Here is a 144179-nt window from a genome sequence, read left to right as displayed (position 1 = left end):
TTAAATATCGTCATTTACTATACGCTTCGCTTAAAATATAAATCGACAAATCGGCCATTAAACGATAAACCCCCTTTTATATATTATTATATATAATTATATATATTTTGTACAAATATAGTTGTTTAAAAATATAGTGTGCAATAAGCCCGCTCCCTGTGGAACGAACCGGACTTACTAAAAACTATACTACTCTACGATTAAGTACACTGCCTATAGTGTTGTAGCAAGGTTTAGGTATATCCATTTTGTAAATAAATAATTAAAACTTGTGTAATATTTCGTCGTATTTCGTATTTAAATTAATACTATTTCGTACACCCCGCTGCACACATCAAGTTTTTGGCGCCGCTGCCGGGGACTCGGCGAAACTCTATATTTTTAATTTATTTTTGTATAAATATATTTATATATATTTTTAGAAAAACAATATAAAAAAAACACGTTTTTTTCAAACTCCACGACTCGCGGAGTTTGAAGGCTTAAAACTCCACGACTCGCGGAGCCGCCCTGACGCGCTGACAGAAACCCTATTTTCGCTTTAATTACGGAGTAATATTATTTATTATTATTTTTAAACCCTAATTACTTTATTAGTTTAATATAATTAGTTTTAATTTTTAATTAAATTGTATTTTAATTATAATTAGTTTTATTATATATAAAAATTAATACTTTTATAAAATAAATATAAAAATAATATTTTTTATAAAATTAGTAATTTTATCATTTTTGTATCTTTTTAGTCGGTTAATCGTAATATTTGTATTTTTATCGTTCATATCTAGTTTTAAGCTTAGTATTTTGCCGTAGCTTATTTTTATTTCTAGATTTTTAGGCTTTGCCGTAAAATCCCTTAAGTGCTTATTCCTTAGACTAAGATTTAGGTGCTTTAGAATTTTGCGACGCCATTTTTTTTCGCGCTATCTTTCTTATTTTTATTTTTCGACGTTTTTCGACGCACACTCTTTTTCTTTCTTATTTCTCGACATGCTAGTTTTTAGGACTTAGAAATTTTCTCTATTTCTTCTCTAAAATTTTAAAATGAAAAATTATTTTAAGCGGTTAAATTGATAGACATCCAAATTTTCTGCTTCGTAGTAATAGTTGGATTTGTTAGTGGCTGAGTTGTGAGCTTCCGATTTAAAGGGTTCTGGCTCCCTGCTGCATCTATTGGCTATTCGAAACGTGGGCAAAAGCAGAAAAGTCTATTAATTGGACAACTTATATAAGTTTTTCTATTTTTATAACTAAGAGGATAATTAAAATTTGGTAATAAGCGCATTATGAAAAGTCTCGAAGATATTTTGGAAACTCTTTATGAAATACAAAATCAATACTCTCAACCGAGTGTTGATAACAATTCGATCAGTCAATCTTGGATCACGAACGACGAAATAATAACTGGTTGTGAAATCTGTGGAGATTATCACTCAACATGGGAATGTTACTATTACGTTCCTATGGAAAATTACGCACCCACGGAACCTGAATGGAATGATTATGAAGAATACAATTTAAATTGGGATTATTCCCAAGAATATTTCCAAATTCAACAACCAGTAGACGAGGAAAATTATGTGTCCGAAAATTCTTTAGACAATATAAAAATCAAACTCGAAGAACTCGATGCTCAAAATGAACAAATGAGAGAGTTTGTAAATCAGCAAGCTGAAACTCTATCAGATTACACACCTGTTGATCTGAGGAGTATTGTGCAAGAAAATCTCATATCATCGAATTTTGATGAATTCGAGAGCTCCGAAATCACCAACTATCCCGATGATACTTTTTATTCAGTCTTACCAATTTCACAACATATCGACACATTAGCCTCTACTGACAAAATCATCGATCCATCAATGAATGAAGAAGAAGTAAGGGTGACAAATTGGTACTCATGGGAAAACGATAACGTTGAAAATTTTACCCCCGAGACCAAAATGGTGGGACCAATAAGTACCATTAATGAAGAAGAATTTGCTTCGATCCCAAAATTCACCATTCCACAACCTTCCAACTCAATATTCTCAATAGACAAGTCATCTACCAAAGATGAACTACAAGCTGTAACAGATAATGACACATTGAATTTCACCCAATCGGGTAATAGAGGTGAAAACTTTGATCACGAGAATAAAAGGAAGGAAATATTAGGAATTGTCCACCCTATAGAAATAAGTATGTCGGTGTATATCGATCCATTTGACCAAGAACTAGAAAAGAGACATATCCATTTACTAAAAGCTACACTTAAAAAAGAATTAGGTAGTGACGATCGGGTGGGTCTAAACTTTAAACCCATTGATATAATATATACCACCCGAGATGTAAATAACTGGCTCACTATTTTAATTCGTGAAACTTATTCTACTGACTTCACATGTCGTCAGCTAAGTGTGGGGAAGTCTAACCCCACTTAACGTTAAATTAGGAGTTCGGGTTAGTGCATAACTCGTTAATAAAAATGCATTATTAGGGTAAAAGACGCTTTTTCAAATATTAGTAAACAGTTCAGAAAAGCAGCCGTTTTTAAAAAAAAAAGCATGTGTGATAAAACAAGAAGGAATGAACGATGAGGCGCGCCATCTATCATTCGACGAGCTTTGTAATTACAAACAGGGTATTTTTAATCACTTTTCTACACTTATCACCCTCGTGAATTTATAATTATAGTCTGATTTCATGCAAATGAGGGCATTGCATGATCTCAAGTGTGGGGAAGGGTTATAAATTCTCTCGGGTTTACACTTGGTTTATTTGCCAAATTTTGTGAAAATTTGAAAAAATTTCAACTAAATGAAGTCAAAATCATGTTTATACATATTTATGAACGATGAAAACTAGGTGTTAATACCGAAATTATCGTTACTTCGGAAAGGACATAAATTGAGAAACACCCTAAAATGATTGAATTCATTTAAAATGGAATAAAGGAGAATAAAAAGGCAAAGAAAGAAACTAAGTGTGGGGAGAATGTACCAAGTTATTCAATTAAAAACTATCTATCACATGTTTCTGTAAAGTTATTTCAGGTACTTTTGTTTTGGACGATTTTAATCAGTTTTACCCGATTTACTGTAATATATTTGAAAGAAAAGATGGATCTACACGATGAATCAATTCCATCATTAAAAGGAAGTAAAGTCTTCCGAAAAAGACACGCGCTTCTTGATTTAGGTCAGGAAGTTGTCGTCCAGACCAGCTGTAGGTTGACGAAAAATCTAGAAAAGTCATCACTAAAATCAGCAGGAAATCCACGGACCTCAGCATCAAACAGGGTCACCAAGTGGTCAGACTTATCCTAACCATGAGAGGATCTGTCTCGTAAAATAGGGAGGACGCCGTGCAAATTAGCTTGATAATGTAGTGACCCGAGCTTTTCCATGTTTATATATATTAATTGAGATTGATATTTACATGATTAAATGTTTCCAACATGTTAAGCAATCAAACTTGTTAAGACTTGATTAATTGAAATATGTTTCATATAGACAATTGACCACCCAAGTTGACCGGTGATTCACGAACGTTAAAACTTGTAAAAACTATATGATGACATATATATGGATATATATATAGTTAACATAATACTATGATAAGTAAACATATCATTAAGTATATTAACAATGCACTACATATGTAAAAACAAGACTACTAACTTAATGATTTTTAAACGAGACATATATGTAACGATTATCGTTGTAAAGACATTTAATGTATATATATCATATTAAGAGATATTCATACATGATAATATCATGATAATATAGTAATTTAAAATCTCATTTGATATTATAAACATTGGGTTAACAACATTTAACAAGATCGTTAACCTAAAGGTTTCAAAACAACACTTACATGTAACGACTAACGATGACTTAACGATTCAGTTAAAATGTATATACATGTAGTGTTTTAATATGTATTTATACACTTTTGAAAGACTTCAATACACTTATCAAAATACTTCTACTTAACAAAAATGCTTACAATTACATCCTCGTTCAGTTTCATCAACAATTCTACTCGTATGCACCCGTATTCGTACTCGTACAATACACAGCTTTTAGATGTATGTACTATTGGTATATACACTCCAATGATCAGCTCTTAGCAGCCCATGTGAGTCATCTAACACATGTGGGAACCATCATTTGGCAACTAGCATGAAATATCTCATAAAATTACAAAAATATGAGTAATCATTCATGACTTATTTACATGAAAAAAAAATTACATATCCTTTATATCTAATCCATACACCAACGACCAAAAACACCTACAAACACTTTCATTCTTCAATTTTCTTCATCTAATTGATCTCTCTCAAGTTCTATCTTCAAGTTCTAAGTGTTCTTCATAAATTCCAAAAGTTCTAGTTTCATAAAATCAAGAATACTTTCAAGTTTGCTAGCTCACTTCCAATCTTGTAAGGTGATCATCCAACCTCAAGAAATCTTTGTTTCTTACAGTAGGTTATCATTCTAATACAAGGTAATAATCATATTCAAACTTTGGTTCAATTTCTATAACTATAACAATCTTATTTCAAGTGATGATCTTACTTGAACTTGTTTTCGTGTCATGATTCTGCTTCAAGAACTTCGAGCCATCCAAGGATCCATTGAAGCTAGATCCATTTTTCTCTTTTCCAGTAGGTTTATCCAAGGAACTTAAGGTAGTAATGATGTTCATAACATCATTCGATTCATACATATAAAGCTATCTTATTCGAAGGTTTAAACTTGTAATCACTAGAACATAGTTTAGTTAATTCAAAACTTGTTCGCAAACAAAAGTTAATCCTTCTAACTTGACTTTTAAAATCAACTAAACACATGTTCTATATCAATATGATATGCTAACTTAATGATTTAAAACCTGGAAACACGAAAAACACCGTAAAACCGGATTTACGCCGTCGTAGTAACACCGCGGGCTGTTTTGGGTTAGTTAATTAAAAACTATGATAAACTTTGATTTAAAAGTTGTTATTCTGAGAAAATGATTTTTATTATGAACATGAAACTATATCTAAAAATTATGGTTAAACTCAAAGTGGAAGTATGTTTTCTAAAATGGTCATCTAGACGTCGTTTTTTCGACTGAAATGACTACCTTTACAAAAACGACTTGTAACTTATTTTTCCGACTATAAACCTATACTTTTTCTGTTTAGATTCATAAAATAGAGTTCAATATGAAACCATAGCAATTTGATTCACTCAAAACGGATTTAAAATGAAGAAGTTATGGGTAAAACAAGATTGGATAATTTTTCTCATTTTAGCTACGTGAAAATTGGTAACAAATCTATTCCAACCATAACTTAATCAACTTGTATTGTATATTATGTAATCTTGAGATACCATAGACACGTATACAATGTTTCGACCTATCATGTCGACACATCTATATATATTTCGGAACAACCATAGACACTCTATATGTGAATGTTGGAGTTAGCTATACAGGGTTGAGGTTGATTCCAAAATATAAATAGTTTGAGTTGTGATCAATACTGAGATACGTATACACTGGGTCGTGGATTGATTCAAGATAATATTTATCGATTTATTTCTGTACATCTAACTGTGGACAACTAGTTGTAGGTTACTAACGAGGACAGCTGACTTAATAAACTTAAAACATCAAAATATATTAAAAGTGTTGTAAATATATTTTGAACATACTTTGATATATATGTATATATTGTTATAGGTTCGTGAATCAACCAGTGGCCAAGTCTTACTTCCCGACGAAGTAAAAATCTGTGAAAGTGAGTTATAGTCCCACTTTTAAAATCTAATATTTTTGGGATGAGAATACATGCAGGTTTTATAAATGATTTACAAAATAGACACAAATACGTGAAACTACATTCTATGGTTGAATTATCGAAATCGAATATGCCCCTTTTTATTAAGTCTGGTAATCTAAGAATTAGGGAACAGACACCCTAATTGACGCGAATCCTAAAGATAGATCTATTGGGCCTAACAAACCCCATCCAAAGTACCGGATGCTTTAGTACTTCGAAATTTATATCATATCCGAAGGGTGTCCCGGAATGATGGGGATATTCTTATATATGCATCTTGTTAATGTCGGTTACCAGGTGTTCAACATATGAATAATTTTTATCTCTATGTATGGGATGTGAATTGAAATATGAAATCTTGTGGTCTATTGATACGATTTGATATATATATCGGTTAAACCTATAACTCACCAACATTTTTGTTGACGTTTAAAGCATGTTTATTCTCAGGTGAATATTAAGAGCTTCCGCTGTTGCATACTAAAATAAGGACAAGATTTGGAGTCCATGTTTGTATGATATTGTGTAAAAACTGCATTCAAGAAACTGATTTCGATGTAACATATTTGTATTGTAAACCATTATGTAATGGTCGTGTGTAAACAGGATATTTTAGATTATCATTATTTGATAATCTACGTAAAGCTTTTTAAACCTTTATTTATGAAATAAAGGTTATGATTTGTTTTAAAAATGAATGCAGTCTTTGAAAAACGTCTCATATAGAGGTCAAAACCTCGCAACGAAATCAATTAATATGGAACGTTTTTAATCAATAAGAACGGGACATTTCAGATAAGACTAATGAATCAGATCCCCAGAAAGGATAATCTCCTTAAAGATTAAAAATCAGCATTTAAGCTTGATATTACTCAATCCTTGAGATTGACTTTAAAGATTGAGAATTACAAACTCATGGAATTCAATGATATCTAAACTCGAGCTTGAACGAGAAAATATTTTGATCAAAATTACAAACCGATTTGTTTTCTGAAAACCTATTTTCAGTGCGTTCATTACCATTGAACATAAAATCCTAGGAATTCACCTGGAATTCATTAGGTCACCTGAACCAAATTGGGTGTCAACCGTAAGAACGGTGGTTGCATAGCATGGTCGGAGACAGGACCTTGTGCCAGACTGAAAAATCATAGGATGATCTTTACTATTGCTCCTACAAAGGATAGTACTAGCATCCGACACTTTTATAGACCATAATCAAAAGCATGTCATTAGACATTGCCTTAACAGTTGCTTGTTCATCGCTTTCCTTTACAACCGGACGGTAGTTTGCCGAAAGGTAATATACGGGACAAGTAAACTGGACGTGTTGCTTTCCTAATACAAGGTTAGCAAATGGGTGACACAAAACCACAAGTGTTGAGCTAAAATTTTCAAATCTGAAACCCACACAACCCATAAAAATATTTTGCAAACACCGGTGAAGGGTTATTCCGGAAAACTTATCTAGGGTAAAAGCTAGATTAAATTTTCAAAAAGATCAAATGTTTTCATAAAGATCCAATTTTCTTAAGGATCTACATTTTCATAGTCATGTGGGACTGTAAACCGCCTTTCAAATGTGCACTTTGCTTTGGAAACCGAAAGTAAATCGGCTATTTGATTGCAAGTGTCGTTGACCTAAACCCGAGGCAACTGTGGATGACACACCCACCTTTAACCATGGTTCTATCGTTACTATCATTGTTTATACCACCATATCAAAATCACTGATGTACAAAGTGTGATGAATAAAAAAGTGATTCATGTATGTTTTTATTTCAAGTTCTGTATTGCTTGAGGACAAGCAACGCTCAAGTGTGGGGATGTTTGATAAGGCTAAAAAGGAACATATATTTCATAGCAATATCCCTCCTAAATAATAGGTTTTCATATGTAATTGTATTATATTTTCATTGTAATTGTTTAAATAAATAAGTGCGAAGACAAAAGGCGAAAACGAAGATTTGAAGACACAAACGTCCAAAAAGCTCAAATGTTCAAGATACAATTCAAAAGGTTCAATTTATTGATGAAAAACGTCTAAAAATGATAAGAGTACAAGTTACAAAACGCAAAGTACAAGATATTAAATTGTACGCAAGGACGTTCGAAAATCCGGAACCGGGACATGAGTCAACTATCAACGCCCGACGCAATGGACCAAAAATAATGAGTCAACTATGCACAAGAATAAAATATAATATATAAATAATTATATAAATTATTTATATATTATAAATATATATATAATCATGTCGACAAGCTATGAGACAAAGGATCCTGAGCTGGATTTTCAAACTCCACGACTCGCGGAGTTTGAAGGCCAAAAACTCCACGACTCGCGGAGCTGTCAGAAATCAAAACGCCTATAAAAGGCCATGCATTCGTTCGATAAAAAATAATAAATAATAATAATAATACTCTGTAATAAATAAATAAATAAATATATATATATATAATATATATAGTATAGGGTAGTTTTATATTAGATTAGTTCGGGTTATGTAAAAGTTATTTTTACGGGTTTTTGAAGTCGAAATTTTGTCCGTGTACCACTACGCGATAAATAATCAATGTAAGCTATGTTCTCCTTTTTTAAATTAATGTCTCGTGCTTAAGTTATTATTATACTTATTTGAGCCGAAGTAATCATGATGTTGGGCTAAATATTAAAGACGGGGTAATTGGGCTTTGTACCATAATTGGGGTTTGGACAAAAGAACGACACTTGTGGAAATTAGACTATGGGCTATTAATGGGCTTTATATTTGTTTAACTAAATGATAGTTTGTTAATTTTAATATAAACATTTACAATTGGACGTCCCTATAAATAACCATATACACTCGATCGGACACGATGGGCGAGATATTTATATGTACGAATAATAGTTCATTTAACCGGACACGGGAATGGATTAATAGTCACTAGAATTATTAAAACAGGGGTGAAATTATGTACAAGGACACTTGGCATAATTGATAACAAAGTATTAAAACCTTGCGTTACACGCAGTTGATATCCTGGTGTAATTATTAAACAAAGTATTAAAACCTTGTTACAGTTTAAGTCCCCAATTAGTTGGAATATTTTACTTCGGATATAAGGATAATTTGACGAGGACACTCGCACTTTATATTTATGACTGATAGACTGTTATGGACAAAAACCAGACGGGCATATTAAATAATCCAGGACAAAGAACAATTAACCCATGGGAATAAATAAATAATCAACACGTCAAATATCATGATTACGGAAGTTTAAATAAGCATAATATATTTTATTTCATTCTTCCTCGTACTTTTATTTATTGTTATTTTAATTATTGTTATTTATTTTTTATTGTTATTTAAATATCGTCATTTACTATACGCTTCGCTTAAAATATAAATCGACAAACCGGCCATTAAACGATAAACCCCCTTTTATATATTATTATATATAATTATATATATTTTGTACAAATATAGTTGTTTAAAAATATAGTGTGCAATAAGCCCGCTCCCTGTGGAACGAACCGGACTTACTAAAAACTATACTACTCTACGATTAGGTACACTGCCTATAGTGTTGTAGCAAGGTTTAGGTATATCCATTTTGTAAATAAATAATTAAAACTTGTGTAATATTTCGTCGTATTTCGTATTTAAATTAATACTATTTCGTACACCCCGCTGCACACATTACTACAACTACTGCTATATTTCTGGTATTTATCGACGTACTGACTAGCTATATCTACTCCTATATTCTGTTGTTTTCTTGATTAAACACACACTTGACTGTTGCATAACTTTTCTGTTTCGGGTCATGCGAAGTTATAAAGGCGAAAGAGAGCATGAGTTGTTGGTGATTTGCACATTTCCTTTTCTTATTCCTTAGTGGCAGACAACCATTATCAAATAAACCTACTTGGGTATTAAAAAAAAGATGGGAAATCGAGCTGTATAAATTCTCATTTGGCCATCACATTTCATTCTTTTACTTATTTATTTTAATTTTTTTTTTTTGCTGAATACAATCTTCAAACACAGCTGGACGTTGATCCGTTTTATACCTGGGCCGATATATCTATTCTGTTGGACTGTCATAGTTCTTTGGGCCGTGTCCCATATTGTTGTTGTTGGGCCAACTTATAAGAGAAAATGGGTTATATAGATTTTAGGTTTCAAATATTTCAGAAAAACAAAGACAGAGGAGTGGTGTTAAGTGTTGTTGGGTTTCAAGAGGTTGCGGGTTCGAGTCCCGCGTGTGGCAATTTTTTTTAGAAAAAGAAGAATAAGGGAAACAGAAAAGGAACTTTAATAAATTTCGAGTTTGGGATATGATAGATTAAATGGGATAGAGGAATGGTTAAGGTGTGGTTTCTGAACGAGAGGTCAAGGGTTCGAGTCCTGGCAATGACATTCTATTCTTTTTTTGAAGCCTATTTTGTGAGAGGTAGTAATTTTGTTATCTTATTATCATTATTATTATTATTATTATTATTATTATTATTATTATTATTATTATTATTATTATTATTATTATTATTATTATTATTATTATTATTATTATTATTATTATTATTATTATTATTATTATTATTATTATTATTATTATTATTATTGTCATTGATTATTATTATCCTTGTTAATAATTATCATTATGATGTAAATTATTATTATTATTAATATTAATTATACCACTATTATCATCGCTAATATAATTAATGTTATTAATACTATTGTTATTGCTAAGTATTATTATTATTAGTATTAGCATTAGAATTATCGTCTAAACACCCTTATTAATATTATTATTAACATGATATTCAAAGTTAATATTAAAAATATAATTATTATTGTTATTACTATAAAAATTATTATCATTAGTAATAAAATGACCGATAAAAGTATTGCTATTATTATTACTAACATTAGTATTGGAATTAATCACAATATTTTCATTAAATACTGGTATTAACATCATTATTATAATTATTAAGATCATTATGATTATTAACATAAGTATTATTAATAACAATATCACTATTATTATTAATATTATCATTATTAATAGAAGTTATTATTATTATCACTATTAAAACATTAAAAACCAAAACTACCTTTTTAAGCAGATAAATATTTTGTACATAAAATATACTTATTACATATACTATGATTACATTAAAATTTCACATAACTATAACTATATATATATATATATATATATATATATATATATATATATATATATATATATATATATATATGTATATATTTATAACTTACTAATATTATTTATAAAATTACTTACAAATAACAAATTTTTGATTTTTAAATATAACATTAAACAAGTAAGTACGTACGTATAGATATATTAATATAACTACATATATATTAACTATTATGAATATATACACAAATTAAACATACATGATATATAAATTAAAGGTATAATAAGTAAAATTGTTCAGTTATGATTATATGTTTTAATATAGATATACAAATTATATAGGTTCGTGAATCCTAGGCCAACCTTACACTTGTTCAATGTCGTTCTATGTATTTTTACTACAAAATACATTAGGTGAGTTTTATTTGATTCCCTTTTTACTCTTTACATTTTTGGGCTGAGAATACATGCGCAACTTTTATAGCTGCTTTACGAAATAGACACAAGTACCTTAACTGCATTCTATGATAGAATTATCTTGGATTGGGGTTGATTATTATGACACGCATTAGCCCCCCAGTTTCCGTTAAAGCGTATGAGCTCCCGAGCCGGGTGGATGGTTTATTATTTATGACATTTTGGCACCGGTTGTCCTATATTTTATAAACATGTGTTCAGCCGTGGGGTGTAAAGACCGGCACAGAGGTTCTATATTTTGAAGGCACATGTATTCAGTCGTGGGGTGAAAGACCGGCACAGATGGTTACTATTATATTTTGAATCCTCACCAGGTGTTCTTCATATGAAAGATATTTTTTTGTGCAGTTGGAATGGGACTTCTGCACGTTTTATAATATTTAAAACCTTGTGGTCTATTAAAATGATGAAAATGAAATGATTACTATAAACTAATGAACTCACCAACCTTTTGGTTGACACTTGAAAGCATGTTTATTCTCAGGTTTGAAAGAAATCTCCCGCTGTGCATTAGCTCATTTTAAGGATATTACTTGGAGTCATTCATGACATATTTCAAAAGGCGTTGCATTCGAGTCATTGCAGTTCATTAGAGATTATTATTAAGTAAATGACAGATTAGGTCATTTACAATTTGGATATTATGAAATGGTATGCATACCTGTCAACTTTCGATGAAAGGAAAGGTTGTCTTTTAAAAACGAATGCAATGATTGTAAAATATATCATATAGAGGTCAAATACCTCGCGATGTAATCATATGTAATGTTCTCATCCATATGGATTTGGTCGGGGCACTACAGGTGGTATCAGAGCGGTGGTCTTAGCGAACCAGGTCTGCACTAGTGTGTCTAACAAGTAGTTGTTAGGATGCATTAGTGAGTCTGCATTAGTGTGTCTAACAGGTAGTTGTTAGGATGCATTAGTGAATCTGCATTAGTGTGACTAACAGCTAGTTGTTAGGATGCATTAGTGAAGTCTGGACTTCGACCTAGTAGTTGTTAGGTTATATTATTAAGTCTGGACTTGAACCTGGTCCGCATGTCAAAAGTTTTGCTTATCATTTCGTGTCAAAAGTTACCTGCTTATCATTCTTAGTCTAGACACATCTTACAGCATTGATTGCATGAATAGTGTATAGACAAAAATCATATCTTAGCGTATCTGCTAAATCATATCTTAGCGTATCTGTTACTGTAGACTTTATCTGACACGTTTCCTTAATTCCCTCCGTAATCTACAGGATCTTCTGTACTATGTATAGGTATTCTATGTAATAAGAATATCATCCGATATCCGAAAATCATTTCATATCGAAAAATCATTTATCCAAACGTACGCAATGGAACTCACAACTAGTTCAAGTCCCTCGGATTCCGATATGGAGTCCCACTCCAGCTCCGAAAGCAGCGTCACCAGAATGAATCAATCAATCAGCCATCCCCAATTCATCTGATGGGTTCGTAGTCTACTCAGTCATTGGAGACAAGAAGAAGGCGATCCCTTCCATACACCACATTGCCCTCTTGACGATGAACCTGAAGCACTTACCGGCGAACCTATTTGTAACGACCCGCATTTTTTCGATCATACTATACTTATAAGATTAATATTTACATAAATTAAACCTTGCCAACATGATAAGCAATCCAAATTGTCGAGATTTATATTTCCGAAAAGAGTTTTACACAACGTTTGACCGTCTAGTTTGACCGATGATATCACGAACTATACAATATATGATAATTGTACGTTTGTGTATATAAATGTATATATACATATTTAACATGATTAATAAATGTTTTAATATCTCATTTTGTATTAATAACAACAAGTTATAAGTATATTTTGAAACTACTAACTTAAGTTTTCAAAATGATAACAATACGTAACGTTAATTGACATAAATACTTAAGACTTATAATGTTTATACATATATTGTATAAGTAATGTATTTAATCACTTTTAAGAACTTAAATACATAAAATCATATAAGTGTATTCACAAAAGATAGCTATATTTGAATCCTCATTCCATTTTTCACAAAATTTCTATACGTATACCTAGAGTATTTGTACTCGTATCATACCAAGCTTCTATACGTATTTACTAATAGTAAATACACATCAAAATCACCACCTAACCAGCCATTATTCATGCCATGAGGGCTAGGTAATTGAACTTGGAAGCAATTAGGACTAGATACATAAAATTATCACTTGAAATTTTGTCTCCATACTCCCCCATTCACGTTTTTTAAAGGGTTAGGAGTAACCCATTTTTGATTCATTTTACTCCAAGTATCTAGCCAAAACACACACATACTTATGAACCCTAAAACACCTTAACCACCTCAGCTCATAACCTTGAAGATCTAGCTTCAAAAACCATACTAAAACACCATAAGAAAACCATACAAAAACACTTCAAGAAAACCCTCCAAGAACACCAACTTACTACCAATCTTTCATCCACTTCTATCACCCTTTTGATTCTAGCTTCTTACTTCTCTTTTACAGCAACTTCATCCAAGGAACTTGAGGTAGAATATATGTTTATAACCTTATTCGATTCATATATATATAGCTATCATATTTTGTGGTATACAAGTTTAACAACAAGAACATAGTTTGAATGTTTTCAAACTTGTTTGCAAACTAAATAGATCCTTCTAACTTAACTTTTAAAATACTTCAAGACCTGTAATATAACTTATGTATATGCTAATTTAACAAGGTAAAACTTGGTTTTTCAAAGTATAAGTATTTTTAGAAAAATGGTCATTAAATGATTTTGTTGTAACGAAAATGATTAGCTTCATAAGTTTCACTAAAGTTTGACCTATGCCGTGTGATTTTGAATACAAACTAAGGTATTTACAGTTCATAGTCTTAAAGAGGGACTCGATCCAAGGAGATGGCAAGTTGAATCAACGAAAACGGACTTGTAACGAAGAAACTATGACCGAAACAAAATTGGTTATCCAAGGCTTAAATGACTTCGGGATTCATTGGAAAAATTTACATAAAATCACATACTTCTAAGATAACATGATATTTTATATATATGTACTTATAATACAATTTTATATGGTTCAGGATCACCCGTAAACAACACGAGAAGATTAATCATAAGATCCCATGATTGTACGCAACACGTCATTTGACAACACCGGTACCATGGGTCAAGATTAATCTCGACCAATACATTTATGATGGGGTTTTACGGGAGTTTTATTTATTTCGTTGGGGGTTGTATTTATTCATTGCGGGTATATTAAACATCTAAAAATGAACCATTAAAAATTGAATTGCTAACCTCGGACTGCTAACTTTCGGACTAAGGAAATATTCAAAGTATTAAAAGTATAACAAGTATATATATATAACGTTTGTTTAAAATGAAAACATATTGATATATTATATATGGATAGGTCCGTGATATCAACCGGAAGACCGAGTCAAATTATATATATCATCAAGACAAGTGTGAGTATATAGTCCCACTTTTAAACTCTAAATATTTCGGGATGAGAATACATGTATTTTATGTTTTACGATATGGACACAAGTAACTGAAAAATATATTCTACGTTGAGTTGTACCACTGGCATACTTCCCTGTAGCTTGGTAACTAATATTTACAGCGGTATTGTAAACGCGAATCCTGTTGATAGATCTATCGGGCCTGACAACCCCAACCGGACTGGACGACCAGTATTCAACGGTTGCACAGTACTTCGTTTTTGTGACTACACTTGGTACGGTGTAGTAAGATTTCATATTAAAGGGAATATGCGACGTGAAAATGTTAAGTATGGTTACCGAGTGCTCAACCACTTAGAATACTTTTATTAAACTGATTATATACGAAATCTTGTGGTCTATATATATATTGCAGCCGGCATTAAACCTATATCTCACCAACTTTATGTTGACCTTTTTAAACATGTCTATTCTCAGGTGATTTCTAAAGCTTCCGCTGCATCATGTTGGATCTAACCAGGATCTTGCGTAGGCATGTTTGTGTCAAAAATAAAACTGCATATCCAAGATGTTGTACTGTAAAATATGCTAGAAACCGTGTTGTTGTCATCATTTGTAAAGTTTGTAAGTCGAAGATTATCGCTAAACGTTAATCTTCTTTTTATTGTCTTAAGCTTGTAACAAAAATAATGGTTATGGTTTGTAATGTATAATATATGCAGTTTTCTTTCAAAAATGTCTCATATAGAGGTCAATACCTCGCAATGAAATCATACGTTATCTAACGCGTTCTTATGGTTAAGGACGGGTTATGACATGTGGTATCAGAGCGGTGGTCTTAGCGAACCAGGTTTGCATTAGTGTGTCTAAACCGATAAGTCGTTAGGATACATTAGTAAGTCTGGACTTTGACCGGGTTTGATTTAAAAAAAAAAAAAAAAAAAAAAAAACCATTGCTTATCACTGTTGGTTAAAAATTCATATGTAAATATTATGTAAGTACTAATGGGTTAGTTGTTGTGTGATAGATGTCGGGCTCGAAACTTATTATCACATTCAGCGACTCCGAATCAGAATCTTCAGATTGTGTTTCAGTCATTAACATATCCGATGACGAAAATGGTATTTTTGGGGAAGACTCACAATTTCCAGATGAACCAACTATAGAAATATCGGAAAGTGAACCCGAGGAGGAAAGTGAATCCGAAGAGGAAAGTGAACCCGAAGAAGAAAGTGAACCCGAGGAAGAAATACTAGAAATTACGAAAGAAAAATTCGATCAAGGAAAGAAACGAAAAGCGAATGAATTAGAAAATTCAAATCCCGAACTTAGTGAGAATGACGTAGCACCAATTCCACTCAACACTACCACCCCTATTCCCGCTATTCCTATTAGTGCTATCCCCGCATCTAGTTCTTCGGCTCCTCAGCCAAAACGTAGGCAGACAGCTAGGATAAGCGTTAGGCCATTCATTGGAACTAAACGCCCTAGAAAATAGACCGAACGATGCACTGCCGTATTAAGCCATGGAATCATATAATGTTTTGTATAATATTATTAGTGTGGTTTGCTTAAAGTTTGATGTAAGATAAGCATATGTAAAATAGCGAAGTATGAAATGCAATAATTTTCCATGGTTAAGTATTATTTAGATTGTAGTAATTGATTCTGTACTAAGCTATTAAGTATGAACATTAACGGGTAGGTACTACCCAAGATATAATTATAAAACGCTAATAAGAAGAAAAGGCTTTTATAATAATACCTGGTTCATATTATTAACAAGCTATAAATGTACTATAAATACATACTACATCTATAATAATCCATGTGAATAATTATTTTCTTTCATTAGGTAATGGCGCGATTGAACCGAATGACGGAACAAGAAGTCGAGAACTTCATCAACCAGCGAGTCAACGATAGAATGCTATGGGTCGAAGCTGCAAGAGCTACTGCAGTTAATCCAAATCCTCGTGTAGGATGCTCCTACAAGACGTTTCAAGCTTGCAAACCTTCATCATTCAGTGGAACGGAAGGACCTATCGGTTTAACCCGATGGATAGAAAAGATGGAGACGGTGTTCAAAATCAGCGGTTGTGATGAAAAAGACATGACCAAGTATGCATCGTGCACTTTACAAGATAGTGCACTTACATGGTGGAAGAATTATGTGAAGGCGGTAGGAGGAGATGTAGCTTATGATACTCCATGGGAAGAATTCAAAGCAATGATAATCACCGAGTATTGTCCAAGGAATGAGGTTATTAAGTTAGAAGATGAGTTACGAAGTTTGAAGGTGGTTGGTACTGAAATTACCAACTACAACCAGCGATTCATGGAATTAGTTTTACTATGTCCTGAATTGGTTCCAACCGAAGCACGGAAGATTGAAATGTACAAAGGTGGTTTGCCCAAAAAGGTCAAGGCAAACGTTACAGCATCGAAACCTAAGACAATTCATGAAGCTATAACCATGGCAAACGAGCTAATGGATCAGGTCATTTTGGACAAGAAAGCATTCAATACTGAGGTGAAGGTATTGGGGAACAAGAAAAAGTGGAATGGAGGTTATGATCGAGGTAACCAACAACAACCTTATAAGAAACAAGAAACCACGAAAGGTGCGGGTAGCGGTTCAGGCTTTGGTTACAAAGGACAAAGTCCTTTATGCAACCGTTGTCACAAACATCATTTTGGTTACTGTAGTGTGTTGTGCACTAAATGCAATAGACAGGGACATCTTGCTGAAGATTGTAAGGCTCTCGTTACAAATGCAAATGGTAACAAGACTCCTGCCACCAACGCAAATAGAACTGCTTTGGCTAACATTACTTGTTTTGGGTGTGGAAAACAAGGTCACTATAAGAGCCAGTGCCCGAATCAGAATGGCGGACCTGCACGTGGAAGAGCGTTTGTTATTAATGCTAGAGAGGCACGAGAAGACCCGGAACTTGTTACGGGTACGTTTACCATTAATAACTTATCAGCATCTATTTTATTTGATACTGGCGCCGATAGAAGTTACGTGTGTATAAATTTTTACACTAAATTGAATTGTTCATCATTACCTCTAGATGCTAAGTACTTGATTGAGTTAGCTAATGGTAAGCTAATTAAAGCCGATAAAATTTGTCGTGATTGTGAAATAAATCTAGCCGGAGAAACGTTTAAAATCGACTTAATACCCGTGGAATTAGGAGGTTTTGATGTAATAGTCGGCATGGACTGGATGTCCAAAATAGGAGCGGAAATTGTTTGTGCCAAGAAGGCAATTCGTATTCCTGGTAAGGATAAAATACCGGTGATGATTTATGGAGAGAAGGGTAAGTCAAAGCTAAAACTCATTAGCTGTTTGAAAGCCAAGAAGTGTTTAGAAAAGGGATGTTACGCTATTTTAGCACATGTTAATAAAGTCGAAAAGAAAGAAAAGTGCATCAACGACGTGCCTGTGGCAAGAGATTTTCCTGAAGTTTTTCCGGAAGAGTTGCCGGGATTACCTCCATTTAGATCGGTAGAATTTCAAATAGATTTAGTACCAGGAGCTGCACCAGTGGCTCGTGCTCCATATAGACTTGCACCGTCCGAGTTAAAAGAACTTCAAAGTCAGTTAAAAGAATTACTGGACCGTGGATTCATACGACCGAGTACTTCACCGTGGGGAGCTCCAATTTTATTTGTTAAGAAGAAAGATGGATCTTTTAGGATGTGTATAGACTATCGTGAATTAAATAAGTTAACTATCAAGAATCGGTATCCACTACCGAGAATTGATGACTTATTTGATCAATTGCAAGGATCATGTGTTTATTCAAAAATCGACTTAAGATCGGGCTATCATCAACTACGCGTCAAAGAAGAGGATATTCCGAAAACTGCTTTTCGGACACGTTATGGTCATTACGAATTTTTGGTTATGCCGTTTGGATTGACGAATGCGCCAGCTGTATTCATGGACCTCATGAATCGAGTTTGTAGTCCGTATTTAGATAAGTTTGTTATCGTTTTCATTGATGATATTCTTATCTATTCCAAGAATGAGCAAGAGCATGAAGAGCATTTAAGGTTGATACTGGAGTTGTTGAGAAAAGAACAACTTTATGCTAAATTTTCTAAGTGTGCTTTCTGGTTGAAAGAAGTGCAATTTCTTGGTCACGTTGTTAATAGCAAAGGAATTCAGGTTGATCCAGCAAAAACTGAAGCTATTGAAAAATGGGAGACTCCTAAGACACCAACGCAGATACGTCAATTTTTGGGTTTAGCCGGTTATTATAGAAGGTTTATTCAAGATTTTTCCCGAATAGCTAAGCCGCTGACAACATTAACGCAAAAAGGGAAGAAATACGAATGGACCTCGGAGCAGGAGAACGCATTTCAATTACTGAAGAAGAAGTTAACTACGGCGCCTATTTTATCGTTACCTGAAGGGAACGATGATTTTGAAATATATTGTGACGCTTCGCGACAAGGTTTTGGTTGTGTTCTTATGCAACGAAAGAAAGTAATTGCATTTGCATCTCGACAATTGAAGATTCACGAGCGGAATTATACGACGCATGATCTAGAATTGGGAGCAGTCGTGTTTGCATTGAAGATGTGGAGACACTACTTGTATGGGGTTAAATTCACTGTGTTTACTGATCATAAAAGCCTTCAACATATTTTTGATCAGAAACAGCTGAACATGAGGCAACGTAGGTGGGTCGAGCTGATAAACGACTATGATTGTGAAATTCGTTATCATCCCGGGAAGGCGAACGTGGTGGCCGATGCTCTAAGCAGAAAGGAACGAGAACCAATCCGAGTACGAGCGATGAACATAAAAATTTGCATGAATCTCAACTCACAAATCAAAGAAGTTCAACGAGAAGCACTTACTAAAGAAAATATAGGAAATGAAATAATGAAGAAGTATGAGAAGCAACTCGTTATGCGGGAAGATGGAATTCGATATTTTGCAAATCGTATTTGGGTACCGAAGTTGGGTGGATTAAGGAAGTTGATATTGAACGAGGCACATAAGACAAGATATTCGATACATCCTGGAGTTGGAAAGATGTACCAAGATCTTAAGACGCATTATTGGTGGCCTAATTTGAAGATAGACGTTGCAACATATGTTGGGGAGTGTTTAACTTGTTCTAAGGTCAAAGCAGAACACCAGAAGCTGTCAGGGTTACTTCAACAACCAGAAATCCCAGAATGGAAATGGGATGGTATTACCATGGATTTCATCACGAAGTTACCAAAGACTGCCTGGGGATACGACACCATTTGGGTGATTGTTGATCGTCTCACCAAGTCTGCACATTTCTTGCCTATAAAGGAAACGGATAGAATGGAGAAACTATTACGATTGTATATAAAGGAAGTTGTTTCAAGGCATGGGATACCTATTTCCATTATATCCGATCGTGATAGTAGATTTACCTCAAAGTTTTGGCAATCACTACAGGAGGCATTAGGAACTCGTTTGGATATGAGTACCGCATATCATCCGCAGACCGACGGGCAGAGTGAGAGAACAATTCAGACTCTTGAAGACATGCTCAGGGCATGTGTGATCGATTTTGGAAACGGATGGGATAAATATCTACCGTTAGCAGAATTCTCGTATAATAATAGTTATCATGCGAGCATTGGAGCTGCGCCATTTGAAGCATTGTACGGAAGGAAGTGTAGATCTCCTATCTGTTGGAATGAAGTAGGAGATCGACATTTAACTGGTCCCGAGATCATACACGAAACGACCGAGAAGATAGTACAAATCAAGGAGAGATTGAAAACAGCCCGTAGTCGCCAAAAGAGCTACGCCGATGTCCGAAGGAAACCATTAGAGTTTCAGGTCGGGGACATGGTTATGCTAAAGGTGTCACCTTGGAAAGGTGTAATACGTTTCGGCAAAAGGGGTAAACTGAACCCAAGGTACGTAGGCCCGTTTAAGATCATCGAACGCATTGGACCGGTAGCTTATCGACTCGAGTTACCGCAACAACTCGCCGGAGTACATAATACCTTTCACGTCTCAAACCTGAAGAAGTGTCTTGCAAAGGAAGACCTCACCATTCCTCTTGAAGAAATTCATGTTGACGAGAAACTACAATTCGTCGAAGAACCAATCGAAATCATGGACCGTGAAGTTAAACAGCTCAAACAGAGTAATATACCGATTGTTAAGGTTCGTTGGAATGCTAGAAGAGGTCCCGAGTTTACTTGGGAACGAGAGGATCAGATGAAACGAAAGTATCCGCATTTGTTTCTCGATGACGCAAAATAGGTACAATTTTAAAATTTCGGGACGAAATTTATTTAACGGGGAGGTAATGTAACGACCCGCATTTTTTCGATCATACTATACTTATAAGATTAATATTTACATAAATTAAACCTTGCCAACATGATAAGCAATCCAAATTGTCGAGATTTATATTTCCGAAAAGAGTTTTACACAACGTTTGACCGTCTAGTTTGACCGATGATATCACGAACTATACAATATATGATAATTGTACGTTTGTGTATATAAATGTATATATACATATTTAACATGATTAATAAATGTTTTAATATCTCATTTTGTATTAATAACAACAAGTTATAAGTATATTTTGAAACTACTAACTTAAGTTTTCAAAATGATAACAATACGTAACGTTAATTGACATAAATACTTAAGACTTATAATGTTTATACATATAATGTATAAGTAATGTATTTAATCACTTTTAAGAACTTAAATACATAAAATCATATAAGTGTATTCACAAAAGATAGCTATATTTGAATCCTCATTCCATTTTTCACAAAATTTCTATACGTATACCTAGAGTATTTGTACTCGTATCATACCAAGCTTCTATACGTATTTACTAATAGTAAATACACATCAAAATCACCACCTAACCAGCCATTATTCATGCCATGAGGGCTAGGTAATTGAACTTGGAAGCAATTAGGACTAGATACATAAAATTATCACTTGAAATTTTGTCTCCATACTCCCCCATTCACGTTTTTTAAAGGGTTAGGAGTAACCCATTTTTGATTCATTTTACTCCAAGTATCTAGCCAAAACACACACATACTTATGAACCCTAAAACACCTTAACCACCTCAGCTCATAACCTTGAAGATCTAGCTTCAAAAACCATACTAAAACACCATAAGAAAACCATACAAAAACACTTCAAGAAAACCCTCCAAGAACACCAACTTACTACCAATCTTTCATCCACTTCTATCACCCTTTTGATTCTAGCTTCTTACTTCTCTTTTACAGCAACTTCATCCAAGGAACTTGAGGTAGAATATATGTTTATAACCTTATTCGATTCATATATATATAGCTATCATATTTTGTGGTATACAAGTTTAACAACAAGAACATAGTTTGAATGTTTTCAAACTTGTTTGCAAACTAAATAGATCCTTCTAACTTAACTTTTAAAATACTTCAAGACCTGTAATATAACTTATGTATATGCTAATTTAACAAGGTAAAACTTGGTTTTTCAAAGTATAAGTATTTTTAGAAAAATGGTCATTAAATGATTTTGTTGTAACGAAAATGATTAGCTTCATAAGTTTCACTAAAGTTTGACCTATGCCGTGTGATTTTGAATACAAACTAAGGTATTTACAGTTCATAGTCTTAAAGAGGGACTCGATCCAAGGAGATGGCAAGTTGAATCAACGAAAACGGACTTGTAACGAAGAAACTATGACCGAAACAAAATTGGTTATCCAAGGCTTAAATGACTTCGGGATTCATTGGAAAAATTTACATAAAATCACATACTTCTAAGATAACATGATATTTTATATATATGTACTTATAATTCAATTTTATATGGTTCAGGATCACCCGTAAACAACACGAGAAGATTAATCATAAGATCCCATGATTGTACGCAACACGTCATTTGACAACACCGGTACCATGGGTCAAGATTAATCTCGACCAATACATTTATGATGGGGTTTTACGGGAGTTTTATTTATTTCGTTGGGGGTTGTATTTATTCATTGCGGGTATATTAAACATCTAAAAATGAACCATTAAAAATTGAATTGCTAACCTCGGACTGCTAACTTTCGGACTAAGGAAATATTCAAAGTATTAAAAGTATAACAAGTATATATATATAACGTTTGTTTAAAATGAAAACATATTGATATATTATATATGGATAGGTCCGTGATATCAACCGGAAGACCGAGTCAAATTATATATATCATCAAGACAAGTGTGAGTATATAGTCCCACTTTTAAACTCTAAATATTTCGGGATGAGAATACATGTATTTTATGTTTTACGATATGGACACAAGTAACTGAAAAATATATTCTACGTTGAGTTGTACCACTGGCATACTTCCCTGTAGCTTGGTAACTAATATTTACAGCGGTATTGTAAACGCGAATCCTGTTGATAGATCTATCGGGCCTGACAACCCCAACCGGACTGGACGACCAGTATTCAACGGTTGCACAGTACTTCGTTTTTGTGACTACACTTGGTACGGTGTAGTAAGATTTCATATTAAAGGGAATATGCGACGTGAAAATGTTAAGTATGGTTACCGAGTGCTCAACCACTTAGAATACTTTTATTAAACTGATTATATACGAAATCTTGTGGTCTATATATATATTGCAGCCGGCATTAAACCTATATCTCACCAACTTTATGTTGACCTTTTTAAACATGTCTATTCTCAGGTGATTTCTAAAGCTTCCGCTGCATCATGTTGGATCTAACCAGGATCTTGCGTACGCATGTTTGTGTCAAAAATAAAACTGCATATCCAAGATGTTGTACTGTAAAATATGCTAGAAACCGTGTTGTTGTCATCATTTGTAAAGTTTGTAAGTCGAAGATTATCGCTAAACGTTAATCTTCTTTTTATTGTCTTAAGCTTGTAACAAAAATAATGGTTATGGTTTGTAATGTATAATATATGCAGTTTTCTTTCAAAAATGTCTCATATAGAGGTCAATACCTCGCAATGAAATCATACGTTATCTAACGCGTTCTTATGGTTAAGGACGGGTTATGACACTATTCGAGGCATCATTTTTTCTCTCATTTCCCGAATAACTCGTCACGATTATATACTATCTCAAATTCTAAACCTTATTCATCCACTCGTACCGACAATCATCCTAGAGTAATAAGTCAAAGAGCTTCACACCCGAGTTGTATCCTTGAAAAATATGGTGCAAACTGTACCAGCTTCAGCAACATTACCGGCACCAACAGTACCACCAACAACAACATCAACATCTCAAGCCTCAATTTCATAATCTGTTCCACGAACATCAACATCATACGCATCATAGATACCAAGGAGTACCAACAACAATGAACAATGAAGTATTGATCCATAACTTCATTAATATTCTGCGAAGAATATGTAGATCCTAATAATTAACGATGAAGTATTGATCCATAACTTCATTAATATTCTGCGAAGAATATGTGGATCCTAATAGTTTTAGGGATTACTTATTCTAGCTCAAACCGAAAATCAAATGAGTCTAATGTTATATTGACCCATTAAATCCATAATTACATCTGAAGAAAATATATATGTATATATATTTTCATAAAGATTGTGATTAAAAATTCTTTTGTATAAACTGTTAATGGTGAAAATATTTTAACGGGTAGGTAATACCCGAGGAATATTTAGATTTCACATTAATTAGTTACACTGTACATTCTTTCAAATCTGATTCAATAGTCATTTACTATCCTACTTACATCCACAGATATATGAATCCGATCACCACAGAATAACCATTTCCATTCAACTTTCATAATTGGATTTTGACCTATCAGAATCCAACAAGTGGCATAATGAAGAAAACATTTGACGGAATAAAATTTTGTTAGAAATAAACAAATTAGCTATGAGAAATTTTGTTAAGAACCCACGCTAGCAAAATCCTTGGTAACTGTTCTTAGCTAACTGTGGACTAATCAAATGAGGACTACCAACAGTGGATAATTAAAATAAATTAAAATATTGATTATAACATATGAAACTAAACAATTCTTCAGGTTTGCCACTTGATTTCATCTTAAACCTCATTTGTATCTTGACGATTACAATCTGCGTTCAAACTTTTCATGATTCTTGAAAACACTTCAATCGGGAGGATGAACCAACCGCACTTCATCTACGGAAGAAAAGATTGATGCATATAGTCATGCACCTGAAAACACTCGAAACCTAAGTAAACGTTTAACCCGTATTTATGCTAGCTCTTTTGGCGTTGTTATTACCGATAATAACTTTGCAATTCCTTTTCAAATTAGCCAATTTTTTCACAGCTCCAGCAAATCAATTTCAATTTTTCATTCGAGTAAACCTTATTATAAAGATTACCCTTCATCATCGATAATGGAGAACCGTTTATATTTCACCACATTAGCATTAAACTTACCAGCAACTTCACTACTCATTGACTTAAGTCTCTCTGAAGAATTATTATATTTGTTTATTAAAACCCTATCATATACTTATTCGTATCTTATAACAAGGGTTGTCATATCAATTACCGAGAATCCGCAATCAGTATTTCGAATCTCGTAACGTTTCTACATCAACAGTTATATGCATACATATAACCTTTAGAATTATGATCTTCCATTCTGAAATTCTGAAAAGCACTCTAGCTTACGAATCAGATCTCTGAGTTCTGAAAAATGAATCGAGCAAACATGAAGGATGCCAAGGACAAATACCAGGACCAAACCCTATATTTAAAGAATCCTGATGATTCTGTTTCTGATGAAATCTTAGCAAATACCTTGCTCCTGACTCTAAACTCTTGCGGACAAATCTTCATCATCATTCATCGATATTAGAAATTCTACGATATCATCGTATCTTTCATTATAAATATCTTCGATATTCCTGAAGATATATTACCAACTATTCTTATTTGAAATCAATTATCTCTCCGTAATATCTGTGTTATATCATAAAAGGAAACTGTTTTAGTTTCTATATTCTGCGAACCTTCGAATTTAAAGTATGAATGCTTTTGAAGTAGTGTTGGGAACAGATGCATGAGTTAGTATAATATAATGACACTTGATCAACGTGATTATATTACAGTAATTCATGCTGAGTTTCTGATGGAATGTGATGATTCACAGTACCATCATCATGTGCCACTTACACAACTCTTACATTCTACTCAATCTCTAAACATATTAAGGACATATCTTCTTGATAGTTCTATCTTTCCGGATATTCTGATAATTTATCAAATCAAGATCGTGTCATTACAATTTCTTCTTAGAACATTAACTATGTTCATTCCGAATTTCGTATCTACAAATTCTGGATCATTATTCGCTTGACTTGAAATCGGGTAGAGGAGACAAAAGTATGGAACTCTTGAATATAAAAGAAAATATAAAGCTCGACAACAACACATAAATTACAACCCGTGAATATCAATACTTATTGCCACGTAAAGGCACGAGAGAATTAAAAACACTATAACCCCAAGATAATAGTAGAAGTAAATAAAATCCTCCGGTGGTAGATGAAAGAGGACGATGACAGATATGAAGGTTAGAAGTATATCAAGGATCAAAACGGGATGGAGCATATTGATGAATACTTTAAAGTATGAGTTGAAGGATAAAGAATAGAAGGTGTGAGTTGTAAGATAACGAAGGGGGTGGAATTATAGTGAAATATCCGACAGAGAAATCGTAACAGAGTATTGCATTTAATCAAAGAAGATCCTAATTTCCTTGATTACCGAAGAATCAAATCTTATTACGAAGATCTTCTCCAAATCTCTTGAACTTGGAAATCAATCCTATCTACGTCAAAAGATATGACGAATCTATACCTACTCATTTCACTCTTTAGTGATAACTTCACTCGTACTCTTCACAAAATCAAATCGTTTTATCTATATTCCTCAATGATGATAAAACTCTATTTATCAACTCATATTCGTCATGAAAACATTTTTATTGTTAGCCATGACGACCTCTATCAAATTTCGGGGACGAAATTTCTTTAACGGGTAGGTACTGTGATGACCCGGGAATTTCCGACCAAATTTAAACTTTAATCTTTATATGTTTCTGACACGATAAGCAAAATCTGTAATGTTGAGTCTCGAAAGTTTGAACTGTTTCATATATTCAATTACCCTTTGACTATTCTCGACGATTCACGAACCATTGTGTGTAGTTAAATATGTAAATAAATATTTATAAATATAAAAGTGTATATATGATACTAGTAAAATAAAACTTTAATCAATTAAAATTAGACATATAAAATAATAAGCAATTAAGTATTATACATGAGGCTATTATGAACCTATATGTATATATGCGATTTCTACTAATAATTATTATTCGTATATATACTGTTATATAGATACAAATGTGTATTAAGTAAACAACATTTTATATTTATAAACGGATACATATTATATAGATATAACTACTAAATGATACATACGTAATAATATATGTAATATTAATATATTAAAGTTAATTACAAGTTATAATATAGGTTGTTATTATTGATAATTTCATTAATATTATTAACCTTAATATTAATTTTAACATCAGTATTATTGATATTATTAATCTTAATATATAAATATGAAATGTGATTTATTATTGTTATTGTATCATTATATATATATATATATTTTTAGTTATCATGATTAATATATATATTATAATTATTATTAATATCATTATTTTAACTATTATGATTAAAAGTTATTATTAGTAATATCATTGTTAAATATTATTTACATTATTTTTATTATCTTTATTTCAAATAAATATCAACATTTCTTTTGTCATTAGTATTAATACTAGTATTAATTATATTATTAATATTATTATTAGTATTTTTATTAATATATTTATATTTAATAATACCAAATATAATATTACAGAATAAAACAAATCCCGTTTCAAATCAATATATGCTCTCTTAACTTTGTCTACTGGATTGAAAATCAGCTACAATAAAATGGTACGAGTTTGTTACAAGTCCATATCACTTTAACATTATCAAACAAAAATATTAGATATCAAAATCAATTCATACGAAATGTGTTATCCTTCGTTTGCTGCTTTTTGATTCTTGTTTTCTTATAATTAGAATTGTCGACCACCAATCAATCTATATCTCTTTTTCTCTTTCTACGATTGAACAAAAGTGTCCACCCTTCCAATATCTCTCTTTCTCAATCTCTCTCCCTTCTCTCCTCCTTCGTGAAACCATCAAGCAGGAACACCACCATGAAACCTTCACAATTTATTACTTCTATTATTTCATTGAGCCACCACCTTGATCGACATAGTCACCCGTTCTGCTACTAAACTACACCTGTGATTTTATCCAAGTTGATCACCAACAAAACCCATTTAAATACTTTTATTCGTTATTTCATGTGTGTTGTTGTTCGACCACACAAACACAAACAATGTTACTACTCTTTAGTCTTGTTACTCGTATAGGATACTATTACTAACCGAAACACCAAACCACCTTCAACTCGAGAACGTAACCACCACCACCGTGACTTGCAAACCATCGGCCAACCATCACCGAGGTCACCACTCACACTTTGAAACACCATAACCGCCACCATCTCTCTAGCCTCTCTCTCTGTTGAAACAACCACCTTAGTTCACGACCATCTTCAATCAAACATCATTTAATCACCACAAAAACCGCCACCATTCTTTACAATTACAAGTTGCTGTTGCAGCTATTTTTTTATATTTCCGATCGAAGGAAAACAAACCATAGTACATGACTACAACTACTGCTATATTTCTGGTATTTATCGACGTACTGACTAGCTATATCTACTCCTATATTCTGTTGTTTTCTTGATTAAACACACACTTGACTGCTGCATAACTTTTCTGTTTCGGGTCATGCGAAGTTATAAAGGCGAAAGAGAGCATGAGTTGTTGGTGATTTGCACATTTCCTTTTCTTATTCCTTAGTGGCAGACAACCATTATCAAATAAACCCACTTGGGTATTAAAAAAAAGATGGGAAATAGAGCTGTACAAATTCTCATTTGGCCATCACATTTCATTCTTTTACTTATTTATTTATTTATTTATTTTTTTTGCCGAATACAATCTTCAAACACAGCTGGACGTTGATCCGTTTTATACCTGGGCCGATATATGTATTCTGTTGGACTGTCATAGTTCTTTGGCCCGTGTCCCATATTGTTGTTGTTGGGCCAACTTATAAGAGAAAATGGGTTATATAGATTTTAGTTTTCAAATATTTCAGAAAAACAAAGATAGAGGAGTGGTGTTAAGTGTTGTTGGGTTTTAAGAGGTTGCGGGTTCGAGTCCCGAGTGTGGCAATTTTTTTTAGAAAAAGAAGAATAAGGGAAACAAAAAAGGAACTTTAATAAAGGAATGGTTAAGGTGTGGTTTCTGAACGAGAGGTCAAGGGTTCGAGTCCTGGCAATGACATTCTATTCTTTTTTTGAAGCCTATTTTGTGAGAGGTAGTAATTTTGTTATCTTATTATCATTATCATTATCATTATCATTATCATTATCATTATCATTATCATTATCATTATCATTATCATTATCATTATCATTATTATTATTATTATTATTATTATTATTATTATTATTATTATTATTATTATTATTATTATTATTATTATTATTATTATTATTATTATTGTCATTGATGTAAATTATTATTATTATTATTATTATTATTATTATTAATTATACGACTATTATCATTGCTAATATAATTAATGTTATTAATACTATTGTTAATGCTAAGTATTATTATTATTGGTATTAGTATTAGAATTATCGTCTAAACACCCTTTTTAATATTATTATTAACATGATATTCAAAGTTAATATTAAAAATATAATTATTATTGTTATTACTATTAAAAATTATTATCATTAGTAATAAAATGACCGATAAAAGTATTGCTATTATTATTACTAACATTAGTATTGAAATTAACCATAATATTTTCATTAAATATTGGTATTAACATCATTATTATAATTATTAAGATCATTATGATTATTAACGTAAGTATTATTAATAACAATATCACTATTATTATTAATATTATCATTATTAATAGAAGTTATTATTATTATCATTATTAAAACATTAAAAACAAAAACTACCTTTTTAAGCAGATAAATATTTTGTACATAAAATATACTTACTACATATACTATGATTACATTAAAATTTCACATAACTATATATATATATATATATATATATATATATATATATATATATATATATATATATATATATATATATATATATAACTTACTAATATTATTTATAAAATTACTTACAAATAACAAATTTTTTATTTTTAAATATAACATTAAACAAGTAAGTATGTACGTATAGATATATTAATATAACTACATAAATATTAACTATTATGAATATATACACAAATTAAACATACATGATATATAAATTAAAGGTATAATAAGTAAAATTGTTCAGTTATGATTATATGTTTTAATATAGATATACAAATTATATAGGTTCGTGAATCCGAGGGCAACCTTACACTTGTTCAATGTCGTTCTATGTATTTTTACTACAAAATACATTAGGTGAGTTTCATTTGATTCCCTTTTTACTCTTTACATTTTTGGGCTGAGAATACATGCGCAACTTTTATAACTGCTTTACGAAATAGACACAAGTACCTTAACTGCATTCTATGATAGAATTATCTGGGATTGGGGTTGATTATTATGACACGCTTAGCCCCCCGATTTCCGTTAAAGCGTATGAGCTCCCGAGCCGGGTGGATGGTTTATTATTTATGACATTTTGGCACCGGTTGTCATATATTTTATAAACATGTGTTCAGCCATGGGGTGTAAAAACCGGCACAGAGGTTCTATATTTTGAAGGCACATGTATTCAGCCGTGGGGTGAAAGACCGGCACAGATGGTTACTATTATATTTTGAATCCTCACCAGGTGTTCTTCATATGAAAGATATTTTTTTGTGCAGTTGGAATGGGACTTCTGCACGTTCTATAATATTTAAAATCTTGTGGTCTATTAAAATGATGAAAATGAAATGATCACTATAAATTAATGAACTCACCAACCTTTTGGTTGACACTTGAAAGCATGTTTATTCTCAGGTTTGAAAGAAATCTCCCGCTGTGCATTAGCTCATTTTAAGGATATTACTTGGAGTCATTCATGAAATATTTCAAAAGACGTTGCATTCGAGTCATTGCAGTTCATTAGAGATTATTATTAAGTAAATAACAGATTAGGTCATTTAAAATTTGGATATTATGAAATGGTATGCATACCTGTCAACTTTCGATGAAAGGAAAGGTTGTCTTTTAAAAACGAATGCAATGTTTGTAAAATGTATCATATATAGGTCAAATACCTGGCGATTTAATCATATGTAATGTTCTCGTCCACATGGATTTGGTCGGGGCACTACAAGCATGGGCATTTAAATTTTTTTTTTTTTTGGGCTTGCTACATGAACGTAGCCTTTCTACTATTTTATTATTATTATTATTATTATTATTATTATTATTATTATTATTATTATTATTATTATTAATGACATATGTATTAATATCAACATTATCATTATTATTATATGATTATTAGTATTGTTACCATTTTACTTATTATCATTAGTATCAAAATGGTCATTTTTATAGTTATTATTATTATCAGTATTATTATTATTATTATCATTATTACTAAAAGTATCACTATTTTTAAATTTACCTTTTTATTAAAGTTAGTATTATTTTCTATCATTATTGTTAATATAATTAATATTATTAACTATCACTTTTGTTTTAAATGTATTTTTGTATATAAAATATAACTAAATTTTTTTATGATCTTAAACTAAAAAGATAGATATTATAACTTAGATACAAACATTAGATATATGGATGTATATATAATAAGTATACTAATTTTACTAATAAAATATTTCTTGTTCAAATATGTTTTAATATAACTGGAATTTATTAAAAATGTTATCATATTAAAAATTATGGGTATTTAAAAATATTAATACTAAGTACTTATTCAAAAGATTTTAATAAAGTATATAATATATTATCATGATAATTTAAAAGAATATATATAAAATAAATATAGTTAAGTAAATATTAATAATAAATTTAATATCACAAGTATATTACTAATAGCAAAATATATATTTATTTGAATATTATTATATGTGTTAATATACATACTTGATATAGGTTCATGAATCCGAGGCCAATCCTGCATTGTTCAGTATCGTCGTATGAATATTTTTACTACAAAATATTGGATAGTGAGTTTCATTTGCTCCCTTTTTAAATGCTTTGCAATATATATTTTTGGGACTGAGAATACATGCGCTGCTTTATAAATGTTTGATGAAATAGACACAAGTACTTAAAACTACATTCTATGGCTGGATTATTAAACCGAATATGCCCCTTTTTAGTCTGGTAATCTAAGAATTAGGGACAGACACCCTAATTGACGCGAATCCTAAAGATAGATCTATTGGGCCCAACAAGCCCCATCCAAAGTACCTGATGCTTTAGTACTTTGAATTTATCATGTCCGAATGGAGTCCCGGAATGATAGGGGATATTCAATATACATCTTGTTAAGGTCGGTTACCAGGTGTTCACCATATGAATGATTTTTGTCTCTATGCATGGGACGTATATTTATGAGAACTGAAAATAAAAATCTTGTGGTCTATTAAAATGATGGAAATAATTATTTATGTTAAACTAATGAACTCACCAACCTTTTGGTTGACACTTTAAAGCATTTTTATTCTAAGGTATGAAAGAAGTCTTCCGCTGTGCATTCGCTCAATTTAGAGATATTACTTGGAGTCATTCATGACATATTTCAAAAGACGTTGCATTCGAGTCGTTGAGTTCGTCAAGATTATTATTAAGTCAATTATAGTTGGATATATTATGAAATGGTATGCATGCCGTCAACTTTCGACGTAATGAAAGTTTGTCTTTTAAAAACGAATGCAATGTTTGTAAAATGTATCATATAGAGGTCAAGTACCTCGCGATGTAACCAAATGTAATGTATTCGTCCAGATGGATTAGGACGGGTCACTACATTAACTATGAGAAATTTTGTTAAGAATCCACGCTAACTATTCCTAGCTAACTGTTCTTAGCTAACTGTTAATTCCGTATTACATTTAACTATCGCAATTTATTTATCGCAATTTATATTCTCGCAATTTTATTTATCGTCATTTAAATTCTGTTATTTATTTTACGCACTTTATTTATAGTCATTTAAATACTGTTATTTATGCATTTTTAAATATCAGGACACGTATACAATGTTTTGACATATCATATCGACGCATCTATATATATTATTTGGAATAACCATAGACACTCTATATGCAGTAATGATCGAGTTAGCTATACAGGGTTGAGGTTGATTCTATAATAAAATATATACTTTGAGTTGTGATCGAGTCTGAGACATGTACACGGGTCACGATACGTATTAATTAATTCGAATATTATATATTAAACTATATATGAATTATTGTACTGTTAGCTGTGGACTATCGACTGTGGACTAATAACATTGGACAATTAAAATGAATTAAAATAATAATTATAACATATGAAACTAAACATTTCTTCAAGTTTGCCACTTGATTTCATCTTAAACCTCACTTGTATCTTGATGATTACAATATGCGTCCAAATCCTTCATAAATTCTTGAAAACACCTCAATCTAGAGGATGAACCAACCACAATTCATCTATGGAAGAAAAGATTGATGCAAATAGTTATGCACCTGAGAAACTCTCGGAAACTGAGTAAACGGTTAAAACGAAGCTATGTTAATTCCTTAGTGTTATTATTACGCGAAATAACTTGGAAATCCCTTTCAAAGTACCAAATTTTGTCACAGCTCCAGCAAGTCAACATTGAATTTTCTTTCTAAACAACCTTATTATAACCTTGATATATGGGTGCTCTTTTATTGTTACCAGGGAACCTTTTATATTCCACCATATTACCAGCAGACGTACCAGCAACCTCGTTGCTTCTTGGCTTAAATCTCTCTGATAAATCATTATATTTATTCATTGAAACCCTATCATATACCCATCCGCATCTTGTAACGAGAACTGCCATACCAATTACCGGGAATCATCAATCAGTACTTTGAAAACTCACAGCATATCTACATCAACAGTTATATGTATAACATTTATCTCTTAGAATTATGATCTTTCATTCTGAAATTCTAAAAAGCACTCAGTCTACAAATCAATACTCTGAATGTTGAAAAAGCTGAATGAAGTAGCAGAAACCGTAGACAACCGTAAACGACCTTAATTATCAGAAGTTTGATGATAAAGAATAGTATATTGGAAAAGCTCATAAAAGTTAGAACTGGAAAACGGATTGAGCTAACCACGAAGGAGACCAAGGACAAATACAAGGACCATACCCTATATTCAAATAATCCATGTAATTCTGGATCCGTTGAAATCTTTAGAGAATATCTTGCTCCTAAGTCATGTTAAAATCTTGCGGAAAATTTTTCTTCATCAACCTTCAAACTAGGAAATTCCAAAATATCTTCGATATTTCTGAGGATATTTTCATAAATATTCTCGTCCGAAATTATATACCTCTTCGTGCTTCCTGTGTTTCATTATATTGGAAACTTCTGTAAAATCTAAGTGTAATTTATGAATGAATTCTGGAGAAATGTAAAGAAATTGATGCATGAATTAGTATAATATAATGACACTTGATCAACGTGATTATATTATTGTAAGTCATGCTGAGTTTCTAATGGAATGTGATGATTCACAGATCATAACATCATCATGTGCCATGTTACATAACTCTTTCATTCTGCTTAACTTTTGAACATATCAAGAAAGTATATTCTTGATAGTTCTATTCTCAGTGATTATGGTAATTTGACAAATCAAATCGTGCTATTACGTTCTTTCTTGTTTAGAACATTAAGTTCATTCGAAACTCCATACTTACGAATTCTGGACCATTACTCGCTTTACTAGAGGTCGAGTTGAGAATAAAAAGGCAAAGAGCTCCAAAATATAAGAGAAAATATAAAGCCCAATAACAACACAGAGGTTACAAACCGTAGATATTAGTACAAATAGCAATATAAAGACATGGTAGAATTAAAAATAGTATCACCCCAAGGTAATAGTGGAAGTAAACAGATTTTTTTTTCTGATGGAAGATTGAAAAGAAGGATGACAGAAATGATAATTAGGAAAAATATCAACGATCATAACTGGATTAAGCATTTTCACAATCTTTTGAATTTGGGAATTTAGTATAGTAGTGGTAAAAATAATGGAACGGAAAAAGTTTAATTTATAATGCAAATATCAGACAGAGTAATCGAGGCAGATCATCGTATTTAATTACAGAAATCTTAATTTCCTTATTCGCAGAAGAATCAAATCTTATTACGAAGATTTTCTGTAAACCACTTGAACTCTGGAAATCAATCTTATCTACATCAAAAGATATGACGAATCTACATTTATTCATTTCACTCTTTTATGATAGCTTCATTCGTACTCTTCGAATAATTGAATTGTTTTATCCATATTACTCAATGATGATAAAACTTTATTTATCAACACATATGAAAACATTTTTATTGTTAGCCATGACAACCACACTCAAATTTCGGGACGAAATTTCTTTAATGGGTAGGTACTGTGACGACCCGAAAATTTCCGACCAAATTTAAACTTAATCTTTATATGTTTCCGACACGATAAGCAAAGTCTGTAATATTGAGTCTCAAAAAGTTTGAACTGTTTTATATATTCAATTACCCTTCGACTATTCCCGACGATTCACAAACCACTATCTGTAAATAAATACATGTATATTTAAAAATATATATATATATATATATATATATATATATATATATATATATATATATATATATATATATATATATATATATATATATATATATATATATATATATATATATATATATATATATATTAATTTGAAATATAAACTTATATGATTTAATTCATTTGTGTAAATAAAATAATATATGATATTACTATAAATCTATATTTATATATGAAAAGTATATTGAATATATATGATTTAGAATTTATTTAATAAACGACAGTAATACACAATTGTCATTCGATTGATATTAAGCAAGTTAAAATTCAAACTTAAATGATTTTAAAATAAACGGTGATTCGAAAATGAGTTGTATAAACTTTAGGCTTACTAAAAATGTATCTAGGACCTAGTTATTAAATTTTAAAACTTTTTATATTTTACTTGGGTTTGGGAGTGAATAATTAGTGTAATTTTTATTTAATAGTTAATGATCGAATTTCATACCATAATGACCAAAATAAATAAATGTAGCTAATTTAAAATTATGAGATTTTTCTGAAGACTTTTATTTGTCCCCATTTAAGAACGGAGTATGAAATAGTAGTCCGTCAAAACTGTCGGTACAACTAATCATAATAAAGGGCGAACTATTTTTGATTAATATAATCACACGTTAAATCTTAAATCATATTAAAACTACTAATTGATAATATGCTTAATTGAAGAATTTATAGGATTACTGTGTTTGTAGATACATATATGTTTTAGACAAATAATCGAATCTTTCTGGTTATCTTTGTTTCATTTCATTATCATATATGTAATATTTATACTCATATAACTATGCAAGATGTATCACCTTTCCATCCATCTTTCTATATTACTTGTCAAAGCCAACAACCACTATCATATGTAGTATATTATATATAAATAAATGATCTTTGCAAAACTTGAGTCACTTGTGTTTATCTTCTTCCCGTCGACCAAAAGCACCATAAATCGCCTCCATCACCATGAAACATTAATCACCTTCATCAATTCAAACCATCTAACACTAAGTTGTATTTCCTGGGTGTTTTCGAGCACACGACCAAACCACCCACCACCTTTAGTTGGTCATGAACCACCGCCATTTGCTACACGTTCCTGTTTTAAACCAAATGCAAATACCACCCTCGAACCCATATAAACTTTCGCTACTGCTGTGATATTTTTCGGTCCTAGTTCAACCGTGAACACCCACAAAACCGTCTAACCTCTCTCTCACTAATCTCTCTTCTATCTTTCCTATTCGACTAACACCATCACCACTTACAACCGCCAAGAACTACCGTGCTACTATTATATTTTTCTGTTTATAGTCGTTGTTCAACAAACCAACACCTTGCACCATTGTAAAACAAACACCCACACACGATTAAGTTAACAACCTTCACCTTATTCCCTTCACCATGACCGACCACTACAATAATCAACTAGTTTATTGCAACTGCAAACCAAACCCCACCTCCTTGATCACCTGCACGACACCCAACCACAACCATCTTCTCGTTTCTGTTTTGCAGCTCAACACCATCCTGAATTGATTACTATGGCTTAAAAAGAAGGAAGGTAACGAGAAGATGAGGACTAGATTATAATTAGAATGAAAAAAAAAATTATGGCCGACAACTTTAACCCACTAAAACCCTTTAATTCTTTCTTGTCGTGGCTGCCAAATCCCTGAAACAGAAACACAAAATGGGCAGTGGCTACTTATTGGGCTGTTTAATTGAAGGCCAAGCCCAATCAACCGATTAATAGACCATGATTCAATTTTTCCTTGTTGGGTCATTTCATGTTACTTGAACTCTTAATGCTATTTGGGCCACTCCTAGCTGACCCATAATTAGTATCTGATTCTTGATCGAGGTTAAAACAAACACAAACACCTTTAAGGTATATTAGTGTTAGTAACACTATTATTATTATCTTTATTATAATTATGATTATTAGAATTATTATTATAAATTTTAATGATAACTTTATGATAGTAAAGATAAATAAATAATGATGGTGATAAATGATACGTTAACGAATGATGAAAGTGACGATCGAATAATAAATCATGATGTTATGGTTAGGATAATAGATACATGATGCTCGATGATAACAATAGAATTATGATGATGATGATTTTATGGCAAATGATATCGTGATTGTGACGACCCGAAAATTTCCGACCAAATTAAAACTTAATCTTTATATGTTCTAACACAATAAGCAAAGCCTGTAATGTTGAGTCTCGAAATGTTTGAACTTTTTATATAGATTCATTTAACCTGTGACTATTTCCGACGATTCACGAACAATTGTGTGTAAATAAATATGTAAATATATATACATGCATAAATATAAGAGTGCATATTAAGTTGTATTAATAAAATACAAAATAATCATTTGAATTGAAAATGTAAAATAATGTACAAGATAATTAAGATTAAAATTTATTTATGATTTAAACGAATTCTTATTTTTATTTATTATCATTTTTATGATATTATTTAGTTATTTTATTAGAATTATTATTAATATTATTAGGGTATTTACTATTAATATTTATTAAAAATAAAAATAGGGAATCCCATTCTGTTAGAAGTAACTATCAATTTTTTTTATTTTTCTTCACATGAAAATAATTTACGTACTTCATGTCTCCAGTTTGTTACAAGTCTACTTCACAAATCAATTGGAAATCAATTTAACTGTTAAATCATGTACCTAATCACTCTATATAAGTTACAAACTGCAATTTGAGTTGAAAACAAAGAAAACCCAGAAAATAAGCTCGACACTCTGTACATTCATCTTTTTCACCATATTTTGATTTAGAACAAATTTTCAAAATGTAATAATGCAGTCATGTTAGGAATCGTCTATCTAAACTATCTGTAAGTTTTCAATCCTCAATTCTTTCTATTAATTTCTAATTTGAGAGTCAAAGTTTTGGTTTTCAAAGTCAACTAAGTGTTCTTGAATCAAATTCGAGTTTGTTTTGATATCTCCAGTTAATTTGATGATCCATAAAGATTATAGGAATGATTTGCAACACAATTCATGTTGTAATCATAACCTATAACACTCTTAATCTAAAAATCAATTTTTGAGTTCTTGAGTTCTTCACAGTGATATACACTAACGTGAATTCGAAACAAATATCAAAAACTAAAAATGTAGAGTTGTTAGGAATCATTTACTTAAACTTCCTGCAAAATCTCAAGTTCCAATTCTTGATAACGAATTCGAATTTGCGAGTCAAAGTTAAATTGTCAAAAGTCAACTATTTTGTTCTTGGAGAAATTAGAGCTTGTTTTGATGTTTTAAGTTCAATTGATGATTTCAATAGTTTTTAGGAATGATTTGAAACATGTTTCATGTTGTAAAGATTGTCCAAAACGGACTCAAAATTGAAAACAAAATTTTTTTTTCTTGGCTACTAGCAAGCAGTAGGATTTTTTTGTTTTTTTTTCTCATTTTTTTTATATCATGAACACATTTTTATTTTTTGTTTCATGTTTGTTTAGAAGTCCTAAAACCATTTTGATGATTGACTATTAAGAATGAAGTTGTTTGATTGTTTAGATTTTGGTGAAGAAGATGAAGTGGGTTGAAACATGTAATAGATAAGTATTTGGGTTTGTATTATAAATCAGAAAAACTGAAATGGAGGAATGGTTAAGGGTGTTGATGAGTGAGCGAGAGGTCTCGGGTTCGAGCCCGGCTTGGTGCAATTTTTTTAAAATTGACTCCTAAGGTAGTTTTATACTTTTAAAAATTATTATTATTATTAATATTATTATTATTATCCTTAGGTATTTCTACAATTATTAATTTTACAAACCAAAAGATATATATGTAAATATATTATTACATAAAATATACTAATATTACATAAAATTATGTTTCAACTAATATTATTGATATAACATTAATTAAATATCAAATAAGTATCATAATATATTATAAGAATAATTAATACATAACAAATATATAAACTTAATTGATTTATACTATAATGTGTTAATACTTGATATAGGTTCGTGAATCCGAGGCCAACCCTGCATTGTTCAATGTCGTCATATGTATTTTTACTACAAAATACAGTATTGTGAGTTTCATTTACCTTTTTACCCTTTATATTTTTGGGATGAGAATACATGCGCAACTTTTATAACTGTTTTACGAAATAAACACAAGTAATCGAAATTACGTTCTATGGTTGAATGATCGAAACTGAATATGCCCCTTTTTATTAAGTCTGGTAATCTAAGAATTAGGGAACAGACACCCTAATTGACGCGAACTCTAAAGATAGATCTATCGGGCCCAACAAGCCCCATCCAAAGTACCGGATGCTTTAGTACTTCGAAATTTATATCATGTCCGAAGGAGGATCCCGGAATGATGGGGATATTCTTATATGCATATTGTGAATGTCGGTTACCAGGTGTTCAATCCATATGAATGATATTTTTGTCTCTATGCATGGGATGTATGATTATGAGAAATGGAAGTATGAAATCTTGTGGTCTATTAAAATTATGAAATGATTCTTTATGATAAACTAATGAACTCACCAACCTTTTGGTTGACACTTTAAAGCATGTTTATTCTCAGGTACGAAAGAAATCTTCCGCTGTGCATTTGCTCATATTAGAGATATTACTTGGAGTCATTCATGACATATTTCAAAAGATGTTGCATTCGAGTCGTTGAGTTCATCAAGATTATTATTAAGTCAATTATATTTGGATATATTATGAAATGCTTTACATGCCTGTTAACTGTCGATGTAACGAAAGTTTGTCTTTTAAAAATGAATGCAATGTTTGTAAAATTTATCATATAGAGGTCAATTACCTCGCGATGTAATCAACTGTTGTGAATCTGTAATCGATATGGACTTCGTCCGGATAGATTAGGACGGGTCTCTACAGTTGGTATCAGAGCGGTGGTCTTAGCGAACCAGGTCTTGCATTAGCGTGCCTAACTGATAGTCGTTAGGATGCATTAGTGAGTCTGGACTTCGACCGTGTCTGCATGTCAAAAGTTTTGCTTATCATTTTTATCGGAAAACATCTGCTTATCATCCTTAGGAAATTACCTACTCATTATTCTTAGTCTAGACACATTTTACTGCATTGACTGCATGAATAGTGTATAGAAAAAATTCATATCTTAGCATATCTGACAATTCATATCTTAGTGTATCTGTTACTGTAGACCTTGCATGATATCTCTCGTAAATTTCTCCTTAATTTAAGGGATCCTGGTACTATATATATCTATGCAAATTATGCATTGAGAATACCATCTAACTATCAATTGATGCCACTAAACTCTTCATACCAAAAATCTTTCCTGAGATCGTTTAAGATGGCCTCTACGAATCGACCAAGTTCCTCTGACTCCGAAGACAGCGTGACAGGAGCACACCAACCAATCAACTACCGTGATTACTAGATAAAATGGGGATGGGTTCGCGACATACTCACCCTATGGAGAAAGGAAGAAGGTACTCCATATCATGAATCAAATCTACCACCTAACCTTGGAGTACTTGACCCGCTCATCGGCGAACCCGTTTGCAATACCGTTTATACCCTATTTGCAAGAATTTTTCATCTTGAAACTACCATTAATGGAACTAGAGAAGATATCCGACCTCTACCTCACATTGGTAAACAACTCGGGTTAGTAGAAGAAGTTAGAGAACTCCGAGCTCGAGTATTAACTTTAGAGAGCACGGTATACAATTTGCAATCATCAACAGTATCACCAACACCAGTAACATCACCAGCCTTAGCACCAATGGCACCAGTACCACCAACAACCCAAGTTTCAACAATCCATGCCTCAACATCTCATTCTGTACCTCGAGTATAATTATCGTTCCACAAATCATTCTACATCATTTATATTCGTTCGACATGACGATTATGTAAACTCTAATGTTTTAGAGATTATGTATCATAGCTCTAATCGTAAATCTGATGAGTTTAATATCACATTGACTCATTAAATCCATAATTACATCTGAAGAAAATATATATGTAAATATATTTTCATAAAGATTGTGATTAAAATTTTTTCGTACAAACTGTTAATGGTAAAAATATTTTAACGGGTAGGAAATACCCGAGAAATATTTAATATTTCACATTAATTAGTTACATTGTACAGTCTTCGAATCTGATTCAACGGTCGATTACCATCCTACCTACATCTATCGATACACGAATTCGTTCACCACAGAATAACCATTTTCATTCAAATTCAATTTCATATTTGGATTTTTACTTACCAGAATCCAACAAGTGGCATAATGAAGAAATAATGGACACAATAAAAATTGATTAGAAACAGACTAATTAACAATATGGAATTTTGTTAAGAAACCATGCTAACTGTTCCAGCTAACTGTTCCTAGCTAACTGATTACATTCTATTTATCGCATTTTATTTATTGCAATTTAATTATCGCAATTTACATTCCCGCAATTTTATTTATTGTCATCTAATTTCTGTTATTTACTTTACGCACTTTAGTTATCGTTATTTAATTCCTGTTATTTATTTTACGCACTTTAAATATCGGGACACGTATACAAGGTTTTGACATATCATATCGATGCATCTATATATATTATTTGGAATCACCATAGACACTCTATATGCAGTAATGATCGAGTTCTCTATACAGGGTTGAGGTTGATTCTATAATAATATATATACTTTGAGTTGTGATCGAGTCTGAGACATGTACACGGGTCCCGATATGTATTAATTAATTCGGATATTATATATTAAGCTATATATGTATTATCGGACTGTTAATTGTGGACTATCAAATATGGACTGTCGACATTGGATAATTAAAATGAATTAAAATATTCATTATAACATATGAAACTAAACATATCTTCAAGTTTGCCACTTGATCTCATCTTAAACCTCATCTGTATCTTGACGATTACAATCTGCGTTCAAACCTTTCATGATTCTTGAAAACACCTCAATCGATAGGATGAATCAACCGCACTTCATCTACGGAAGGAAAGGTTTATGCATATAGTTATGCACCTGAGAAACTCTCGGCAACTGAGTAAAAGTTTAACACGTAGCCGCATCAGATCCTTTGGCATTTATTAGCAAAAATAACTTTGCGATCCCTTTTCAAAGTAGCCAATTTTGTCACAGCTCCAGCAAGTCAACTTCGACTTTTCATTCGAAGTAGCCTTACTATAATCCTGATATATACAATTACCCTTTTTATAACGGAGAATTCTTTTATATTCCACCATATTACCAGAAGACGTACCAGCAGCCTCGTTGTTTTTTTTTGCTTAAATCTCTCTGACAAATCATTATATTTATTCATTGAAACCCTATCATATACTCATCCGCATCTTGTAACGAGAACTGCCATACCAATTACCGGGAATCAGCAAATTTGTATTTTGAGTCTCGCAACGTTTCCACATCAACAGTTATATGTATCCATATAACATTTATCTCTTAGAACTATGATCTTCCATTCTGAAATTCAGAAAAGCACCCAGTCTGTGAATTAATGCTCTAAATTTTGAAAAGTTGAATGAAGCAACAAAAACTATGGATGATTTTAACAGTCAAAAGTTTGATAAAAAAAAAAAGATACGTTGGAAAAGCTCAAAAGGAAGTTTGGTACTGAAAAACGAATTGAGCAAACCATGAAGGAGACTCTGAGCAAATCACAAGGACTAAACTTGTACATAAAGAACCCTGATGATTCTGTTTCTGATAAAGTCTTTAGTGGATATCTTGCTCCTTATTTATTCTAAATCCTTGCGAAAGGATTTTCTTCATCAACATTCGATCTCAGAAATTCTGAAAATATCATCATAAATATCTTTGATATTTCCGAGAATATTTTCATAACAATTCTTATCTGAAATCATTAATCTCTTCGTGCTATCAGTGTTACATCATATAGAAACTGTTAGTTTCTATATTCTGTAAACTTTCGAGCTTGAAATATGAATGTTATTGAAGTAATGTTGGGAACTGATGCATGAGTTAGTATAATATAATGACACTTGATCAACGTGATTATATTACAGTAAGTCATGCTGAGTTTCTAATGGAACGTGATGATTCACAGATCATAACGTCATCATGTGCCATGTTACACGACTCTTACATTCTACCCAATCTCCAAGTATATCAAGAACATATATTCTTAATAGTTCTATCTTTTCAGATATTCTAGTAATTTGAAAAATCAAGATCGTGCCATTACGATTTCCTTCTAGAACATTAACTATGTTCATTTTCAAAATCCATATCTACGAATTCCGGACCATTATTCGCTTGACTTGAAGTCAGGAAGAGGAGACGAAAGTATGGAACTCTTGAATATAAAGAAAATATAAAGCTCGACAACAACACATAAATTACAAACCGTGCATATCAATACGTATTGCCACGTAAAGGCACGGGAAAATTAAAAATACTATAACCCCAAGATAATAGTAGAAGTAAATATAATCCTCCAGTGGTAGATGAAAGAGAAGAATGACAGATATGAAAGTTAAGAGTATATCAAGGATCAGAACTGGATGGAGCATATTAATGAATGCTTTAAAAATATGAATCAGGGGAGAAAGAATGAAAGGTGTGAGCTGTGAAAATAAGGAAACGAAGGGAGTGGATTTATAGTAAAATATCCGACAGAGCAATCGAAACAGATTATTGCATTTAATCAAAGAAGATCTGATTTCCTATATCGCCGAAGAACCAAATCTTATTACGAAGATTTTCTTTAAATCCCATGAATTCCGGAAATCAATCATAACTACGTCATCAGTTCCCTCTCTTGCGATAGCTTCGATTATACTCTTCGCGTAATCAAATTTTTTTTACCTATATTACTCACTGATGATAAAACTCTAATTTCTAGCTCGGATACGTCATGAAAACATACTTATTGTCAGCCAAATTTCGGGACGAAATTTCTTTAACGGGTAGGTACTGTGACGACCCGGAAATTTCCGACCAAATTAAAACTTAATCTTTATATGTTCCAACACAATAAGCAAAGCCTGTAATGTTGAGTCTCGAAATGTTTGAACTATTTATATAGATTCATTTAACCTGTGACTATTTTCGATGATTCACGAACAATTGTGTGTAAATAAATATGTAAATATATATACATGTATAAATATAAGAGTGCATATTAAGTTGTATTAATAAAATACAAAATAATCATTTGAATTGAAAATGTAAAATAATGTACAAGATAATTAAGATTAAAATTTATTTATGATTTAAACGAATTCTTATTTTTATTTATTATCATTTTTATGATATTATTTAGTTATTTTATTAGAATTATTATTAATATTATTAGGGTATTTACTATTAATATTTATTAAAAATAAAAATAGGGAATCCCATTCTGTTAGAAGTAACTATCAATTTTTTTTCTTTTTCTTCACATGAAAATAATTTACGTACTTCATGTCTCCAGTTTGTTACAAGTCTACTTCACAAATCAATTGGAAATCAATTTAACTGTTAAATCATGTACCTAATCACTCTATATAAGTTACAAACTGCAATTTGAGTTGAAAACAAAGAAAACCCAGAAAATAAGCTCGACACTCTGTACATTCATCTTTTTCACCATATTTTGATTTAGAACAAATTTTCAAAATGTAATAATGCAGTCATGTTAGGAATCGTCTATCTAAACTATCTGTAAGTTTTCAATCCTCAATTCTTTCTATTAATTTCTAATTTGAGAGTCAAAGTTTTGGTTTTCAAAGTCAACTAAGTGTTCTTGAATCAAATTCGAGTTTGTTTTGATATCTCCAGTTAATTTGATGATCCATAAAGATTATAGGAATGATTTGCAACACAATTCATGTTGTAATCATAACCTATAACACTCTTAATCTAAAAATCAATTTTTGAGTTCTTGAGTTCTTCACAGTGATATACACTAACGTGAATTCGAAACAAATATCAAAAACTAAAAATGTAGAGTTGTTAGGAATCATTTACTTAAACTTCCTGCAAAATCTCAAGTTCCAATTCTTGATAACGAATTCGAATTTGCGAGTCAAAGTTAAATTGTCAAAAGTCAACTGTTTTGTTCTTGGAGAAATTAGAGCTTGTTTTGATGTTTTAAGTTCAATTGACGATTTCAATAGTTTTTAGGAATGATTTGAAACATGTTTCATGTTGTAAAGATTGTCCAAAACGAACTCAAAATTGAAAACAAATTTTTTTTTTCTTGGCTACTAGCAAGCAGTAGGATTTTTTTGTTTTTTTTTCTCATTTTTTTTATATCATGAACACATTTTTATTTTTTGTTTCATGTTTGTTTAGAAGTCCTAAAACCATTTTGATGATTGACTATTAAGAATGAAGTTGTTTGATTGTTTAGATTTTGGTGAAGAAGATGAAGTGGGTTGAAACATGTAATAGATAAGTATTTGGGTTTGTATTATAAATCAGAAAAACTGAAATGGAGGAATGGTTAAGGGTGTTGATGAGTGAGCGAGAGGTCTCGGGTTCGAGCCCGGCTTGGTGCAATTTTTTTAAAATTGACTCCTAAGGTAGTTTTATACTTTTAAAAATTATTATTATTATTAATATTATTATTATTATCCTTAGGTATTTCTACAATTATTAATTTTACAAACCAAAAGATATATATGTAAATATATTATTACATAAAATATACTAATATTACATAAAATTATGTTTCAACTAATATTATTGATATAACATTAATTAAATATCAAATAAGTATCATAATATATTATAAGAATAATTAATACATAACAAATATATAAACTTAATTGATTTATACTATAATGTGTTAATACTTGATATAGGTTCGTGAATCCGAGGCCAACCCTGCATTGTTCAATGTCGTCATATGTATTTTTACTACAAAATACAGTATTGTGAGTTTCATTTACCTTTTTACCCTTTATATTTTTGGGCTGAGAATACATGCGCAACTTTTATAACTGTTTTACGAAATAGACACAAGTAATCGAAATTACGTTCTATGGTTGAATGATCGAAACTGAATATGCCCCTTTTTATTAAGTCTGGTAATCTAAGAATTAGGGAACAGACACCCTAATTGACGCGAACTCTAAAGATCGATCTATCGGGCCCAACAAGCCCCATCCAAAGTACCGGATGCTTTAGTACTTCGAAATTTATATCATGTCCGAAGGAGGATCCCGGAATGATGGGGATATTCTTATATGCATATTGTGAATGTCGGTTACCAGGTGTTCAATCCATATGAATGATATTTTTGTCTCTATGCATGGGACGTATGATTATGAGAAATGGAAGTATGAAATCTTGTGGTCTATTAAAATTATGAAATGATTCTTTATGATAAACTAATGAACTCACCAACCTTTTGGTTGACACTTTAAAGCATGTTTATTCTCAGTTACGAAAGAAATCTTCCGCTGTGCATTTGCTCATATTAGAGATATTACTTGGAGTCATTCATGACATATTTCAAAAGATATTGCATTCGAGTCGTTGAGTTCATCAAGATTATTATTAAGTCAATTATATTTGGATATATTATGAAATGCTTTACATGCCTGTCAACTGTCGATGTAACGAAAGTTTGTCTTTTAAAAACGAATGCAATGTTTGTAAAATTTATCATATAGAGGTCAATTACCTCGCGATGTAATCAACTGTTGTGAATCATTTGTAATCGATATGGACTTCATCCGGATGGATTAGGATGGGTCTCTACAGTGATGATGATGAATTATGATGGAATGATTATGATTATGATCGTGGCATGTTTAAAATGATGATGATATGAAATTATAGAGGTAACGATCACGAGTTTAAGGTGATGATAATGAATAGATTATGATGATGATGATGAAACATGATGATGATAATGAATCCATGATGATTATGGTCTAATACAATTTTTATTATTATTATCATCATCAAAATTATCACTAAAATTTTATTTTTATTAAAAGTATTTTTATTATTAAAAATCATCTTTTTTATTAAGAATTATTATTTTTATTAAAATTATCATTGTTATTAAATTTATTATTATTATATTTATCATTATTAATATTATTACCATTATTAATAGTATTATCATTATTATGCTTATTATTATTAAAATTTCTATATCATATAACATTTATATAAAGAAATATATTTATTACATATATCATAATTTTCTTAAAAATATATATTATTATATTTTTTAATATATTATGACAAACATTAATCATATTTATAATATTATATATAAGTATCTATATATTACATGTAAATACTAATATGATATGTATAACGATATATATCAAGAATATCAAAATAATTATATAAATATAAATTTAATACATTATATTAAAAATAAATATATAATAACAAACACTGTAATATATTATAATAAATGATAAATTATAAAATATAATAGTTAAAATACATTAATAATAAGTAATAATATTAAAACCTGCTTTAAAAAATATAAAATAAATGATATTAATAAATATATAACAAGTGTAAGATTTCTATAACTATTTTATAACTATAACTATTAATATGAAGATATATTATGCAATACTTATATTATTGCCATTATATGTTTATAATATTATTTTGTATATAAAATTGATATAGGTTCGTGAATCCGAGGCCAACCCTGCATTGTTCAATATAGTCATATGTATTTTTACTACAAAATACATTAGGTGAGTTTCATTTGCTCCCATTTTAAATACTTTTGCAATATATATTTTTGGGACTGAGAATACATGCGCTGCTTTTATAAATGTTTTACGAAATAGATACAAGTAATCGAAACTACATTCTATAGTTGGATTATCGAATCTAATATAACCCCTTTTAGCTTGGTATCCTAAGAATTAGGAAACAGACACCCTAATTGACGCGAATCCTAAAGGTAGATCTACGGGCACTAACTCCCCCCATACTGAAAAATGGTATGCTTTAGTACTTCAAGTTTATATTAGTACAGATGGATTTCTGTTTTAGGGATATTCTATATGCATGATGTTAATGTCGGTTACCAGGTGTTCAATCCATATGAATGATTTTTAAACAATTGCGAATGTATGATTATTGAATAAAGGAAATCTTGTGGTCTATTATATTATTGAAAATAATTGTTTATGAAAAACTAATGAACTCACCAACCTTTTGGTTCACACTTGAAAGCATGTTTATTCTCAGGTATGAAGGAAATCTTCCGCTGTGCATTTGCTCAATTTAGAGATATTACTTGGAGTCATTCATGGAATAATTCAAAGACGTTGCATTTGAGTCATTGAGTTCATCAAGATTATTATTAAGTCAATTATAGTTGGATATATTATGATGTGATGACAGTTTGTCTTTTAAAAACGAATGCAATGTTTGTAAAATGTATCATATAGAGGTCAAGTACCTCGCGATGTAACCAAATGTAATGTATTCGTCCTGATGGATTAGGACGGGTCGTTAGAGTTGGTATCCGAGTGGTGGTCTTAGCGAACTAGGTCTTGCATTAGTGTGTCTAACTGATAGTCATTAGGATGCATTAGTGAGTCTGGACTTCGACCGTGTCTGCATGTCAAAAGTTTTGCTTATCATTTTCGTCCGAAATCATCTGCTTATCATCCTTAGAAAATTACCTGCTCATTATTCTTAGTCTAGACACATTTTATTGCATTGACTACATGAATATTGTATAGACAAAATTCATATCTTAGCGTATCTGACGATTCATATCTTAGCGTATCTGTTACTGTAGACATTGCCTAATATATCTCGTAAATTTCTCTGTAATTTAAGGGATCCTGGTACTATATATATCTATGCATATTATGCATTGAGAATACATCCAACTATCAATTGCTGTCACTAAACTCTTCATACCAAAAATCTTTTCTGTGATCGCGTAAGATGGCCTCTACGAATCGACCACGTTCCTCTGACTCCGAAGGCAGCGTGATAGGAGCACACCAACCAATCAACTACCGTGATTACTGGATAAAATGGGGGTGGGTTCGCGACATACTCACCCTATGGAGAAGGGAAGAAGGTACTCCATATCATGAACCGAATCTACCACCTAACCTTGGAGTACTCAACCCGCCCACCGGCGAACCTGTTCGCAACACCGTTTATACCCTTTTTGCAAGAATTTTTCTTCTTGAGGCTACCATTAAAGGAACTAGAGAAGATATCCGACCTCTACCTCACACTGATAACCAACCAGTGTTAGTAGAAGAAGTTAAAGAACTCCGAGCTCAAGTGTTAACTTTAGAGAGCACGGTACACAATTTGCAAGCACCAGCAGTATCACCAACACCAGTAACATCACCAGCCTCAGCACCAACAGCACTAGTACCACCAATAACAACATCCGCGTCACCAACTTCAACATCTCATTCTGTACCTCGCGTATAATCATCGTTCTACATGATGATCTACATCATTTATCTTCGTTCGACATAGCGATTATGTAATCTCTAATATTTTAGAGATTATATATTCTTGTTCTAACGGTAAATCAAATGAGTTTAATATCATATTGACTCATTAAATCCATGATTACATCTGAAGAAAATATATATGTATATATGTTTTCATAAAGATTGTAATTAAAAATTCTTTTGTACAAACTGTTAATGGTGAAAATATTTTAATGGGTAGGTAATACCCGAGGAATAGTTAGATTTCACATTAATAAGTTACATTGTACATTCTTCCGAGCTGATTCAATAGTCATTTACTATCCTACTTACATCCACAGATATACGAATCCGTTCACCACAAAATAACCATTTTCATTCAATTTCACATTCGGATTTTGACCTATCAGAATCCAACAAGTGGCATAATGAAGAAAACATTGGACAAAATAAAATTTGTTAGAAACAAACAAATTAACTGTGATGACCCAGAAATTTCTGACCAAATTTAAACTTTATCTTCAGATGATTTTGACAATAAGCAAAGTCTGTAATGTTGAAGTCTCAAAAGTTTGAACCGTTGTCAAATATTAATTCGATCTTCGACTATGTCCGACGATTCACGAACAATTGGGTGTAAATAAATATATATATACATATATGTACTATATATATATATATATATATATATATATATATATATATATATATATATATATATATATATATATATATATATATATATATATATATATATATATAAACCAAAGTATATATAATAAAATACAACAGATCAGTAAGATTAAGTATGTAAAATAAAATACAAGATAATAAACTGATTATTAAAATAAGGTTATATATAAATGTGTATGAATTCTGTAAATAATTATTATGAGATTTATTAAAAGAATAATCATAATCTATAAATATAAATATAATTACCTAAATAAAAATAGAAATACAAATAAAAATATAAATACAGATATAGAAAATTGGATATATATATATATATATATATATATATATATATATATATATATATATATATATATATATATATATATATATATATATATATATATAATGTTTATACAAATAAATATATACATATACGAGTATATACAGATATTACAGCGGATTCTGTTTCAAATCCTTATCAAACTGTAGGTAATTTCTTCTCTGTTCAAGATAGTACAAATCATGACCTTAATGACATTAAATCTATTAGTAGTTGCAATCAGACTTTTATTTTTTTGTTTTTTCTTGTTTGTTCGTTCTTCTGCTGGATCCCTTGCGTCGATCCATCAATCTGCCATAAAGTAATCAATACGCTCATTAATATGGATTAACTTATCCATTCTTTCAATACCATCCTCCACCCATTTAAACTTTCACAAACCACCATTTAATCAACATTTTTTTCTATTTATATTTTAATCTCCATAAATCATCCACTATCATTGTTTACGTTTTCTTGTTTCTTGTTTCTGCATATTCGATCAAACCACCATCTCTTGTTCTTTAAATTTTGTTCATCCATCAACAATCAAACCAACACAACCCATTTGTTCTTCCTTATACAAACCGAGAACACCACCTTAAAAGAAAACCACGATCATAAACTACCAAACCATCGAACCTGCTAATGGCCTTGAACGTTTATTTCCTATTATAGAAGACCCACAACCGGCTACTGTATCACCAACTTTTGCTTCCTTTTATATTTGTTGTTGATCATACAACCACCATCGACTGCAGCCTGCTTTCTATCTTTTGATTTATACAAACACCACTAACCACCACCATCATCATATCTTTTACTAAGTCGTATCTTCTTGTTTTTGGTACGTAATAAAACGCGAAAGATAACATATGTTAACGAATTGACAATATGGTTATATAGAGTATTTTAACCAAAAGTGATACAAGTGAGAATAAGGAACACTCATAGCCGACCAGTGGAATGAATGATACATTTGCTTTATTTTTTTTAAAACCGAAGTCCCCACTTGATAATAAAAGATGCACACTAGTGGATGTTTGAAAGGTGGAAAATATAATTAAAGAAAGGGACGTCCTTTCTTTTATTTGCTGGTGACCTGTCTGTTATGATTATGATTATGGAAAATGATGAGGCTATGAAGATCACTTCTTCTTCTACAAATCAGTTCTGAACATGTATTTTAATTGCCGTTAATCTGTCTATTTTACTTAGGATTATGGGAAATGACTTGGTGAATGATGTTAGAGGGTGACGAACTGTTGCTGCATATTCCTGTTCGAACCCCACCGAAGACCTATCTGTGAATTCCCTTTTCGCTTTTACAAAATAAATTCACGAATTGTTACTGCATTTAATCGAAAACCAAAACTTGTAAACCCACTCGCTATTACCTTCGAACACCTCACTTTTGGTTCCTTTTGATGCTCGAACATCAACTGCTACTGTTATTTTTTTTTCGTGTTACTGCTGTGTTAATTTTTCTTTTACAGTCAAGAGTATATGATGTTGATGCAGTAAAGGATGATGATGAGGTATATGATGATGAAGAAAGATGATGGCGATCGATTCTCCTACTTCTATTTCTGTTCGATTAAATAAATGAAGAAAACGATAATACTACAAAAACTTTTGTTTGATAAAGGGTGATGATAAGATATAAATGTGGATATGATTATAAAGATGAGTAGATTGACAGCTATGTTTTCTTTTCTGTACGGATCCTAACCAAATAAACTATGGGCCGTGAACTTAGTTTAGTTAATGGGTCGAGAAGTGTGTTGGGCTGTGGTTGTGTTGCTGTTGGGGCGAGACGAAAGGGTTATATAGACTTAGTTAAGGTATAATTCAGAAAAACTGAATTGGTTAATTGGTGTTAAGTGTTTGTGGGTGAACAGAAGGTTGCGGGTACAAGACCCAGCATGGGCATTTTTTTTTTTTGGGCTTGCTACATGAAGGTAGCCTTTCTACTATTTTATTTTATTTTATTATTATTATTATTATTATTATTATTATTATTATTATTATTATTATTATTATTATTATTATTATTATCATCATTATTATTATTATTATTATTATTATTATTATTATTATTATTATTATTATTATTATTATTATTATTATTATTATTATTATTATTATTATTATTAATGACATATGTATTAATATCAACATTATCATTATTATTATATGATTATTAGTATTGTTACCATTTTACTTATTATCATTAGTAGCAAAATGGTCATTTTTATAGTTATTATTATTATCAGTATTATTATTATTATTATTATTATTATTATTATTATTATTCTTATTATTATCATTATTACTAAAAGTATCACTATTTTTAAATTTACCTTTTTATTAAAGTTAGTATTATTTTTTATCATTATTGTTAATATAATTAATATTATTAACTATCACTTTAGTTTTAAATGTATTTTTGTATATAAAATATAACTAAATTTTTTTATGATCTTAAACTAAAAAAGATAGATATTATAACTTAGATACAAACATTAGATATATGGATGTATATATAATAAGTATACTAATTTTACTTATATAATATTTCTTGTTCAGATACGTTTTAATATAACTCGTATTTATTAAAAATGTTATCATATTTAAAATTATGGGTATTTAAAAATATTAATACTAAGTACTTATTCAAAAGATTTTAATAAAGTATATAATATATTATCATGATAATTTAAAATAATATATATAAAATAAATATAGTTAAGTAAATATTAATAATAAATTTAATATCACAAGTATATTACTAATAGCAAAATATATATTTATTTAAATATTATTATATGTGTTAATATACATATTTGATATAGGTTCGTGAATCCGAGGCCAACCCTTGTAACACCCTGTTTTCCCCGTATATGATATATAAGTGTACTGTGTAGTTACGACTAGAGTATAGAGGATTCGAGGCGTATTCGTAAGTTAAATTCAGGAATGCGTGAGAATATATCAGACTTGGCATAGTGTCGCAGCACGACAAATGATGCCGCGGCGCGACGATGAACTGAAATCTGGATCAGAAAGCTTGTTAATAAAGTCACCAGTTCGAGGCAATCGTCGCGGCGCGACGAATTAGGCCGCAGCGCGGCAAATGGTGCGAACTGGCACCAGATTCTTGTAAATTTAAATGAAGTTCAAGGGCAATTTGGTCTTTTCGCGTTTGAGCCAGATTTGAGGTTTTAACCTCATCCATTCATTTCATTTCTCATTTTAATTTCCCTTTTCTTTTCATTTTTCCTCTCAAACTCAAACACCCATTTGATTTCAAAAGGATTTTTGGAAAAGAAGGATCGGGAGTTGATCTTTGGTGTAGTTGACAAGTGTGTTCTCCTCGTTCCTAGCTACACGGTGATACTAGTGGTAAGCTCTAACTCCGAATTTCATTTTTGTGTTCATCATTCAAATTTAGGGCTTTTGATTGTATGACTCATAGATGGAACCCATTTAGTTGTTAATTGGAAATTAACACCAAAATTCGGGTTTATAAGTGTTAAAGGCGGGTTTTGGGTTAGTTAATGATTTAATCATGTTTAAGACTTGAGAATGGTGTATAATCACTAGTATTAGTGATTATTGATGATTTGGAGACCTTTAGGGTTCTTGTGGTTGACTAACTTTGACTAGAGTCGAAATTAGGGTTTGTTGAGGATTATAACCCGAATGTCAATTCGTTGAGGTTTATAAACTTAAAATGGATTAAGTTGATGTATTAAACCGAGTTAAACATGTTTTGGTGTCAAAACTTGTAAATGGTGAGATTTTGACCTTATGGGTCAAAATTAGGGTTTATGGGCGATTTTGAGAACGATAAGTGTGTAACACTTGGGTTTGGGTTTAATTGGCATGTTAGGGCCATTTTCACCCGTGTTAGTAATTATTGGATAGTTTGGGCACGGTTGTACTTGGAAGTGCATTTGGGTCGAATTTGCACTAAGTGTCAAATTGGGTTGGTTTGTAAATCCAATCTAAGTGTGTTGTTGAATTTGTGATAATGGAATAGGTACTTTCCATTGACGAGTTGCGGATTACTTGGAAGCATTCATCGAGGCGACAAGGTGAGTGTTAATATCCTATGTACATATGTATGTGTAGGATGGGTGCGGGTCGGGTGAAGTGGTTCTCGGTTATAGAGCTCACTTCACATATAGGTGGATTTGATGGACTTTTGTATGAGTCCAATTGGCACGGTTGTGCGTTTTGGTTGACCTCCTTTTGGCGAGGTTTACACTCGTGTGTACGTTATCACATGTATTGTGATGTGGTTTTGGATAACCCCGATGTGGTGGATTTTATAAACCCGTGACCGTGGGTTTTGAGGTTGAGAAGTGAATCGCGTGTAGTTCGGATTCACGATGACTCGTGTAGTTTGGTCATCTTATTGAGGTAGTAATCTCGTGTGGTTTCGGATTACTAAGGCTCGTGTAGTTCAGCCAACCTCGATGTTGTGAAGATAGTAATCTCGTGTGGGTTCGGATTACTAAGGCTCGTGTAGCTCGGCCAATCTTCATTGTGGCATTTGGTATTCGGTAATGGGTTAAGGGTTAACCTTATTCGTTTATATATTGTTATATATATTAATGTAATGTTGTGTTGTAGCTAACCCTCCGGGTGTAGCTTATTGGCGTTGTTCACATCGTCGTTGGTGAACTTATACTTTGTTGATATCTTTAGCTTGTTGCTTAGAGATCGTACGGTATGCTTAGTATAGTTGCTTATACATGGATGCTTCGGTATGCGGTATTTGATATTTGTGTGGCGTGTCCATTTTATACATATATATGTATGTAGTATATTATCATTCACTAAGCGTTATCTTACCCTCTCGTTGTTGATATTTTTATAGGTTCCATGCTTGGCGGTTCGGGTAAGCTTGGGGATTAGAGATCTTGGCTAGGTTGCTTAGAAGATCTTGCTTTTGTATTCGATTAGGATTTGGGTAGCGTAGTCCCAAATCACCATGCTCGGTTTTGTTGGAAACTAAACTAGTCGGGTCGTGTATGTCCGTTTGGACAATTAACTAATGTATTAAATGTTTTAAGGTTATTAAACCTTCTATTATAATTAAAGATGTTTATGGAAACACAATTGGGACTTGTAGGATTACGGGTCAGAATGGGTTATAGTTAGTGCCTTGTTTGTAGGTAGACTAACGTTTATATTAGTATTGCGGATATTATTATTAATATGTTATTGTGTTGTGATAATAATTCTCGCGTGTGTTTATATCGCGTAGAATTTTTGTTGTGTTTGTTTATATCATCGAACGAGGCGGTTGTTGTACTAACAAGTCGATACGGCGTGTGTGCGTAATAAGGACTTGCAAACCTTATTACGGGTGCAAATCGTGTCTAACAAGTGATGTACGACGAGTGCTTAGCAAGATGGGGCGTTGTGGAGTGTGTGTTTTATACGTTCGTGATCTAATCGCTTTGCATTCCTTAGAATGGCGATGGGAAGTGGGATCGGGATGAACAACGCTGAGATTAACGCTAGAGTTGCGGCTGCCGTTACGGAGCAAATGGGTGCGTTTCGAGAAGAAATGGATAAGAAGTATTCCGAACTTCAATGTAGTGGTGAAATGGAGCGTTGTCTTAAGAGCTTCATGAGGACTAAACCCCCGATGTACGACGGAAAACCGGATCCTTTGGTAAGCACAACTTGGATCTCGGATGTCGAAGGCTGTTTTCGTACTATTGAATGCCCTCTTGAGAAGAGGACGAGACTTGCTACGAGTTTGTTGTGGGGTAGAGCGAGGGATTGGTTGGATGATAAGATTGATCTTGTCGGTGGTGAACTGTTTATGGCGTTATCATGGGACGAGTTTAAGAAGAAATTCTTTGAGGAGTTCCGGACTTCAGCCGATTTGTCGGAAATGCGTAATGAGTTGCGAAATTTGCAGCAGGGTTCTATGGGTTTGAATACTCTCAAGACGACCTTTATGGTGAAGGCTCGTTTTTGCTCGGAGTATTTGGGGAAGGATAATTTGTTGATGCAAGATTTCTATCGAACCTTGAACGATGACTTGAAGAATAAGATTAGCCGGGGTCACGCGAAATCGTTTGCGGAATTATTCGTCGTGGCTAGAGGTTTCGAGTCGTATACGCGATCAAAGATTGGTGAACCTTCAAGTGAGAGAAGGGTTGTTTCGTATGATGCTCCGAGTAAGAGGACTAAGGGTCCGAGTGTGAGCACGGGTTGTACGCGTGAAATGTCCCGTTCTTATTGATTAAAAACGTTCCATATTAATTTATTTCGTTGCGAGGTTTTGACCTCTATATGAGACATTTTTCAAAGACTGCATTCATTTTAAAACAAACCATAACCTTTATTTCATCAATAAAGGTTTAAAAAGCTTTACGTAGATTATCAAATATGATAATCTAAAATATCCTGTTTACACACGACCATTACATAATGGTTTACAATACAAATATGTTACAACAAATAGTTTCTTGAATGCAGTTTTTACATAATATCATACAAGCATGGACTCTAAATCTCGTCCTTATTTAAGTATGCGACAGCGGAAGCTCTTAATAATCACCCGAGAATAAACATGCTTAAAACGTCAATAAAAATGTTGGTGAGTTATAGGTTTAACCTATATATATCAAATCATAATAATAGACCACATGATTTCATATTTCAATACACATCCCATACATAGATAAAAATCATTCATATGGTGAACACCTGGTAACCGACATTAACAAGATGCATATATAAGAATATCCCCATCATTCCGAGACACCCTTCGGATATGATATAAATTTCGAAGTACTAAAGCATCCGGTACTTTGGATGGGGTTTGTTAGGCCCAATAGATCTATCTTTAGGATTCGCGTCAATTAGGGTGTCTGTTCCCTAATTCTTAAATTACCAGACTTAATAAAAAGGGGCATATTCGATTTCGATAATTCAACCATAGAATGTAGGTTCACGTACTTGTGTCTATTTTGTAAATCATTTATAAAACCTGCATGTATTCTCATCCCAAAAATATTAGATTTTAAAAGTGGGACTATAACTCACTTTCACATATTTTTACTTCGTCGGGAAGTAAGACTTGGCCACTGGTTGATTCACGAACCTATAAAAATATATACATATATATCAAAGTATGTTCAAAATATATTTACAACACTTTTAATATATTTTGATGTTTTAAGTTTATTAAGTCAGCTGTCATCGTTAGTAACCTACAACAAGTTGTCCACAGTTAGATGTACAGACATAAATCAATAAATATTATCTTGAATCAATCCACGACCCAGTGTATACGTATCTCAGTATTGATCATAACTCAAACTATATATATTTTGGAATTAACCTCAACCCTGTATAGCTAACTCCAACATTCACATATAGAGTGTCTATGGTTGTTCCGAAATATATATAGATGTGTCGACATGATAGGTCGAAACATTGTATACGTGTCTATGGTATCTCGATTACATAATATACAATACAAGTTGATTAAGTTATGGTTGGAATAGATTTGTTACCAATTTTCACGTAGCTAAAATGAGAAAAATTATCCAATCTTGTTTTACCCATAACTTCTTCATTTTAAATCCGTTTTGAGTGAATCAAATTGCTATGGTTTCATATTGAACTCTATTTTATGAATCTAAACAGAAAAAGTATAGGTTTATAGTCGGAAAAATAAGTTACAAGTCGTTTTTGTAAAGGTAGTCATTTCAGTCGAAAGAACGACGTCTAGATGACCATTTTAGAAAACATACTTCCACTTTGAGTTTAACCATAATTTTTGGATATAGTTTCATGTTCATAATAAAAATCATTTTCTCAGAATAACAACTTTTAAATCAAAGTTTATCATAGTTTTTAATTAACTAACCCAAAACAGCCCGCGGTGTTACCACGACGGCGTAAATCCGGTTTTACGGTGTTTTTCGTGTTTCCAGGTTTTAAATCATTAAGTTAGCATATCATATAGATATAGAACATGTGTTTAGTGATTTTAAAAGTCAAGTTAGAAGGATTAACTTTTGTTTGCGAACAAGTTTAGAATTAACTAAACTATGTTCTAGTGATTACAAGTTTAAACCTTCGAATAAGATAGCTTTATATGTATGAATCGAATGATGTTATGACCATCATTACTACCTTAAGTTCCTTGGATAAACCTACTGGAAAAGAGAAAAATGGATCTAGCTTCAACGGATCCTTGGATGGCTCGAAGTTCTTGAAGCAGAATCATGACACGAAAACAAGTTCAAGTAAGATCATCACTTGAAATAAGATTGTTATAGTTATAGAAATTGAACCAAAGTTTGAATATGATTATTACATTATATTAGAATGATAACCTACTATAATAAACAAAGATTTCTTGAGGTTGGATGATCACCTTACAAGATTGGAAGTGACCTAGCAAACTTGAAAGTATTCTTGATTTTATGTAACTAGAACTTGTAGAATATATGAAGAACACTTAGAACTTGAAGATAGAACTTGAGAGAGATCAATTAACTAAAGAAAATTGAAGAATGAAAGTGTTTGTAGGTGTTTTTGGTCGTTGGTGTATGGATTAGATATAAAGGATATGTAATTTTGTTTTCATGTAAATAAGTCATGAATGATTACTCATATTTTTGTAATTTTATGTGATATTTCATGCTAGTTGCCAAATGATGGTTTCCACATGTGTTAGGTGACTCACATGGGCTACTAAGAGCTGATCATTGGAGTGTATATACCAATAGTACATACATCTAAAAGCTGTGTATTGTACGAGTACGAATACGGGTGCATACGAGTAGAATTGTTGATGAAACTGAACGAGGATGTAATTGTAAGCATTTTTGTTAAGTAGAAGTATTTTGATAAGTGTATTGAAGTCTTTCAAAAGTGTATAAATACATATTAAAACACTACATGTATATACATTTTAACTGAGTCGTTAAGTCATCGTTAGTCGTTACATGTAAGTGTTGTTTTGAAACCTTTAGGTTAACGATCTTGTTAAATGTTGTTAACCCAATGTTTATAATATCAAATGAGATTTTAAATTATTATATTATCATGATATTATCATGTATGAATATCTCTTAATATGATATATATACATTAAATGTCTTTACAACGATAATCGTTACATATATGTCTCGTTTAAAAATCATTAAGTTAGTAGTCTTGTTTTTACATATGTAGTTCATTGTTAATATACTTAATGATATGTTTACTTATCATAGTATCATGTTAACTATATATATATCCGTATATATGTCATCATATAGTTTTTACAAGTTTTAACGTTCGTGAATCACCGGTCAACTTGGGTGGTCAATTGTCTATATGAAACATATTTCAATTAATCAAGTCTTAACAAGTTTGATTGCTTAACATGTTGGAAACATGTAATCATGTAAATATCAATCTCAATTAATATATATAAACATGGAAAAGTTCGGGTCACTACAGTACCTACCCGTTAAATAAATTTCGTCCCGAAATTTTAAGCTGTTGAAGGTGTTGACGAATCTTCTGGAAATAGATGCGGGTATTTCTTCTTCATCTGATCTTCATGCTCCCAGGTGAACTCGGGTCCTCTACGAGCATTCCATCGAACCTTAACAATTGGTATCTTGTTTTGCTTAAGTCTTTTAACCTCACGATCCATTATTTCGACGGGTTCTTCGATGAATTGAAGTTTTTCGTTGATTTGGATTTCATCTAATGGAATAGTGAGATCTTCTTTAGCAAAACATTTCTTCAAATTCGAGACGTGGAAAGTGTTATGTACAGCCGCGAGTTGTTGAGGTAACTCAAGTCGGTAAGCTACTGGTCCGACACGATCAATAATCTTGAATGGTCCAATATACCTTGGATTTAATTTCCCTCGTTTACCAAATCGAACAACGCCTTTCCAAGGTGCAAATTTAAGCATGACCATCTCTCCAATTTTAAACTCTATATCTTTTCTTTTAATGTCAGCGTAGCTCTTTTGTCGACTTTGGGCGGTTTTCAACCGTTGTTGAATTTGGATGATCTTCTCGGTAGTTTCTTGTATAATCTCCGGACCCGTAATCTATCTATCCCCCACTTCACTCCAACAAATCGGATACCTGCACTTTCTACCATAAAGTGCTTCAAATGGCGCCATCTCAATGCTTGAATGGTAGCTGTTGTTGTAGGAAAATTCTGCTAACGGTAGATGTCGATCCCAACTGTTTCCGAAATCAATAACACATGCTCGTAGCATGTCTTCAAGTGTTTGTATCGTCCTTTCGCTCTGCCCATCAGTTTGTGGATGATAGGCAGTACTCATGTCTAGACGAGTTCCTAATGCTTGCTGTAATGTCTGCCAGAATCTTGAAATAAATCTGCCATCCCTATCAGAGATAATAGAGATTGGTATTCCATGTCTGGAGACGACTTCCTTCAAATACAGTCGTGCTAACTTCTCCATCTTGTCATCTTCTCTTATTGGCAGAAAGTGTGCTGTTTTGGTGAGACGATCAACTATTACCCAAATAGTATCAAAACCACTTGCAGTCCTTGGCAATTTAGTGATGAAATCCATGGTAATGTTTTCCCATTTCCATTCCGGGATTTCGGGTTGTTGAAGTAGACCTGATGGTTTCTGATGCTCAGCTTTGACCTTAGAACACTTCAAACATTCTCCTACGTATTTAGCAACATCGGCTTTCATACCCGGCCACCAAAAATGTTTCTTGAGATCCTTGTACATCTTCCCCGTTCCAGGATGTATTGAGTATCTGGTATTTTGAGCTTCTCTAAGTACCATTTCTCTCATATCTCCAAATTTTGGTACCCAAATCCTTTCAGCCCTATACCGGGTTCCGTCTTCCCGAATATTAAGATGCTTCTCTGATCCTTTGGGTATTTCATCCTTTAAATTTCCCTCTTTTAAAACTCCTTGTTGCACCTCCTTTATTTGAGTAGTAATGTTATTATGAATCATTATATTCATAGATTTTACTCGAATGGGTTCTCTGTCCTTCCTGCTCAAGGCATCGGCTACCACATTTGCCTTCCCCGGGAGGTAACGAATCTCAAAGTCGTAATCATTCAATAATTCAATCCACCTACGCTGCCTCATATTTAGTTGTTTCTGATTAAATATGTGTTGAAGACTTTTGTGGTCAGTATATATAATACTTTTGACCCCATATAAGTAGTGCCTCCAAGTCTTTAATGCAAAAACAACCGCGCCTAATTCCAAATCATGCGTCGTATAATTTTGTTTGTGAATCTTCAATTGTCTAGATGCATAAGCAATCACCTTCGTTCGTTGCATTAATACACAACCGAGACCTTGCTTTGATGCGTCACAACAAATCACAAAATCATCATTCCCTTCAGGCAATGACAATATAGGTGCCGTAGTTAGCTTTTTCTTCAATAACTGAAACGCTTTCTCTTGTTCATCATTCCATTCAAATTTCTTTCCTTTATGCGTTAATGCAGTCAAAGGTTTTGCTATTCTGGAAAAGTCTTGGATAAATCTTCTGTAGTAACCAGCTAGTCCTAAAAACTGGCATATGTGTTTCAGAGTTTTCAGGGTTTCCCACTTTTCAACAGTTTATATCTTTGCCGGATCTACCTTAATACCTTCTTTGTTCACTATGTGACCGAGGAATTGAACTTCTTCCAACCAAAATGCACACTTTGAAAACTTAGCGTACAATTCTTCCTTCCTCAATACTTCTAACACCTTTCTCAAATGTTCACCGTGTTCTTGGTCATTCTTTGAGTAAATAAGTATGTCATCAATGAAAACAATGACAAACTTGTCAAGGTATGGTCCACACACTCGGTTCATAAGGTCCATGAACACAGCTGGTGCATTAGTTAAACCAAACGGCATGACCTTAAACTCGTAATGACTGTAACGTGTTCTGAAAGCAGTCTTTGGAATATCATCTTCTTTCACCCGCATTTGATGATACCCGGAACGTAAGTCAATCTTTGAATAAACAGACGAGCCTTGTAGTTGATCAAATAAGTCGTTGATTCTCGGTAGTGGGTAGCGGTTCTTGATGGTAAGTTTGTTCAACTCTCGGTAGTCGATACACAACCTGAATGTACCATCTTTCTTCTTGACAAACAAAACAGGAGCTCCCCACGGTGATGTGCTTGGTCGAATGAAACCACGCTCTAAAAGTTCTTGTAATTGGCTTTGCAGTTCTTTCATCTCGCTGGGTGCGAGTCTGTAAGGAGCACGAGCTATTGGTGCAGCTCCTGGTACAAGATCTATTTGAAATTCAACGGATCGATGTGGGGGTAATCCCGATAATTCTTTCGGAAATACATCGGGAAATTCTTTTGCAATGGGAACATCATTGATGCTCTTTTCTTCAGTTTGTACTTTCTCGACGTGTGCTAGAACAGCATAGCAACCTTTTCTTATTAGTTTTTGTGCCTTCAAATTACTAATAAGATGTAGCTTCGTGTTGCCCTTTTCTCCGTACACCATTAAGGGTTTTCCTTTTTCTCGTATAATGCGAATTGCATTTTTGTAATAAACGATCTCTGCTTTCACTTCTTTCATCCAGTCCATACCGATTATCACATCAAAACTCCCAAACTCTAATGGTATCAAATCAATCTTAAAGGTTTCGCTAACCAGTTTAATTTCTCGATTCCGACATATATTATCTGCTGAAATTAATTTACCATTTACTAATTCGAGTAAAAATTTACTATCCAAAGGCGTCAATGGACAACTTAATTTAGCACAAAAATCTCTACTCATATAGCTTCTATCCGCACCCGAATCAAATAAAACGTAAGCAGATTTATTGTCAATAAGAAACGTACCCGTAACAAGCTCCGGGTCTTCCTGTGTCTCTGCCGCATTAATATTGAAAACTCTTCCGTGGCCTTGTCCATTCGTGTTCTCCTGGTTCGGGAAATTTCTAATAATGTGGCCCGGTTTTCCACATTTATAACAAACTACATTGGCATAACTTGCTCCGACACTACTTGCTCCGCCATTACTCGTTCCGACACCATTTGTTCCTTTCGTTCTATTAACCCCTGGTCCGTAGACTTCACACTTTGCCGCGCTATGACCATTTCTTTTACACTTGTTGCAAAATTTGGTGCAGAACCCCGAGTGATACTTTTCACACCTTTGGCATAGCTGCTTTTGATTGTTGTTGTTGTTGCGGTTATTATTGTTGTTGGGATGATTGTTGTAGTTGCTGTTGTTGTTGTTGTTGTTGTTGTTGGGCCGTTTGTTGTAGTTGCGATTGATGTTGCGATTGTTGGGATAATTGTTGCGATTATTGTTGTAATTGCTGTTGTTGTTGTATTGGTGATTCTTATCACCGTTTTCCTCCCACTTTCTTTTGACTTGCTTCACATTGGCCTCTTCAGTAGTATGTTCTTTAATTCTTTCTTCAATCTGGTTCACTAGTTTGTGAGCCATTCTACATGCCTGTTGTATCGAGGCGGGCTCGTGTGAACTTATATCTTCTTGGATTCTTTCCGGTAATCCTTTCACAAACGCGTCGATCTTCTCTTCCTCATCTTCGAATGCTCCCGGACACAATAGGCACAATTCTGTGAATCGTCTTTCGTACGTGGTAATATCAAATCCTTGGGTTCGTAACCCTCTAAGTTCTGTCTTGAGCTTATTGACCTCGGTTCTGGGACGGTACTTCTCGTTCATCAAGTGCTTGAATGCTGACCACGGTAGTGCGTACGCATCGTCTTGTCCCACTTGCTCTAGATAGGTATTCCACCATGTTAACGCAAAACCTGTGAAGGTATGCGTAGCGTACTTCACTTTTTCCTCTTCAGTACACTTACTTATGGCAAACACCGATTCGACCTTCTCGGTCCACCGTTTCAATCCGATCGGTCCTTCGGTTCCATCAAATTCTAAAGGTTTGCAGGCAGTGAATTCTTTGTAGGTGCATCCTACACGATTTCCTGTACTACTAGATCCAAGGTTATTGTTGGTATGTAGCGCAGCATGTACTGCGGCTATGTTTGAAGCTAGAAAAGTACGGAATTCCTCTTCATTCATATTCACGGTGTGTCGAGTAGTCGGTGCCATTTCCTTCAAAATAGTCAAATGGAACAAGTTAATCATACAGAATATTAAGAGTAGTTAATAGTATTTCGTAGCATAATATGAACTCATTTATAAAAGCTTTTTCTTCATATTAGCGTTTTATAAGTTTAAATTCGGGTAGTACCTACCCGTTAAGTTCATACTTAGTAGCTAATATACAATTCAACTACTACAATTCTATATGAAAAACTGATTATAATAATATTTCGCGTTCAAACTTTTACACAATATTTTACAAACTTACAATACCGCTTATTTTACATATAGCGTGAAATATAGCACACAATAAATTTGATACAAGATGGTTGTGAAGATAATTCTAGCTAGTACACAAGTCGTTCAGCAAAGGCAATAAAGACACGTAATTCATACGTCCAGAAACAAGTCATGCATTCTGGTTTTACTAGGATTACTTCCCATCCTTGGTCATGTGGAACATAACCGTTATGGCCGTTGATAAGACAGCGTGTTGTAACGTCGTCAAAGGGACGAGGGTTATGTAATGTTCAACAGTCCCGTAACAATCTAAAAACCTCATTTCTTACCCCAATTACCTACTCCGTCACTTGTGGGAACGTTTTGTTTAATAGTTGTAGCCCGATGTTCTTGTTCTCACTTTGGTGAGAAGCGAACATTACTAATCCGTAAGCATAACATGCTTCTTTATGTTGCATGTTAGCCGCTTTTTCTAAATCACGAAGTCCAATATTCGGATATATTGAGTCAAAATAATTTCTTAACCCATTGCGTAAAATAGCATTTGGGTTCCCCGCAATATATGCGTCAAAGTAAACACATCGTAACTTATGGATTTCCCAATGTGATATCCCCCATCTTTCGAACGAAAGCCTTTTATAAACCAAGGCATTCTTGGAACGTTCTTCGAATGTCTTACAAACTGATCTCGACTTAAATAGTTGTGCCGAAGAATTCTGACCGACTCTAGACAAGATTTCATCAATCATGTCTCCGGGTAGGTCTCTTAAAATATTGGGTTGTCTATCCATTTTGTGTTTTTATACTGTAAAATAGACAAGAGTTAGATTCATAAAAAAGAAATCCTTATTAATACAAGCAATTTTTACATATATCATAAAGCATAAGCACACTATATTACATATATTACACTACACGAATACAACTATCTTATTCCGACTCGCTTGTTTCTTCTTCTTCGGTTTTGGTTCATTTTGCCAAGTTTCTAGGGATATATGATTTTCCCCTAATACGAGCCGTCGTTTTCCACATTGGTTTAGAAAAACCTGGTGGTTTAGAGGTTCCCGGGTCATTGTTACAACTTAAGGACTTTGGGGGTTGACGATACATATAAAGTTCATCGGGGCTGGAATTAGATTTCTCTATTTTTATGCCCTTTCCCTTATTATTTTCTTTTGCCTTTTTAAATTCAGTTGGGGTAATTTCTATAACATCATCGGAATTCTCGTCGGAATCCGATTCATCGGAGAATTGGTAATCCTCCCAATATTTTGCTTCCTTGGTGGAAACACCATTGACCATAATTAACCTTGGTCGGTTGGTTGAGGATTTTCTTTTACTTAACCGTTTTATTATTTCCCCCGCCGGTTCTATTTCTTCATCTGGTTCCGATTCTTCTTCCGGTTTCGATTCTTCTTCCGGTTCCGACTCTTCTTCCGGTTCCTCTTCGGGAACTTGTGAATCAGTCCACGAATCATTCCAATTTACATTTGACTCTTCAATATTATTAGGTGAGTCAATGGGACTTGTTCTAGAGGTAGACATCTATCACATAATATCAAACGCGTTAAGAGATTAATATATCACATAATATTCACATGTAAAAATATATAGTTTCCAACAAAATTTGTTAAGCAATCATTTTTCAAGTAAACACGGTCGAAGTCCAGATTCACTAATGCATCCTAACAAACTCAATAAGACACACTAATGCAAAATTCTGGTTCTCTAAGACCAACGCTCGGATACCAACTGAAATGTCCCGTTCTTATTGATTAAAAACGTTCCATATTAATTGATTTCGTTGCGAGGTTTTGACCTCTATATGAGACGTTTTTCAAAGACTGCATTCATTTTAAAAGAAACCATAACCTTTATTTCATCAATAAAGGTTTAAAAAGCTTTACGTAGATTATCAAATAATGATAATCTAAAATATCCAGTTTACACACGACCATTACATAATGGTTTACAATACAAATATGTTACAACAAAATAAGTTTCTTGAATGCAGTTTTTACACAATATCATACAAGCATGGACTCCAAATCTCGTCCTTATTTAAGTATGCGACAGCGGAAGCTCTTAATAATCACCTGAGAATAAACATGCTTAAAATGTCAACAAAAATGTTGGTGAGTTATAGGTTTAACCTATATATATCAAATCATAATAATAGACCACAAGATTTCATATTTCAATACACATCCCATACATAGAGATAAAAATCATTCATATGGTGAACACCTGGTAACCGACATTAACAAGATGCATATATAAGAATATCCCCATCATTCCGGGACACCCTTCGGATATGATATAAATTTCGAAGTACTAAAGCATCCGGTACTTTGGATGGGGTTTGTTAGGCCCAATAGATCTATCTTTAGGATTCGCGTCAATTAGGGTGTCTGTTCCCTAATTCTTAGATTACCAGACTTAATAAAAAGGGGCATATTCGATTTCGATAATTCAACCATAGAATGTAGTTTCACGTACTTGTGTCTATTTTGTAAATCATTTATAAAACCTGCATGTATTCTCATCCCAAAAATATTAGATTTTAAAAGTGGGACTATAACTCACTTTCACAGATTTTTACTTCGTCGGGAAGTAAGACTTGGCCACTGGTTGATTCACGAACCTATAACAATATATACATATATATCAAAGTATGTTCAAAATATATTTACAACACTTTTAATATATTTTGATGTTTTAAGTTTATTAAGTCAGTTGTCCTCGTTAGTAACCTACAACTAGTTGTCCACAGTTAGATGTACAGAAATAAATCGATAAATATTATCTTGAATCAATCCACGACCCAGTGTATACGTATCTCAGTATTGATCACAACTCAAACTATATATATTTTGGAATCAACCTCAACCCTGTATAGCTAACTCCAACATTCACATATAGAGTGTCTATGGTTGTTCCGAAATATATATCGATGTGTCGACATGATAGGTCGAAACATTGTATACGTGTCTATGATATCTCAAGATTACATAATATACAATACAAGTTGATTAAGTTATGGTTGGAATAGATTTGTTACCAATTTTCACGTAGCTAAAATGAGAAAAATTATCCAATCTTGTTTTACCCATAACTTCTTCATTTTAAATCCGTTTTGAGTGAATCAAATTGCTGTGATTTCACATTGAACTCTATTTTATGAATCTAAACAGAAAAAGTATAGGTTTCTAGTCAGAAAAATAAGTTACAAGTCATTTTTGTAAAGGTAGTCATTTCAGTCGAAAGAACGACGTCTAGATGACCATTTTAGAAAACATACTTCCACTTTGAGTTTAACCATAATTTTTGGATATAGTTTCATGTTCATAATAAAAATCATTTTCTCAAAATAACAACTTTTAAATCAAAGTTTATCATAGTTTTTAATTAACTAACCCAAAACAGCCCGCGGTGTTACTACGACGGCGTAAATCCAGTTTTACGGTGTTTTTCGTGTTTCCAGGTTTTAAATCATTAAGTTAGCATATCATATAGATATAGAACATGTGTTTAGTTGATTTTAAAAGTCAAGTTAGAAGGATTAACTTTTGTTTGCGAACAAGTTTAGAATTAACTAAACTATGTTCTAGTGATTACAAGTTTAAACCTTCGAATAAGATAGCTTTATATGTATGAATTGAATGATGTTATGAACATCATTACTACCTTAAGATCCTTGGATAAACCTACTGGATGGCTCGAAGTTCTTGAAGCAGAATCATGACACGAAAACAAGTTCAAGTAAGATCATCACTTGAAATAAGATTGTTATAGTTATAGAAATTGAACCAAAGTTTGAATATGATTATTACCTTGTATTAGAATGATAACCTACTGTAAGAAACAAAGATTTCTTGAGGTTGAATGATCACCTTACAAGATTGGAAGTGACCTAGCAAACTTGAAAGTATTCTTGATTTTATGTAACTAGAACTTGTAGAATATATGAAGAACACTTAGAACTTGAAGATAGAACTTGAGAGAGATCAATTAGATGAAGAAAATTGAAGAATGAAAGTGTTTGTAGGTGTTTATGAGATATTTCATGCTAGTTGCCAAATGATGGTTCCCATATGTGTTAGGTGACTCACATGGGCTGCTAAGAGGTGATCATTGGAGTGTATATACCAATAGTACATACATCTAAAAGCTGTGTATTGTACGAGTACGAATACAGGTGCATACGAGTAGAATTGTTGATGAAACTGAACGAGGATGCAATTGTAAGCATTTTTGTTAAGTAGAAGTATTTTGATAAGTGTATTGAAGTCTTACAAAAGTGTATAAATACATATTAAAACACTACATGTATATACATTTTAACTGAGTCGTTAAGTCATCGTTAACCTTTAGGTTAACGATCTTGTTAAATGTTGTTAACCCAATATTTATAATATCAAATGAGATTTTAAATTATTATATTATCAGGATATTATCATGTATGAATATCTCTTAATATGATATATATACATTAAATGTCTTTACAACGATAATCGTTACATATATGTCTCGTTTAAAAATCATTATGTTAGTAGTCTTGTTTTTACATATGTAGTTCATTTTTAATATACTTAATGATATGTTTACTTATCATAGTATCATGTTAACTATATATATATATATATCCATATATATGTCATCATATAGTTTTTACAAGTTTTAACGTTCGTGAATCACCGGTCAACTTGGGTGGTCAATTGTCTATATGAAACATATTTCAATTAATCAAGTCTTAACAAGTTTGATTGCTTAACATGTTGGAAACATTTAATCATGTAAATATCAATCTCAATTAATATATATAAACATGGAAAAGTTCGGGTCACTACAACGCGGACGAGTATAACGGATTCTAGTGCATCTAGGTGTTTGCTTTTATGTTGAAATGGATGAACCGTGAGGTTCGTCGGGTGGTTGGAACCCCGTTTTGATGTAGGTTGGTAATGGAATCTTTATGACGCGATATTAGGTGCCTCTTTCATACCTACTAGAGTGGTGTTCGACTCCGATTATGTTGTGGTTACATTGTACTTAGGGTACCGAAGTGAAACCCTTAAGTACATGAGCGACTAGGTGGAATTTGACAAACTAAAGCAATTGGATGATTGCGACGGTATGGTTTGGGTAATCGTGGTACACTTTTCGTTCGAAGTGTTTAAGGATTGATCAAAATCTTCCGTGTGCTCAAGGTTGGAGCAAGATGTGGTGATGGGTCGTGTGAACCCAATCGTTTGTAAAGTCTACCTTTGGTAGCGTTGTACGGTTGTACGAGTTGTGGATATGGAACGTAGTTCCAAGTGGGAGAGTTGCACTCCCGCCCGAGGAAGTTTTAGTGTGAGATTTCGGATGATGCTTTTGGTAGATCCAGAAAATGTTGTCGAGACCTATTTTTGGTCGATTTGTGGTAGAGTACAATTTTGGATAAATTGTACTTATGGTTTGAATTCGAATTATCACCGAGGTGGTAATGTGGTAAATCTCGTTGAGAGATAATGGACGTGTTTGGCGAGCAAGGTGAAATCCTTCGGTTAAGGGAGGTGTGTGTTGGATTCTCTTCTAGAGAATTATTGTTTTGTGCCTATGTTTGATATAGGTGGTTCTTGCTCGATTGTGTGGATGGTTAGTGGTATCCGTTACGGTTCACTATAGTGTAGCAGAGCGCGATGTTACGCTACTCGTTATTCGAGGCCAAAAGCGCGTTGATTGGTGAAGCATGACCTTTAGGGTCCGCTGACTTCATCATGGTTGTTGATTGGTGGAGCATGACCTTCAGGGTCCGCTGACTTCATCATGGGAGTACGTGATTGGTGGAGCATGACTTTCGGGGTCTGCTGACTTCATCATGAGCGTGGTGTTATATCGGTGAAGCATGACCGTTGACGAGGTCCGCTGACTTCATCCGGTGTTGAGATTGGTGAAGCATGATCTTCGGGTCCGCTGACTTCATCATGGTAGTGGATCGCGTGTGGTTTTGAATTCACAAATGACTCATGTGGTTTCGGTCATTATATTGAGGAGTGAGTCTTGTGTAGTTCGGATTCACAAATGACTCGTGTAGTTCGGTCATTCCTCTGGGATAGTGACTCTCGTGTAGTTCGAATTCACTATGGCGCGTGTAGTTCGGCCAATCTCGTTTGTTGTTGTGGTGAAGGTAGTGAGTCGCGTGTAGTTCGGATTCACTAAGGCGCGTGTGTTTTCGGCCAGCCTTCGTGTTGTGTGATCTGTCGGTTGTTTTATACACCGATGGTGGGGTCGTAAGGACTGTGATGTTGATCTGTTGGTTGTTTTATACACCAATGGTGGGGTCGTAAGGACCGTGTTGTGTGATCGATCGGGTGTTTTTATACGCCGATGGTGGGGTCGCGAGGACCATGTGGTATGATTAGTGATGCGATAGCCGTGTTTCGCTCATGTGTTGTTACGGGTGTGACGATAGTCGATTTTGTACACCTTTGGATTTGCGTTTCCATAGTCGTTTTGGGCGCTATCGATTTTAGCCGTTGGATTATGATGTTACGGTAGTTGCGTATTGGTCGTATTACGCACTACAATGGATGTTTAGTGATTGGTGTTATCCGTCAGGATTCGTTTGGTTCGGTCTTCATCGTCTCAGATTGTTGACCTTAGGTTGAGACTTGGTTGCTTTTAGCGTTGTACTCGGTAAGGGTACGCTAAGGGGTTGATATCTAGGTACGAGATTGGTTGAGTTTTCCCGATGTTAGGGAAAGAGCATGGTTTTAGTGCTCGGATCGTGGATTTGATAAATCGCGGGTGACGATTTAGTTGTTAAAGACAATTCAGTGGGAAGAATTGCTTAGGAAAGTCGGTTGGGACTTATGTTTAAGGACCGTGAAATGTGGTCCGTTTGATTAAGTGACGAGGATCACGAGGACGTGATCGAGTCTAAGTGGGGGAGAGTTGTAACACCCTGTTTTCCCCGTATATGATATATAAGTGTACTGTGTAGTTACGACTAGAGTATAGAGGATTCGAGGCATATTCGTAAGTTAAATTCAGGAATGCGTGAGAATATATCAAACTTGGCATAGTGTCGCGGCGCGAAAAATGATGCCGCGGCGCGGCGATGAACTGAAATCTGGATCACAAAGCTTGTTAACAAAGTCACCAGTTCGAGACAATCGTCGCGGCGCGACGAATTAGGCCGCAGCGCGGAAAATGGTGCGAACTGGCACCAGATTCTTGTAAATTTAAATGAAGTTCAAGGGCAATTTGGTCTTTTCGTGTTTGAGCCAGATTTGAGGACTTAACCTCATCCATTCATTTCATTTCTCATTTTAATTTCCCTTTTCTTTTCATTTTTCCTCTCAAACTCAAACACCCATTTGATTTCAAAAGGATTTGTGGAAAGGAAGGATCGGGAGTTGATCTTTGGCGTAGTTGACAAGTGTGTTCTCCTGGTTCCTAGCTACACGGTGATACTAGTGGTAAGCTCTAACTCCGAATTTCGTTTTTGTGTTCATCATTCAAATTTAGGGCTTTTGATTGTATGACTCATAAATGGAACCCATTTAGTTGTTAATTGGAAATTAATACCAAGATTCGGGTTTATAAGTGTTAAAGGCGGGTTTTAGGTTGGTTAATGATTTAACCATGTTTAAGACTTGAGAATGGTGTATAATCACTAGTATTAGTGATTATTGATGATTTGGTGACCTTTAGGGTTCTTGTGGTTGACTAACTTTGACTAGAGTCAAAATTAGGGTTTGTTGAGGATTATAACCCGAATGTCGATTCGTTGAGGTTTATAAACTTAAAATGGATTAAGTTGATGTATGAAACCGAGTTAAACATGTTTTGGTGTCAAAACTTGTAAATGGTGAGATTTTGACCTTATGGGTCAAAATTAGGGTTTATGGGCGATTTTGAGAACGATAAGTGTTTAACACTTGGGTTTGGGTTTAATTGTCATGTTAGGGCCATTTTCACCCGTGTTAGTAATTATTGGATAGTTTGGGCGCGGTTGTACTTGGAAGTACATTTGGGTTGAATTTTCACTAAGTGTCAAATTGGGTTGGTTTGTAAATCCAATCTAAGTGTGTTGTTGAATTTGTGATAATGGAATAGGTACTTTCCATTGATGAGTTGTGGACTACTTGGAAGCATTCATTGAGGCGATAAGGTGAGTGTTAATATCCTATGTATATATGTATGTGTAGGATGGGTGCGGGTCGGGTGAAGTGGTTCTCGGTTATAGAGCTCACTTCACATATAGGTGGATTTGATGGACTTTTATATGAGTCCAATTGGCACGGTTGTGCATTTTGGTTGACCTCCTTTTGGCGAGGTGTACACTTGTGTGTACGTTATCACATGTATTGTGATGTGGTTTTGGATAACCCCGATGTGGTGGATTTTATAATCCCGTGACCGTGGGTTGTGATGTTGAGAAGTGAATCGCGTGTAGTTCGGATTCACGATGACTCGTGTAGTTCGGTCATCTTATTGATGTAGTAATCTCGTGTGGTTTCGGAATACTAAGGCTCGTGTAGTTCGGCCAACCTCGATGTTGTGAAGATAGTAATCTCGTGTGGGTTCGGATTACTAAGGCTCGTGTAGCCCGGCCAATCTTCATTGTGGCGTTTGGTATTCGGTAATGGGTTAAGGGGTTAACCTTATTCGTTTATATATTGTTATATATATTAATGTAATGTTGTGTTGTAGCTAACCCTCCGGGTGTAGCTTATTGGCGTTGTTCACATCGTCGTTGGTGAACTTATACTTTGTTAATATCTTTAGCTTGTTGCTTAGAGATCGTACGGTATGCTTAGTGTAGTTGCTTATACATGGATGCTTCGGTATGCGGTATTTGATATTTGTGTGGAGTGTCCATTTCATACATATATATGTATGTAGTATATTATCATTCACTAAGCGTTAGCTTACCCTCTCGTTGCTGATATTTTTATAGGTTGCATGCTTGGCGGTTCGGGTAAGCTTGGGGATTAGAGATCTTGGCTAGGTTTCTAAGAAGATCTTGCTTTTGTATTCGATTAGGATTTGGGTAGCGTAGTCCCAAATCACCATGCTCGGTTTTGCTGGAAACTAAACTAGTCGGGTCGTGTATGTCCGTTTGGACAATTAACTAATGTATTAAATGTTTTAAGGTTATTAAACCTTCTATTGTAATTAAAGATGTTTATGGAAACACAATTGGGACCTAAAGTGTTATTTAAAGCGTATTAAAAGGAAAAAAATTTTATGGGCCGGTTTTAATACGGGTTGGGTCGTTACATGTTCAGTATCGTCGTATGAATATTTTTACTACAAAATATTGGATAGTGAGTTTCATTTGATCCCTTTTTAAATGCTTTGCCATATATATTTTTGGGACTGAGAATACATGCGCTGCTTTATAAATGTTTGACGAAATAGACACAAGTACTTAAAACAACATTGTATGGCTGGATTATTAAACCGAATATGCCCCCTTTTGGTCTGGTAATCTAAGAATTAGGGAACAGACACCCTAATTGACGTGAATCCTAAAGATAGATCTATTGGGCCCAACAAGCCCCTTCCAAAGTACCGGATACTTTAGTACTTCGAATTTATCATGTCCGAAGGGAGTCCCGGAATGATAGGGGATATTCTATATGCATCTTGTTAAGGTCGGTTACCAGGTGTTCACCATATGAATGATTTTTGTCTCTATGCATGGGACGTATATTTATGAGAACTGAAAATGAAAATCTTGTGGTCTATTAAAATGATGGAAATGATTATTTATGTTAAACTAATGAACTCACCAATCTTTTGGTTGATACTTTAAAGCATGTTTATTCTCATGTATGAAAGAAGTCTTCAACTGTGCATTTGCTCATTTTAGAGATATTACTTGGAGTCATTCATGACATATTTCAAAAGACGTTGCATTCGAGTCATTGAGTTCATCAAGATTATTATTAAGTCAATTATAGTTGGATATATTATGAAATGGTATGCATGCCGTCAACTTTCGATGTAATGAAAGTTTGTCTTTTAAAAACGAATGCAATGTTTGTAAAATGTATCATATAGAGGTCAAGTACCTAGCGATGTAACCAAATGTAATGTATTCGTCTAGATGGATTAGGACGGGTCACTATAGTTTATATCAGAGCGGTGGTCTTAGCGAACCAGGTCTTGCATTAATGTGTCTAACTGATAGTTGTTTAGATGCATTAGTGGGTCTGGACTTCGACCGTGTCTGCATGTCAAAAGTTTTGCTTATCATTTCGTGTCGAAAATTACCTGCTTACCATTCTTAGTCTAGACACATTTTACTGCATTGACTGCATGAATAAGGTATAGACAAAATTCATATCTTAGCGTATATGATAATTCATATCTTAGCGTATTTGTTACTGTAGACTTTGCCTGACAGCTTCCGTAGATTCCTCTGTAACTTATGGGATTTTAGTATTATGTATGCATATGTAAATTATGTATTGCAGGATACTAATCTACATCCTATAATCTAATTCATATCAAAAATTCTCCATCTGATCGTACGAGATGGATCCCTCAACCAGTTCGAATTCCTCGGATTCCGACAGCTATTCCGATATGGATATCCACTGACCTCTGAAAACAGTATAACCGGAATGAATTAACCAACCAGCCATCATCAATTCATCTGATGGATTCGTATTCGACTTAATCAATGGAGATGCGAAGAAGGCGATCCCTTCCACCAACCAAATTCACCTCTTGGTGAAGAACCTGAAACACTTACCCGTGAATCAGTTCGAAACACCATTTTCACCCTTATTTCCAGGATATCTCATCACGAATATATTCTATCCATAATCCTAAACCTTATTCAATCGCTCATTCTACCGACAATCATTCCGAAGTAATAAGTCAATGAGCTTCGCGCCCGAATTGTAGCCTTAGAAAATATGGTGCAAAACGTACCAGCTTCAGCAACACCATCGGCGCCAACAGTACCATCAGTAACAGCACCAGTACCATCAACAATCCATGTCTCAACATCTCATTCTGTACCACGAACATAATCATAGTTCTACGTATCGTTCTATCTATATTATCTTCGTTCGACATGGCGACTATGTAATCTCTAATGTTTTAGAGATTATATATTCTTGTTCTAACATAAATTAAATGTGATTAATACCATGTTAACTCATTAAATCCATGATTACATCTGAAGAAAATATATATATTTATATGTTTTCATAAAGATTATAATTAAAAAAAATAAAATTCTTTTGTACAAACTGTTAATAGTGAAAATATTTTAACGTGTAGGTAATACCCGAGGAATATTTAGATATCACATTAATAAATTACACCGTACTTTATTCGAAGCTGATTCAACAGTCATTCACTATCATACTTACAACCACCGATGTACATATCCGTTCAACAGAATAACCATTTTCATCCAATTTCATATTTGGATTTTGATTTACCAGAATATAACTCAGTGGGATAATGAAGAAAACATTGGACAAAATAAAATTTGTTAGAAACAAACAAATTAACTATGAGAAATTTTCTTAAGAATCCATGCTAACAAAATCCTAGCTAACTGTTCCTAGCTGACTGATTACATTTTATTTATCGCATTTTATTTATTGCAATTTTATTTATCGTCATTTAAATTTTGTTATTTATTTTACGCACTTTAAATATCGGGACACGTATACAAGGTTTTGATATATCATATCGACGCATCTATATATATTATCTGGAATCACCGTATACACTCTATATGCAGTAATGATCGAGTTAGCTATACAGGATTGAGGTTGATTCTACAATAATATATATACTTTGAGTTGTGATCGATTCTTAGACATGTACACGGGTCACGATACGTATTAATTAATTCGAATATTATATATTAAACTATATATGATTTATTGGACTGTTAACTGTGGACTATCGACTGTGGACTAATAACATTGGACAATTAAAATGAATTGAAATATTGATTATAACATATGAAACTAAATATTTCTTCAAGTTTGCCACTTGATTTCATCTTAAACCTCATTTGTATCTTGACGATTACAATCTGCGTTCAAACCTTTCATGATTCGTGAAAACACCTCAATCGAGAGGATGAACCAACCGCACTTCATTTACAGAAGAAAAGATTTATGCATATAGTGTTGCACCTGAAAAACACTCGAAACCTGAGTAAACGTTTAACACATAGCTGTGCTAATTCCTTTAGTGTTATTATTACCGAAATGAACTTTGCAACTCCTGATCGAGATAGCCAGGTTTGTCACAGCTCCAGCAAGTCAACTTCGGCTTTTCGTTCGGAAAAACCTTATTATAACCTTGATATATATGCGTGCTCTTTTATTGTTACCGGGGAATCTTTTATATTCCACCATATTACCAGCAGACGTACTAGCAACCTCGTTGCTTCTCGGCTTAAATCTCTCTGATAAATCATTATATTATATTTATTTATTGAAACCCTATCATATACTTATCCACAACTTGTAATGAGAACTGACATACCAATTATCGGGAATCAGCAATTAGTACTTTGAAAACTCATTGCATATCTGCATATAACATTTATCTCTTAGGATTATGATCTTTCAATCTGAAATTCTGAACAACATCCAGTTCACGAATCAGGTCTCTGAATGTTAAAAAGGGCTGATGAAGCGATAAAATCTGTAAACGACCATAATAGTCGAAAATTTAATGATAAAGAATGGAGTATTGGAAACGCTCGATAGAAAAATTTTGTACCAAAAAGCGAATTATGCGAAATAATGAAGGAGACTGTGGACAAATCACAATGACTAAATTGTACATAAAGAATCCTAATGATTCTGTTTCTGATGAAATCTTTAGAGAGTATCTTGCTCCTTAATCGCTCTAAATCATCGTGAATAAATTTTTTCATGACAATTTGATTCTAAATTTCTAAGATATCATCGTACCTTTCTTTATTAATATCCTCAAAATTTCTGAAGATATCTTCATAAATATTCTCGTCCGATATTAATTATCTCCCTGCGCTATCTGTGTTATCTCATAAAAGGAAAGTGTTTTAGTTTTCTATATTCTGTAAATCTTCAAATTTAAAATATGAATGTTTTGAAGTAGTGTTGGAAATTGATGCATGAGTTAATATAATATAATGACACTTGATTAACGTGATTATATTACAGTAAGTCATGTTGAGTTTCTAATGAAACGTGATGATTCACAGACTATAACATCATCATGTGCCATTTTACACGACTCTTACATTCTACCTAATCTCCAAACGTATCAAGAACATATCTTCCTGATAGTTATATCTTTTCTTTAGAATTCTGGTAATTTAACCAATCAATATCGTGCTATTACAATTTCTCTCTTAGAACATTAGTCACCTTCATTTGAAACTCCATACCTATGAATTATGGACCATTATTCGCTTCACTTAAAGTCTGAAAGAGAAAACAAAAGGATGGAACTTCAAAATATAAAGGAAACGAAGAGGGTGGATTTATAATGAAATATCCGACAGAGCAATCGAAATAGATTATCACATTTAACCAAAGAGGTTCCTATCTTCCTTGATTATCGAAGAATCAGATCTTATATAGATTTCGAAGATTTTTTTTAAATCCCTTGAATTTCGACATTCAACCATGACTAGTCAAAAGTTATGATGAAACTTGTCTTTCTCATTTCACTATTTAGTGATAGCTTCATTTGTACTTTTCGAATAATCGAATTGTTTTTTCCATATTACTCAATGATGATAAAACTCTATTCATCAACTCATATTCATCATAAAAACGTATTTATTGTTAATCATGACCACCTCACTCAAATTTCGGGACGAAATTTCTTTAACGGGTAGGTACTGTTACGACCCAGAAATTTCTGACCAAATTTAAACTTTATCTTTAGATGATTTTGACGATAAGCAAAGTCTGTAATGTTGAAGTCTCAAAAGTTTGAACCGTTGTCATATATTAATTTGATCTTCGACCATGTCCGATGATTCACGAACAATTGGGTGTAAATAAATATATATATACATATATGTACTATATATATATATATATATATATATATATATATATATATATATATATATATATATATATATATATATATATATATATATATATAAACAAAAGTATATATAATAAAATACAACAGATCAGTAAGATTAAGTATGTAAAATAAAATACAAGATAATAAACTGATTATTAAAATAAGGTTATATATAAATGTGTATGAATTCTGTAAATAATTATTATGAGATTTATTAAAAGAATAATCATAATCTATAAATATAAATATAATTACCTAAATAAAAGACAAATACAAATAAAAATATAAATACAGATATAGAAAATTGGATATATATATATATATATATATATATATATATATATATATATATATATATATATATATATATATATATAATTACATATATATAAATAACAAATATATATTTATATAAAATGTTTATACAAATAAATATATACATATACGAGTATATACAGATATTACAGCGAATTCTGTTTCAAATCCTTATCAAACTGTAGGTAATTTATTCTCTGTTCAAGATAGTACAAATCACGACCTTAATGACATTAAATCTGTTAGTATTTGCAATCAGACTTTTATTTTTTTGTTTTTTCTTGTTTGTTCGTTCTTCTACTGGATTCCTTGTGTCGATCCATCAATCTGCCATAAAGTAATCGATACGCTCATTAATATGGATTAACTCATCCATTCCTTCAATACCATCCTCCACTCATTTAAACTTTCACAAACCACCATTTAATCAACATTTTTTTCTGTTTATATTTTAATCTCCATGAATCATCCACTATCATTGTTTACGTTTTCTTGTTTCTTGTTTCTGCATATTCGATCAAACCACCATCTCTTGTTCTTTAAATCGTGTTCATCCATCAACAATCAAACCAACACAACCCATTTATTCTTCTTCCTTATACAAACCGAGAACACCACCTTAAAAGAAAACCACGATCATAAACTACCAAACCATCTAACCTGCTAATGGCCTTGAACGTTTATTTCCTATTACAGAAGACCCACAACCGGCTACTGTACATCACCAACTTTTGCTTCCATTTATATTTGTTGTTGATCATACAACCACCATCGACTGCAGCCTGCTTTCTATCTTTTGATCTATACAAACACCACTAACCGCCACCATCATCATATCTTTTAGTAAGCCGTATCTTCTTGTTTTTGGTACGTAATAAAACGCGAAAGATAACATATGTTAATGAATTGGCAATATGGTTATATAGAGTATTTTAACCAAAAGTGATACAAGTGGGAACAAGGAACACTCATAGCCGACCAGTGGAATGAATGATACATTTGCTTTATTTTTTTGTTAAAACCGAAGTCCCCACTTGATAATAAAAGATGCACACTAGTGGATATTTGAAAGGTGGAAAATATAATTAAAGAAGAAAGGGACGTCCTTTCTTTTATTTGCTGGTGACCTGTCTGTTATGATTATGATTATGGAAAATGATGAGGCTATGAAGATTACTTCTTCTTCTACAAATCAGTTCCGAACATGTATTTTAATTGCCGTTAATCTGTCTATTATACTTAAGATTATGGGAAATGACTTGGTGAATGATGGTAGAGGGTGACGAACTGTTCATGCATATTCCTGTTCGAACCCCAGCGAAGACCCATCTGTGAATTCCCTTTTTGCTTTTACAAAATAAATTCACGAATTGTTACTGCATTTAATCGAAAACCAAAACCTATAAAACTACTAGCTATTACCTTCGAACGACTCACTTATGGTTCCTTTTGATGCTCGAACACCAACTGCTACTGTAATATTTTTTTTTCATGTTGATGCTGCGTTAATTTTTCTTTAACAGTCAAGAGTATATGATGTTGATGCAGTAAAGGACAATGATGAGGTATATGATGATGAAGAAAGATAATGGCAATCGATTCTCCTACTTCTATTTCTGTTTGATTAAATAAATGAAGAAAACGATGGTTGTGGCACGATGTGAAGCACTAGAAACAATACTCTAAAAACTTTTGTTTGATAAAGGGTGATGATAAGATATAGATGTGGATATGATAATAAAGATGAGTAGATTGACAGCTATGTTTTCTTTTCTGTACGGATCCTAACCACAATAAACTATGGGCCGTGAACTTAGTTTAGTTAATGGGTCGAGAAGTGTGTTGGGCCGAGAAGTGTGTTGGGCTGTGGTTGTTTTGCTGTTGGGCCGAGATGAAAGGGTTATATAGACTTAGTTAAGGTATAATTCAGAAAAACTGAATTGGTTAATTGGTGTTGAGTGTTTGTGGGTGAACAGAAGGTTGCGGGTTCAAGCCCCAGCTTGGGCATTTAAATTTTTTATTTTTTTTAGGCTTGCTACATGAAGGTAGCCTTTCTACTATTTTATTTTATTATTATTATTATTATTATTATTATTATTATTATTATTATTATTATTATTATTATTATTATTATTATTATTATTATTATTATTAATGACATATGTATTAATATCAACATTATCATTATTATTATATGATTATTAGTATTGTTACCATTTTACTTATTATCATTAGTAGCAAAATGGTCATTTTTATAGTTATTATTATTATCAGTATTATTATTATTATTATTATTATTATTATCATTATTACTAAAAGTATCAGTATTATTAAATTTACCTTTTTATTAAAGTTAGTATTATTTTTTTTCATTATTGTTAATATAATTAATATTATTAACTATCACTTTAGTTTTAAATGTATTCTTGTATATAAAATATAACTACATTTTTTATGATCTTAAACTAAAAAGATAGATATTATAACTTAGATACAAACATAAGATATATGGATATATATATATAATAAGTATACTAATTTTACTAATAAAATATTTCTTGTTCAAATACGTTTTAATATAATTCGAATTTATTAAAAATGATATCATATTAAAAATTATGGGTATTTAAAAATATTAATACTAAGTACTTATTCAAAAGATTTTAATAAAGTATATAATATATTATCATGATAATTTAAAAGAATATATATAAAATAAATATAGTTAAGTAAATATTAATAATAAATTTAATATCACAAGTATATTAGTAATAGCAAAATATATATTTATTTGAATATTATTATATGTGTTAATAATATACATACTTGATATAGGTTCGTGAATTCGAGGCCAACCCTGCATTGTTCAGTATCGTCGTATGAATATTTTTACTACAAAATATTGGATAGTGAGTTTCATTTGATCCCTTTTTAAATGCTTTGCAATATATATTTTTGGGACTGAGAATACATGCGCTGCTTTATAAATGTTTGACGAAATAGACACAAGTACTTAAAACAACATTGTATGGCTGGATTATTAAACCGAATATGCCCCCTTTTGGTCTGGTAATCTAAGAATTAGGGAACAGACACCCTAATTGACGCGAATCCTAAAGATAGATCTATTGGGCCCAACAAGCCCCTTCCAAAGTACCGGATACTTTAGTACTTCGAATTTATCATGTCTGAAGGGAGTCCCGGAATGATAGGGGATATTCTATATGCATCTTGTTAAGGTCGGTTACCAGGTGTTCACCATATGAATGATTTTTGTCTCTATGCATGGGACGTATATTTATGAGAACTGAAAATGAAAATCTTGTGGTCTATTAAAATGATGGAAATGATTATTTATGTTAAACTAATGAACTCACCAATCTTTTGGTTGATACTTTAAAGCATGTTTATTCTCATGTATGAAAGAAGTCTTCAACTGTGCATTTGCTCATTTTAGAGATATTACTTGGAGTCGTTCATGACATATTTCAAAAGACGTTGCATTCGAGTCATTGAGTTCATCAAGATTATTATTAAGTCAATTATAGTTGGATATATTATGAAATGGTATGCATGCCGTCAACTTTCGATGTAATGAAAGTTTGTCTTTTAAAAACGAATGCAATGTTTGTAAAATGTATCATATAGAGGTCAAGTACCTCGCGATGTAACCAAATGTAATGTATTCGTCCAGATGGATTAGGGCGGGTCACTACATTAACTATGAGAAATTTTGTTAAAAATCCACGCTAACTATTCCTAGCTAACTGTTCCTAGCTAACTGTTAATTCCGTATTACATTTAATTATCGCAATTTATTTATCGCAATTTATATTCTCGCAATTTTATTTATCGTCATTTAAATTCTGTTATTTATTTTACGCACTTTATTTATCGTCATTTAAATACTGTTATTTATGCATTTTTAAATATCGGGATACGTATACAATGTTTTGACATATCATATCGACGCATCTATATATATTATTTGGAATAACCATAGACACTCTATATGCAGTAATGATCGAGTTAGCTATACATGGTTGAGGTTGATTCTATAATAATATATATACTTTGATTTGTGATCGAGTCTGAGACATGTACACGGGTCACGATACGTATTAATTAATTCGAATATTATATATTAAACTATATATGAATTATTGGACTGTTAACTGTGGACTATCGACTGTGGACTAATAATATTGGACAATTAAAATGAATTAAAATATTAATTATAACATATGAAACTAAACATTTCTTTAAGTTTGCCACTTGATTTCATCTTAAACCTCACTTGTATCTTGATGATTACAATCTGCGTCCAAATCCTTCATAAATTCTTGAAAACACCTCAATTTAGAGGATGAACCAACCACAATTCATCTACGGAAGAAAAGATTGATGCGAATAGTTATGCACCTGAGAAACTCTCGGAAACTGAGTAAACGTTTAAAACGTAGCTATGTTTTTTCTTAGTGTTATTATTACCCAAAATAACTTGGAAATCCCTTTCAAAGTACCAAATTTTTTCACAGCTCCAGTAAGTCAACATTGACTTTTCGTTCGAAACAACCTTATTATAACCTTGATATATGCGTGCTCTTTTATTGTTACCAGGGAACCTTTTATATTCCACCATATTACCAGCAGACGTACCAGCAACCTCGTTGCTTCTTGGCTTAAATCTCTCTGATAAATCATTATATTTATTCATTGAAACCCTATCATATACTCATCCGCATCTTGTAACGAGAACTGCCATACCAATTACTTGGAATCAGCAATCAGTACTTTGAAAACTCACAGCATATCTACATCAACAGTTATATGTATAACATTTATCTTTTAGAATTATGATCTTTCATTCTGAAATTCTAAAAAGCACTCAGTCTACAAATCAATACTCTAAATGTTGAAAAAGCTGAATGAAGCAGCAGAAACCATAGACAACCATAAACGACCTTAATTATCAGAAGTTTGATGATAAAGAATAGTATATTGGAAAAGCTCATAAAAGTTGGAACTGGAAAACGGATTGAGCTAACCACAAAGGAGACCAAGGACAAATACAAGGACCATACCCTATATTCAAAGAATCCAGGTAATTCTGGATCCGTTGAAATCTTTAGAGAATATCTTGCTCCGAAGTCATGTTAAAATCTTGCGGAAAATTTTTCTTCATCAACCTTCAAAATTGGAAATTCCAAAATATCATTATAAATATCTTCGATATTTCTGAGGATATTTTCATAAATATTCTCGTCCGAAATTATATACCTCTTCGTGCTTCCTGTGTTTCATTATATTGGAAACTTCTGTAAAATCTAAGTGTAATTTATGAATGAATTCTGGAGATATGTAAGGAAATTGATGCATGAATTAGTATAATATAATGACACTTGATCAACGTGATTATATTATTGTAAGTCATGCTGAGTTTCTAATGGAACGTGATGATTCACAGATCATAACATCATCATGTGCCATGTTACATAACTCTTTCATTCTGCTTAACTTCTGAACATATCAAGAAAGTATATTCCTGATAGTTCTATTCTCAGTGATTATGGTAATTTGACAAATCAAATCGTGCTATTAGTTCTTTCTTGTTTAGAACATTAAGTTCATTCGAAACTCCATACTTAAAAATTCTGGACCATTACTCGCTTTACTAGAGGTCGAGTAGAGAATAAAAAGGCAAAGAGCTCCAAAATATAAGAGAAAATATAAAGCCCAATAACAACACGGAGGTTACAAACCGTAGATATTAGTACAAATAGCAATATAAAGACACGGTAGAATTAAGAATAGTATCACCTTAAGGTAATAGTAGAAGTAAACAGATTTTTCTGATGGAAGATTGAAAAGAAGGATGACATAAATGATAATTAGGAAAAATATCAAGGATCAGAACTGGATTAAGCATTTTCACAATCTTTTGAATTTGGGAATTTAGTATAGTAGTGGTAAAATAATGGAACGGAAAAAGTTTAATTTATAATGGAAATATCAGACAGAGTAATCGAGGCAGATCATCGTATTTAATTACAGAAATCTTAATTTCCTTATTCGCCGAAGAATCAAATCTTATTACGAAGATTTTCTGTAAATCCCTTGAACTTCGGAAATCAATCTTATCTACGTCAAAAGATATGACGAATTTACATTTATTCATTTCACTCTTTTGTGATAGCTTCATTCGTACTCTTCGAATAATTGAATTGTTTTATCCATATAACTCAATGATGATAAAACTTTATTTATCAACACATATTCGTCATGAAAACATTTTTATTGTTAGCCATGACAACCACACTCAAATTTTGGGACGAAATTTCTTTAACGGGTAGGTACCGTGACGACCCGGAAATTTCCGACCAAATTTAAACTTAATCTTTATATGTTTCCGACACGATAAGCAAAGTCTGTAATGTTGAGTCTCAAAAAGTTTGAACTGTTTTATATATTCAATTACCCTTCGACTATTCCCGACTATTCACAAACCACTATCTGTAAATAAATACATGTATATTTAAATATATATATATATTAATTTGAAATTTAAACTTATATGATTTAATTCATTTGTGTAAATAAAATAATATATGATATTACTATAAATCTATATTTATATATGAAAAGTATATTGAATATATATGATTTAGAATTTATTTAATAAACGACAGTAACACTCAATTGTCATTCTATTGATATTAAGCAAGTTAAAATTCAAACTTAAATGATTTTAAAATAAACAGTGATTCAAAAATGAGTTCTATAAACTTTAGGCTTACTAAAAATGTATCTAGGACCTAGTTATTAAATTTTAAAACATTTTATATTTTACTTGGGTTTGGGAGTGAATAATTAGTGTAATTTTTATTTAATAGTTAATGATCCAATTTCATACCATAATGACCAAAATAAATAAATGTAGCTAATTTAAAAATATGAGATTTTTCTGAAGACTTTTATTCGTCACCATTTATCAATGGAGTACGAAATACTAGTCCGTCAAAACTGTCGGTACAACTAATCATAATAAAGGGTGAACTATTTCTGATTGATATAATCACATGTTAAATCTTAAATCGTATTAAAACTACTAATTGATACTATGCTTAATTGAAGAATTTATAAGATTACTGTGTTTGTAGATACATATATGTTTTATGCAAATAATTGAATCTTTCTTGTTGTCTTTATTTCCTTTCATTATCATATATGTAATATTTATACTCATATAACTGTGCAAGATGTATCACCTTTCCATCCATCTTTCTATATTACTTGTCAAAGCCAACAACCACTATCATATTTAGTATATTATATATAAATAAATGATCTTTGCAAAACTTGAGTCACTTGTGTTTATCTTCTTCCCGTCAACCAAAAGCACCAAAAGCACCATAAACCGCCTCCATCACCATGAAACATTAATCACCTTCATCAAGTCAAACCATCTAACACTAAGTTGTATTTCTTGGGTGTTTTTGAGCGCAAGACCAAACTTCCCACCACCTTTAGTTGGTCAAGAACCACCACCATTTGCTACACGTTCCTGTTTTAAACCAAATGCAAATACCACCCTCGAACCCATATAAACTTTCGCTACTGCTGTGATATTTTTCGGTCCTAGTTCAACCGTGAACACCCACAAACCGTCTCACCTCTCTCTCACTAATCTCTCTTCCATCTCTCCTATTCGACTAACACCATCACCACTTACAACTGCCAAGAACTGCCGTGCTACTATTATATTTTTCTATTTATAATCGTTGTTCAACAAACCAACACCTTGCACCATTGTAAAACAAACACCCACACACGATTAAGTTAACAACCTTCACCTTATTCCCTTCACCATGACCGACCACTACAATAATCAACTCGTTTATTGCAACTGCAAACCAAACCCCACCTCCTTGATCACCTGCACGACACCCAACCATAACCATCTTCTCGTTTCTGTTTTACAGCTCAACACCATCCTGAATTGATTACTATAGCTGAAAAAAAAGGAAGGTAACGAGAAGATGAGGACTAGATTATAATTAGAATGAAAAAAAAATAAATTATGGTCGACAAATTTAACCCACCAAAACCCTTTAATTCTTTCTTGTCGTGGCTGCCAAATCCCTGAAATAGAAACACGAAATGGGCAGTGGCTACTTGTTGGGCTGTTTAATTGAAGGCCAAGCCCAATCAACCGATTAATGGACCATGATTCAATTTTTCCTTGTTGGGTCATTTCATGTTACTTGAACTCTTAATGCTATTTGGGCTACTCCTAGCCGACCCATAATCGGTATCTGATTCTTGATCGAGGTTAAAACAAACATAAACATCTTTAAGGTATATTAGTGTTAGTAACACTATTATTATTATCTTTATTATAATTATGATTGTTATAATTATTATTATAAATTTTAATGATAACTTTATGATAGTAAAGATAAATAAATAATGATGGTGATAAATGATACGTTAACGAATGATGAAAGTGACGATCAAATAATAAATCATGATGTTATGGTTAGGATAATAGATACATGATGCTCGATGATAACAATAGAATTATGATGATGATTTTATGGCAAATGATATCGTGATGATGATGAATCATGATGGAATGATTATGATTATGATCGTGACATGTTTAAAATGATGTTGATACGAAATTATAGAGGTAACGATCACGAGTTTAAAGTGATGATAATGAATAGATTATGATGATGATGATGATGAAACATGATGATGATAATGAATCCATGATGATTATGGTCTAATATAATTATTATTATTATTATCATCATCAAAATTATCACTAAAATTTTATTTTTATTAAAAGTATTTTTATCATTAAAAATCATCATTTTTATTAAGAATTATTATTTTTATTAAAATTATCATTGTTATTAAATTTATTATTATTATATTTATCATTATTAATATTATTACCATTATTAATATTATTATCTTTATTATGATTATTATTATTAAAATTTCTATATCATATAACATTTATATAAAGAAATATATTTATTACATATATCATAATTTTCTTAAAAATATATATTATTATATTTTTTAATATATTATGACAAACATTAATCATATTTATAATATTATATAAGTATCTATATATTACATGTACATAGTAATATGATATGTATAACGATATATATCAAGAATATCAAAATAATTATATAAATATAAATTTAATACATTATATTAAAAATAAATATATAATAACAAACACTGTAATATATTATAATAAATGATAAATTATAAAATATAATAGTTAAAATACATTAATAATTAATAATATTAAAACCTGCTTTAAAAAAAATAAAATAAAATAAATGAGATTAATAAATATATAACAAGTATAAGATTTCTATAACTATTTTATAACTATAACTATTAATATGAAGATATATTATGCAATACTTGATTTATTGCCATTATATGTTTATAATATTATTTGGTATATAAAACTGATATAGGTTCGTGAATCCGAGGCCAACCCTGCATTGTTCAATATAGTCATATGTATTTTTACTACAAAATACATTAGGTGAGTTTCATTTACTCCCTTTTTAAATGCTTTTGCAATATATATTTTTGGGACTGAGAATACATGCGATGCTTTTATAAATGTTTTACGAAATAGACACAAGTAATCGAAACTACATTCTATGGTTGGATTATCGAATTGAATATCACCCCTTTTAGCTTGGTAGCCTAAGAATTAGGGAATATACACCCTAATTGACGCTAATCCTAAAGGTAAATCTACGGGCACTAACTCCCCCCATACTGGAAAATGGTATGCTTTAGTACTTCGAGTTTATATTAATACATATGGATTTCTGTTTTGGGGATATTCTATATGCATGATGTTAATGTTGGTTACCAGGTGTTCAATCCATATGAATGATTTTTAAACACTTGTGAGTGTATGATTATTGAATAAAGGAAATCTTGTGGTCTATTATATTATTGAAAATGATTATTTATGATAAACTAATGAACTCACCAACCTTTTGGTTGACACTTGAAAGCATGTTTATTCTCAGGTATGAAAGAAATCTTTCGTTGTGCATTTGCTCATTTTAGAGATATTACTTGGAGTTATTCATCGCATAATTCAAAGACGTTGCATTTGAGTCATTGAGTTCATCAAGATTATTATTAAGTCAATTATAGTTGGATATATTATGAAATGGTATGCATGCCGTCAACTTTCGATGTGATGAAAGTTTGTCTTTTAAAAACGAATGCAATGTTTGTAAAATGTATCATATAGAGGTCAAGTACCTCGCGATGTAACCAAATGTAATGTATTCGTCCTGATGGATTAGGACGGGTCATTAGAAGTTTGTCTTCTAAAAACGAATGCAATGTTTGTAAAAATGTATCATTTAGAGGTCAAATACCTCACGATGTAATCAACCATATCGTTTATAATGTATATGAACGGGTCCTTTCAGTTGGTATCAGAGCGGTGGTCGTAGCGAACCAGGTCTTGCATTAGTGTGTCTAACAGGTAGTTGTTAGGATGCATTAGTGAGTCTGGACTTCGACCTAGTAGTTGTTAGGTTATATTAATGAGTCTAGACTTGAACCTGGTCTGCATGTCAAAAGTTTTACTTACCATTCTTTGTCAAAAAATATCTACCTATCATTTTCACTCTTGACACGTCTTATTGCAATGATTGCATAGATGGTGTACAGACAAATTCATATCCTATCACATTAAACCTTGTCTGACACGTTTCCTTAATTTCCTCCGTAATCCACGAGATCTTTGGAAGTATGTATAGATATTCTATATAATTAGAATATCATTCGATATCTAAAAATCATATCATATCAAAATCCTTTAACTGATCGTGAGAAATGGATCCTACACCTAACTTGGATTCCATTAGTTCCGGAAGCAATTTCGAAATGTATATTGAAGTAAACTCCAAAGTCAATGAACCCGAAGTGTCTCCGCTATTTAGCTATTTTTCTTTCTGGAGAAAATGGAGGTGGATCTGAGACTTACTCACTCGATGGAGGAATGAAGAAGGCGAACCCTACCGCGAACCAAACTTACCTCCTAACATCAGAGAAAAAGATGTACTTACCGGTGAACCTATGTGGAACACTATTTTCACCCTTCTTGCCAAAATATTTTGCCTCGAAGGTCGCATTACTGCAATATCAGAAAATATTCAACCTCTACTCCCGAATACCAATCAAAGAGGAATATTAGAAGAAGTTAGAGAACTTCGAATTGATAATCAAGATCTATCGAATCAGATGAGTGGGTGGATAGAAATGATTGAGGGTAGGATAGAAACCCTGACAAGAATGGTGCGTGATTTACAAGCTATACTAATTACACCAGCATCATCACCAGCCTCAACACCAACAGAACTTGTATTACTGACAACAACTGTAAAGACCCGTCCTTATCCCCCTGGACGAAGTCATCGACATTTGGTTCCATTGCGGTGATCGACTTCAAGTAATGTCTTTAAAGTGAGCAAATGCACAGCGGAAGACTTAATTCGTACCTGAGAATAACATGCTTTAAAAAGTCAACATAAAGTTGGTGAGATATATAGGTTTGATGCTAGCAGCGTTATAACAATGGACCACAAGATTTCATATGTAAACATTTAAATAAAAATATTCTAAGTGGTTGAGCACTTGGTAACCATACTTAACATTCAATCACGTCGCATATTCCCTTTAATATGAAATCTTACTACACCGTACCAAGTGTAGTCACAAAACGAAGTACTGTGCAACCGTTGAATACTGGTCGTCCAGTCCGGTTGGGGTTGTCAGGCCCGATAGATCTATCAACAGGATTCGCGTTTACAATACCGCTGTAAATATTAGTTACCAAGCTACAGGGAAGTATGCCAGTGGTACAACTCAACGTAGAATATATTTTCAGTTACTTGTGTCCATAACGTAAATCAATAAATGCATGTATTCTCAGCCCAAAATTTAGAGTTTAAAAGGGACTATATACTCACCTAATGTATTTTGTAGTAAAAATACATATAACATCATTGAACATGTATAAAGTTGGGCTTCGATTCACGAACCTATAATAATTGTATATATATTAACACACGTAATTGTAATCAAGCAAGTTTAGATATATATATATATATATTTAATTTAGTGATTATATCATCTTTACGTTAATAATATTTTTAGATTTCATATAAAAATACTTTGTCATGTGGTAGGTGTCAAATATATTTATGTATATATATATTTCGTTTGTTTAAAACCTTAGTTTTATTTATACTAAGTTAATATTAGTAAGGATAAAAATGATGATACTTATAATAATGATAATACTATTAATAAAATTAATGATAATATTATTTATAATAATATTAATAAAATCATATCTAGTAGTAATAATAATAATAATAATAATATTAAAAATAATAATAATGAAAATAATAATGTTACTTTTAATTAAAAAGATAATTTTAATTATAATAATAACTTTAATAGTAATGTTTTTTTTAATAATAATAGTTGAAATAATGATAATAATTAATATTAACAATAAATGATAATAATAATAATAATAATAATAATAATAATTAGATAAAGAAATAGAAATGTATACCCTTTAAAACTTCTTTTAAAAAAAGAAAAGCCCATGTCGAGACTCGAACCCAAGATCTCTCGCTCACCCATAACATCCATTAACCATGGCTTCCATTCTATTTTTCCTAATTGATATTGAATTTTGATTTATTTAACCCTTTAGTCTTCATTTCGGCCCAACAGCAAATATTACGGCCCAATATCAAGCACGAGCCCAACAGAAATATAGAACTCGGCCCATAGGGATTCAGTTGGCCTGATGTTGCTGTTTAAATAAAAAAAAATTTTGCAGCAGGCTGGAATCGAACTCAGGACCACTAGATACCCAACATAACCCCATAACCATTCGGCTGTGTCTGTTTATCTGATATTATACAGGCCTAAATATTTATATACTGTTTATTACTCATCATCTTCTTCATCAAAAATCCAAACGACTACCACTAATCAAAATTAACAAAAACAAGTAACACGTTTTGTTTTGGGTCAATTAACCGAAATATATTAACCTATAATGCTGCTTGGCTTAATTGAAAACACAAAAAAAAAATATGTATTACTACTGTTGCTGTCGCAACTTTTTAAAAAAAAAATCTCTTGTTTTCAATTTATAACCGTATTTAGATTGTGTCTCCTTCATGAAATATTTTATAAATCGCCATTAAAACACTCTGGAACTAACAATCGAACTGGAAACATTAAAATCAAATCGAATTTTGCCAAGAACAAAATAGTTGACTTTTTATTTTTGAACCGTTGACCCGAAAATTAGGATTCGATAGAATGATTTAGGATTTGAAACTTTACAGGTAGTTTGTATAATCAATTTCTAACAACTTTGCATTTAAACTTTTTGAAAAATGGTTCGAATTCGGAAAATGGCCAAAAAGTGAAAGGTACAGAGGCGATGGCTATGAAAGGTTTTTTTTTTTTTAATTTCCTTTTCTTTACCATCTTGCAGTCGATGTGTATATATAGAATACCAGATGTGGATTAATCTGTACCAATATTCGACTTTTAGGAAATCAAGTTAAGCAGGTAAGAACAAAAATGTTGAAATTTGATGTATGTGTCCAAACAAAATTTGATTCTGTGATTTATCCGATAATGACCAGGTTACAAAATTAGGAGACAGATTACCCAAATTAATAGGAAATTTTTAACTGAAAAAGATTCCCATTTTGTATATTTATATACGGTATATAATTTTATATAATAATAATCATAATTAATAATTAAAAATAATACAGATAATATTAACTATTAATAATAATAACATTAATAATTTTATAAATTATAATAATAATGTTGATAAAGTTAATAATAATATGTTAATAATAATATGTTAAAAATAATAATTTTTTTTTAAATAAAATTAATAGTAATAACAATATTAATCATAATAATAACCAAAATCATTATTTTATCATTATTTAAAATAGTAATGATATTAATAATGATAACAATAATGTTAGTACTAATATTACTATAACAAACTAAGTATATCAGTTTTATAAGATTAACATAACCATATAATGGTATTATTATTAATATTAATATTAATATTGATAATGAAAATAAATATAACAATTACATATAACAAATTTCATTTTATAACTTTTAATGCTACCAGTTCTAATAGTAATTATAATCTAACAATTTTAATTAACCTTACAATTTATTAATTATATAATATTATATTATATAATAACATTAGTTAATATTTATATATTTATATATATTTACTTACATACAATTGTTCGTGAATCGTCGGCATAGTCAAAGGTTATTTGATTACATAAACATAGATTTCAAATTTTCTAGACTCAACATTACAAATTTTGCTTATCGTGTTGGAAACATATAGAGTATAAGGTTTAAATTTGGTCGGAAATTTCCGGGTCGTTACAGTACTCACCCGTTAAAGAAATTTCGTCCCCGAAATTTGATAGAGGTCGTCATAAATAATAATAGAAATGTTTTCATGACGAATATGAGGTAATGATAGAGTTTTATCATTATCGGAAGATATGGATAAAACGATTCGATCATGTGAAGCGTACGAGTGAAGCTATCACAAGAGAGTGAAATGAGTAAATATATATATATTCATTTCAACCGATGATGTAGTTATTATTGACTTCCGGGATTTAAGGGATTTAAAGAAAATTTTACGTAATAAGATTTGGTTCTTCGGCGATCAGGATCTTCTTTGATTTAATGCAGCAATCTGTTTCGATTTCCTTGTCAGATACTTCACTATAAATTCACCCCCTTCGTTTCCTTACAACTCACACCTTTTATTCTTCTTCCCTCTAATCATTCCTTAATATGCTCCATCCCGTTTTGATTCTTATTATACTCTTAACTTTCATATCTGTAATTCTTCTTTTTCATCTACCGCCAGAAGAATCTATTTACTTCTACTATACTCTTGTGTTCATAGTGTTTCTAGTTCTCCCGTGTCTTTATATTGCTATATGCATTGATATACACGGTTTGTAATTTCGGGGTTATTATCGAGCTTTATATTCTTTATTGTTTTTTTTTTTTTTTTTTTTTTTTTTTTTTTTTTTTTTTTTTTTTTTTTTGAGCTTCATGCTTCTGTTTTCTCTTCCCGACTTCGAGTCAAGCGAGTAATGGTCCAGAATTCGTATGTATGAGATTCGGAATGAATATAGCTAATGCTCTCAGAAGGAAATGGTAATGGCACGATTTTGATTTGTCATATTACTAGAATATCCTGGGAAAGACCGAATCATCAAGAAAATATTTTCTTGTCATGTTTAGAGATTAGATGGAATGTAAGAGCCGTGTAACATGGCACATGATGACGGTACTGTGAATCATCACATTCCATTAGAAACTCAACATGACTTACTGTAATATAATGAAGTTGATCAAGTTTCATTATATTATACTAATTCATGCATCAGTTCCCAACACTACTTCAAAACATTCATATTTTAAACTTGAAGGTTTTAGAACTTAGAAACTAACACAGTTTCTTTTATGTTGTAACGCAGATGTTACGGAGAGATAAATGATCCCAGATAAGAATAGTTGTGAAAATATCTCAATAAATATGGAGAATATGTATAACGGAAGATACGAAGATATCTTATAGTATCTAAGATAGGATGATGGTGATGAATATCATCTGGAAAGATTTAGAATAATGAGTAGGGTTCTTACTAATGATTTCAGCAGGCACTGAATCATTTGGATTCTTTGAAAAAAAGATTCAGTTCTTGTATTTGTTCTTTGTTTCCTTCACGGTTAGCTCAATCCGTTTTTCATTACCAAATTTGCTATCGAGTGTTTCTAACACTTCCTTCTTTATCATCAACTTTTAACCATTAAGACCATCTACAACATGCTGCTTCGTCAGCATTTTCGAAGTTAACAGATCCGAGTCATCGGTTATCAAACCGAGGTGATTTCAGGAGCATTGTGTTTTTAGATGATTAAACGCTGATGGTAGTATGGTGGGTTATAAAAGGTTCCCTGGTAACAATAAATAAACACGTATATATTCCGAGGTTATAACAAGGTTGTTTTGAACGAAAAATCGAAATCAACTTGCTGGAGCTGTGACAAAATTTGGCTAATTTGAAAAGGAATTGCAAAGTTATTTTGGGTAATAATAACACTAAAGGAATTAACACTGCTATGTGTTAAGAGTTGACTCAGATTCCGAGAGTTTTTTTTTTTTTTTTTTTTTTTTTTTTTTTTTTTTTTTTTTTTTTCAGGTGCATAACTATATGCAAGAATCTTTTCTTCCATAGATGAGGTGCAGTTGGTTCAACTTCTCGATCGAGGTATTTTCAAGAATCATGAAAGGTTTGAACGCGAATTGTAATTGTCGAGGTACAAATGAGGTTTAGAATGAAATCAAGTGGCAAACTTGAAGAATTGTTTAGTTTCATATGTTATGATCAATATTTTAATTCATTTTAATTGTCCAAAGTTAGCAGTCCAATAGTCCGATAGTTCAATAGTTCAATGATTCATATATAATTTAATATTTAATATTCGAATTAAATAATACGTATCGTGACCCGTGTACCGGTCTCAGTGTCGATCACAACTCAAAGTATATATATTATTTGAGAATCAACCTCAACCCTGTATAGCTAACTCCCGCATTACTGCATATAGAGTGTCTATGGTTATTCCAAATAATATATACAGATGCGTCGATATGATATGTCAAAACCTTGTATACGTGTCCCGATATTTAAAGGGCGTAAAATAAATAACAGAAATTAAATGACGATAAATAAAATTGCGATAATTAAATTGCGATAAATAAAATGTAATCAGTTAGCTAGGAACAGTTAGCTGGAACAGTTAGCGTAGATTCTTAACAAAATTTCAATTAGTTAATTCGTTTGTTTCTAACAAATTTTTATTTTGTCCAATATTTTTCTTTATTATGCCACTTGTTGGATTCTGATAAGTCAAAATCCAAATATGAAATTTGAATGAAAATGGTTATTCTGTGATGAATGGATACGTATATCGGTGATTGTAGGTAGGATAGTAAATAACCGTTGAATCAGATTCGAAGAATGTACAGTGTAACTTGTTAATGTGAATTTTAAATATTCCTCGGGTACTACCCACCCGTTAAAATATTCTTATCATTAACAGTTTGTACGAAAGAAGTTTTAATTACAATCTTTATGAAAATATACTTGCATATATATTTTCTTCGGATGTAATTATGAATTTAATGAGTCAATAGAATATTATACTCATTTGATTTATTGTTGGCACTTGATTACATGATCTCTAAAACATTAGAGATTACATAATTGCCATGTCGAACGAAGGTAAATGAGGTAGAACAATACATAGAACGAAATTAATCGATGTAGAACGATATGTAGAACGAAGATCATACTCCAAATACAGACGGTAATTTTGAGGCGTGTGATATTGATATTCGAGGTACAGATTGTGATGTTGAGAGTTACGGCGCGGTTATGGTTTAGGGATGATAAGGGTACTGTCGACGTTGATGATGGTGGTACTGATTATGCTGCTGGTGCTGCTGCTGGTGTTTGTAACCTTTGCACCAGGTTCTCCAAAGTCGTCACACGAGCGCGTAGTTCGTTAACTTCTTCTAGTACTACGGAATGATTGACGGTTGAAGCGAGTGAATGAATAAGATTCGAACTATGGGATAGTATGTAATCGTGATGGGATACTCAGAAAAAGGGGAGAGAAAATGGTTTCTCGAACAGGTTCGCCAGTAAGTACTTCAGGTTGAAAAGGGCAATTTGGTGGATGGAAGAGATCTTCGACGTGAAATGATTTTCGGGTATCGGATGATATTATAACTATATAGAATATCTATATGTATTTCGTAGACTACAGAGGTATTTACGGCATATGTCAGGCAAGTCTACAGATATGCTAAGATATGAATCTTGTCTATACACTATCGATGCACTTAATGCAGTAAGACGTGTCTAGACTTATGAATGATAAGCAGGAAATTCCCTAGGGATGATAAGCAGATGATTTCTGACTAGAATGATAAGCAAAACTTTTTGACAGGCAGACACGGTCGAAGTCCAGACTCACTAATGTATCCTAACAGCTACTAGTCAGACACACTAATGCAAGGCCTGGTTCACTAAGACCATCGCTCTGATACCACCTGTAAAGACCCGTCCTTATCCCCCTGGACGAAGTCATCGACATTTGGTTCCATTGCGGTGATCGACTTCAAGTAATGTCTTTAAAGTGAGCAAATGCACAGCGGAAGACTTAATTCGTACCTGAGAATAACATGCTTTAAAAAGTCAACATAAAGTTGGTGAGATATATAGGTTTGATGCTAGCAGCGTTATAACAATGGACCACAAGATTTCATATGTAAACATTTAAATAAAAATATTCTAAGTGGTTGAGCACTTGGTAACCATACTTAACATTCAATCACGTCGCATATTCCCTTTAATATGAAATCTTACTACACCGTACCAAGTGTAGTCACAAAACGAAGTACTGTGCAACCGTTGAATACTGGTCGTCCAGTCCGGTTGGGGTTGTCAGGCCCGATAGATCTATCAACAGGATTCGCGTTTACAATACCGCTGTAAATATTAGTTACCAAGCTACAGGGAAGTATGCCAGTGGTACAACTCAACGTAGAATATATTTTCAGTTACTTGTGTCCATAACGTAAATCAATAAATGCATGTATTCTCAGCCCAAAATTTAGAGTTTAAAAGGGACTATATACTCACCTAATGTATTTTGTAGTAAAAATACATATAACATCATTGAACATGTATAAAGTTGGGCTTCGATTCACGAACCTATAATAATTGTATATATATTAACACACGTAATTGTAATCAAGCAAGTTTAGATATATATATATATATATTTAATTTAGTGATTATATCATCTTTACGTTAATAATATTTTTAGATTTCATATAAAAATACTTTGTCATGTGGTAGGTGTCAAATATATTTATGTATATATATATTTCGTTTGTTTAAAACCTTAGTTTTATTTATACTAAGTTAATATTAGTAAGGATAAAAATGATGATACTTATAATAATGATAATACTATTAATAAAATTAATGATAATATTATTTATAATAATATTAATAAAATCATATCTAGTAGTAATAATAATAATAATAATAATATTAAAAATAATAATAATGAAAATAATAATGTTACTTTTAATTAAAAAGATAATTTTAATTATAATAATAACTTTAATAGTAATGTTTTTTTTTTAATAATAATAGTTGAAATAATGATAATAATTAATATTAACAATAAATGATAATAATAATAATAATAATAATAATAATAATAATTAGATAAAGAAATAGAAATGTATACCCTTTAAAACTTCTTTTAAAAAAAGAAAAGCCCATGTCGAGACTCGAACCCAAGATCTCTCGCTCACCCATAACATCCATTAACCATGGCTTCCATTCTATTTTTCCTAATTGATATTGAATTTTGATTTATTTAACCCTTTAGTCTTCATTTCGGCCCAACAGCAAATATTACGGCCCAATATCAAGCACGAGCCCAACAGAAATATAGAACTCGGCCCATAGGGATTCAGTTGGCCTGATGTTGCTGTTTAAATAAAAAAAAATTTTGCAGCAGGCTGGAATCGAACTCAGGACCACTAGATACCCAACATAACCCCATAACCATTCGGCTGTGTCTGTTTATCTGATATTATACAGGCCTAAATATTTATATACTGTTTATTACTCATCATCTTCTTCATCAAAAATCCAAACGACTACCACTAATCAAAATTAACAAAAACAAGTAACACGTTTTGTTTTGGGTCAATTAACCGAAATATATTAACCTATAATGCTGCTTGGCTTAATTGAAAACACAAAAAAAAAATATGTATTACTACTGTTGCTGTCGCAACTTTTTAAAAAAAAAATCTCTTGTTTTCAATTTATAACCGTATTTAGATTGTGTCTCCTTCATGAAATATTTTATAAATCGCCATTAAAACACTCTGGAACTAACAATCGAACTGGAAACATTAAAATCAAATCGAATTTTGCCAAGAACAAAATAGTTGACTTTTTATTTTTGAACCGTTGACCCGAAAATTAGGATTCGATAGAATGATTTAGGATTTGAAACTTTACAGGTAGTTTGTATAATCAATTTCTAACAACTTTGCATTTAAACTTTTTGAAAAATGGTTCGAATTCGGAAAATGGCCAAAAAGTGAAAGGTACAGAGGCGATGGCTATGAAAGGTTTTTTTTTTTTAATTTCCTTTTCTTTACCATCTTGCAGTCGATGTGTATATATAGAATACCAGATGTGGATTAATCTGTACCAATATTCGACTTTTAGGAAATCAAGTTAAGCAGGTAAGAACAAAAATGTTGAAATTTGATGTATGTGTCCAAACAAAATTTGATTCTGTGATTTATCCGATAATGACCAGGTTACAAAATTAGGAGACAGATTACCCAAATTAATAGGAAATTTTTAACTGAAAAAGATTCCCATTTTGTATATTTATATACGGTATATAATTTTATATAATAATAATCATAATTAATAATTAAAAATAATACAGATAATATTAACTATTAATAATAATAACATTAATAATTTTATAAATTATAATAATAATGTTGATAAAGTTAATAATAATATGTTAATAATAATATGTTAAAAATAATAATTTTTTTTTAAATAAAATTAATAGTAATAACAATATTAATCATAATAATAACCAAAATCATTATTTTATCATTATTTAAAATAGTAATGATATTAATAATGATAACAATAATGTTAGTACTAATATTACTATAACAAACTAAGTATATCAGTTTTATAAGATTAACATAACCATATAATGGTATTATTATTAATATTAATATTAATATTGATAATGAAAATAAATATAACAATTACATATAACAAATTTCATTTTATAACTTTTAATGCTACCAGTTCTAATAGTAATTATAATCTAACAATTTTAATTAACCTTACAATTTATTAATTATATAATATTATATTATATAATAACATTAGTTAATATTTATATATTTATATATATTTACTTACATACAATTGTTCGTGAATCGTCGGCATAGTCAAAGGTTATTTGATTACATAAACATAGATTTCAAATTTTCTAGACTCAACATTACAAATTTTGCTTATCGTGTTGGAAACATATAGAGTATAAGGTTTAAATTTGGTCGGAAATTTCCGGGTCGTTACAACAACATTCACAACACACTACTCAACATCAAAATCTATACCTCGAGCATAATCATCATTCTACATATCGTTTTACATCATTTATCTTCGTCTTACATGGCGATTATGTAATCTCTAATGTTTTAAAGATTATATATTCTTGTTCTAACGGTAAATCAAATGAGATCAATATCATATTGACTCATTAAATCCATGATTACATCTGAAGAAAATGTATATGTATATATATATTTCATAAAGATTGTAATTAAAAATTCTTCTGTACAAACTGTTAATGGTGAAAATATTTTAACGAGTAGGTAATACCCGAGGTATATTTAAATTTCACATTAATAAGTTACACTGTATATTCTTCGAATCTGAATCAACGGTCATTTACTATCCTACTTACATCCACAGATATACGTATCCGTTCACCACAGAATAACCATTTTCATTCAATTTAATATTTGGATTTTTACTTATTAGAATCCAACAAGTAGCATAATGAAGAAAACATTGGACAAAATAAAATTTGTTAGAAACAAATGAATTAACTATGAGAAATTTTGTTAAGAATCCGTGCTAACAAAATACTAGCTAATTGTTCCTAGCTAACTGATTACACTTTATATATCGCAATTTTTATTCTCGCAATTTTATTTATCGTCATTTAATTTCTGTTATTTATTTTTCGCACTTTAAATATTGTCGTATAAATCGGGACACGTGTATAAGGTTTTGACATATCATATCGATGCATCTATATATATTATTTGGAATAACCATAGACACTCTATATGCGGTAATGCTCGAGTTAGCTATACAGGGTTGAGGTTGATTCTACAATAATATATATACTTTGAGTTGTGATCGAGTATGAGACATGTATACAATGGGTCACGATACGTATTAATTAATTCGAATATTATATATTAAACTATATATGAGTTATTGAATTATTAACTGTGGACTACTAACTTTGGACAATTAAAGTGAATTAAAATATTGATAATAACATATGAAACTAAACATTTCTTCAAGTTTTCCACTTGATTTCATCTTAAACCTCATTTGTATCCTGACGATTACAATCTGCGTTTAAACCTTTCACGATTCTTGAAAACACCTTAATCGAGAAGATGAACCAACTGCACTTCATCTACGAAAGAAAAGATTGATGTATATAGTTATGCACCTAAAAACACTCAGAAACTGAGTAAACATTTAACACGTATCTGTGCAAATTCCTTTAGCGTTATTATTACCGAAAATAACTTTGCAATCTCTTTCCAAATTAGCAAATTTTGTCACAGCTCCAGCAAATCAATTTCGACTTTTCATTAGATTTAGCCTTATTATAACCTACTTTCAAAGAATTTAAATAATTCAGTGCCTGCTGAAGTCATTAACGAATACCTTGCTCCTTACTCTAAACTCTTGCAGACAATCTTCATCATCATCCATCGATATTAGAAATTCTAAGATATCATCATATCTTTCATTATAAATATCTTCAATGTTTTTGAAGATATAACTATTGTTATCCGAAATTATTTACCTCTTCGCGCTATCTGTGTCACATTACAAAAGAAACTGTTTAGTTTCTAAAGTCTAAAACCTTCGAGTTTAAAGTATGAATGTTTTTGAGGTAGTGTTGGGAATTGAAGCATGAGTTAGTATAATATAATGACACTTGATCAATGTGATTATATTACAGTAAGTCATGCTGAGTTTCTAACGGAACTTGATGATTCACAGACCATAACGTCATCAGGTGCCATGTTACACGACTCTTACACTCTACCTAATCTCCAAACATATCAAGAACATATTTTCTTGGTAGACCTATCTTTTCCCTTGAATTCTAGTAATTTAACCAATCAGGATCGTGCTACTACCATTTCTCTCTTAGAGCACTTGTTATGTTCATTCAAAACTTTATACCTACAAATTCTGGATCATTATTCGCTTAACTTAAAGTTAGGAAGAGAAAATAAAAGGATAGAACTCAAAAATATAAAGGAAACGAAGGGAATGGATTTACAGTGAAATATCAGACAAAGCATTCAAGACAGATCATCGCATTTAACCAAAAAGGATCCTAATTTCCTTAATTACCGAAGAATCAAATCTTATTATGAAGATTTTCTTTAAATCCCTCAAATTCCGAAAATCAACCCTATCTATGTCAAAAGATATGATGAAACTTTATTTACTCATTTCACTCTTTTGTGATAGCTTTACTCGTACTCTTCACAAAATCAAATTGTTTTATCCATATTACTCACTGATGATAAAACTCTATTTGTCAACAAAAATTTGTCATAAAAACATTCTTATTATTAGCCATGACGACCTCGATCAAATTTAGGGACGAAATTTCTTTAACGGGTAGGTACTGTGACGACCCGAAAATTTCCGATCAAATTTAAACTTAATATTTATAATGATTTCGACACGATAAACGGAGTCTATAATGTTGAGTCACAAAATTTTGAACTATTTCATATATTCATTTAACTTCGACCATTCCCGAAGATTCACGAACAAATGTTTGTAAATAAACATGTATATATATATTAATGCAGCAGTATATAATTATTTGAAATTATAAAATATAATTTAAACATTAGAATTAAATATGTAAAATAAGATATAAAATAATTAAGTGTAATTTAAAATGAAGCTATATATAAAAATATATGATTATTATAATATTTCATTGTATATAAAATGTATAAATAATAAATATTCAATAAAAATTATTATGTAATATATTATATTATTAGTAAATATTACATAAGTAATAGTATATATATATATACATATATATATATATATACATATATATATATATATATATATATATATATACATATATATATACATATATATATATACATATATATATATACATATATATATATATATATATATATATATATATATATATATAACAAATTAAAATAAAGTTTTTATAATTATTATGAATAATATTATTATTACCATTTTTATAGTTAATATCATCTAATATTATTATAATTATTATTAAAATAGTTATTATTATTATTATTATTAATATTTATGTGAAAATAATACATTTTATTATTATTAACATTAATAATATGATTACTAGTTTTAGTATCAATATTATTTATTATTATTATTAATATAATAATTATTATTATTAATACATTTATTAATTATTAGTAATTATTATATAATCTATAAATAAAGGAAAACTAGTACGAATTTGTTGCTTATAGCTTTCATACTGTAATAGATTGACAAAGTTCGTACAAATCAAATGTTAAAATCACATAAACAACCAAATTATGTTAAACATCAATTTCAACTTTAATAAATTTTCTTTCTATCCTCTGTGCTTCCACCCCACACATGTTTTGTATAATATTCCTACTTGATTAAAACGTTTCTGTTTTCTTTGTATTGCATTTAGCCACACTTTATCTCCTCTATCTACCCTCTCTATATATTCATACATTTACATATAGAGGAAACCAACTTATTTCCCTTCAACACCACAACCGGACCATCATTTTCTTTAACCACCAATGAACCACTACTACTACTACTCTCTTTTGCTTCAAGTTATAAAGACATCACCTTCATGATACCTTTTTGGTCAAATTAACACAACCCATTATGTTGCTACTACTACGGTTCACTTCTACTTCTGTTTTCGATCATCACTTCACAGCCAAGACCCAACCATCGATCATCATATATACTTGCTACTTACACTTCTGTTTCACTCGATATTATTATAGCTCTTTTATATTTTTGATTCCCTTTTACTCCTTACATTTTTGGGACTGAGAATACATGCGCTGTTTTACAACTGCTTTATTAAATACTTTTGAAATATATTTTTGAACTGAGAATACATGAACTGCTTTTATAAATGTTTGACGAAATTGACACGAGTACTAAAAACTACATTCTATGATAGAATTATTTGGATTCAGAGGTTCAATTTATATAAAGATTGTATTATCGACCATCGGTGAGATGATTTTGCATTACACTACGCACTAGCTACCAAAATGGTTCGATTTAGTAGTTAGTAACGGTGAGATGATTTTGCATTGCACTACGCACTAGCTAACGTTTTAGCTACCCTCAGTGAGATGATTTTGCATTGCACTACGCATTAGCTACCGTTGTAAAATTATTGTTCGATTTCTATAAAGATTGTATTATCGACCATCAGTGAGATGATTTTGCATTGCACTACGCACTAGCTACCGAAATGGTTCGATTTAGTATTTAGTAACGGTGAGATGATTTTGCATTGCACTACGCACTAGCTACCATTTTAGCTATCCTCGGTGAGATGATTTTGCATTGCACGACGCATTAGCTACCGTTGTAAAGTTTGTTTTGAAAGGTTCTGGTGTTCTTCATATGAATGATTTTATAGTAGGAGTAGACCTGCACAGATTGTTTTCTAAATATGAGTATCTTGTGGCCTATTATATTATTGGAAATTATTAATTTTGATAAACTAATGAACTCACCAACCTTTTGGTTGACATTTTAAAGCATGTTTATTCTCAGGTATTAAGGGAATCTTCCGCTGTGCATTAGCTCATTTTAAGGATATTTCTTGGAGTCATTCATGGCATATTATAAATGACGTTGCATTTGAGTCGTTGAGTTGAACAAGATTATTATTATATATATCAAATTATAGGTTTAACCTATATATATATCAAATTATAATAATAGACTACAAGATTTCATTTTCATTTTCATAAGCATCCATCTCATATCAGGCATTTCGCAAACTGCATAGAGATAAAAATCATTCATATGTTGAACACCTGTAACAGACATTAACTTAATGCATTGAATATCCCCAAACAGAACCTCTCGTCTGTATAATAATAATCTCGAAGTACTAAAGCCATCCATAACCTGAATGGGAGTTGTTAGGCCCAATAGATCTATCTTTAGGATTCGCGTCAATTAGGGGCCATTTCCCTAATTCTTAGGTTACCAGACTTGAAGGGCGATATTCGGTTTAATAATCCAACCATAGAATGTAGTTTCGCGTACTTGTGTCTATTTTGTAAAACATTTATAAAACTGCATGTACTCTCAACCCAAAAATATTAGATTTTAAAAGTGGGACTATAACTTACTTTCACGTATTTTTACTTCGTCAGAAAATAAGACTTGGCCACGGGTCGATTCACGAACATATAACAAATATATATATACATATCAAAGTATGATCGAAATATATTCATAACATTTTTATTACGTGTTGACGATTTAAGTTGTTTAGTTAGCAGTCCAACGTTAGTAGTCCACAATTAGTTGTCCACAGTTAGTAATACATGAATAATTTGATATAGTATATTTCCCGAATCAATCCACGACCCAGTGTATACATGTCTTAGACTCGATCATAACTCAAAGTATATATATTATTTTAGAATCAACCTTGACCCTTTATATGCTAACTCGAGCCTTACCGCATATAGAGTGACTTACGGTTATTTCAAATAATATATATAGATGACGTCAATATGATATGTCAAAACATTATATACGTGTCTATGGTCTATCGAGACATGTATAATACAAGAAATTTAGTTAAGATATAGTTAGTATTGATTTGTTACTAAATTTAACGTAGCTAAAACAAACAAATTTATCCAATTTTGTTTTACCCATAATTTATTCGTTAAAAATCCTTTTTGAGTGAATCAAATTTTTATGGTTTCGTATCAAACTTAAATTTATGAAAATAAATAGAAAAAGTGATGGTTTATAGTCAGAGTTATAGGTTACAAGTCATTTTTGTAAGAGGTAGTTCGATACCTCTTTCAAATCAACCATTTTGAAAAACATACTTATACTTTGAGTTTAACCATGATTTTTGGATAGAGTTTCATGTTCATATGAAATATCATTTTCCCAGAAGAACAACTTTTAAATCAAAGTTTATCATAGTTTTTAATTATCCAACCCAAAACAGCCCTCGGTTTTACTACGACGGCATATGTCCGGTTTTACGGTGTTCTTCGTGTTTTCAGGTTTTAAATCATTAAGTTATCATGTCATATAGATATAGAACATGTGTTTAGTTTATTTTAAAACTTAAGTTAGGAGGATTAACTTTGTTTGCGAACAAGTTTAGAATTAACTAAACTATGTTCTAGTGATTACAAGTTTAAAAATTCTAATAAGATAGTTATATATATGTGAATCGAATGATGTTATGAACATCATTACTACCTCAAGTATAGTAGGTAAACATACTAGAAGTGACAAGAAATGATCTAGCTTCAAAGGATCTTGGATGGCTTGAAAGTTCTTGAAGTAGAATCATGACACGAAAACAAGTTTAAGTAAGATTTCTACTTGAATTAAGATTTTTATAGTTATGGGAATTGAATCAAAGTTTGAATATGAGTATTACTTTGAATTAGAGAGATAACCTAATGTAAATAACAAAGGTTTCTTGATCCTAGTTGATTGCTTGGAATGGATTAGAAAGCTTGGAAGTAATCTTGCAAACTTGAAAGTGTTCTTGAAGTTTTCTTGATTTTGTGAAACTAAAACTTATAGAATTTATGAAGAACATTTAGAACTTGAAGATAGAACTTGAGAGAGATCAATTAGATGAATAAAATTGAAGAATGAAGTTGTTTGTATGTGTTTTTGGTCGTGATATATGGATTAGATATAAAGGATGTGTAAGTTTGTTTTCTTTTAAATAATTCATGAATGATTAATAATATTTTTGTAATTTTGCTAAATAATTCATACTAGATTACAAATAATGGTTCCCACATGTTTAATGGCTGATTTGGGGCTGCTAAGGTGATGATTTGATATGAATATACCAATAGTAAATACATCTTGAAGCTGGGTATAATACGAGTACGAATACTGAATGAATACGAGTAGAATTCTTGATGAAATTGAATGAGAATGCAATTGTAACCAACTTTGATAAGTATGAGTGTTTTGATATGTGTCTTGAAGTCTTCCAAAAGTGTATTAATACATCTTAATACACTACATGTATATACATTTTAACTGAGTCGTTAAGTCATTGTTAGTCGTTACATGTAAGTGTTATTTCGAAACCTTTAAGTTAATGATCTCATTTAATGTAGTTAACCCATTGTTTATTATATCTAATTAGATGTTAAATTATCATATTATGATGATAACATGGTGTATGAATATATCTTAATACGATATATATATTAAAACGTCATTACAACGATAATCGTTACATATATAACTCGTTTCGAAATCCTTAAGTTAGTAGTCTTGTTTTACATACGTAGTTCATTGTTAATACACCTAATGATATACTTAATTATCATTTTATCATGTTAAACATAGTGTATTAATATCTTAATATGATACATATGTATTTATTAAGACGTTATTATAACGATAATCGTTATATATATCGTTTCGAGTTTCTTAATTTAGTAGTCTCATTTTATGTATATAACTCATTGTTAATATACTTAATGAGATACTTACTTATCATAATATCATGTTAAATATATATATATATATATATATATATATATATATATATATATATATATATATACATATACATATACATATATATATATACATATATATATATATACATATATATATATACATATATATATACATATATATATACATATATATATATATATATATATATATATATATATATATATATATATATATATATATCCATATATATATATCATCATGTCTTTTTTACAAGTTTTCACGTTCGTGAATCGTCGGTCAATTTGGGTGGTCAATTGTCTACATTAACACATTTCAATTAATCAAGTCTTAATAAGTTTGATTGTTTAACATGTTAGAAACATTTAATCATGTAAATCTTAATATCATTCAATAAATAACTATGGAAAAATTCGGGTCGTGACATGAATGATTTGAAGTATTTATGTTTTGAGAGAAAAGGTGGAAGAAAAATGGAAAAGAAAATAAGAAAATGAAATGGGTGGATGTGGTTTATGGACACAAATCTGGCACACACGCGAAATGACCAAAATGCCCCTAAAAACCCTTAAAATTGCGAAATCCGGAACCAGTCACCCAGTATCGCCGAGTCACGGCTGTCTTTCTCCGCGCCGTGACCTACAACGTGGTCTGGTGGTCATGTTAACATGCCTCCTGATCCTGATTCCTTTGGATTGTCGCACCGCGCCTTCTTCCTCCGCGCCACGACCCATCAGCCACTTTGCCATCTTTTCGCGTACTAGAATCCTTCCTATCGTACACGCTTCGAATTCTTCATTCGTGCAACGAACACGCACTTTAGAACACGTATAACAACCCTTCGGTCACTCTCGTACTCTATTTACATACATGCAACATATATACTTACTCGATATACATATATATTCTTTTCATATATATATATATATATATATATATATATATATATATATATATATATATATATATATATATATATATATATATATATATATATATATATATATTCGTTATATGTCGTACGAATAAACGGGTCTTACAACTCTCCCCCACTTATTTCGATAACGTCCTCGTGATTCTAGTCACTCAACCAATCCGAACCTATACGCAATGGTTCTCAAACAATCGTTCCAATCCGACTTCCACCACATTACGTATTAACCCGAAGATTAATCCATTAACCAATTACACACGTGCACGCATTTCGAGACATGCAATGCTCACAACATCTAAAAACTACCACAATCGCTTAACATACGCGGAACCATCATGTTTCCTTCTAACTTGTCTAGGCAATTCTTCTCAATGAATAGCCTTTTTCACAAAACCGTCACCCGCGATTTATCAAATCTACAAATCCAAGCACCAAAACTTGTTTACTCCCTCACATCGGGAAAAACTCGACCAATCTCGTATCGAGATATCAACCCTTTAGCGTACCCTACCAACTACAATGCTAAAAGTAACCACTACCCAACATAAGGTCAACAACCAAACCGAATGAAGGCAAAAAAAAAAAAGCGAATCCTTACGGATACACTTATCACATATCATCCTTTGTAGTGCGCAACACGAAGAATACGCTACTATCACAAATCGTAAGCAAACGACTAAATCCACCAGCGTCCAAACGACTAAGGGAACGCCAAACTCAAGGTGTACAAAGTCGACTAATGTCACACCCTTAACAACATGTGAGTGAAACACGGCTAACGCATCACTAATCCGACCAAATTGGCTGAAACAACCCAAGCCTAAACATATATGGAGGATGGTCGAAACAATCCGAACCTTAGTGAATTCGTAACAACCCGAAATTCCCCAACCCAATCCATATTTCCTACAATGAAATGACCGCACAACCTGAGTCAATGTGAATACGCGTAAACCAATATTCACTACCTCCACCACATAGTATAACCAAGGATGGCCGTGCAAACCGAGCCTTAGTGAATCCGAACAACCCGACATTCACTACCTCTGTAGTGACTCGAACTTTTCCATGTTTATATATATTAAATGAAATCGATATTTACATAATTAAATGTTTCCAACATGTTAAGCAATCAAATTTGTTAAGCTTTGATTAATTGAAATGCGTTTTATGTAGTCAATTGACCACCCAAGTTGACCGTCGATTCACGAACGTTAAAACTTGTAAAAACTACATGATATATATATATATATATATATATATATATATATATATATATATATATATATATATATATATATATATATATATATATATATATATATATATATATATATATATATATAGTTGACATGATATTATGATAATTAAGTATCTCACTAGGTATATCAACAATGAGAGTTATACATAAAAATGAGATTATTGAATTAAGAAACTCGAAACGATATATATAACGATTATCGTTATAACAACGTCTTACTAAATACGTATATCTCATATTAAGATATTGTTACACTATATTAAACATGATAAAATGGTAATTATATATATCATTAAGTATGTTAACAATGAACTACATATGTAAAACAAGACTACTAACTTAAGAATTTCGAAACGAGACATATATGTAACGATTATTGTTGTAACGACATTTTAATGTATATATATGATATTAAGATATATGCATACATCATAATATCATGATAATGTAATAATTTAACATCTCATTAGATATAATAAATAATGGGTTAACAACATTAAATGAGATCGTTAACTTAAAGCTTTCAAAACGACACTTACATGTAACGACTAACGGTGACTTAACGATTCAGTTAAAATGTACATACATGTAGTGTTTAAAAATATATTCATACACTTTTGAAAGACTTCAAGACACATATCAAAGTACTTTTACTTATCAAAAATGCTTACAATTACATTCTCGTTCATTTTCGTCAACAATTCTACTCGTATGCAACCGTATTCGTACTCGTACAATACACATCTTCTAGATGTATTTACTATTGGTATATACACTCCAATGATTAGCTCTTAGCAGCCCTTGTGAGTCACCAAGACATGTGGAAACCATCATTAGACAACTAGCATGACTTATGAGTAAGAAAACAAAAACAAGAACTCCTTTTAACCCCACTCACCATTCCCACTCACCACCCACTCCATTTCACTTCCAATTCTCTTTCTAATTCTCTCTAAACACACACAAACACACCCCTATGAATGAATTTTTCCAGTAACCAAATCATAATTTTCATCATAAACTACTTCAAGAATCAAGCTATAATCATCATAGGAAGAACACTTCAAGAACACTTCAAAAATCCTTTCAAGTTTGCAAGTATACTTCCAAGCTTTCTAATCCATTCCAAGTAATCATCTAAGATTAAAAAACCTTTGTTATTTACAGTAGGTTATCTTTCTTATTCAAGGTAAAACTCATATCCAAACTTTGATTCAATTTCTATAACTATAACTATCTTAATTCGAGTAGAAATCTTACTTGAACTTGTTTTCGTGTCATGATTCTACTTCAAGAACTTTCAAGCCATCCAAGGATCCTTTGAAGCTAGATCATTTCTTGTCACTTCCAGTAGGTTTACCTACTAAACTTGAGGTAGTAATGATGTTCATAACATCATTCTATTCATATATATATAACTATCTTATTCGAAGATTTAAACTTGTAATCACCAGAACATAGTTTAGTTAATCGTAAACATGTTCACAAACAAAGTTAATCATTCTAACTTGACTTTTAAACTCAAATAAACACATATTCTACATCTATATGATATGCTAACTTAATGATTTAAAACCTGGAAACACGAAAAACACCGTAAAACCGGACATACGCCGTCGTAGTAACACCGCGGGCTGTTTTGGGTTAGTTAATTAAAAATATGATAAACTTTGATTTAAAAGTTGTTCTTATGGGAAAATAATTTTTCTTATGAACAAGAAACTATATCCAAAATCATGGTTAAACTCAAAGTAGAAGTATGTTTTTCAAAATGGTTATCAAGATGTCGTTCTTTCGACGTAAATGACTACCTCTTTAGTAAATGACATGTAACCCGTATTTCCGACTATAAACTTATACTTTTTCTGTTTAGATTCATAAACTTAAGTTCAATATGAAACCATAGCAACTTGAACCACTCAAAACTGATTTAAAACGAAGAAGTTATGGGTAAAACAAGATTGGAAAATTTTGCTTGTTGTAGCTACGTGAAATTTGTAACAAATCTATGTTAATCATATCCTAGCTAACTTATATTGTAGTATACATGTATTCAAATATATATTATGTAATCTTAGGATACCATAGACACGTATACAAATGTTTTGACATATCATATCGACCCATGTATATATATTATTTGGGATAACCATAGACACTCTATATGCTGTAATGCTCGAGTTCGCTATACAGGGTTGAGGTTAATTCTAAAAATATATATACTTTGAGTTGTGATCTAGCCTGAGACGTGTATACACTGGGTTGTGGATTGATTCAAGATAATATGTATTAATTTATTTATGTACATCTAACTGTGGACAACTAGTTGTAGGTTACTAACGAGGACTTCTGACTTAACAAACTTAAATCGTAAAACGTACTAAAAATGTTGTGAATATATTTCAATCATACTTTGATGTATATGTACATATTGTTATAGGTTCGTGAATCAACCAGTGGCCAAGTCTTACTTCCGGCAAAGTAAAAATCTGTGAAGTGAGTTATAGTCCCACTTTTAAAATCTAATATTTTTGGGATGAGAATACATAGAGTTTTATAAATGTTTTACAAAATATACACAAGTACGTGAAACTACATTCTATGGTTGAATTATTGAATTCGAATATGCCCCTTTTAGCTTGGTAGCCTAAGAATTAGGGAACTGTCCCCTAATTGACGCGAATCCTAAAGATAGATCTATGGGCACTAACAAGCCCCAATCAGAGAATTTGAACTGCTTTAGCACTTCGATTTTATCATGTCCGAAGGGAGTCCCAGAATGATGGGGATATTCTATATGCATCTTGTTAATGTCGGTTACCAGGTGTTCACCATATGAATGATTTTTATCTCTATGTATGGGATGTGTATTTATGAAAATTGGAAATATGAAATCTTGTGGTCTATTATTACGAATTAATAAATATATAGGTTAAACATATTACTCACCAACATTTTTTGTTGATGTTTTAAGCATGTTTATTCTCAGGTGATTGTTAAGAGATTTCACTGTTGCATACTAAATTAAGGACAAGATTTGGAGTCCATGCTTGTATAATAGTGTGTAAAAACTGCATTTAAGAACTTATTTTAATGTAACATATTATTATTTTAAACCATTATGTAATGGTCGTGTGTAAACTGTATATTTTAGATTATCATTATTTGATAATTTTGACACCCCCATATAGGGCCTGGGGTATTTGTGTCTAATTATATCAAATCACAGTTGTATAAATGAGAACGACTCTACATGAGACGTTTTGTTGAGTTTTGCAGTGAAAGATAAAATTTAATTGATATGATATGTAATGAAGACTCCAAGCATGGCAAGCAATCATCATCAAAGCAGTAGATATACAGCGGAAGCAATATTTAAGTACCTGAGAATAAACATGCTTAAAAAGTCAACACGAGGTTGAGGGAGTTCATAGGTTTGTAATAAATAATGATTTCAGTAATAGATATAGACCACAAGATTTAATAAAGTAGATCTCGCAGATCCAAAAGTTGATCTCCCGCAGGATCAAAAAGTTATGCCAGTGCGTGATATTTAGACTAAACGTTGTTTGCCCCGTGACAAGTTGTTATGTCCTTGTCGTTTTAATTTCATTATCAAGTAATACAAATACTTAGTCAAATGTATCGGGGACGTTACTCCCGATAGGCCTATCCCCAATAATTAAGAATGCCGCAGCAATTAAAAATATCACTGTAGGGACTTAGTCGGACATAGCCGGGTATAGCATAGTTTAACAGTTTGGTACTGATATTTAGACTAGACTTTCAAGTTTGCCCCGTAACAAGTTATCGTTTATACTTGTCGGTTGGGGACTTGCTGGTCATAGCCCAACATATCACAGTTTAATAGTTGGTACTGATATTTAGACTAGACTTTCAAGTTTACCCCGTATAAGTTATCGTTTATACTTATCAGTTGGGGACTTGCTGGTCATAGCCCAACATATCACAGTTTAATAGTTGGTACTTGTGTCTAACGTATAAAACAGTTATAAAAGTTGTGCATGTATTCTCAGCCCAAAAATATAGATAAAAAGGGAGCTATGAAAACTCACGATACGATACGATTGTTTGTAGTAAATATGCGTATGATGGCACTGAACAAGTGTGGAGTTGACCTGGGATTAACGAACCTATATCAGTTTTATATATATTAAAACATATAAATGGGAATCAAATAAACTTGTATATAATTATTAGTGATATAATTATATATATATATATATATATATATATATATATATATATATATATATATATATATATATATATATATATATATATATATATATATATATATATATATATATATATATATATATATTTGTTTTTATATATTTTAAATATATGTTAATTCATTTTCATCATTAGTTCATTAATATAGTAAGTCTTTTATTAATATATTTATATGTATAATATTATGTAAATATAATATTAAAATATAATAATAGGTAATGTTATGGTATTTGTAAGAAATATTAGTTGTTATCAAAATAATAATAATAATAATGATGATAATGATAAACATATAGTTATTATAATTCTAGTATTGATAATGATAATAATGATAATAATCATGATAATAATAGTTTTGAAAATCATGTTATTAATAATAATACTAATACTAGTAATAAAAATAATGATAATAATAATAATTTTAATCTTATTGATATTACTAATAATAACTTTAATGATAATGCTTTTAATGATGTTAATAGTAATAATAATAAAAATAATAATAATAATAATAATAATAATAATAATAATAATAATAACAATAATAATAATAATAATAATAATAATAATAATAATAATAATAATAATAATAATAATAATAATAATAATAATAATAATAATAATAATAATAATAATAAATTAGTAAACGAAGAAAGAAAAAAAAATTATAAAACTGCTACTGCAGTCGTTGTTTTAAAAAAAAAATTTGGATTTTTGATTTAAAGAACGTTTTAGCCAAAGTTTTCAACACGAAAAAGTTTCTAAATCTTGCCTAGAATCTATTGGAATCATCAATTTAACCGTAAACATCAATATGACTTCGAATTTTAGGATGAACAAATCCGTTCACTTTTTGAAAACTAACTTTGACTTGAAAATTAAGAATCGATAAAATGAATTGGAAGCTAAACTTTTGCAGTTAGTTTACTTAGAGGATTCCTAACAACATGGCATTTAAAGATTTTGAAAAACAATATGAATTTGAGGTTTTGGAATTTTGGATAATAACAGTGATATCGACCTCTTTTATTAAGTTTTCTTTTTCTATTTTTGATTTCCATTTGCAGTAATCCAACACCATATATATAAATGATGATGATAATGTAAATCGAACGTGTAATGCAATAGACCTAATTGTTTGTTTAATGGTTGTGGAAGATCACGATTGAGAAAAAAAAGCAGATAATACCTAATTTAGGTATCTGATTATTATTATTATCTTTTTTTATATATATTAATGATAATATTACTAATTAATAGTTATTATATTAAAAATAGTAAATGAAGATGATAATAATAATGATAAACCTAATAATAATGATAATTGTAATAAGTTTATTAATAATTAATAATAATGATGATAATAATAAAAATGATAATAATAATTATAAAAATGGTATTAACAATAATATTATTAATGATAATAATAATAGATTGTATTATAATACTGATAATATTAATTATAAACATGATAATAATAATAATATTATTAATGATATTAATAATAATAATGATTATAATAACAATAGATTGTAGTATTGATAAATATAACAATAATACTTATAATAATAATATTAATATTAATAACAAGGTTAATGATAATTATTAATAATAATGTTGATAATCAAAACAATATTATTAATAGTAATAAGTTGTATTAATTCATCAATAATCTTATCACTTTTATTAAAAGTGATAATACTAATAATATTAATAATATATTAGTAATTATGTTAATGATGATGATAATTATTAATAATAATAATTATAATACTGATAAAAATAATGATGTATATACACACACAATTATATTTACATATCTTTTATAACCAGTTATTCGTGAATCGTCGGTAACAGTTGAAGTTTAATGAAATCATATAAAGTTTTTGTTTAATTTAACTCGGAAATTTTCGGGTTGTCACGGTATCCCCCTGGTAATAGAAATTTCTTCCCGAAATTTTAGTTGTTGCCATCCATCGGCGTTGTTTATAAACAGGTGAGGATATTTTTGTTTTATTTGGTCTTCACGTTCCCAGGTATGCTCGGGGCCTTGCATGAATTCCAACGGATAGAATATTGTTTTGTTTCAAGAGTTTAAATCATACAAATCCATAAATTGTGATGACCCGTCCTTACCCCCCTGGACGAAGTCATCAACATCTGGTCCCATGAATGACTCCAAGTAATATCTTTCAATTGAGCAAATGCACAGCAGAAGACTTAATTCGTACATGAGAATAAACATGCTTAAAAGTGTCAACCAAAAGGTTGGTGAGTTCATAGGTTTAACATAACAATCATTTCAATATATTAATAGACCACAAGATTTCCGTTTATAAATATATGTACACTCGCAAGTGTATAAAAGTATTCAATAAGTTGTAGGCACCAGATAACAAGCCTTAACGTTCATGTTTTACCCTCTGAAGTACACCAGATCAGGTGTGTTTAAAATAACCTCGAAGTACTAAAGCATCCCATAGTCAGGATGGGGTTTGTCAGGCCCAATAGATCTATCTTTAGGATTCGCGCCTACCATACATAGACAAGTAGTTTAATGTTACCAAGCTAAGGGTATATTTCTGGTTTAAACCCACATAGAATTAGTTTTAGTACTTGTGCCTGTTTCGTAAAACATTTATAAAACAGCGCATGTATTCTCAGCCCAAAAATATATATAAAAGGGGAGTAATGAAACTCACCATACTGTATTTTGTAGTAAAAATACATATGACGTTATTTAACAAGTGTAGGGTTGACCTTGGATTCACGAACCTATACCAGTTATATATATTAAAACATATAATGAAATTCAAATAATTCCATCTATTATTTATATAGTATTTATATATTTAATGTTGTAGTTTATATATAATTGGTACTAAATTCTAATATATAATTTATTTATATTTTATATTTTTGTTATATATGTATCTATTTTGTTTATATATAATAGAAATGTTAATATTTTTAATATGTAATTATAGGTAATATTAATATAATTATAGTATAAGTATATTTTTATATACAAAATATTTATTTGTTATAATAATATAATAATAATAATGAAAATAATAATAATATTAATGATAATGATAATAATATTACTAATAATAATAACTATAAAAAAATTAATGATTTTACTATTAATAATATTACTAACATGTATTTTAATAACTATAATGATATTTATGATAAGAATAATAATAATGATAAGTAAATAAATAAATAAATAAATAACTACCTCAAGAAGTAGTTCTTAAAAAAAATGCCCAAGTCCGGGTTTGAATCCGCGACGTCCCGCTAACCCGACAACTCCTTTAACCATCCATGCTAATCCATTTTTCTAATCACCATTTATCATCAAACCATTCCCTTCACTGAATCGTCTAATCCCATCGACTTATCATTATCTAATCATCTAAACCTTTCCATCGTCATCTATATCATCACATCATTTCGTTTTTAATTCATCATCCAATATTATACATGATTATTACTCAACTATTAACTTCATAATCATGTAACACGTATCATTTTTCATTATCAACTAATACATCGTCATCATAAATCATTAACGAATCATTATCCTAAAATCATTATCGTCGAGTAATCATAATCATCATGTGATCATCATCATTTGTAAACCTCTGATCCTCATACATATCGTCATATATCATATGTGTATCATCATCTTTTCTAATTAAATTGTATTTCGGCCAAGAATAGAAACTAAACAATCGGCCCATGACCATTTCGGCCCAACTGAAACCATAGAATGTCTTGGCCCAAAACAAAAAGTCCACTACATAACAGCTCGATTTCATTAGCAGTTTAATAAGCCCGGTTGTTTTACAGAAATGTTTAAGAGAGGAAAGAAAATATGTCGGCCAGCCGTAAACAATTCTTCCACTTGATTACTTGTTAATTCTCTCAGCCATCCCAAGAAAAAGTAGTTCATGTTTGTTTTAAAAGAAAAAGCAACGAAAAGGTCCATCCAATTGAGCTGTATAGCAAGGAATAAATCACTTTCTAAAAAGCCAAATGCATGTGACTTGTAAAGTTATATTTGTTAAATGTAAATGTGTTCCTTCCACTAACATGTGTTGATCCTAAACCAACTTATATACATGAAGTGGTTCAGTTTTGGCTTCTGCAGGAAAAATAGGCACGCCTAGAAATAGCAACAACATAAAACGTTTCATGATGGATTGTGTAAAGACCTCGACCTTATCCTCCCGGACGAAGTCTTCAACATTTGGTTCCATTGCGATGATCGACTCCAAGTAAGGTCCTTAGTATGAGCTAATGCACAGCGGAAGAATTAATTCGTACCTGAGAATAACATGCTTTAAAATGTCAACATAAAGTTGGTGAGATATATAGGTTTGATGCTAGCAGCGTTATAACTATGGACCACAAGATTTCATATGTAAACATTTTAATAAAAATATTCTAAGTGGTTGAGCACTTGGTAACCATACTTAACATTTAATCACGTCGCATATTCCCTTTATTATGAAATCTTACTACACCGTACCAAGTGTAGTCACGAAACGAAATACTGTGCAACCGTTGAATACTGGTCGTCCAGTCCGGTTGGGGTTGTCAGGCCCGATAGATCTATCAACAGGATTCACGTTTACAATACCGTTGTAAATAATAGTTACCAAGCTACAGGGAAGTATGCCAGTGGTACAACTCAACGTAGAATATATTTTTCAGTTACTTGTGTCCATAACGTAAAACATAAAATACATGTATTCTCATCCCGAAATATTTAGAGTTTAAAAGTGGGACTATATACTCACCTAATGTATTTTGTAGCAAAAATACATATAACACCATTAATCACGTATAAGGTTGGCCTCAGATTCACGAACCTATATCAATTATATATATATTAACACATATAATTATAATCGAACGAATTTACGTATTATTAGTTACATGATTGTTATTTTAATAAATTATATACTTCATTAATAACTAAAGTAGGTATATTCATTTTTATATTCTATAATAGATAATTAATTTTTATTATAAAAAAAATATAGTTATGTTTTATATCATAAGTATTTCTTTATATAGAAATTCTTTTAAAAAAAAAATAATAATAATAGTAATAAAAATGGTAAATTTAAAAATAAGATACTTTTGATAATAAAAATGATAACTTTAATAAAATGGATACTTTTAAATAAAAATGTAAATCTTTAACATTAATGAATATTAATACTAATATTTATATGAATAATGATGATAATAATAATAATAATAATAATAATAATAATAATAATAATAATAATAATAATAATAATAATAATAATAATAATAATAATAATAATAATAATAATAATAATAAGTAACTACCTCAAATTAGGCTTATAAAAATAAATTGTCCCAAGCGAGAATTGAACCCGCAACCACTCATAAACCCAAATCAACACTTAGCCACTACGCTGCTGCTTACACTTCTGATTAAACTACTGATCTAATATGTTTTAACCCGTCATAATTATCAATAATCTGGCCCAATCATTAGTTTCGACCCAATAATCATTTCGGCCCAAGTTGAGTCAAATAGCAAAAATATTTACGGTTTCTTTTCTTTTTCTAATCTAGTCTCGATCCATATGGTATTTAAATAAAACTCACGGCCCAAGTTTACTAGGTTTGGAACTTTATAACCGGGATTTAGAACTAAACACTATCAATCCCCTTTACAGCTGCTTATCAACGTGTCATCATCCTTCATTTTAAATCACAAGTGGAGTGGTAGGGTTTGTGAATGTCGGCCATAAAAGAAAAGTAGATAGTTCAGTTAAATTATAAACCGAATCCAAGGCTATTGTAGTATAATATCATCGTGGATTGACAAGACACAAGAAAGAAAGAAGAAATAATTGTGCAGTAGTTTACTCGTATTAAAACAAGACATAGCAGCAGAAGTGAATTGCAGTAGTTTATAAAGGTTTGTGTGATGGTTTCGGTGGCCAGGCAGAAGCATGTGCAGGAGCAGGAACAGCAATATGGTAGGTTTGTTGATGATGAATAATTAATAAATGGGCTTCTTGCTTGGGTTTGATTGTTTGCAGCGGTTTTGATTACTCATAAAAATAGTAGTAGGAAAATGGGTTGTTTGTTCTTAGGCTATAAACAGAAGCGATAGGTAGCAACAATAATAATTAGCGAAAGGTTTTGTGATTTCTGATGAAAATAGGAACGAAGATATAACAGGTTAGATGGGTTTGGTTGGGTTTATACCGAAGTGAAAATAGAAAGAGTTGAGCTGAGTATCGAACAAGTTTGAAGGAAGGAAACGATTCCTGGATTCATTGGGTTTACAGTTTAAGAAGGTGGTGTGTCATGGTGATATTCGTACAGAAGAACAGAAGTGGGAAATAGCGAGTAAAGAAACAATAGTAACATGAAACTTCAAGCAGCATAGAAAATACGAGAGTTGTGATCGGTGTAGCAGCGGTTTAGAGATGATGGTAGTTTGTAGTGGTCATTGTGGGTCTTTGACGTTAATAGAATATATAAAAGAAGAAGAAGTGGGTTCGTGTTTCGGTTAAAGGAAGAAGCAGAGAGTGATCAATAGGGGTGGTTATCCGGTGGTCATGGGCTTCGATTATGGTGTAAAGTGGTTAATTGATTCAGTTATCTGATCTAAATGATCGTGTTTTGTAGTGATAAAGAAAACAATTTGCAATCACGGATTAAATAGAGGAAAAAGGAAAAGTATCAGATAGTGATAGAAATACTGTTTTTGTGTTTATCTGTTTATCCCTTCTCAAATCGCATAATCTTGTACGTTCTTGAGTTGGAATTGTGATAGACAGATAACAATTTAAAAGATCTAGTTAAAATTATATAAAGGTTTAAAGTGACACAATTATAATTGCATAATTATTAATAGAGTATATTTGATTCTTTTAAAAAATATATATATATATATATACATACTTTCCTATATCTATATATATATACACTGTATTTTGTACACGTATAAGTATATGTATCTAATAATAATCTGTATTAATAATTATATACTTGTATCAATAATAATATTATTACTAATAATAAATTTATAAATTATAATATTAATACAATTTATAATAATGATAATAATATCAATAATTCTCATAATTAATAATTAATAATTAAATTATTTATTATTAATAACTATAAGAATAACAAATAAATAATAATAATACATATAATAATAAATATTAATGATAATGTTCATAGTAATGTTAATAATAATACTTTTAATAATAATAACAATTAAATTTATAATTTTACTAATAACAATGATGCATAATAATGATAGCAATAATATTAATATTAATATTATTATTTTTTTTAACATAATGAAAATAATGATAATATTAATAACTATAGTTTAATTTATATTACAATTTATTACGTGCAACGTATTTATCTATTACATAATATATGGAACCTTTAATATTCTCTTATATATATATATATATATATATATATATATATATATATATATATATATATATATATATATATATATATATATATATATATATATATATATCCACATTTATTTACAAACATCTGTTCGTGAATCGTCAGGTTTGATCAGAGGGTAACTAATTATCCCAATATAGATTTCAAACTTTCTAGACTCAAATTTACAGATTTTGATTATCGTGTCGGAACCATATAAAGATTAAGGTTTAAATTTGGTCGGAAATTTTTGGGTCGTTACAGTACCCACCCGTTAAAGAAATTTCGTCCCCGAAATTTGATAGAAGTCGTCATGGATAACAATAAGAATATTTTCATAACGAATATAAGGTGATAATGGAGTTTTATCATTATTGAGAGATATAGATGAAACGATTCAATCAAGTGAAGCGCACGAGTGAAGCTATCACAAACGAGTGAATTGAGTAAGTATGGATTCGTTCTTAACCGATGACGTGGTTATGATTGATTTCCGGGATTTAAGGGTTTTAAGGAAAATCTTATGTAATAAGATTTGGTCCTTCGGCGATCAGGATCTTCTTTAATTTATTGCGGCAATCGGTTTCGATTTCTTTGTCGGATATTTCACTATAAATTCACCTATTCGTTTCTTCTCCCGTCCTCGAGTCAAGCGAGCAATGATCCGGAATTCGTAGGTATAAAATTTGAAACGAACGTAGCTAATGCTCTAAGAAAGGAATGGTAATGAAACGATTTTGATTTGTTAAATTACCAGATTATCCTGGAAAAGATAATATGTTCCTAATATGTTTGGGAATTGGATATAATGTAAGAGCCGTGTAAATGGCACATGATGATGGTACTGTGAATCATCACATTCCATTAGAAACTCAACATGACTTACTATAATATAATGAAGTTGATCAAGTTTCATTATATTATATTAATTCATGCATCAGTTCCCAACACTGCTTCGGAACATCCCTATTTTAAACTTGAAGGTTTTAGAATAAAGAGTAGGGTTCTTACTGACGGTTTCAGCAGGCACTGAATCATTTGGATTTTTTTTTTTTTTTTTGAAAGCAGGTTCAGTTCTTGAGATCTATCTACAGCCTCTTTCATACTTTGCTCAATCCGTTTTCTAATTCCCACCCTTTATATTTTCTGAGCTTTTCCAACATACTGGACTTTTTCGTCAAACTTTTGACTGTTAAAGTCGTTTACAGTTTTTGCTGCTTCATTAGCATTTCAAGAACTACTTCATAGTTCAGGGTGTTTTTAAGAAACTTCACATTCGAAATATGTAATTCTTAGGGATAGATGTTTTCGGTATAACTGGGAGAATTTCTATGAGATTTTCAAAATACCATTTGCGGATTTCGCCAAAAAGATAACGAGTTGCTGGTACATCTGCTGTTGATGTTGTGAAATATAAAAGGTTCTCCGGTAACGACGGCGAAAGGACAAGGTATAAATATCGAGGTTATAATAGGAGTAGTCTCACTGAGAAGTCGAAGTGGAGCTGTGACAAAATTAGCTTCTTGAAAAGGAATCGTATGGTTGTTTTTGCTAATGAATGATAAGGAATTTGACACGGATAGGTTTTAACTATGACTTCGGTTTCGAAAGTTTTTCAGGTGCATAACTGTATGCATGAATCTTTCTTCCATAGACGAGATGCAGCTGGTTCAACTTCTCGATCGAGGTGTTTTCAAGAATAATGAAAAGTTGTGAATGCGAATTGTAATCGTCAAGATACGAATGAGGTTTAAAATAGAATCAAGTGGCAAACTTGAAGAATTGTTTAGTTTCATATATATATAATCAGCATTTTAACTCATTTTAATTGTCCAAAATTAACAGTCCAACAGTCCAATAGTTCAACATATTCATATATAATTTATTATATAATATTAATACGTATCGTGACCCGTGTACCGGTCTCGGTGTCGATCACAACTCAAAGTATATATATATTTTGGAATCAACTCCGACCCTGTATAGCCAACTCCCATCTTCACATATAGAGTGTCTGCGGTTGTTCCGAAATATATATATAGATGGGTCGATATGATAAGTCGAAACCTTGCATACGTGTCCCGACAGTATGTACAGTGCAGAAATTAAAATTGCGAGAATGTAAATTGCGATAAATTAAATGTTAGCTGGGAACAGTTAGCGTGGATTCCTAACTATATTTCAATTTAGTTAATTCGTCTGTTTCTAACAAATTTTATTTTGTCCAATGTTTTCTTCTTTATGCCACTTGTTGGATTCTGATAGGTCAAAATCCAAATATGAAATCTGAACAGAAATGGTCATTTTATGGTGAACAGATATGTATATTGGTAGTTGTAAGCAGGATAGCAAACGTCCGTTGAATTAGATTCGAAAAATGTACAGTGTAACTTATTAATGTGAATTCTAAATATTCCTCGGGTACTACCCACCTGTTAAAATATTTTCATCATTAACAGTTTGTACGGAAGAGTTTTTAATTACAATTTTTATGAAAATATACTTGCATATATATTTTCTTCAGATGCAATTATGGATTTAATGAGTCAATAAGATATTAAACTCATTTGATTTATCGTTAATACCAGATTACATAATTTCTAACTTTAGAAATTAAATAATCGTCATATCGAACGGAGATAATTGATGTAGAATGTTATGTAAAGTGATGGTAACCAATGTAGAACGTTATGTAGAACGAAAATTATGTAGATAGAACAATACGTAGAACGGTGATTGTGCTTGAGGTATAGTTTGTGACGTGGAGATTTACGATGCGGTTGTGATTTGGGGATAATAAGGATACCGTTGACGTTGATGATGGTGGTGCTGATTATGCTGCTGGTGCTGCTGCTGGTGTTTGCAACATTCGCACCATATTCTCCAAAGCCGTCACACGCGCGCGTAGTTCGTTAACTTCTGCTTGTACACCGGGATGATTGGCGGTTGGAGCGAGCGAATGAACAAGATTCGAAATATGGGATAATATATAATCGTGACGAGATACTCTATAGATAAGGGAGAAAATGGTTTCTCAAACAGGTTCGCCGGTAAGTGATTCTGGTTCATTGCCAAGAGGGCAATTTGGTGAATGAGAAGGATCTTCGATGTGAAATGATTCTCGAATATAGGATGATATTCTAACTTCATAGAATATCTATAATACTAAAGATTTCATAGCCTACAGAGGAACTTACGGCATATGACAAGCAAGTCTACAGATGCACTAAGATATGAATTTTTTTTTTTTGTCTATACACTATCGATGCACTAGATGCAGTAAGACGTGTCTAGACTAAAGAATGATAAGCAGGCAATTCCCTAAGGATGATAAGAAGATGGTTTCCGACTAGAAATGATAAGCAAAACTTTTTGACAGGTAGACACGGTCAAAGTCTAGACTCACTAATGTATCCTAACAACTTATCAGTTAGACACACTAATGCAAGGCCTGGTTCGCTAAGACCAACGCTCTGATACCACCTGTAAAGACCTCGACCTTATCCTCCCGGACGAAGTCTTCAACATTTGGTTCCATTGCGATGATCGACTCCAAGTAAGGTCCTTAGTATGAGCTAATGCACAGCGGAAGACTTAATTCGTACCTGAGAATAACATGCTTTAAAATGTCAACATAAAGTTGGTGAGATATATAGGTTTGATGCTAGCAGCGTTATAACTATGGACCACAAGATTTCATATGTAAACATTTTAATAAAAATATTCTAAGTGGTTGAGCACTTGGTAACCATACTTAACATTTAATCACGTCGCATATTCCCTTTATTATGAAATCTTACTACACCGTACCAAGTGTAGTCACGAAACGAAGTACTGTGCAACCGTTGAATACTGGTCGTCCAGTCTGGTTGGGGTTGTCAGGCCCGATAGATCTATCAACAGGATTCGCGTTTACAATACCGCTGTAAATAATAGTTACCAAGCTACAGGGAAGTATGCCAGTGGTACAACTCAACGTAGAATATATTTTTCAGTTACTTGTGTCCATAACGTAAAACATAAAATACATGTATTCTCATCCCGAAATATTTAGAGTTTAAAAGTGGGACTATATACTCACCTAATGTATTTTGTAGCAAAAATACATATAACACCATTAATCACGTATAAGGTTGGCCTCGGATTCACGAACCTATATCAATTATATATATATTAACACATATAATTATAATCGAACGAATTTACGTATTATTAGTTACATGATTGTTATTTTAATAAATTATATACTTCATTAATAACTAAAGTAGGTATATTCATTTTTATATACTATAATAGATAATTAATTTTTATTAAAAAAAAAATATAGTTATGTTTTATATCATAAGTATATCTTTATATAGAAATTCTTTTAAAAAAAATAATAATAATAATAGTAATAAAAATGGTAAATTTAAAAATAAGATACTTTTGATAATAAAAATGATAACTTTAATAAAATGGATACTTTTAAATAAAAATGTAAATCTTTAACATTAATGAATATTAATACTAATATTTATATGAATAATGATGATAATAATAATAATAATAATAATAATAATAATAATAATAATAATAATAATAATAATAATAATAATAATAATAATAATAATAATAATAAGTAACTACCTCAAATTAGGCTTATAAAAATAAATTGTCCCAAGCGAGAATTGAACCCGCAACCACTCATAAACCCAAATCAACACTTAGCCACTACGCTGCTGCTTACACTTCTGATTAAACTACTGATCTAATATGTTTTAACCCGTCATAATTATCAATAATCTGGCCCAATCATTAGTTTCGACCCAATAATCATTTCGGCCCAAGTTGTGTCAAATAGCAAAAATATTTACGGTTTCTTTTCTTTTTCTAATCTAGTGTCGATCCATATGGTATTTAAATAAAACTCACGGCCCAAGTTTACTAGGTTTGGAACTTTATAACCGGGATTTAGAACTAAACACTATCAATCCCCTTTACAGCTGCTTATCAACGTGTCATCATCCTTTATTTTAAATCACAAGTGGAGTGGTAGGGTTTGTGAATGTCAGCCATAAAAGAAAAGTAGATAGTTCAGTTAAATTATAAACCGAATCCAAGGCTATTGTAGTATAATATCATCGTGGATTGACAAGACACAAGAAAGAAAGAAGAAATAATTGTGCAGTAGTTTACTCGTATTAAAACGAGACATAGCAGCAGAAGTGAATTGCAGTAGTTTATAAAGGTTTGTGTGATGGTTTCGGTGGCCAGGCAGAAGCATGTGCAGGAGCAGGAACAGCAATATGGTAGGTTTGTTGATGATGAATAATTAATAAATGGGTTTCTTGTTTGGGTTTGATTGTTTGCAGCGGTTTTGATTACTCATAAAAATAGTAGTAGGAAAATGGGTTGTTTGTTCTTAGGCTATAAACAGAAGCGATAGGTAGCAACAATAATAATTAGCGAAAGGTTTTGTGATTTCTGATGAAAATAGGAACGAAGATATAACAGGTTAGATGGGTTTGGTTGGGTTTATACCGAAGTGAAAATAGAAAGAGTTGAGCTGAGTATCGAACAAGTTTGAAGGAAGGAAACGATTCCTGGATTCATTGGGTTTACAGTTTAAGAAGGTGGTGTGTCATGGTGATATTCGTACAGAAGAACAGAAGTGGGAAATAGCGAGTAAAGAAACAATAGTAACATGAAACTTCAAGCAGCATTGAAAATACGAGAGTTGTGATCGGTGTAGCAGCGGTTTAGAGATGATGGTAGTTTGTAGTGGTCATTGTGGGTCTTTGACGTTAATAGAATATATAGAAGAAGAAGAAGTGGGTTCGTGTTTCTGTTAAAGGAAGAAGCAGAGAGTGATCAATAGGGGTGGTTATCCGGTGGTCATGGGCTTCGATTATGGTGTAAAGTGGTTAATTGATTCAGTTATCTGATCTAAATGATCGTGTTTTGTAGTGATAAAGAAAACAATTTGCAATCACGGATTAAATAGAGGAAAAAGGAAAAGTATCAGATAGTGATAGAAATACTGTTTTTGTGTTTATCTGTTTATCCCTTCTCAAATCGCATAATCTTGTACGTTCTTGAGTTGGAATTGTGATAGACAGATAACAATTTAAAAGATCTAGTTAAAATTATATAAAGGTTTAAAGTGACACAATTATAATTACATAATTATTAATAGAGTATATTTGATTCTTTTAAAAAATATATATATATATACATACTTTCCTATATCTAAATATATATACACTGTATTTTGTACACGTATAAGTATATGTATCTAATAATAATCTGTATTAATAATTATATACTTGTATCAATAATAATATTATTACTAATAATAAATTTATAAATTATAATATTAATACAATTTATAATAATGATAATAATATCAATAATTCTCATAATTAATAATTAATAATTAAATTATTTATTATTAATAACTATAAGAATAACAAATAAATAATAATAATACATATAATAATAAATATTAATGATAATGTTCATAGTAATGTTAATAATAATACTTTTAATAATAATAACAATTAAATTTATAATTTTACTAATAACAATGATGCATAATAATGATAGCAATAATATTAATATTAATATTATTATTATTTTTTAACATAATGAAAATAATGATAATATTAATAACTATAGTTTAATTTATATTACAATTTATTACGTGCAACGTATTTATCTATTACATAATATATGGAACCTTTAATATTCTCTTATATATATATATATATATATATATATATATATATATATATATATATATATATATATATATATATATATATATATATATATATATATATATCCACATTTATTTACAAACATCTGTTCGTGAATCGTCAGGTTTGATCAGAGGGTAACTAATTATCCGAATATAGATTTCAAACTTTCTAGACTCAAATTTACAGATTTTGCTTATCGTGTCGGAACCATATAAAGATTAAGGTTTAAATTTGGTCGGAAAATTTTGGGTCGTTACAGATTGTTTGGCTTCGGTGGTAACAGATCGATGATTTGGGACAGCAGTTACTGTTGTGCAGTCGTGAACAATCAGTAGAAACAGAAAAACAGACGCGTAATAATAATAGCAGTCTTGGTTGATTACGTTGTAACTGGTTCACGGTTAACAGCAGAAGGTTGTAGGACGTGATGATTTTCAATGGGGTTGTAAACGAAAGCAACTAAAACAAAATAAGATAAAGAAGGTAATGGAACCTTGGTGGTGGTGATATTCACGATGGTTGATATCGGTTGTAGGTGAAAGTGGTTGATGGTATTTTGCAGGTTGTCGGGTGTGATGAGCAAGAGGGATGTTCTTCAATATTTGGTTTGATTCGAAAGTTGAGACTGTGTATAAAGTAATTGTAGTTGTTAAAGGATGATGTGGGTTTCTTGATAACACTCAGCACCGAATTGCATCAATTAATAATCTAAATTGATGGACAACAATTTCTTCTCAAGGACAGAAATATAATAATAAAAAAATAAAGGTGAAACTGATGTTTGGTTGTATCTTGAAATCGAGATTTGATTCTTACAAATCTTTGAAACGTAAAACACACCAACAACAATTTGAAAACGATGGAATAGAGAAATACACAGTTTCTTGTATTTAACTTTATTTATACAGTTTATATATTCGTTTTCATGTTTATGTATTTATATGGATATATATACGGTTATATTTTATATATATATGTATATATATAACTGTATGTATAAATCTATTTATATGTATATAATTCATAATCTGGTAATTACAAGTATAAATGTGTTAATATTATTAATAATGTAATAATAAAATTATTAGTAAAAAGTCTAGTAATAATAGATAATAGATATTGTTAAAATTAACAATAATGCAAATTTTTAATAAATTTAATTAATAATAATGATAATAATAATCTTATTAATGGTACAAATAATAATACTAGTTATAAAAATATTAATATTATTATTGATAATAATAACATTACTGATAATACAACTTAGATCTTATATATATATATATATATATATATATATATATATATATATATATATATATATATATATATATATATATATATATATATATATATATATATATATATATATATATATATATATATATATATATATATATATATATATATATATATATATATATATATATATATATATATATATTTAGAAGTAATAATATTACTAATAAGAAAAAAAAATGATAATTGTTCACAATAAAAATATCAACATAATAATACTAATATTCAGAATGATATTAATATTTCCGGTTGTTATATATATATATATATATATATATATATATATATATATATATATATATATATATATATATATATATATATATATATATATATACACACACACATATATATACATATTGATATATATTTAGAATTAATTGTTCGTGAATCATCGAAACAGTCGAAAGTCAAATGCATATATGAAACAGTTCAAAATTTTGAGACTCAACCTTATATACTTTGCCTATCTTATGGAAATCATAATAAGATTAAATTTAAATTTGATCGGAAATTTCCGGGTCGTCACAGTACCTACCCGTTAATGAAATTTCGTCCCGAAATTTGAGTGAGGTGGTCATGGATAACAATAAAAACGTTTTCATGACGATTATGAGTCGATAAATAGAGTTTTATCATCATTGAGTAATATGGATAAAACAATTCATCTATGTGAAGAGTACAAGTGAATCTATCTCAAACAAGCAAAATGAGTAATTGCAGATTCGTCTTAACCGGTGACGTAGTGACGATTGATTTTAGAAAATAAGGTGCGTCTTGACTTTTGGCGTAGTCACGGTTGATTTTCGAAATTCAAGGAATTTAAAGAAAATCTTCTAATCAGAAAGAAAATGAGATAGCATGACTTATTAGTAAACTGTTGGATTTACGGAAGAACAGAAATATTAAGGAAATATTTCCTTGATATGCTAGAGCTTAAGTAGAATGAAAGAGTCGTGTAACATGGCACATGATGAGGATAAGATCTGTGAATCATCATCACGTTTCATTAGAAATTTAGCATGACTTACTGTAATATAATCACGTTGGCCCGGCGTCATTATATTATACTAACTCATGCTTCAATTCCCTACACTCCTCTACAATTCATTCATAATTTATACTTATATTTTTTAGAAGTTTTCAATTTAATGGAATACAGATAATACTAAAAGGTAGATAATTTCGGACAAGAATATTTATGAAAATATCCTCAGAAATATCGAAGATATTTATGATGATATTTTGGAGTTTCTAAGTTCGAAGGTTGATGAAGAAAAATTTTCCGCAAGATTTTAACGTAGGTACGGAGCAAGATATTCTCTAAAGATTTCATCGGGTCCAGATTTATATGGGTTCTTTGAATATAGGGTTTGGTCCTTGTATTTGGTCTTGGTCTCCTTCGTGGTTTGCTCAAACCGTTTTTCAATACCAAATTTTCTATCGAGCGTTCCCAACACTTCCTTCTTTATCTTCAACTTTTGGCCATTAAGACCATCTACATCATGCTGCTTCGCCAGCATTTCCAAAGTTAACGGATCTGGGTCATTGGTTATCAAACCGAGGTGGTTTCAGGAGAATTGTGTTTTTGGATGATTAAACGCTGATGGTAATATGGTGGAATATAAAAGATTCTCTGGTAACAATTAATGAGCACGTATATATTCCGAGGTTATAATAAGGTTGTTTTGAACGAAAAGTCAAAATCAACTTGCTGGAGCTATGACAAAATTTGGCTAATTTGGAAAGGAATTGCATAGTTATTTTGGGTAATAATAATGCCAAAGGAATTAACACAGCTATGTGTTAAACATTTACTCAGGTTCCGAGAGTTTTTCAGATGCATGACTATATGCATAAATCTTTCCTTCCGTAGATAAAGTGCGGTTGGTTCATTCTCTCGATTGAGATGTTTTCAAGAATTACGAAAGGTTTGAACGCAGATTGGAATCGTCAAGATACAGATGAGGTTTAAGATGATATCAAGTGGTAAACTTGAAGAATTGTTTAGTTTCATATGTTATAGTCAATATTTTAATTCATTTTAATTGTCCAATGTTGGTAGTCCATAGTTCAAAGTCCAATAGTTCATATATAGTTTAATATATAACATTCAAATTAATTAATACGTATCGTGACCCGTGTACCGGTCTCAGTATCGATCAAAACTCAAACTATATATATATTTTGGAATCAACCTCAACCCTGTATAGCTAACTCCATCATTTGCATATGGAGTGTCTATGGTTGTTCCAAGATAAATATATAGATGGGTTAATATGATATGTCGAAACCTTGTATACGTGTCCCGTTATTTAAAGTGCGTAAAATAAATACAGAAATTAAATGACGATAAATAAAATTGCGAGAATATAAATTGCGAGAATGTAAATTGCGAGAATGTAAATTGCGATAAATAAAATGTAACCAGTTAGCTAGGAACAGTTAGCTAGGAACAGTTAGCGTGGATTCTTAACAAAATTTCAATTAGTTAATTCGTTTGTTTCTAACAAATTTTATTTTGTCCAATATTTTCTTCATTATGCCACTTGTTGGATTCTGCTAGGTCAAAATCCAAATATGAAATTGAATGAAAATGGTTGTTCTGCAGTGAACGGATACGTATATCTGTGGATGTAAGTAGGATAGTAAATGACTGTTGAATTAGATTCGAAGATTGTACAGGGTAACTTATTAATGTGAAATCTAAATATTCCTTGGGTATTACCTACCCGTTAAAATATTCTCATCATTAATAGTTTGTACAAAAGAACTTTTAATTACAATCTTTATGAAAATATACATACATATATATTTTCTTCAGATGTAATCATGGATTTAATGAGTTAATATGATATTAATCTCATTTGATTTACGGTTAGAACTAGAGTACATAATCTCTAAAACATTAGAGATTACATAATTGACGTGTTGGATGAAGATAAATGGGGTATAACGATACATAGAACGAAGATAATTGATGTTGAACGATATGTAGAACGATGGTTATACTCGAGGTATAGAAGGAGATGTTGAGACATGTGATGTTGAAACTTGGGTTGTTGGTGGTACTGGTGCTGATGTTGGTGGTACTGTTGGTGCCGGTGATGCTGCTGAAGCTGGTAAGTTTTGCACCATATTCTCCAAAGCCACTACTCGAGCGCAAATCTTGTTGACTTATTACTCCGGGATGATTGTCGGTAGGAACGAGCGAATGAATAAGGTTTAGAATTAAAGATAGAAGATAATCGTGATGAGTTACCCTGGAGGTGAGGCTCAAAAGGGTGTTTCGGATAGGTTCAATGGTAAGTGCTTCAGGTGCTTCGCCGAGGATGCAGGTTGGTGGGTGAAAAGGATCGCCTTCTTCTTGTCTCCATTGGTTAAGTTGAATACGAACCCATTAGATGAATTAGGGATGGCTGATTGGTTGACTCATTCTGGTGACACTGCTTTTGGAGCTTAGGTGGAATTTCATATCGGAATCCGAGGGACTTGAACTAGTGGTGAGTTCCATTGCGTACGAGTGAATAAAGGATTTTTCGATATGAAAAGATTTTCAGATATCGGATGATATTCTAATTGCATAGAATACCTAGATATAGTACAGGAGATCCCGTAGATTTCGGAGGGAATTAGGAAACGTGTCAAGCAAAGTTTACAGTAACAGATATGCTAGGATATGAATTTATCTATACACTGTCTATCAAATAAGTGCAGGAAGTCGTGTCTAGACTTAGGAGTAATAAGCAGGTAATTTTCCACTAGAAATGATATACAATACTTATAACATGCAGCTAAGGTCGAAGTCCAGACTCATTAATGCATCCTAACAACTCCTAGTTAGACATACTAATGCAAGACCTGGTTCGCTAAGACCAACGCTCTGATACCACCTGTGATGACCCGTCCTTACCCCCCCTGGACGAAGTCATCAACATCTGGTCCCATTGCGAGGTACTGACCTAAATATGCCATTAATGACTCCAAGTAATATCTTTCAATTGAGCAAATGCACAGCGGAAGACTTAATTCGTACCTGAGAATAAACATACTTAAAAGTGTCAACCAAAAGGTTGGTGAGTTCATAGGTTTAACATAACAATCATTTCAATATATTAATAGACCACAAGATTTCCGTTTATAAATATATGTACACTCGCAAGTGTATAAAAGTATTTTATAAGTTGTAGGCACCCGATAACAAGCCTTAACGTTCATGTTTTACCCTCTGAAGTACACCAGATCAGGTGTGTTTAAAATAACCTCGAAGTACTAAAGCATCCCATAGTCAGGATGGGGTTTGTCAGGCTCAATAGATCTATCTTTAGGATTCGCGCCTACCGTACATAGACAAGTAGTTTAATGTTACCAAGCTAAGGGTATATTTCTGGTTTAAACCCACATAGAATTAGTTTTAGTACTTGTGCCTATTTCGTAAAACATTTATAAAACAGCGCATGTATACTCAGCCCAAAAATATATATAAAAAGGGAGTAATGAAACTCACCATACTGTATTTTGTAGTAAAAATACATATGACGTCATTTAACAAGTGTAGGTTTGACCTTGGATTCACAAACCTATACCAGTTATATATATTAAAACATATAATGAAATTCAAATAATTCCATCTATTAATTATATAGTATTTATATATTTAATGTTGTAGTTTATATATAATTGGTACTAAATTCTAATATATAATTTATTTATATTTTATATTTATGTTATATATGTATCTATTTTGTTTATATATAATAGAAATGTTAATATTTTTAATATGTAATTATAGGTAATATTAATATAATTATAGTATAAGTATATTTTTATATACAAAATATTTATTTGTTATAATAATATAATAATAATAATGAAAATAATAATAATATTAATGATAATGATAATAATATTACTAATAATAATAACTATAAAAAAAATAATGATTTTACTAATAATAATATTACTAACATTTATTTTAATAACTATAATGATATTTATGATAAGAATAATAATAATGATAAGTAAATAAATAAATAAATAACTACCTCAAGAAGTAGTTCTTAAAAAAAATGCCCAAGTCCGGGTTTGAATCCGCGACGTCCCGCTAACCTGACAACTCCTTTAACCATCCAAGCTAATCCATTTTTCTAATCACCATTTATCATCAAACCATTCCCTTCACTGAATCGTCTAATCCCATCGACTTATCATTATCTAATCATCTAAACCTTTCCATCGTCATCTATATCATCACATCATTTTGTTTTCGATTCATCATCCAATATTATACATGATTATTACTCAACTATTAACTTCATGATCATGTAACACGTATCATTTTTCATTATCAACTAATACATCATCATCATAAATCATTAACGAATCATTATCCTAAAATCATTATCGTCGAGTAATCATAATCATCATGTGATCATCATCATTTGTAAACCTCTGATCCTCATACATATCGTCATATATCATATATGTATCATCATCTTTTCTAATTAAATTGTATTTCGGCCAAGAATAGAAACTAAACAATCGGCCCATGACCATTTCGGCCCAACTAAAACCATAGAATGTCTTGGCCCAAAACAAAAAGTCCACTACATAACAGCTCGATTTCATTAGCAGTTTAATAAGCCCGGTTGTTTTACAGAAACGTTTAAGAGAGGAAAGAAAATATGTCAGCCAGCTGTAAACAATTCTTCCACTTGATTACTTGTTAATTCTCTCAGCCATCCCAAGAAAAAGTAGTTCATGTTTGTTTTAAAAGAAAAAGCAACGAAAAGGTCCATCCAATTGAGCTTTATAGCAAGGAATAAATCACTTTCTAAAAAGCCAAATGCATGTGACTTGTAAAGTTATATTTGTTAAATGTAAATGTGTTCCTTCCACTAACATGTGTTGATCCTAAACCACCTTATATACATGAAGTGGTTCAGTTTTGGCTTCTACAGGAAAAATAGGCACGCCTAGAAATAGCAACAACATAAAACGTTTCATGATGGATTGTTTGGCTTCGGTGGTAACAGATCGATGATTTGGGACAGCAGTTACTGTTGTGCAGTCATGAACAATCAGTAGAAACAGAAAAATAGACGCGTACTAATAATAGCAGTCTTGGTTGACTTCGTTGTAACTGGTTCACGGTTAACAGCAGAAGGTTGTAGGACGTGATGATTTTCAATGGGGTTGTAAACGAAAGCAACTAAAACAAAATAAGATAAAGAAGTTAATGGAACCTTGGTGGTGGTGATATTCACGATGGTTGATATCGGTTGTAGGTGAAAGTGGTTGATGGTATTTTGCAGGTTGTCGGGTGTGATGAGCAAGAGGGATGTTCTTCAATATTTGGTTTGATTCGAAAGTTGAGACTGTGTATAAAGTAATTGTAGTTGTTAAAGGATGATGTGGGTTTCTTGATAACACTCAGCACCGAATTGCATCAATTAATAATCTAAATTGATGGACAACAATTTCTTCTCAAGGACAGAAATATAATAATAAAAAAAATAAAGGTGAAACTGATGTTTGGTTGTATCTTGAAATCGAGATTTGATTCTTACAAATCTTTGAAACGTAAAACACACCAACAACAATTTGAAAACGATGGAATAGAGAAATACACAGTTTCTTGTATTTAACTTTATTTATACAGTTTATATATTCGTTTTCATGTTTATGTATTTATATGGATATATATACGGTTATATTTTGTATATATATGTATATATATAACTATATGTATAAATCTATTTATATGTATATAATTCATAATCTAGTAATTACAAGTATAAATGTGTTAATATTATTAATAATGTAATAATAAAATTATTAGTAAAAAGTCTAGTAATAATAGATAATAGATATTGTTAAAATTAACAATAATGCAAATTTTTAATAAATTTAATTAATAATAATGATAATAATAATCTTATTAATGGTACAAATAATAATACTAGTTATAAAAATATTAATATTATTATTGATAATAATAACATTACTGATAATACAACTTAGATCTTATATATATATATATATATATATATATATATATATATATATATATATATATATATATATATATATATATATATATATATATATATATATATATATATATATATATATATATTATTTTAGAAGTAATAATATTACTAATAAGAAAAAAAAAATGATAATTGTTCACAATAAAAATATCAACATAATAATACTAATATTCAGAATGATATTAATATTTCCGGTTGTTTTATATATATATATATATATATATATATATATATATATATATATATATATATATATATATATATACACACACACATATATATACATATTGATATATATTTAGAATTAATTGTTCGTGAATCATCGAAACAGTCGAAAGTCAAATGCATATATGAAACAGTTCAAAATTTTGAGACTCAACCTTATATACTTTGCCTATCTTATGGAAATCATAATAAGATTAAATTTAAATTTGATCGGAAATTTCCGGGTCGTCACATAAATTTTACGAAGTGCATTTTATTATTAATGCGGAGGTTATCTAAAGGATTTAATAAGAGTGTTATTTGACTTGGTTATCCTCAGAAGGAATGATGACGCTATACAAGCATTTCAATACACATGAAATGTGTTATGAATAATAGTGAACTTATTTAAACCTTGAGCGTTTATGCCACAATATTAGGGTAGACAAAATAGAAAGGAGTTCGTGAAAATCAAGGTCACGATATTTGATAGAGATAGTCATTGTTTACAACAGGAATATCTTAATGATAAATATGAGTTGAAAATTAGAGTTTTATTGACATTAAATAATATGGATAAAACGATTCGATTATAGAAAGAGTATAAACGAAGCTATCGCAAAAGAGTAAATGAGAAAATTAAATGTTCGCCTTAACTTTTGACGTAGTTACGATTGATTTCCGGATTTCAAGGAATTAAAGAAATCTTCAAAATCTTTATAAGATTTGATTCTCCGGTAATTACGGAAATTAGGATTTTCTTTAATTAAATGCGGTGAATTGCCTCGATTGCTGTGTCTGGAATTTTTGCTATAAATTAGCTTCTTCCGTTTCATTATCTTCACCACTTCTATACTTTCTTTCCCAATTCATACTTCCAAAAGTTTTGTTAATATGCTCAATCCAGTTCTTGTTCTTGACCTTATATTGGTTATCACCACAATCATCCTTCTTTTCTAACTCCCACCAGAGGAGTCAGTTTACTTCTACTATGCTCTAGGATTTATTGTGTTTTTAGTTCTCCCGTGTCTTTATATTGCTATACGCATTGATATACACGGTTTGTAATTTCGGTATCGTTATCAGGCTTTATATTTTCCCTTATATGTCGAAGCTTCATGATTTTGTAAAGCAAGTAACGGTCCAGAATTCGTAGGTATGAAGTTTTAAATGATCATAATATATAAAGTAGAAAGGAAAGGTAATAGCATGATTTGATTTGTCAAATTACCAGAATATCCGGAAAAGACCGAATCATCAAGAAAATATTTTCTTGATATGTGTGGAGGTTAAATAGAATGTAAGAGTCGTGTAACATGGAAATGATGATTATAAAGTCTATGAATCATCATCTTCCATTAAAAATTTAGCATGACTTACTGTAATATAATCACGTTGGCCTGACGTCATTATATTATACTAACTCATGCTTCAATTCCCAACACTACTTTAAATCATTCATAATTTAAACTTGAATATAGAAACTAAAACAGTTTCCTTTATGATGTGATAAAGTTATCGCAAAGAGATAATTAATTGCGGACAAGAATCGTTATAAAGATATCTCCAGAAATATAAAAGGATATTTATAACAAAAGATACGGTGATATCTTAGAATTTCTAAGATCCAATGACGAGGACAATTCTTTTGTTTTCTCTGCATTTAATACTACCATATCTGAATCATTGGTTATCAATTCGAGATGGTTTCAAGAAATTTTATTTTTAGATGATTAAACGCTGACTGTAATCGTCAACTGATCTAATGGTTAACGAATAGGCGTTGTTGATTTCAAAAGTAATGAATGATAATTTCGGTGGGTTGATGTGATAATTCATCATAGAATACGAATGAATATAATTCATGAGAATCAGAATTGAAGAATATACAATTAATGTAAGATATAAATATTTCTTGGGTATTACCTACCCGTTAAAATATTTTCGCAATTAACAGTTCGTACAAAAGAGTTTTAATTACAGTCTTTATGAAGATATACGTTCATATATGTATTCTTCAGATATAATCATGGATTTAATGAGTTACTATATATTAAACTCATCTGATTTGCGGTTTGGAACTAGAGTAAATAATCTCCAAAACCTTAGAGATGTCATAATTGTCGCGAAATATTTCGCTAATGAAGTTATGAATCAATACATTCATTGTTACACTTGATTTATTATGAAATGGAGTTTATTGTGTTGAAGCAGTGATTAACAATTGTTGAGTCATTAACGAAGGGTGTACATCATAGCATATTAGTGATATGAATTAACCAAGTAGTACATACTAGTTGAGATTCACACGTAATTGCTTAGTACGACAAGATTTATTATTGTTCCAAATCATATATATAAGGTATACATATATAATTCTTCACGAAGAAAGAGTCAATACATCTTAGCTCATTATTACTAATATTCCTTGGTATCTTTGGGGCGTATGATATTTATATCCGAGGTACCGAGTGTGATGTTGAGGCGTGGGATGCGGATGTTGTTGTTGGTGGTGATGATGGTACTAGTGGTACTGGTTTTGCTGCAGGTGCTGCTGCTGGTGTTCGTAGGTTTCGCACCAGATTTTCCAGAGCCACTACTCGAGCGCGAAGCTCGTTGACTTCTTCCATTATTCCGGGATGATTGGCGGTTGGAACAAGGGGGTGAATAAGATCTAAAATCTTCGATATTATATATTCGTGACGGGATACCCTGGAAAGAAGAGAAAAAATGGTGTTTCGGACTGGTTCGCGGGTAAGTGCTTCAGGTGTAGTGACCCGAACTTTTCCATGTTTATATATATATATATATATATATATATATATATATATATATATATATATATATATATTAAATGAAATTGTTATTTACATGATTAAGTGTTTCCAACATGTTAAGCAATCAAACTTGTTAAGACTTGATTAATTGAAATAGGTTTCATATAGACAATTGACCACCCAAGTTGACCGGTGATTCACGAACGTTAAAACTTGTAAAAACTATACGATGACATATATATGGTTATATATATAGTTAACATGATTTTATTATAAGTATGTATCTCATTAGGTATTTTAACAATGAGTTATATACATAAAAATGAGCCTATTAATTTAAGAAACTCGAAAACGATATATATAACGATTATCGTTATAACAACGTCTTACTAGGTACATATGAATCATATTAAGATATTGATACACTTGGTTAATTATGTTAAATGATAAGTAAATATATTATTAAGTGTATTAACAATGAAATACATATGTAAAAATAAGACTACTAACTTAATGGTTTCGAAACGAGACATATATGTAACGATTATCGTTGTAACGACATTTAACTGTATATATATCATACTAAGATATATTATATATCATAATATCATGATAATATAACAATTTAACATCTCATTTGTTATAATAACAATGGGTTAACAACATTCAACAAGATCGTTAACCTAAAGGTTTCAAAACAACGTTTACATGTAACGACTAACGATGACTTAACGACTCAGATAAAATGTATATACATGTAATGTTTTAATATGTATTCATACACTTTTGAAAGACTTCAAGACACTTATCAAAATACTTCTACTTAACAAAAATGCTTACAATTACATCCTCGTTCAGTTTCATCAACAATTCTACTCGTATGCACCTGTATTCGTACTCGTACAATACACAGCTTTTAGATGTATGTACTATTGGTATATACACTCCAATGATCAGCTCTTAGCAGCCCATGTGAGTCACCTAACACATGTGGGAACCATCATTTGGCAACTAGCATGAAATATCTCATAAAATTACAAAAATATGAGTAATCATTCATGACTTATTTACATGAAAACAAAATTACATATCCTTTATATCTAATCCATACACCAACGACCAAAAACACCTACAAACACTTTCATTCTTCAATTTTCTTCATCTAATTGATCTCTCTCAAGTTCTATCTTCAAGTTCTAAGTGTTCTTCATAAATTCCAAAAGTTCTAGTTTCATAAAATCAAGAATACTTCCAAGATTGCAAGTTTACTTCCAAGTTTTCTAAATCCATTCCAAGTAATCATCCAAGATCAAGAAACCTTTGTTACTTACAGTAGGTTATCTTTCTAATACAAGGTAATAATCATATTCAAACTTTAATTCAATTTCTATAACTATAACAATCTTATTTCGAGTGAAAATCTTACTTGAAATTGTTTTCGTGTCATGATTCTGCTTCAAGAACTTTCAAGCCATCCAAGGATCCTTTGAAGCTAGATCTATTTTTCTCATTTCCAGTAGGTTTATCCAAGGAACTTGAGGTAGTAATGATGTTCATAACATCATTCGATTCATACATATAAAGCTATCTTATTCGAAGGTTTAAACTTGTAATCACTAGAACATAGTTTAGTTAATTCTAAACTTGTTCACAAATAAAAGTTAATCCTTCTAACTTGACTTTTAAAATTAACTAAACACATGTTCTATATCTATATGATATGCTAACTTAATGATTTAAAACCTGGAAACACGAAAAACACCATAAAACCGGATTTACGCCGTCATAGTAACACCGCTGGCTGTTTTGGGTTAGTTAATTAAAAAAACTATGATAAACTTTGATTTAAAAGTTGTTATTCTGGGAAAATGATTTTTATTATGAACAAGAAACTATATCCAAAAATTATGGTTAAACTCAAAGTGGAAGTATGTTTTCTAAAATGGTCATCTAGACGTCGTTCTTTCGACTGAAATGACTACCTTTTCAAAAACGACTTGTAACTTATTTTTCCGACTATAAACCTATACTTTTTCTGTTTAGATTCATAAAATAGAGTTCAATATGAAACCATAGCAATTTTATTCACTCAAAACGGATTTAAAATGAAGAAGTTATGGGTAAAACAAGATTGGATAATTTTTCTCATTTTAGCTACGTGAAAATTGGTAACAAATCTATTCCAACCATAACTTAACCAACTTGTATTGTATATTATGTAATCTTGAGATACCATAGACACGTATACAATGTTTCGACCTATCATGTCGACACATCTATATATATTTCGGAACAACCATAGACACTCTATATGTGAATGTTGGAGTTAGCTATACAGGGTTGAGGTTGATTCCAAAATATATATAGTTTGAGTTGTGATCAATACTGAGATACGTATACACTGGGTCGTGGATTGATTCAAGATAATATTTATCGATTTATTTCTGTATATCTAACTGTTGACAACTAGTTGTAGGTTACTAACGAGGACATCTGACTTAATAAACTTAAAACATCAAAATATATTAAAAGTGTTGTAAATATATTTTGAACATACTTTGATATATATGTATATATTGTTATAGGTTTGTGAATCAACCAGTGGCCAAGTCTTACTTCCCGACGAAGTAAAAATCTGTGAAAGTGAGTTATAGTCCCACTTTTAAAATCTAATATTTTTGGGATGAGAATACATGCAGGTTTTATAAATGATTTACAAAATAGACACAAGTACGTGAAACTACATTCTATGGTTGAATTATCGAAATCAAATATGCCCCTTTTTATTAAGTCTGGTAATCTAAGAATTAGGGAACAGACACCCTAATTGACGCGAATCCTAAAGATAGATCTATTGTGCCTAACAAACCCCATCCAAAGTACCGGATACTTTAGTACTTCGAAATTTATATCATATCCGAAGGGTGTCCCAGAATAATGGGGATATTCTTATATATGCATCTTGTTAATGTCAGTTACCAGGTGTTCACCATATGAATGATTTTTATCTCTATGTATGGGATGTGTATTGAAATATGAAATCTTGTGGTCTATTGTTACGATTTG

Source organism: Rutidosis leptorrhynchoides, chromosome 2, assembly GCF_046630445.1.
Source record: "Rutidosis leptorrhynchoides isolate AG116_Rl617_1_P2 chromosome 2, CSIRO_AGI_Rlap_v1, whole genome shotgun sequence".
NCBI lineage: Eukaryota > Viridiplantae > Streptophyta > Magnoliopsida > Asterales > Asteraceae > Rutidosis > Rutidosis leptorrhynchoides.
Note: the sequence above shows the minus strand (reverse complement) of the source record.